At 39.4% G+C, this 121,948-nt stretch overlaps 1 protein-coding gene and 1 pseudogene across 5 annotated transcripts; one reads left to right on the top strand and one right to left on the bottom strand.

The window, feature by feature from the left end:
* The first annotated feature begins 44,222 nt into the window (after positions 1–44,222).
* LOC149024205 (uncharacterized) lies at positions 44,223–116,831 on the top strand. 5 transcript variants are annotated; one of them, XM_089144513.1, is made up of 4 exons: positions 44,223–44,583; positions 44,884–45,005; positions 68,298–68,472; positions 95,573–95,912. In XM_089144513.1, the coding sequence occupies exons 1-3, from the start codon at positions 44,325–44,327 to the stop codon at positions 68,460–68,462; spliced, it is 546 nt and encodes a 181-aa protein (XP_089000639.1). In that variant the 5' UTR covers positions 44,223–44,324; the 3' UTR covers positions 68,463–68,472; positions 95,573–95,912. The 5 variants fall into 5 exon arrangements, with proteins under 5 accessions (XP_089000639.1, XP_089000643.1, XP_089000642.1 ...); XM_089144517.1 differs by lacking the exon at positions 95,573–95,912 and adding an exon at positions 94,646–95,148; XM_089144516.1 differs by lacking the exon at positions 95,573–95,912 and adding an exon at positions 93,272–93,290.
* LOC149024206 (putative carboxylesterase 9) lies at positions 66,179–68,191 on the bottom strand (annotated as a pseudogene).
* Positions 116,832–121,948: the final 5,117 nt, after the last annotated feature.

Here is a 121,948-nt window from a genome sequence, read left to right as displayed (position 1 = left end):
AGTAATCTTCGTAATCACCAACACTTTGCGTATGGTACGCTTCTTCATCTTGCGCTTCCTCATATTGCACTTCATAGACATCAAAACCTGTAGAATAGTCTAACAAAATATATTGTACAAAAAGGAGTGAGTTTCAAAAGAAACTCAGCAAGGCAAGTTATTCCATAATAGCATAAATAACATAGTATCACAACAAAGCATATAGTGATATGATATGAGACAACAATGCATGTATGAGTCTAACTCTATGTATGATGGTCTCTATAGGCAGACATGCTTTAAGTCATAGCACCATACTTCTTTGGGTAGGTCTCATCACACAACGCCGGTTTGTAGTGGATCCTTCATCCATCTCGGACAATCCATGGTTAGGGGTTAAGTCACTTCTCTCTCACATCACCGTTTGGTCTAAGTATTGGCGTATGTCAAGGTAAAGCCTAGCCCAATGCAAGTCTTCTACTTAGTTACATCAACTCAGATCCAGATACGTCCATTCCTCCCCTCTTGGGATCCTTTCCGGTATCCTTCACACTAGAGTCAGCGTATCCGACTCTCTCAAATACGGACTCATCAACCCTATAGGTCATCCACATATAGTAAACGGGAGGCTCTCATGTCCTCTCACGAGTTGGTTACCGGTCTTGAACGCCCATGAGCCCAAGTCTATCCATATGCAACTCTACCCATAAATGGCCCCCACAATGTGATTCATGTCCCCTCACGGATATAACTCACCATTCTTGAGCACCCATGAATCCCCATTGCTACCACGGGTCGTTCGGTCTCAATACCCTTCCGAATCGGGTCTGATATAACAAGGGTATAACCTAGCCAAACATTGCTAGACAAGTCCTAGGTATGAAAACCAATAATCCGGGAAGGTGTCAAAGGGCAACATTGGAAATATCCCATACTACTCCCAATGAGGTCCAAGGACAGAAATGTCAAAAGGACATTCCCCAATCCCAAATCATACCTAAACAATCACAATCATAATTCAGTCATATCATCCACGACAGGTATCTCATCATATGAAAGAGTATAATAAGACAAGATTAAATAAATAAGAAAACATACATGAGTAAGTATTCATACATAAGCAAGTACATAAAGTAAATAAGGAAATAAGATTCTAATGTACTTGCAGCATTCATATCGTAATAGAAACTAACATAACAATAGCAAATCTAAGTAGTTCCCAAATTAGAAACTAAATCTTGAAATCTATGTTATTATGGTAACAACTTTCCTTACCTTAAATAGATTCGAATGTATTCCGGACAGACAAGAGGATGAATCCAAAGTTAGCAAATAAACCCTATAATAGAATCACACAATCATTAGGAAGTAGTCCTACAAGAATAAGCATGAATTGAATCGAATCGAACGAAGAAAACAGATTCTGTTCTTGCAGGTTGATTGGCTGGGTTGAGTGCTCCAATCGACCCAGGCAATCTGCCCAAGAGCAAATCCGAAAATAAAAAGAGAATCTTGATCCAAAACCTATGCTACACAAACCGGAATGCGACGAAACTTGGAGAGAATGTCTAATATAGTAGTCTAAGACTAAAAAGCATAATTTAGACATCAAACCACCATTAAAACATTACTTACTAATTTAGAATCATAGTTTCTATTTTGGTAAAAATCATAGTTTTCATTGGAAACATGCTATGAATGAAAGAGATGAACTAGAGATGATTAGATCTCATTCTAGTACAAGAACACAATAGATCAGAGGTATGAATAATCATAGAGAAGCATCTATAATGCTAGAATGAATCAAAATAGGAATATAATCATAGTTTAAGAAGAAATCATAAGAATCATGTCAAGAATGAATAAGATGATCATAGCACAAGAGAATGAAAAGAGATTGTAAAGATATGACTACAAGGTTGCAGCATCTTCATTATAATCTCAGTTCAGAGATGAGAGTGATCATAGAAAGAATAAATCATTAACATAAAACATAGATTACTAACCTTTAATTGAAGAACAAGAGAGAGAGTTTGCAAGATTGCAAGATTAGGTCTTCTTCTTCACTCTTGGAGGCTTGGAGATGGTTTCCCTTCGTTCTCTAAGTGTTATGGAGGCTAGGGATACTAAAATCACGAAGTCATGGGGTGTATATAGCAAGATACTCAAAACAGAAGATTCTGTTCGAGTTCAGCATCTCTGGGTCGATTGGCTAGGTAGCATGGCCCAGTCGACCCAAGCACTCGACCCAGGCTGACAGCAAAGCCAAAGATAGGGATTTGAAGGTCTTCCACTACTCGGAATCAAACGAAACTTTAAACACATATTCTATAACATACCTAGCATGGAAAAATGGCTTTAAATCATATCCCACCAAGCTCTAAGGTCATCAACTAATCTTCTATTCATCAAGGTGCAGTCTCTTCTCTATATCCAACATTGTCTTCAAGTATGGGGCATCATCTTCAATCTCCATAGGTTCGGAGTCAAACACTATATCCTCTACCAATATGGCCCATAGTTGACTTTCACTTCTACTTCGGGTCTTCGGACCTACAATCAAAGAGTATCCGGGTTAAGGTTAGGGTCGGGTTTCACACTACCCATGGGAGTATGGTGCAATGACTTAAAGCATGTCTTCCAATAGAGACCAGCATGCATATGTAGAGTTAGAAGCATACTTGCACATATTGTTTCATGTCTTTGCATTTATGTTTGCCTTGGAATATGTGTGAAGATGTTTATTGTGATTGAATACTTGCTGAGTTCTTTTGAACTCACTCCTTTTTGCAACATCTTTTGTTAAACTTTCCTGCAGGTACTACTACTACTACTGTTGACTATGATGGTCAGTACTATGAAGACCAAGTTGATGATTCTCATGGTACCCAAAGTACTAGCTACGGTACTACGACGATGAAGACTATCAGTACGAGACTGATGCTTATCAGGAGTGGTTCGACTCTAGCACTTGTGTGCCAGCGATGGGACATCGTCTCATTCTCTTTTTGATCTATATTAGATTTGTTGAGACCTTAGTTGTTTGTTCCCCTTTCATGTTGGGAACCGGTTGTAATCTTCATTTGCTTTGATCTACCTTCCGCTTGTCTATGGAGTGATTTTCTGCCTCACTCTACACTTAATTGGTATCATTTTCCGCACTCTGATGTTCTTTTGTGATCCTTCTGAGATCCTTTCTTGATTTTTATTATTAAATTACTTGAATACAATGATTTGTTCTTGCTTTTGATTATATTATTGTGCTAAGTGGATTTGATCGTTCCTAAACTTGATCTTCGGGCTGTGGATCACTCCTCTGGGTATTCCAGATAGGGTACCGGCTGGCTGGATGTGACACCTACTCACCCTCTTGCTCATCAACATGAGCATCATCCTCATCCTCGGCCTGGACCTCCTCATCTACCCTTTGAGGTGATCCCAAATACCCTTGAAGTCCCATTATGGAAATCAAACGACTCCCCATGACCTCACCTAAGCCTCGGCATAGCATATCGATGTCCTCCAAGCTAACATCAATGTAGTGGAGGAGTTGAGTGAGAAGTCACCTAAATGCAAGGTACTTGACCCCCAGGATACTCGAGCTTATCCATCATAGCATGATGAATAATGTAGACCAGATCGATGAAGTGACCCACTTATAAAGAATATAAGTCACAAAGGACTACATCGTCATGATCCCGTTGTGGTGCCCCCCTTGGGCACAATGTTCTTGTCGATGATGCGAGAAAAACGACATCACTCTGGAAGCATGTGTGTGACGCTATGGATAAGAACATAGCTCTCGGACAGCACAGAACAAATACTACTAAGCTCGAAAGGATATAAGTAATTGTTGTCCTCCATAACCGATCGAAGAGATTGGGATGCTCTATGCAGTGGTGTGGACCCGGAACATAACCACGACCTTGCATGGGTCCATCCTCGATGTGCCATATGTATAAATCTAGTGAAGACTAGAAAACAGTTGCAATACATTAGTAAAAATTCAGCAAGTCTATATATGGACAAAAGTTGGTAGAATGGTGAATTTTTGGAAAAATGCAAGTTAGGTGTAAAAGTTGTGCTAGATGGCTTGGACAATGTTTGGAGCAAGATTAGTGAGTTAAAAGGGTTTTCCAGTGAAAAACTCACAACAATACAAATAGAAAGAAGAAACAAAATTCAGCGAGGAGTATTTTTGGCAAATGAAGCAAAGTTGTGATTTTTTAGGAAAAAAATTGCAAATATGATTCATGCATCATATAAAAATTTTGGAATCATGATTTGGGGTATATCAGATGCAAAAGAAGTGGTTTCCAAACAAAAATCTATGTGCATTTGAGTGTTCAAGAAAATTTCATCAAATAGGTACCCAATCTGAAATGAATAGTAAAAAACTCATAAAAGAAAGCAAGAAGTTGTTGTTGAGGCAATGCACTAAGTGTAAAATGGTTGGGAAGTAAAAAAACATTCCTAGACATGTTTCTAATGTAAACCCTAGCCTATCTCATAGTTAGAAACAAAAATGCAAATGGATTTGAACCGTTAGAAAGATAACCATTGACATACCTATGGTTTGATGGTCTAGAGCGGTGTTATTGGCGTTGTAGAAGCTCAAGAATGTCCCAAAACCACTTTTGGTTGCAAATGAAAGTTTTTCTCCAGAGCAAGGAAGAACTTGGAGCAAAATTCAAATGAAACAAATGAGGTTCATGGGCCCTTTATAAGGCCCACATTTTCACGCAGTAGGCCTGGTCGCCCCCAAGCGACCAACCTCTACTAGTTTTGCTTTGAATGTGGTTTTTGGGAAAATTTTGAATTTCATACATAAAATTGACTATTTGATGAGATATATTGATGAATTAAATGTTATATACATGCTTGAGGTTAGGAGTTGGGTTTCTAACAATAAAATTTGATTGGTTGCCTTGGTGTTAGAATGACAGAATGGTGAACACAAGGAACCAAAATGCAGCAGATGGTCAAACTGGGAATGGGAGTAACCCCAATGAAGTTGTACCTCTTAATACTGCTGAAAACCAGAATCACCCTAATGATCAACCTATTGGAAATCCTTCAAGTGCTCCCCAGGTTGTGATTGTATAAGATGTTCTAAATATAATGGGAAATATGATGCAGTAGCAAAGCAACTAGTTTAATCAGATGATGACTAGGTTCATGACTATGCATAATGACAATCATAGTGCTCAAGTGAACCCTAGTGTAGCTGGCACACCTATTGTAGGTGGTAATGCAGTTTTACCCATGCCAAGGTAATGGAGAGTTTCTTAAGACTTCAGGTACCGACTTCACTGGTGTCACCTAAGATACTCTTTTCCCTAACAAGTGGCTTCGGGAAATGGAGAAAGCTTTTTGGAATTTGTAGTGTTCAAAAGCTCAGAAGATTATCTTTGCAGAACAAAAACTCTAGCATGAAGCAGATGCATAGTGGAGCGCAACCTGGCCAGTTTTAGAGGCTTCGCATAATAATAACATTACTTGGATTGTTTTCAAGGATGCATTCTATAAGAATTACTTCCCTGAAGTAGTTAAGGTAACCAAAGAATTTGAATTTATGGCGCTTGTCCAAGGACCTCTGTCGGTGTTAGAATATCAGCAAAAGTTTGAGGAATTGTTCTACTTTGGTCCTGAGTCAATGAAAGTGGACATAGAAAAGGGCGAGAAGTTTTTCAAAGGACTTGGCCCTTCTATCAAGACATACTTCTCAGTCCTACCCATAGAGAGCTATGCCTAGATGGTTTAAAAATTGAAGAAGGTGGAAGAGTCAGAAAGGGAAAATTTTGTTTTTAGTGGACATTGCAGAATAAGAACACTGGCTATGTTGACAGAGGTGATAGGAAGTTCAATAGACCTGCTCCATACCCTACTCCATCATTTCAGCCTAGGAGTATGGGACATGGACACATTGGAATGCACAAAATGGACAATATGGTCAAAGTGGTGTCATTTGACCAGTTGATACTACTCAAGCTATGAAATCTCTCACAACCCTAACTCGAAAATCTATATTGTAGGTCCAAAAACCCAAAGTGAAGGAAGAAGACAATTGTGGGCCATCCAAATTGAACCCATTGGATCTAACTTGAAACCAATGGAAGTAGATAATGATGATGCTATGATAGAAACCTTGTCAGATTTCAGAAGATCCATCTTGAATGATGATGGACTTGGTAGATGGACCAAGAGTACAGGGATGACACAATTGGAAGATCCTGAAAAATCAAGTAAGACCCTTCTATAAATTGGAAAATGACCCAAGAGGAAGATAGAGCTTTCGAGGACCAAAATTCTTTTTTTTTTTTTTACCAAAGAGGTACAGGTTGGCAACCTGCCTTGGTCTCCTCAAGCGGCCAACCAGTACTGGGATAGGTCTGTCACCTTTTGGGAATTGGGTTTTCAAAGGCCTATTTAATCAATTTTCATTCTAATTCGTTCCATTGTGCATAAGGCTATCAGAGAACGTCAGAGGCACCTCAGAGCTCTCTCTCCAAGGCCAAGGAAGATTTCCAAGTATCAGTGAAGTTTTCCGCTCGACGAATCTTCTTCAAGGTTAGCAATCACACTCCTTCTAGTTCTATACTCTCTTATTGATTCTACCTACTGTAGAGATCATGAAGAAGGTTTTAAGCTACTGTAGAGACCTACTCTTCCATTCTCTTAGTTCTAGAGTGAATCTCCATTCACTATGGTTCTTTTATGAATTTCATGGTGTGATTTCGGTAAAAGCCTAGCATGAATCTATATGATTGTATTCTCTTTGATTTTTTTTATTTTTTTTTTTTTATTTCCAATCCATGCTAGATCATATTCTAAGTGTTTTTTAGACGTTATTCTGATCTTATCTTAGTCCTAGAGTGAATCTACAATTTGATTTTGGATGAAACATAAGTTGGGACTCTTTAGGTTTCACTCCGTTGACCATGATTGAAGCCTAAATCATATTAGATAGTGTTGTACTATTATATTTTAGTATTGTAAATAATTTCGGAGTGATTTGGAGTCCAAACGATGAGTTTTCGACAGATTTTAGGTTATATTGTCCAAACACAGCACCTTTGGTCGATTGCCTTGGCAGCCTTGAGCGACCAGGCTAAGAGACCAAAGGGTACCGAGACAGTAAATTTCCTTGTTTTGACCTCTTTTCATCTTGGAACCTTTAGGGTTTGTTCCTAACATTAAATCATCATATTATTTGGGTTTCTTTGGCAAGTTTGAACCTACCTTTTGGTCTACTTTTTGAAGGTTTTGAGACGACAACAAGGTAAAGATGTTCACTTACAAATAACATAAGTTATTTTCTATTTTTGAATGCATGATCTATACTACTGTTTTAGGACTTGTTCATGATAGATATGCCTCTATAAATTTTAGAATGCTATTCATTATGATGCTATGCATATTTGTAAGAATGTGAATGTTTGGAATGTGAATGGACTATGATATGATGTTATACTTGGAATCATATTGTGATGTGATTACTTAAGTTGTGATTGTGGAATAGGGATGCCAATTGGGTGTTTCTGTCTTGAGATATTAGTGGAGGTGGTATGGGACACTTTCCTATGATGCCCCTTGGCGCTTTCCATGATTACTGGATGACATACCAGGGACTTGTCTAGAAGTGTTTGGCTAGAAACTCCGTCATATCTCACCCTATCGGCGTGGGTATTGAGGTTGAGTGACCCATGGCAGCAATGGGGATTGTGGGCGCTTAAGACCAGTATCCAATCCGTGAGAGGATGCAATCACATTGTCAGGGCCATTCATTGGTAGGGTTGCATTATAATAAGCTTGGGCTCATGGGCGCTCAAAACCGATAGACAACCCGTGAGAGGACATGAGAGCTTCCCGTTTATTATATGTGGATGACCAATCGGGTTAAGAGTTCGTAGTTCCGAGTTGGTTGGAGCCATAAGATATGATGACTCTCGGGGGGCAGAGGTACCGAAACGTATTGTGAGAGGCAAGGAAGGGAAGTATCGGACCCCGAGATTGATATTAATTAGTAGATGATGTGCATTGGGCTAGGTATAACCCTAACATATGCCAGTACTCATGCCAATGGTGGAGTGAGATAGTGGTAACTTAAACCCCAGCCATGGTGGTTGTCTGAGATGGATGCTTTGACCCAACTGCAGCGGAGAACCCAAAAGACGTGCTTAAGAGCCATGAGGGAGAGTGACTGAGATTGCCCAGAAAAGTATGGTGTTCCATCTTAATGTGTGTTCGTCACTAGAGACCAGCATATGTTACAATTAGATGCATACCTGCACATTGTCTTATATCATATTGCATCATGCTTTGTTCTTAAATATTGATTGTAATGGTGATTTGTACTTGAATTACTTGTTGAGTTCTTTTGAGCTCACCCTTTGGGGACCATATTTGTTAGATGATTATGCAGGTAAGGAAGAGATCCCGAGCTCTTATTCGGAGGACCCTTCCCTATATTATGCAGCTGAGGAAGCAATGGGAGATGATAGTGACCCATGGTACGACTCGAGTGCCCGTGTGGAATACTATCACAGCACTGATCAGCAATGGTAGATGTCGTCTTTGCCGCAGATGGGAGCATGAGCTTGATATGGATCCCAAGCTGCAAGAACACAAGCCCACTGAGAAGAAGGCTAGAATAGAAGAAGAAGACAAAGAACCTTTTGAAGATATAGATTTGTTTAATAGACTTCTTTAATTCTTCCAGTTGTAATACATTAGTTGACTATTCTTCAACGTTTGATATTAGAGTTTACTTTTGCGTATTCTTTTACTGTGATTATATATGTATTATTTTTCCGCACCTAATTATGTTTTGAGATCCTCCTAAGATCCATTCATTATTTATTCTTTTAATTACATTAATGCAATGATTATTTCTTGCTCTTGATTATACTATTGTGTTATATGGGAGGATGATTGTTGAGACTTGTTCTTCGGGGCTATGGATCACACCTCCGAGTATGGCAGTTAAGGTACCGGCTGGGGGGATGTGACACAAGCCCCTAGGTCAGTTTATGCTAATCCAAGGCCAGTAAATAAAAGACCTCCGACACCTGTGACAACTGTGGGATAGAAAGTACCTGTCTATTTCTACTGTCATCAGAGAGGACACTATGCACGTACTTTCCCTCAAAGGACAAGCTATGGCTAAGCCAGCACAAGCCCCTCCAGTTGGAAAGTGTACAGCAGCATCATTGGGACTAAGCAAGATTAGAGTCACGATATTGTGATAGGTACACTACTTGTAGCTTCAGTTCCCGCTTTAGTTTTGTTTGATATTGGTGCATCTCATTCCTTCATATCATCTGCATCTGTAAGGAGAACTACGGTAATATCAAAGAAGTTGCCTAAGTGTCTAGTGATTAGTACACCCACTAGATCGGTAGTTCAACTAGACCAAGTAGTAGAAGCTTGCCCTGTTACCATAAATATCATTTAAAAGTAAAGGTCCAGTTCCAAAATCTAGGATTCACAACCTCTATAAACTACTTATTCCTACATTAAATTTCACAAGCAAGAATCAAAGTAATCAATACAGTTACAACGAATATCCTGTTGTCAGAGTAAAAAAATCCCTCCACCCAAGGCAAATAATCATAAAGTATTAGTTACAGATATAATTCTAATAGAGAAACTAAGATTATTATTTAAGTGGACTACACCACATAGGTTGTAGCTAAAAAAATTCCCAATTAATTTGAACACTATTCATTGTTTAATATTCGGGAAAGAAAATTCAAAAGCTAGTAATACTTCAGTAGGATCGCACGTGGACTGTGGGAAGCCATTGTCATCAAATAATGAAAAGTAATACTCACTCCATAAAAGATTCTTTACAGAGTAGTCAAAAATTGCACGATTTACAATAAGAATTTCAAGTTATATATTAAAACAACATAAACCATCTTGTTCCTCTTTGTGTGAATCTTCAAGAAATCAGTAATGTGCATTTGGCATCATTGATTGTCAAATACAAAAGATATTTATGTTGTCCTGTATTTAATTATATATTTGTGCCATCCTACTATAACAATAAACATGCTTTTTTTTTTTTGGGAATCTTTGTTTTTTGGTAAGCATTTATTTTCTTTGAGAATCAATAGCTAGCAATGTTCCTATAGAGGTAGAAATCAAGAAAATGCACGGCACAATCAAGTGAACACGAGAGGAATCTTAAATAAAAGTGGGAAAAAAAAGGAGTAGAACAGAGGGACATCCATCGAGTTCTCACATTCATCACAAGTCTGGCTATTATGACCACTAGCCCATTTTTGAAGAATGAATGAGGCTGATGCACAATTGGGAATTTAAAGAGAACATCGATTGGCAAAATACAAAATAAAGTGTTAACCGTAGCGGGTCCCCACCCAAGGCGGCGGCAAATTGGTTATGTATTCCCAGATAACTATTCCTCTATTTGATTGAGTCTAAGTAGGACTCTAATATTGCTTTCCCTTGCTTAATTGAGTCTAAATGAAACTCTAATTAAGAAATTAGGGTTGGGGAAAAAAATATTATAAATAGAGGAATGAAATACGAAATAGATGACTGAAAATTTTGGATGCTCTCCCTTGCTCTCTTGTGACTTCTCTCTAGAAAAAAAATTAATCCTGAACCTCCATCATCATGATTCGTCGATTTGGAAGTATGAAAATAATCTATGAGAAGCAGATTAAGGGAACAAAAATGTAAAGGAACAAGAACGTAAAGAGACACCTCCTGCGTCTAGATCCATTGCATTCAAGATCTCAAAGGTAAATGATCTTGAACCCATCTTTGTAGTAATTATTTAACATTGATATCAAAGCCAGGTTGTGGCTAGAGTCACTGGTAATAGCTGGCTATATATGGATGTTGGTTGATCCATGATGAGATTTGTGGGGATTTTTTTGTTTCTCACCCATTAGTTTAATTGGATGTGAAAGCCCCGCCAAAAGGCATTGTAAGAATGCTGGTTTTAATTTGAATCTCATATGACCAATTCCCTGACTCTTCATCGATCACTATTTTTATGTGTTGTTTAATTGATTCGATCTGCAATGGATTTTGACCTAAATCTAGCATTGATTAATTCAACGTCTCAGTTGAGAGTGGAGACGTATAGAAAAGAATAGAGTTTTGTTGGAATTTATTAATATAATTAATAAACTAAATGCCCAAGGGCAATATTGAAAACTCACTATTAGGGCGGTTACAAAATAGGGTTATATATTTTGGTAACAACTGCATAAGTGAGTGTGATTACATTACGTAAGTTTTTCCTAAGAAGAGGCGCTCTCATCTCTCTCTCCCTCTCTCCTAGAAACACAGGAAAGAGTCCTTGCTTTAGCTCACTCTTCCATCCTTTCCACACGGCATTTGGATTGTGGAAATTATTCCATTTCCTAGTGATTGTGGAATCACCCCGGTAGAGCTTTAGTGGTGGAACGAGAACATGGATCCAGATTTATTTTCGCTGCAAATACTTTATATTGGTTATTCTTCAAAAGTAATTCAATTCAATTAATTGATGGGGGAAAGTTTCCTTACCTGGATTCGCTTTCCCTTACTTGAAGTATTCGCAGTGGAAGTCTAGATCCACGTTCTCGTTCCACCACCAAAGCTTGGGGGAGATTCCACATCCTGGGGGGAATTATCCACAACCCAAATGCCGTGGTTATGGAATGAAGATCAAACTAGGAAAGGAAAATTTCCAGCGCGATTCTAAGAGAGGGGGAGAGGGCCGCCGTTTCAGATAAATCTCGTGCGAATGAATCCCGACTCACTAATGCGGTGGTTCCAAATATATACCCTATTTTGTGCCTTAGTGAGTTTCCAATATTGCCCTTGGGCATTTATTTATTAATCATATTAATAAATTCCAACACTTTATAAAAGGGAAAGCAAAACCAGGTAAGGATCTTTCCCCATCAATTATAGAATTGAATATATATGGAGTATTACCTACATTGGCATCAGAACCTATGGTTCCCACGGTTCTTTGTTCCTCTCCATTGTTTAATTTTCATTGTATGGATCCAATGGGAGGATCAAGGGTTTATGGAAACCCACGAAGAATCCAGGGTTTAATATGAAACCCATGGGAGAATTGATAGGGTTTTTGGAAACCCTTATTTTTTGGGTTCGGATCCGAGTGGGAGGATCCTTGCGAATTTCTCTAATCAAGTTTTGCATGAATTGATAATCAATGATAATTATTTTTGTTTAATATTTATTGCTGGATTTTTTTCATGTGTTTTTGGATGATTTTTTGGGAGAAAAAAAACGTGTTTTACCATTTTTTGAAAAAAAAAATCGTCCAAGAAAAATTGAGAAAAACACTATTTTTTTTCCGTGGGCTGGGCCTGGCCGGTCGTCCTGGTGCCCCCCCCCCCCGCCGCCCCCGGGGTTTCCTCCGGGTGCGGGGGCTGGCGGTTCCCAGACGAAGAGCCGTCTCAAAATCCGTCTGAGATTTTGTCCAGTTTTGAATGTGTTTCTATTTACTGGACATCAATGGCTCGACAATCTATGTGATGTTTGAGCATTGAGGGCCTAGTGGGAGCTAATGAGGTAGAAGTGTTCTGTGTGAACCACCTCATAGCATTAACATGATTGCATGCTTTATTTTAATAAAACTATTTTTTTTAATTATGGGTCTATCAATCATGTTTCTTGCACAGAATTAAACTAGTGTATAAGTCTATGTGGGTTTGCATGAGAATTTGATTGAATGTTTGTTAGCATCTCTTTTGGTTTAAATGCTTACGCCATAGGATGACTATGCTAGTGTGATTTGTTGTTGCTTGTGTTGTGTTTTATGCTAGAATAGTTGAACTCATCCTAGTATATAATGTCTCTAGAAAAAATGGCTGCTACCAAGAGCAATGTTGCTGACTTTGCGAAAGGAGATAAACTGAATGAGAGGAGTTATGACCTCTGGCACCGAAAGGTGCAGTATCTCCTAGAAGAACAGAACATGTTGGAAACCATAAACTAGACCATGTCTTCACCTGAGGAAGGTACCACTACACAGTATCGTAGGGACCTTGAGCTTTACAATGCCTGGAAGAGGAAGGACCGGGTAGCTAGGATTAGTATCCCAAGCTCCATAAGGGATGACCTGATGCTTCGGTTTGAGAAGCATAGGACTACAAAGTCTTTGTGGGAGGCTGTGAAGTTCCAGTATGGAGGGACTTCCACCACAAGAGGCCAACAGCTTGGACTCACCTTTGACGGTTATAAAATGCGATAGGGTCACACCATGAGGCAGCATATAACCATCATGTCTAACATGATTAGTGAGTTGAGCACATGTGGGCGCCAAAAGACTGATGAGGAACAAGTCTCTGTAGTCCTCAAATCACTGCTGAAGACTTGGGAGCATATGAAGATCTTCTTGACTCATGCTGATGATGTCAAGACTTTTGATCAAGCTGCCAAGCACTTTGAGCTAGAGGAGGATCGGATGTTGGCCAATGCTCCACACACACTGAAGTACTTGCTGCTGAAGCAAGCACTAGTAAGGGTGCAGGCTTCGAGCGCAAGAAGGAGAGAGCTCAATCTCAGCGGTCTAGGCAAAGTAACAGAGGTGGAAACAGAAACAAGAGTGGTTTATGAGACATGGTTTTACAGTTGTATTTGAAAACAATTCTTTGGTTTTGTATCTAGGTGATACAGTTTATGGTTATGGTTTTCTTCAGAATGGTTTCATTGTATTGGATACAATTGATTATTCATTTGATTCTAGTAGTGCTTTTGTTTACCAAGACACTATGTGTATTGATTCTAATTTGTGGCATGCTAGACTAGGAAATATTGGCTTAGATAGGATGAACATGTTGGCAAGAGAAGGTATCTTAGGCCAAGGTTCACTATCTGATTTGCCAACCTGTGAGTCATGTCTAGCAGGAAAAGCAACTAGAAAACCATTTAAAAAGGCTTTGAGAGCCACTCTTCCTTTAGAAATTATCCATTCAGATGTGTGTGGGCCCATGCTTAAACAACAAGTTCTACAACAATCTTGCACTTTCACATTGCTTTCGTATTGAAATCGTTAACTTTAGAAAAATTTCGATTTCTCACAAACCGCTTGGAGTTTTCACACGAGATCAAATGCTACATGCTCAAAATGATATTGTGAATGTGAACATGTACTTTGATCTTACCAATTTCAAAATTTTCAAAAATCCAAATTGACCTAGAATGCAAAATCCCCAAATTCCTTCTTGCTGAATTTTCAACTTTAGACTGAGATTTCGATCGATTTTCTTCAAATAAACTTCATAGCCATGCAATTCCAAGTATTGCACACATGCTAGTATGCTCAATTCGCATTTCCCCCAAATTCCAATTTTGATGAAAATTACGAAAATGCCCTTCTAGCAGAATTTTCGAAACAATACTAACATGCAATGTCTTTTATCTTTTCCACAAACATCACCCCATGCAGAGAGGTGGAAGAGGCAGAGGCAGGATAGTTGGAGCTAGGCGAGGCAGAGGTCGAGTTCCAGCTCAGCCTAGAGCAGAGGTCATCCAACTTGATCGCTTTGACACACCACAGGCAGAGTTCCTGTACGAGGCATACTTCGAGTATTGCCGCATGGAGTACGGCCGACTTCTTCACTTGCAAGAGCTGAGAGTATTCCGGATCCGATAGCGATTTGACACTCATGCATGGACTCTTCGCTTCACGGCGGACTTACCCATCTATCCTGAGCTTGTGAGGTTGTTCTTCTAGCAACCTCACGTCCATCGAGGAGGACAGGGTCATCCTTTCATACTCATCATTGAGAGCAGGGTCAGAGAGACATAGATCCGCTTCTCCACTAGGGATCTGGCACACATTCTCCATGTACCGCACTATCCACGACAGTGCTTATGGATACTTGTCAAGGCAGAGGTAGACCGATTCGTGATGCCATACAAGCTTCATGAGGTATGCGCCACTCTCTGGGATGACTCACGGTGCTACTTTCCGAAGAGACAGTGGACAGATGACAAATTCGGCTAGGATCATCGGTCACATTGTCGGCCGAAACATCATACTAAAGGCCGGACATCACAATCGGGTTTCTGTGATGGAGGCCGTAGTTATCTACCACATCTACACAGGCTTCCAAATAGACTTATCCTACATCATCCAGCAGGTCATGATAGATCTAGTGGCACGTCCTAGTGTGAAACCTAGCCCTGACCTTGACCCGGAAACCCTGTTGTTTGTTGGTCCGACAACCCGAAGTAAAGCAAGAAGTCATCTTTGGGCCATTTCAGTTGAAGACTTGGTGATTGGCTTTGAATCCATGAGTGTTGATGTCAGTGTTCCATTTATGGAAACTGCATCCTGATGAAGATCAAATTAGTTGATGGACTTGGAGTGCTCTTTGTCTTGGTTCGAAGGCATTTCTACCTACTAGGTAAGTCACTTGGTGTGTGTGTGCAAAACCCCTTTATGTTTGGATTTGATCTGAGCCTTCATTTCCCTGTTTTGGACTTGCTGTTCTTATTGGTCTACTCATTGGTCGACTGGACCAATCGACCAATGGGTTCTATTTTGCTAATTAGGTCTTTGCTTGCTCTATTTAAGTCCAATCTCGAGTCTACTTCGTATTTTCTGCCTCCAAACTCTTTGGAATGTAGGCCCTCTACAAGTCATCTCCCTTGCATCCTTGGTGATTATCTTGACGGATCTTCGTCAAAACTCGTGCTTTTACACAAAAAGGCATGTGATCATCCTCTTCTGTGTTTCATCTTTGATTCTTCGTTATTTTTATTTCCTTTTCTGATTGAGGACAGTAGTAGTGATGTTGTATCTCTGTTGCAACCATCACTATACTCTTTCCCTTTCTTTTCCTAAGGATCTAAAGCTTGGTGGATGATCTTCATCAAGATCATCACTCACTTTTGAAGGAAAACTTGTATTCATTCGCTTTCCTTATTTAGATTCACGTTCTTCAGTCTTAGATCTAATTTTCTTGAAGATCTATGCATGTTATTCATGATTTCTCATTCACAATCAGTTATCCATCATCCTATTGTTCTTGTCCATGATTTTTACTATGAAATTCTTCAAGAACCATGATTGATCTAATTATGGTAACTTTTTGTTTCCTAATTTATAACTTGAAGACTTGATTTGATTAGTGTTTTGAAGTCCTCTATATACTAGTATGCTACCATTGTAGTTTCCCCTTTGTTTAGTACCCTTTTGAACCACCAAATTCGGTTTAATATTCTAAAAACTCTAATTTTTTAAGGCCAATGTCTCTGTTGGTCAACTCATTGGTCGACTGAGGCAGTAGACCAAGTCAATCGACCAATGAGTACAGTAACCTCATATTTTGTCTGTTTTGGATGTTTTGATATCTTTCCTTCTAGGTATCTTTCCTAATATGTTGTATACAGTTGTTTAGGACTTTCTTCCCAAGTTTAGTCAAGGTCTTATTTGATTCCCTAAGATTCCTTTGCGAGTTATATAAGGTAAGGATGGTTATTTCCTTAACTACATAGATTGCAGGTTCTAGTTTCTATATTTGTATCTCTTTGATTTATTTCCTTAAGTAGATTCTTACAATGATATACTACTGTTGCATAGTCTTGATTAAAGTAGCATTACTTGTTTATGTTAACTTGATTCATGTATGATTTACTTACCAATTATATGCAAGTTATATATTATTATTGATTTCTTTCCATATATGAAGTTACCATATATGTGATGTTATGGAATTCTGTTTGTGTATGATTAAGTATGGTTTGGAAAGGAGAGGTGTCCTTTTAACACTTCTGTCCTTGGACTACTACGGGAATATTATGGGATGTTTCCAAAGATGCCCTTTGGACACCTTCCTAAACTGTTGGATGACATATTTAGGACTGTCTAATAGTGTTTGGCTAGGATGTCCCGTTATGTCAGACCCTAATCGGAGGGGTATTGAGACCAAATGACCCATGGTAGCAATGGGGATTCATGGGCGCTCAAGACCGGTAACCAACCCATGAGAGGACAGGAATCACATTGTGGGGACCGTTTATTGGTAGGGTTGCATATGGATAGACTTGGGTTCATGGGCGCTCAAGACCGGTAACCAACCCGTGAGAAGACATGAGAGCTTCCCGTTTACCATATGTGGATGACCTATAGGGTTGATGAGTCCGTAGTCAGGGACTATGAGGACTCTAGTGTGAAGGATACCGGAAAGGATCGCCAGGGGCGAGGAATGGACGTATATGGATCTGACTTGATGTAATTGAGTAGGAGACTTGCACTTGGCTAGGCTTTGACCCTGACATGCGCCGGTACTTAGACCAATGGTGATGTGAGATAGTGGTGACCTATAACCCCAGCCATGGAATGTCCCGAGGGATGCCGGACCCACTACCAAAAGGCGTTGTGTGATGAGACCTTCCTAAAGAAGTATGGTGCTTCGACTTAAAGCATGTCTACCAATAGAGACCAGCATACATAGAGTTAGAATCATATTGCATCATGTGTTTCATATCATATAGCATTTTACATTGCTTTGAAATCCTGCCATTTGTGTTGTTATGGATTAACTGCCTTACTGACTTTCTTTGAAACTCATTCCTTTTGTACAATGTTTTGTTAGACAACTCTACAAGTTCTAAGTATCATGACTGCACGTATGAAGAAGCACAAGGAGAAGAGGCATATCTCCAGGAAGGTGATTGTGGTTATGACAATTACACTAAAGATTCCGCGGGTGGTTATGCTGCGTACGATGCTTAGTCCGACCATAGAGTGGAAGCGCCCTTGCCCAATTTTTGAGATTTATACTTATAGAGATGTTGTCTATAAGATTGAGAACGATTTAGTTACTTATTGTACCTGTTATTGGGATTAGTTTTTATTCCTTTTCCTTTTCTTTTAGTACTACTTTTCCGCTGTTTGTAGAATGGGATTCTGCCTCACTTTACTTATTGATTTAAACATTCTGGTTGTCTTTCATACTCTGATGATATATGATTTAATCTTTCCTTATTTGGATCTTTTGTTTATCTTTTGCACATTGATTATTATTGTTCATGATTATGTTATTGTCTATGTGGGAGGTTGATTACCTCGATACTTGATCTTCGGGGCTGAGGATCACACACTCGAGTATGCCAGGTAGGGTATCGGCTGGGTGGATGTGACACCTAGTATGAGGAACCTTTGCTTCGGGAGACTACTGTCACATCCTCCCCCCTACTTCCCGAGGTGTGATCCACCCCGGACGTCTATCACCTCCCCACATAACATATCTGCATAATTCTGTGCAGTACCTGATCAATATTCTTATTCGTCTTATTCGTGTCTTCTGTTTTCTCCCGTGTGTTCTGCATTATCTAATCCCTGCGTACATGGTACTAATTTTCTCAATCTTATGACAATATCCCTTGTATATCTCATAATCCGGGCGCTTCCCTCTATGGTCGCTCTCTCCATCCCTCTCTTTAGTGTTTTGTCGTCTCCTTTCCTGGTATGCCTCTTCTCCTTCGCTTCTTCATCGGTCTGTCTCTGTAGAGTGTCTCCTTTCGGTTTTCGCGTGGTTAATCCATTCATTGGCTTCGCTTCTATGGTATGGACACAATGTGTATGATCTAACTCTTGTATGTTGGTCTCTATGGCGCATGCTTTAGTCTAGCCTCTTCTTTGGGTCTCATCACTCATCATCGTTGGTTGGGTCCTTCATCCTCGGTTTTCCATGGTGGGGTTGTCACCCTCTCTCACATCACCATTGGTCTGTCCGGGCTGTCGTGTTCCTGCCTGCAGTCTCCTTTTATCAGTCGTCCGTCTCCATTCCTCGCCCGCTCCTTTCGTTCCTTCACCTGAGTCCTCATGTCCCGACCGCTCATCAACCCTTTGGTCATCCACTTGGTCGGGAGCTCTCCGTCCTCTCACGGGTTGGTTCCGGTCTTGGCGCCGTGGCCGTCTACCATTGCACCCTCGTTGGCCCCCACAATGTGATTCCTGTCCTCTCCGGTTGGTTCCGGTCTTGGCGCCCTGTCCCCTTGCTCCACGGTCTTCGGTCTCTACCCCTCCGTTGGGTCTCATTGGACATCCTGCCCCTACTAGACAATCCTAAATATGACATCCCGTTTGGGGTGTCCAAGGCATCTCCGCATCCCATATTTCCCGTAGTAGTCCTGGCGGGGTGTCAGGACACCTCTCCTTTCCAACCATCTTGCATACACGCATCAATTCATAACATCACATATTGGTACTTCATATTGGGATCATTTACATCAACTTGTGTATATGATAAGTAAATCATCATGAGTCATTTAATATACGTATTTCTGATATCAGCGGTTCCCATAGTATACTTATAGTCTAATTGAATATTAACGATTCAATTAGACTGATATGCATTTATGTTGTTAGGTACCATCCTTACCTTTTTACTTGCGGAATCTTGAATCAGTAGGATCTTGACACTTGAGAGGGTCCTAAACAAGTGTATACATATATTAGGAGATCCCTACGGATATCCCCACCCAATCTGAGTTGTTGTACTCATTGGTCGATTGGTTGGTCTCTCGTCCTCGCTCTCCCATGGCGTGGCCTCATCGGTTTTAGATGCCAATTTGGTGGTTCAAGGGTACTAAACGGGGTACTACATTGGTAGTATCCTACATATGGGACCTCAAAACACTATCAATCGTTTTCAAGTTCAAATTAGCGTTACCATATTAGATCAATCTGGTTCTTGGAATTCAGATACAAATCATGCAAGAACATAGATGAATCATTGATTTTGATAGATATCATGAGGCATACTTAGATCTTCAAGTGATCTAGAACATAAATCTAATGGCACTTACCATGTGTATCTCATGATTCTTGAAGAGCATGGTATGTGAGGGAACAACTAGAGTTGATGTCACAACTCTTGTAAAGACACGCTTGACTACTAACATGATCAATAACAGATCTAAGAGATCATTTGTCAAGATACAACAAGATCATGATTTAGATCTGATTCCTTCAAAGCTTGCAATGATCATGGTTAAGATCATCGCATTAGCCATTAATCCTTAGGAAGATCATGAGAGATAAGTTCGAGATGTTTGCAACAGAGAATGCAGCATCTCCTCTACTGTCTCAACTCAAAAGGAAAGAAAACAAGGATGAAGAAGAAGAAGAGAGTGTAAACATACCTTTTTGTGTAAGAACACGAGTTTTGACGAAGATCCGTCAAGATAAACACCAAGGACGCAAGGGAGATGACTTGCAGAGGTCTTTGGTTCGTTCCAAAGAGTTTGGAGGCAGAAAATACGAAGTAGACTCGAGATTGGACTTAAATAGAGCAAGCAAGACCTAATTACCAAAGACAGAACCCATTGGTCGATTGGATTGGTCGACTGGTCCAGTCGACCAATGAGTCAACCAATGAGTTCAGCAACTTCGAAACAGGGAATTGAAGGCCCAGATCAAATCCAAACCTAAAGGGGTTTTGCACACATACCAAGTGACTTACCTAATAGGTAGAAATGCCTTCAAACCATGATAGAGAGCACTCCAAGTCCATCAACTAATCCGATCTTCATCAAGATTCAGTTTCCATAAATAGAACCTCATCATCAACACTCATGGATTCAAAGCCAGACACCAAGTCCTCCACTGGGATGGCCCAAAGCTGACTTCTTGCTTTACTTCGGGTCACTGGACCTACAAATAACAAAGTTTCCGGGTCAAGGTTAGGGCTGGGTTTCACAACTACTGACATTGATCTTCCGACACTTCGGGGTTAGTTTGGAGGATACAGAGGAGCTTACTGGTTCACTGGGATATGCCATTGGGACTAGGAATATTAGGCAGATGAGGCTCACTCAAACTGTGAGATCTCCGGGTCCAGATGGTGGGGAGGATACAGATGAGGATGAGGATGAGGTGGAGGCTCCAGCAGATGAGGGTGATGCTGGTCCAGATTCGATGATCAGGCAGAGGATGATACAGAGGTGCATGAGGCTGATCCTGAGTATCCTAAGATTCCCAGATCACCACACTTCGAGACAGGAGGCCCTTCACATTCAGTTCCAAAGACTTCTGATTTAGGTGCACAGATGAGATCGATGGCTTCCATGCTAGAGAGGATGGAGGTCAGACAGGAGCAGATGTATGAGAGGATGGAGTCACGGCAAGATAGGATAGAGTCACAGATTACTCAGATGGTCGAGGACTTCAGAGCATTCAAAGATCAGAGGAGATCACCTAGATAGATTGTACTTAGGATTTCCCTTTATGCTTTTCAGATGTAAACTCTTCTTAAAGTTAATGAAGTTCTTTTTTGGTTTCACCTTATTATTGTGTGTTATGAAATTTTCTTTTATTGCATTACATGACATTTTGTCCAAATATAATTATTGTATATTATTCAGAAATATTCAGTTATGCTTCATTAAACAAGTTTCTAATCCAAGTGTTCCATTATTCACTTCTAAGAGTAGATGAGTCACTTCTGGATCTATGACTCAGGAATGTTCTGTTACTCTTTTTCGTGGTTAGGATTTCCTTGAACTTTGGGCTCTGATTCCACTCTGTTACATCCCCCCAGCCGGTACCCTAAGTGGCATACCCGGGAGTGTGATCCACAGCCCCGAAGATCAAGTATCGAGGAAATCATCCTCCCACATATACAATAACATAATCATAAATAGGAAATAATCAAGGTTTTTATATTATAAACAAAAGATTCAAATCAAGAAATGAATAAATAATATAATCAGAGTGCGGAAAATGATACCAGATATCCGAAGATATCAAAAGAAGTAGAGAGAGGCGGAAACTCACTCCACAGATACAGCGGAACGTAGTATGTTAGTCTAAAAGGAATTACAACTGAAACAACAGAAAATAAGAAAGACAAACTAAACTTAAGAGTTTTCTATCCTATAGATGACATCTTCAAAGTAATGGATTTCGTCAATCCAACATAGATGTTCCATCTCTACATTACGTCTAATCGTAGTACGCAATGTGATCGCTAGAGGGATCATCAGTGTAATCTTGATTGTCGCCAACACCTTACGTGTAGTACGCTTCATCGGCTTGCACTTCATCGTAGTGTCCGTCATAGTAGTCGTACATGTAAAATAGTCTAACAAAAGATTGTACAAAAAGGAATGAGTTTCTTTCGAAACTCAATAAGGCCAGTTAACTCATAACAACATAAATACATATATTAGAACATAACAAGATGCAATGCAGTATGAAACAAATAATGTATGTATGCATCTAAACTCTATGTATGCTGATCTCTATTGGTAGACATGCTTTAAGTCAAAACATCGTACTTCTTTGGGTAGGTCAATCACACAACGCCGATTGGTAGTGGGTCCTTCATCCCTCTCGGACAATCCATGGTTGGGGGTTAAGTCACCGCTCTCTCACATCACCATTGGTCTAAGTACTGGCGCATGTCAGGGTAAAGCCTAGCCCAATGCAAGTCATCTACTCAGTTACATCAACTCTGATCCAGATACTTCCATTCCTCCCCTCTCGGGATCCTCTCCGGTATCCTTCACACTAGAGTCAGCATATCCGACTCTCTCAAATACGGACTCATCAACCCTATTGGTTATCCACATATGGTAAACAAGAAGTTCTCATGTCCTCTCACGGATATAACTCACCGGTCTCGAGCGCCCATGAGCCCAAGTCTAATCATATGCAACCCTCCAATAAATGGCCCCCACAATGTGATTCCCGTCCTCTCACGGATATAACTCATCGGTCTTGAGCACCCGTGAATCACATTGCTACCACGAGTCGTTCGGTCTCAATACCCTTCCGATTCGGGTCTGATATAACGGGGACATCCTAGCCAAACACTACTAGACAGCCCTAGGTATGACAACCAATGATTCGGGAAAGCGTCAATGGGCATCTTCGGAGAACATCCCATACTATTCCCTCCGATTTCCAAGGACAGAAGTGTCAAAAGGACACTTCCCAATCCCAAACCATACCTAGTCAAACACATTCTTAGATCAGTCATGACATACACAACCAACAATTCATCAAATAAAAGAGAATGTAAAAGCATAATCCGATCAAGAAGTAATAAACATTTCACATAAGCTTGAATAATGAAAAAGAATACATAAACAAGTGCTACTATACTTACAGTAGTATATCAGAAGTATAAAGTACAAGAACAGTGAACAAACTCATAGTTTCATAAAGTAGAAACCAGAGAGTATGCGATCTATGTTATTATGAAATAACTGTCCTTACCTTGATTATCGCCAAAGATAATCCAAAGATCAAAGAGAGTAACTCCAAACTTGACAAATAAACCCCTAACAATCATAGATACAACATTAGGAAAGATACCTAAAAGATCAGAGAGCAAACGAATCAAATCGGGCGAAAAATGAAGCTACTGCCTCCTTTGGTCGAGTGCTTGGTCGAGTGGTCCAGTCGACCAATCGGTTGACCAATCGAGTCATTACGGAAAAGAAAAACTGATTTGGTCATAACTTCTTCATTTGAAGTCGGATTGATCCAAAATTCGAAGGGGAACTTCCTAGAATGTATTAGAATCATATGGGAAGATAAAATCATCAAGTCATGGTCAAAATATGGGTTCTTGATTTGAACCAAGAAACTAGGGTTTCAACCTTTATGGCTCTCATGAAAAGGTCATGATCACAGGATGAAAGGGAATGATTGCTATCAAGAAAATAACAAGAAATCATAGAATAATCAAGTTTAGATTAACATAAACATTTCCCATGAGGTTTCCCTCACATGGGAGGTTACCAAAGGTTTCCAGAAAGATCATACAAGGTCAAGGTTTCAAGAAATTAATCAGGCTAGGGTTAAGATCATGATGATGATCATAGATCTCAAAGAATAGAATGAGATCATGGAATAGATGGTTGCAAGGATGCAGCATCTTCTTCCTGATCTCAATCAAGAACAAAATCGAAGAAAAGAAATTCGTAATGTCGAAGTGATTACTAACCTTGAATTGTCAGATCGAGAGATGAGAGGCTTCAGATCTGCAGAGGAATCTTTCGAATCACCAGAGAGAGTTTCGGAGAGGTCTTATCACCTTCAAAAAGTGTTTAGGAGGCAGCCGTAGCTAAGAAACACGAAGTAGGGTTTAAATATAAGTGAAAAACCCTAAAATTACATTTTCTCGGATTTAACAATCCTTTGGTCGAGTGCTTGGTCGAGTGGTCCAGTCGACCACGGCAGACAGTAAGGTTCAAACAGGGAATTGGAGGATCAAATGGACTCTAAACCTTAAGGGCTTTTGCACACACATCAAGTGACATATCTAGTGTGCAGAATTACCTTCAAACCAAGTCGGATAATACTCCAAGTCCTTCAACTAATCTCATCTTCAGACAAGTGCAGCTTCCTTTCCAAATCTGCATAGACTTCCAAGTATGGAACTCCATCATCAACATCCATGGGTTCAGAGTCAAACACCATGTCTTCTACTGAGATGGCCCATAGTTGGCTTCTTCCTTTACTCCCGGTCTTCGGACCTACAAACAACCGGGTTACCGGGTCAAGGTCAAGGTTAGGTTAGGGCTGGGTTTCACATTCTCCCCCCTTAAAAGAGATTTCGTACTCAAAATTGAAAGCGTACCTGAACTTCCAAAAAGTTGAGGAAATTTCTCCTTCATATCTTCTTCCTTCTCCCAAGAAGCTTCTTCAGGGGTTTGGTTCTTCCAACGAATCTTTACCAAAGGGATGGTGGGATTCTGCAATTGCTTGTCCTTCTTATCTAATATTTCAGCTGGCTCTTCATCATAAGTAAGATCAGCACTAAGTCCTTCAGGTGCTTGCTTGTAATATGTGTTCCGGATTCTCAATGTATTTCCAAAGCATCAAAACATGAAACACATTGTGCACAACAGCAATAGACGGAGATAATGCCAAACGATACGCAACAGGTCCAACCTTTTCCGAAATCTCAAAAGGTCCAATGTACCGAGGGCTAAGATTTCCTTTAACATTAAATCTCATTACACCCTTCATAGGTGAAACTTTCAAGAAAACCTTCTCTCCAATTTGAAATTCCAAATCGGTCCTTCTCCTATCAGCATAGATTTCTGTCTTGACTGGGCAGACTTAATCCTTTCTCTAATCATATCGACCATTAGGCCTCAACCAGCGTCACCCAATTTCCACCCATATCCACAACTGGTGTCTTTTCAACCCAACCGTTCCGGCGCCGCCCTGGCCCGCCGTCCTTTGGGCCGTGTGGGGTCCTCGCCTAGTAGGTATCAATCATCTCCTGAATTTTGGTGTTTGAGCGTTGAGCCTAGTGAGAGGCTTGTTTAAGTTTTCTTTTGTTTTCTTTCTTTGTTTTTTTTGTCTTAATCCTTACTCTTAAGTCTTAATCTTAATCGGTGTCTTTTTTTTCAAATTCATTTAGTTTTACCATTTTAAATTTCAAAGCCTTAATACTGAGCCTTAAGCCTTAATTATCGTTGCTTGAATTTCAACTTTCTTTGTTTTAATTTAAAAGTCTTAATTGAACTCTTAACCTAAGCTAAGTCTTCATCCCAATTTCGGGGCCCCCCGACACCCCTATCCACAACACAAGATCTAAGCATATCTTCCAAAGTTTGAATCATCCGCTCAGATTGTCCATCAGACTGTGGATGATGAGCAGAACTCAAGTTCAATTGGGTTCCCAAGGCTTTTTGCAAACTGTTCCAAAACCTTGAGGTGAACCTAGGATCACGATCAGACACAATACTTACAAGCACACTATGCAGATGAACTATATTATCCACATATAGCCGAGCTAGCTTATCCAAAGTATGAGTGACCTTCATAGGAATGAAATGGGCTAATTTGGTCAACCTATCAATGATTACCCATACAATGTCATTACCTTTACCTGTCCGAGGTAAGCTAGTCACAAAGTCCATAAAGATATCTTCCCACTTCCAACCAGGAATAGGAAGGGGCTGAAGTAATCCAAATGGAGGTCGATAACAGCTTTCACATACTGGCAAGTCTCACACTTGGCAACAAAATCATCAACATCGGCCTTCAAACCAATCCACCAAAAATGTTCTCTTAAGTCTTTATACATCTTGGTGCTTCCGGGGTGTATTGTAAAGATCGACTGGTGTGCTTCCTTCAAAATTTCTTTCTTGATTCCTTCATCAACTGGCACACAAAGTCTTCCTCTAAACAATAAGGCACCATCCATAGATATACCAAAATCAGGATCCGAATCAGGATTCAAAGAAATCTTCTCAATCTTCTCCTTAAAATCCATATCAAAACCTTGCAAAGCAACAATTCTATCTCTAAGGGTGGATCTTGCCGTCATAGCGGACAAAACAACGACGATGCGAGCGATAACCCGAGCTGAAGGACGCATCGCAGTGCCGCTTCGGGGCATATAGCAGCCAATGTCATCCCATAGAGTCATGCATACCTCGTGTGTCTCGTAAGGAAGAAGAGCCTCAGTGATGTCTATGCCAACAGGAATCCACAGCGGAAATCCGGTATGTTCAGGACATCCAAGATGCGTGACAGTGTCCTAGTAGTGAAACTGATCTGAGTACCTCCAACCATAGATTCCATGACAATCCTAGAACCATCTCATGGATCATCCTCGATGCGGTAAGTCATGTTACTATAGAAGTACTTGTAGAGATCTGGATAGACCGGATATGCCATAGTGTGCAAGTGTAGCTAGTCCATAGCCTCCAGTCTCTCCCGTATGTGGAATGTCTCTAAGTCGTCCAAGACAACCAACCGTCCATGCTCGATCGATATGTCGTGGAAATAGTACTCAAATAGAAACTCGGCCATAGGAGTGGTGAAATGCTCCTCGTTTGTAACCTCCGATCGTGGAACGTGCCCTTGACCCCTATCAACTCGTCACCCTCCTCTAGGCATAGTGAATCTGTTGAAACAAAGAAGACATTGCAATTGGTTTAGTCCTGGTGGATCTTTGATAGATGAAGGTTTCTCGGAAATTTTCGAAAAATTTCGATTTTTGGCGAAATTGCAATTCGAACATACTAGCATGTGCATAAGACTTGGATAAACGTGCTGGGGTGGTTTGTTTGGTGAAAATCAATAAATTTTGATGTGTGGAAGTGAACATTCAGCAAGTAGGAGAGAGAAAGTTCCTCTTTGGGCTTGCGTTTGTGAATTTTTTTAAAAATTGGAATTTGACTGAACGGAGAATGGGAACACCTTCCCCATAGTGAATCAGCCATGTAGAAACTTGTTTCGTGTCAAAATTCAATTTGGTTTGAAAATGGGACAAGTTTTTGCAAAGTCGGGATTTTTGTGAGATGAATAGTGATTTTGGAACCAAAGTGTGTGCAATCTTGTGTTTTAAGCTTGGTTTTGTTTGGGAACTAATGGGAGCATGTTTCTAAACATCCCTAAGCATGATTCCAACCATTAGCAACAAGCATTATTCAGTTTTGAAGAGAATTATATCTATGGTAAATGAGATTTGCAAGAAAAGAGAAGAAGGAAGAGAGCTTACTTGTGTTGTTGAATCAAAGAAGGTTTGCAAGTGTTGTTGGAGCCTTGAATCAAGCTTGGAAACCCTTAGAAACCCTAGGAAGTCATTTTCCCCAGAGCTAAAGTCGAAATGGAAGTGTATGAAATGAAAATGAAATGAGAAGTGGGCCCTTTAAATCTGATTTTCGCGCAGACATTTCTTTGGTCAATCCTCTTTGGTCGATGCCATTGACCAAAGTGCATCAACCAAGAAAGTGAAAATTTGCTGCTTTGGCCAGTTTTGAGAAAAATGATTTTTATTGCTTTGTTTGGACTTTTGATGACTTATACGGTTGAAGGCAAGTATGTTTGTGATGTTGGAAGTGTGATTTTGAATTTGGACATTTTCCTGTGGATTTTTAACTTTCGTTTGGTTGTTAGAATGGCCAGAAGAAGGAACTGTGGTGCTTCCTCAAGTCGGAATGGAAAGAGAGTTGTTCCTAAAGCTGGAGTGTCCTCTGGAAATGTTGAAGTCCAGAACCCTCCGAAGGGTCAAGCTACCAGCAACCTATCCGGTGCTCCTCTAGTGGTCAACTACCAAGAAATCATTAATCTCATGGGAGAAATGTTGCAACAGCAGAGTGTGCAGTTCAACCAAATTTTGACTGGGTTGATGACCATGCACAATGAGACCCGTGCTGCTACCCAGACAAACCCTAACCTTGTTACTGTGACGGACGTTGGGAAAGTGAAGTTAGGTCACCAGAAGTCCCTACCCAATGGAAGTTCTAGCCATGCTAAAAGGACCGACAAAAAGTACACTAGGCCTGGACAAAGTGTTGGGAATGCAAACCTCAATCAAACTGCTGCAGACCCGAGGCCAGTGCATCAAAGATCTATAGAGCCAGTACAACCTGTAGGACAGAGGGAACTCACTTGTTTTTACTGCCGTCAAAAAGGACACTTCGCCCGCCGCTGCCCTCACAGACTAAGTCGTCAAGCTGCTTTAGCTGCAAAACCAGTTCAAGCCCCTCCTACCAATGAAGTGATTAACATTGTTGAAAGTGAGTCGGAACCAGATCAAGATCTCATAACCAATACGCTACTCTTAACTCCAACTCCTGTTATTGACCTATTCTCTGATTTTTGCATTTGCATAAATACTATATGCACTGTTTTGATTTATAGTTGCATGTGCATTGTATGAATACCACATGCATTGTCCTGATTTATTCTTCACATATGCATTACATACATATCATATGCGTTGCTTGATTTAATCCTTATTGATACATTGCATAAAGGCCTCATGCATTATTTTGATTTATTCTTGCCACATGAGTTGCCTAGTTTGTATAAAGTACCTGTGAGTAGTGTTTTGAGTTCCTCTTAGCTATTTGAGAAGTCAGCCAAGAGTCCAGATTTCTTTACCTATTACACCTATTTTTTCGTTGTACCTTTCGTCCCCTTGGTAAAGATTCGATGGAACAATTGCACCCCTAAAGGAATTTCCTCATCTTATTGGAAGTCCAGGTATGCTTTCAATTTCGGGGACGAAATTATTTTAAGGGGGAAGAATGTAAAATCCCACCTAAACCTAACCTTGCTGCTATGCCAAATGCATACCTAACATATACATTGTTCGATTTATTCTCTACCATATGAGTTGCCAAGTTTCGTTTAGTGGAAGTTTACCCCGAAGCTGACCTATTTTCCCTATGATTTCTCCTGGTACCTTCTTTTCCCTTGATGGGAGGGAGATCTTAAGTCATTCCCACGACTGATCCTTCTATCCCTGCTGTTCTAGAGTGGATCTCCATACACTCTATAACCCTGTGTTTTCCCCACATGATGATTTCGAAGAGAAATCAAATGTGATCTTCATGATTTGATGTTCCTTCTAATTGTTTCAAGACTTCAAGCTTTGCATCTCTTGTTCTTCAATCAAAGGTTAGTAATCTCTCATGTGTTGTATTGATATACTCTTACTATGTTTATTCATTGTGATTGAGACTACGAAGAAAATACTGAATCCTTGTAACCATCTCTTCTACTATCTCCTTTCATTCTTAAGATTTTATAATCTTTATATTGATCTTTGCCATGATCCTTGTGAAATCTTCATGAAGCCATGACCATACTTCCAATTTGATTTCAAAGCATGTTAGATTTATTCCTTGTTTCTTACAAAAGATTTATTGTTATTTTGTTTTCCGAAGATTTGGGGAGAAGAAAGGTCAAGATAAAAAGCAATGTCCTCCATCTCTTTAGAGGCCCAGTACTCTCCCAATTTCGAGGACGAAATTATTTTAAGGGGGGAAGAATGTAAAATCCAGGACACCCTAATGGCTTTGAGATAAAGAAAGACTTGTTTAATGTTAGACCTTAAAGTTGGACCTTGATTTAAGTGTTATTATCTTTGAAAGCCTTAGGAAGTCATGCTAGACCTTTCCCTTAGGGTAAATCTGTAATATCCGGCCTTATCCTAACCTTGACCCGGCCCGGAATCTGTTATGTTTGTAGGTCCGAAGACCCGAAGTGGGGGGAAAAGAGACTTGTGAACCCTTTTGGTTGATGATTTGGTGTTGAAACCCAAGCCCATGGACATTGACGATGATGCCCCTCACTTGAGACCATTGTCAGTGTTAGTTTTGAATCTGCACATAGAAGAGGGGTGAATTAGTTGAAATACCTAATGAACTCCTGTGCTCAATCTGAATATATTTCCCGAAACTAGACTTCTTGATGGACTTGTAGGAGAAAATATCACTCAATTTGACCCCATATAGCCCTCCAAATCCTTGTCCGAAGTTGCTGAACTATGTTTGGCAAATCCTACTTGCGCATCGAAGAAGGTGAGCTTAGTTGGTGGACCTAATGAAATCCCATGCTTAATCCAAAGGTATTTCTAGAAACTAGACTTATTTATTGACTTGTAGGAGAAAACCTCACTCAAATTGACCTCGTATAGCCCTCCAAATCCCTGTTCGAAGTTGCTAAACTATTTCTGGATTTTCTGCTGAAACTTGTTACTGATGAGACCATGGCCAAGGTTGTAGCACCTTGCCATGAATGTCTCTTCCCATTTATACTTGCTTTTCCTTCATTCTTGCTATGCCTCACTTGCATCTTGATCCTTACATATGCATTACCATGAGTCCTTGCTTAGCAACTTGATTTCTTATACTAAACTGAGATGTGGAGTATGATTAGTCTAATCTCTAGCTTGCAAATGATTGTAATCATGTTCCTAACATATTCCCCAACTAATTCTCTAGCTTCCCTTTCAATTACATCAATTTCTCATAAATGCTAGGATTCTTGTCTTTAGAACATAGGACCTCAATTTGGGGGTTTTCATTTGGACCATTGGATTGTGATAATACTTGCTAGGTAGTGTTCTTACATTGTTATTAACCATCCCTCCAAGTTTCGGATCGATCCGAGCCCCGGGAGACCAATTTCGAACCAAAATCCCCAAAACCCACTATTCTGTCCCGAAGACATTTTGGTCGATCCTCTTTGGTCGATGCCATCGACCAAGGACCATCAACCAAACATGCTACTGTCAGCAACCTTGCTCCGTTTTGACCCGTTCGACCTCCAATCTTCCCGATTTCTTCTCTAATCTCTTATTTATGTTTGTTTAGGGTCTTAACACTACTTTTCCCTCCAGAATCCTTGGTAACTCTTGATTCGTCATCAACTCAACCTAAGGTAAGGATGGTTATCTCCATAAACACATAGGCTATGTACTTATGTTTTGGTGCTTTTACTTAGTGAACATAGTCTCCTAATTGCTTTTGAATATCATAGGACTGCTATACATGTTTTAGAACAGTAGTTTTGTGATTTCATATACTCTTGTCATAATGACTTATTATTCTTGTTACTTGTATTCATGATGGATCATTTCGATGTTATGATTTAACTTGTATCATGATGATGTATTAAATGTATGAGATATGATGGACTTGAGTATGTGATTGCTTAGGTATAACTTGGGATTGGGGAGTGTCCTATTGACGCTTCTATCCTTGGGCATCGGAGGGAATAGCATGGGATGTTCTCCGAAGATGCCTATCGACACTTTCCCGGGTTATTAGATGACATATATAGGATTGTCTAGTTGTTTGGCTAGGATGTCCCTGTCGTATCAGACCCGAATCGGAAGGGCATTGAGACCGAACGACCCGTGGTAGCAGTGAGGATTTGTGGGCACTCAAGACCGGTAACCATCCCGTGAGAGGTCATAAATCTCATTGTAGGAGCCATTTATTGGTAGGGTTGCAAATGGATAGACTTGGGCTCTCGGGCGCTCAAGACCGGTAACCAACCCGTGAGAGGACGTGAGAGCTTCCCATTTACTATTTGTGGATGACCAATAGGGTTGATGAGTCCGTAATCCGGGATTACGCTGACTCTAGTGTGAAGGATACCGAAAAGGATTGCCCGAGGCAAGGAATGGACGTATCTGGATCTGAGTTGATATGACTGAGTAGATGACCTGCATTGGGCTAGGCTTTACCGTGACATGCGCCAATACTTATACCAAAGGGTGATGTGAGAGAGTGGTGACTGAATCCCCTACCATGGTTTAAGAGAACTTTACCCAATTACTATGGCATTCCCAAGATACGGAATGGGTTGAGGGAGAGTGACTGACGACCCAAAGAAGTATGGTGCTATGACTTAAAGCATGTCTACCTTAGAGACTAGCATTCATAGAGTTAGAAACATACTTGCATCATGTGTTTCATATCATATTGCATCATGTTATGGTTTGTATCATATGACTTATGTTTTATGGAATAACTGTCTTGCTGAGTTCTTTTGAACTCACTCCTTTTTGCAACATCTTTGTTAGACTCTATTGCAGGTACTACTATTGGCGATTTTGACAATCAACACTCTGAAGACCAAGTTGATGACCCGTACCCCACTGGTCACGGTGTACAAGTTGATAAAGACTAGTAGTCCGAGATTTGAACTTATCTGGAGCAGTTCAGTTTATACTTATGTGCTAGGGATGGGATATCACCTCATTCCCTTTTTAACCTTTTTATTTTTGATTTGTCGAGACTGTAGTTTTGTTTGTTCCCTTGTTATTTTGGGAACCGGTTGTAACCCTTAATTTTAGTCGATCTACCTTTCGCTATTATTATAGGATGGGTTTTCTCCCTCCTTTTCACACTTGATTGTTTACCCTATTTGAATCATTTCCGTACTTTGATGTTAGTTGTGAATCCTTCTAAAATCCTTTATTGACTCTTATTATTAAATTATTTGAATACAAAGAATTGTTCTTGCTTTTGATTATATTATTGTGCTAAGTGACTATGATCGTTCCTAAACTTGATCGGCGGGACAGTAATTCACTCCCCCGGGTAATCTAGATAGGGTAACCCCCTTGGTGGATTTAGGGCGGGATGTGACAGATAGACTTGGGCTCATGGGCGCTCAAGACCGGTAACCAACCCGTGAGAGGACATGAGAGCTTCCCGTTTACTATATGTGGATGACCTCTAGGGTTGATGAGTCCGTAGTCCGAGAGGGAATACGCTGACTCTAGTGTGAATGATACCGGAAAGGATCCCGAGAGGGGAGGAATAGACGTATTTGGAGTTGAGTTGATGTAACTGAGTAGATGACTTGCATTGGGCTAGGCTTAACCCTGACATGCGCCAATACTTAGACCAATGGTGATGTGAGAGAGCGGTAACTTAACCCCCTAGCCATGGATTGTCTGAGAGGGAGGACGGACCCATTACCAACCGGAGCCGAGTGACTGAGACCTTCCCAAAGAAGTATGGTGCTATGACTTAAAGCATGTCTACCAATAGAGACCAGCATACATAGAGTTTAGATGCATACATACATTATTTGTTTCATACTGCATTGCATCTTGTTATGTTCTGCTGCATGTTATTTATGTTGTTATGAGTTAACTTGCCTTGCTGAGTTCATTCGAACTCACTCCTTGTTGTACAATCTTTTTGTTAGATTATTCTACAGGTATTGACTATTATGAAGGGCAATACGATGAAGCACAAGCCGAAGAAGCATACTACACGCAAGGTGCTGGCAACAATGAAGATAACCCGGATGATCCCTTGAGCGATCAAGTTGCGTACTACGATTAGACGTAACGTAGAGTTGGAACATCTATGTTGGATTGATGAAGTCCACTATTTTGAAGATGTTATCTATAGGATAGAAAACTCGTAGTTCAGTTTGACTTTCTTTCTTTGTTTTCCTCTAGGCTCAGTTGTAATTCTTTTTAGACTTACGTACTACATTCCGCTGTAACTGTGGAGTGAGTTTCCGCCTCACTCTACTTCTTTTTGATGTGCTTACATCTGGTATCATTTTCCGCACTATGATTATACTGATATTCATTTCCTGATTAGATCTTTTGTTTATAATATTATACTTGATTTTATCTGTTATTTGTAGGTCCAAGACCTCAAGTAAAGTAAGAAGTTAGCTTTGGGCCATCCCGGAGGACTTGGTGTCCGGCTTTGAATCCATGAGAGTTGATGATGAATTCTATTTATGGAAACTGAATCTTGATGAAGATCGGATTAGTTGATGGACTTGGAGTGCTCTCTATCATGGTTTGAAGGCATTTCTACCTATTAGGTAAGTCACTTGATATGTGTGCAAAACCCCTTTAGGATTGGATTTGATCTGGTCTTCAATTCCCTGTTTTGGAATTCTTGCATGCGCATTGGTCGACTGATTGGTCGACTGGACCAGTCAACCAATCCACTCGACCAATGGGTGTCTGTCTTTGGCAATTAGGTCTTGCTTGCTCTATTTAAGTCCAATCTCGAGTCTACTTCGTATTTTCTGCCTCCAAACTCTTTGGAGCGAACCAAAGACCTCTGCAAGTCATCTCCCTTGCATCCTTGGTGTTTTTCTTGACGGATCTTCATCAAAACTCTTCCTTTTGCATCAAAGGTATGTCTACACTCTCTTCTTCTCCTCCATCTCTGTTTTTCTTTCCTTTTTGAGTTGAGGCAGTAGAGGAGATGCTGCATTCTCTCGTTGCAAACATCTCTGGACTTGTCTCTCATGATCATCCTAAGGATTAATGGCTAAAGCAATGATCTTAACCATGATCATTGCAAGCTTTGAAGGAATCATGATCAAACCATGATCTAGTCTTTGTTTAACTTCCGATTTGAATTCCGATCTCCTTGGATCTTCTATATTGATCATGTTAGTAGTCAATTGCTGTGTTTTCTTTTCATGATCCATGATCTATCAATCTCTAGTTGTTTCTCTTCTACCATACCATGTTTTCTTCATGAATCATGATAGTTACATATATGGTAGGTTTTGTTTCCTTATTTAGATTTATGCTTTTAAGCCTATTTCCTTGAAGATCTAAGTATGCTTTTCATGATACCTTTACCCGAATCAATGATTCATTCTCCTATTGTTCTTGTCTTTGATTTCTATCTTGAATTCTTCAAGATCCATGGTTGATCTAATTATGGTAACTTTTTGTTTCCTAATTTGGATCTTGATGGCTTGATTCGATTAGTGTTTTGAGGTCCCCTATCTCACGTGTAGTTTACCCCTTGATTAGTACCCTTTTGAACCACCAAATTCGGATTTTATATCTCAAAACTCGATTTTTTAGCTATCGTCGCATTGGTCGTCGATTGGTCGACTTGGACCAGTCGACCAATCCACTCGACCAATGAGTACAGCAACTCCAGAATTGGTCTGTGTTGGATGTTTTGGTATCTTTTTTGTTAGGGATCTTTCCTAATATGTTGTATACACTTGTTTAGGACCTTCTTCTCAAGTTTGCCAAGATCTTACTTGATTTCTTAGGATTCCTTTGCGAGTTATAAAAGGTAAGGATGGTTACTTCTTTAACAACATAGATAGCATGAATCTAGTTTCTATATTTGAATATCATTGAATTGTTTCCTTAATTAGATTCTTACAATGATATATTACTGTTGCATAATCTTGATAACAGTAGCATTACTTGCTTATATTAAATTGACTCATGTATGATTTGCTTACCAATTATATACAAAGTGATTGTAATTATTGATTTCTTTCCATATATGAAGTTACCATATATGTGATGATATGAATTGATGCATGTGTATGCTTAAGTATGGTTTGGAAAGGAGAGGTGTCCTTTTGACACTTCTCTCCTTGGACTACTACGGGAATATTATGGGATGTTTCCGGAGATGCCCTCTGGACACCTTCCTAAAGCTGTTGGATGACATATCTAGGACTGTCTAGTAGTGTTTGGCTAGGATGTCCCGTTATGTCAGACCCTAATCGGAGGGGTATTGAGACCGAACGACCCGTGGTAGCAATGGGGATTCATGGGCGCTCAAGACCGGTAACCAACCCGTGAGAGGACATGAATCACATTGTGGGGGCCATTTATTGGTAGGGTTGCATATGGATAGACTTGGGCTCACGGGCGTTCAAGACCGGTAACCAACCCGTGAGAGGACGTGAGAGCTTCCCGTTTACCATATGTGGATGATCAATAGGGTTGATGAGTCCGTAGTCGGGGACTATGAGGACTCTAGTGTGAAGGATACCGGAAAGAATTGTCGGGACGAGGAATGGACGTATCCGGATCCGACTTGATGTAACTAAGTAGAAGACTTGCATTTGGCTAGGCTTAACCCCGACATGCGCCGGTACTTAGACCAATGGTGATGTGAGAGAGTGGTGACCTATACCCCCAGCCATGGAATGTCCCGAGGGATGCTTGGACCCATTACCAACCGATGATGAGTGATTGAGACCTTCCTAAAGAAGTACGGTGCTATGACTTAAAGCATGTCCGCAATAGAGACCAGCATATGTAGAGTTAGATTCATTCATTCATTGCTTGTCTCATACCATATTGCATTTATGTTTGTTCAAATCCTGCCATTTATGTTATTATGGATTTAACGCCTTACCGAGTTTCTTTGAAACTCATTCCTTTATTGTACAATGTTTGTTAGACTATTCTGCAGTGCGAGTATTATGACGGCCCCTATGAAGAAGCGCAGGGAGAAGAGGCATATCTCCGGGAAGGTGATTGCGGTTACAACAATTACACCGAAGATCCCGCGAGTGGTTATGCTCCGTACGATGCTTAGTCCGACCATTGAGTGGAAGCGCCCTTGTGCTGTTTATGAGATTTATACTTATAGGGATGTTGTCTATAAAGTTGAGAACAATTTAGTTACCCGGTGTACACCTGCACGGGATTAGATTTTGTCTTGCTTATTCTCTTTTAGAACTACTTTTCCGCTGGTTGTAGAGTGGGATTTTGCCTCACTTTACTTATCTGTTTTAGACACTCTGATTATATCTAGTACTCTGATTTATATATGATTCATTCTTTCCTTATTTGGATCTATGGTTTGTCTTCTGCACTTTTATTATTATTGTTCATGATTATGTTATTGTTTATGTGGGAGGTTGATTACTCGATACCTGATCTTCGGGCTGTGGATCACACTCTCGGGTATGCCAGATAGGGTACCGGCTGGGAGGATGTGACAAAGGATACCGGAAAGGATCCCGGGATGGGAGGAATGGATGTATCTGGATCTGACATGATATGACTAAGTAGATGACTTGCATTGGGCTAGGCTTCACCTTGACATGCGCCACTACTTAGACCAATGGTGATGTGAGAGAGCGGTGACTTAAACCCCAGCCATGGATTGTCTCGAGGGATGCACGACCCATTGCCAACCGGTGATTGAATGATTGAGACTTACCTAAAGAAGTATGGTGCTATGACTTAAAGCATGTCTACCATAGAGACTAGCATATGTAGAGTTAGAATCATACTTGCATCATGTGTTTCATATCATCTTGCATCACGTTATGATTTGTATCATATGGTTTATGAATTATGGATTAACTACCTTGCTGAGTTTTTTTGAACTCATTCCTTTTTGTGCAATTGTTTTGTTAGATTTCTCCACAGGTACCGAAGAAGCCGATGGCTCATACTTCGAGGCGGACCAGGATTCCGCATACTACACTGAAGGTCCTGGCCGTTATGAAAGTTATTGTGAAGGTGCCGAGGGTGATTACCCTCCGTACCAAGATTAGCCGGACTTTGGTGTGGGAGAGGCCCTGCTTGGTTTCCTTCGTGTACACTTACGAGGACATCCTGTACAAGATTGAGGAGACCTTAGCTAAGGTTCTTTTTATTGTTATTATTTGGAACTCAGATTAGTAAATTAACTTTCTTTTGATATACTCTTAGATGTTGGTTTTGTAACTAACTTTGATTGACTACTTTTCCGTTGCCACTGAGGGAGTGACTTCCGCTCACTCTCTCTCTCTTATGGATTATATTTAAGAGCAAATTGCACTGGCACCCCAAAATGGAGGCCTTAAAGCACTGACACCCCATTTTATTTTTAAAAAACACTGACACCCCAATTCAATAAACACACTAGTCCATTCTGTTAGTTAAACTGTTAACCCACTGTTAATTTTTTTGTAATTCCAAAAATGACCTTACTAAAATCTGAAAAAAAAAAATTTAAAAAATAAAAAAAAATAAAAAAATGAGGTGAAAAGGTTGAACTCCCAATCGTCCATAAAGTTAGTCTTTTTTTTTTTTGGTAAATGAGAATAGATATCTTGAATAATAAGTCAAGGGTATGATAGTCTTTGCAAAAATATGATTAACCAAGTAATAACCCTTCTAACAGAATAGGACCTATGTGTTTTTTAAACATAAAGTGGGGTGCCAGTGCTTTAAGGCCTCCATTTTGGGGTGTCAATGCAATTTGCTCTATATTTAAACATTGGTATCATTTTTATTCCGCACTCTGATTATTTGTTCTTATCTTATTCATGATTTCTTTAATTATATGCTTTACCTTGATTATTATTGTTCATGATTGTGTTATTGCGTATGTGGGAGGCATGGTTGCTCGATACTTGATCTTCGGGATTGTGGATCACATGCCCGGGTATGCTGATAGGGTACCGGCTGGGTGGATGTGACATATATTGTCACATCCTCCCAGCCAGAACCCTAACTGGCATACCAAAGTGTGATCCACAGCCCCTAAGATCAAGTATCGAGGAAATCATCCTCCCACATATACAATAACATAATCATAAACAGAAAAAAAAAATCAAGGTTTAATATTATAAATAAGGTTCAAAACAAGAAGTGAATAAACAATATAATCAGAGTGCGGAAAATGATACCAGATATCCAAAGATATCAAAAGAAGTAGAGAGAGGCGGAAACTCACTCCACAAAATACAACGGAACGCAGTATGTAAGTCTAAAAGAAATAACAACTAAATCAAAGGAACTAAGAAAGATACCTAAACATAAGAGTTTTCTATCTTATAGATGACATCTTCGAAATAGTGGACTTCATCAATCCATTTAAGACGTTCCAATTCCACGTTGCCTTTAATCGTGGTACGCAACTTGATCAACTGAGGGATCAGCAGAGTAATCTTGATTGTCGCCAACACCTTGTGTGTAGTACGCTTCACCGGCTTGCACTTCAGTGTATGGTTCTTCATAGTAGTTAGTACCTGTAGAATAGTCTAACAAAACAATGTACAAAAAGGAATGAGTTTCGAAGAAACTCAGTAAGGTAGTTAATCCATAACAACATAAATAACATGTGGCAGAACATAACAAGATGCAATGCAGTATGAAAAAGATAATGTATGTATGCATACAAACTCTATGTATGCTGGTCTCTATTAGCATACATGCTTTAAGTCATAGCACCATACTTCTTTGGGTAGGTCACGCATACGGCTCCGTTTGGTAGTGCGTTCGGCATCCCTCTCGGACATTCCATGGCTGGGGGTTAAGTCATCTCTCTCTCACATCACCATTTGGTCTAAGTACTGGCGCATGTCAGGGTAAAACCTAGCCCAATGCAAGTCATCTACTCAATTACATCAACTCAGGTCCAGATACTTCCATTCCTCCCCTCTCGGGATCCTTTCCGGTATCCTTTCCACTAGAGTCAGCGTATTCAACTCTCTCAAATACAGACTCATCAACCCTATTGGTTATCCACATATGGTAAACGGGAAGCTCTCATGTCCTCTCACGGATATAACTCACCGGTCTCGAGCGCCCATGAGCCCAAGTCTAACCATATGCAACCCTCCAATACATGGCCCCCACAATGTGATTCCCGTCCTCTCACGGGTTGGTTACTGGTCTTGAGCGCCCGTGAATCCCCATTGCTGCCACGAGTCATTCAGTCTCAATACCCTTCCGATTTGGGTCTGATCTAACGGGGACATCCTAGCCAAACACTGCTAGACAGCCCTAGGTATGACAATCAATAATTCGGGAAAGCGTCAATGGACAACCCCGGAAACATCCCATACTATTTCTGATAATGTCCAAGGACAAAAGTGTCAATAGGACACCTCACAATCCCAAATCATACCTAATCAGACACAATCTCAAATCAGACATGACATACACAGTCAACAGTTCATCATATACAAAAGAGAATATAAAGTCATGATCTAATAATTAACAACATGATAATAACCAATTCATATAAGTATGAATAATGAAAAAGATTACCTAAACAAGTGCTACTGTTCTCACAGTAGTAAATCAAAAGTAAAAGTATACAAACAGTAATTAAACTCATAGTTTCATAAAGATAGAAACCAGAGAGTATGTGATCTATGTAACCTTCTAACTCGTAAAGGAACTTAGGGAATCAAGCAAGACCTTGACTAAACCTGAGAAGAAAGTCCTAAACAAGTGTATACAACATGTTAGGAAAGATACATAGAAGGAAAGATCACAAATCAATCAAAACAGACCAAGAATGAGGTTGCTGTACTCATTGGTCGATTGATTGGTCTATTGCCCCCGATCGACCAATGAGTCGACCAACGAGACAAGAGAGCCTTCAAGAATCAGAATTTTTAGATTAAGAAACCGAATTTGGTGGTTCAAAAGGGTACAAAATAAGAGGGAAACTATAATGGTAGTATCCTAGTATATAGAGGACATCAAACTACCAACCAAATCAAGTTTCCAAGTTACAACCTAGGAACAAAAAGGTTAACCTAATTAGGTTAAATCATGGATCATAAAGAAAACACAGTATGATCAAGGGTAAATAATTAGAGGATGATAGGATACAATTCTTGTAAGGAAAACACATTGATTGGCTATTAACAGAGTCAATTAATCATATATCCAAGAATTAGTGTTTCACCCTTTTTGGCTCCCATGAAAAAGGTTGAGATCACAGGAGGGAGGGAATTAATGATTTGCCAATAACAACAAGAAAAACTAAAGAATATTAAATTTAGATCAACCTAAATATTACCCATGAGGTTTCCCTCACATGGGAGGTTACCGAAAGGTTTCCAGAATGATCATACAAGGGTTAGGGTTTCAAGAAATAATTGGCTAGGGTTTCAAGAATCTAACTGGTTAAGGTTGAGATCATGACGATGATCATAGATCTCAAGGAATCGAATAAGATCATGGAATAGATGGTTGCAAGAATGCAGCATCATCATCCTGATCTCAATCAAGAACATATTAAAGAAAAGAAAATCAGAGATAGCAAAGAAAAGAGATCATAAACATAACTTTGATGCAGGAGGATGAAGATCACTTGAGTTCTTGAGAGATATCAACCAAGGATGCAAGGGAATTGATTAGAAAGGGGTTCTAACTCGTTCCAGAGGCTTAGGAGGCAGATGAGGCGGAGTATTCCCGAGACTAAACTTAAATAGAGTAGCCACGACCTAATTTTCAAAAACAGAATCAATTGGTCGATTGATTGGTCGACTGGTCCAGTCGACCAATGAGTCGACCAATCAGAACAACAACTTCAAAACAGTGAATTGAAGGCTCAGATCAAGTCCAAATATCAAGGGGTTTTGCACACACCTAAACTGACATACCTACTAGGTAGAAATGCCTTCGAACCAATACAGAGAGCACTCCAAGTCCATCAACTAATCCGATCTTCATCAGGGTGCAGTTTCCATGGATGGAACACTGACATCAACACTCATGGATTTCAATCCAGTCATCAAGTCTTCTACTGGAATGGCCCAAAGCTGACTTCTTGCCTTACTTCAGGTTGCTAGACCTACAAACGATAGCGTTTCCGGGTCAAGGTTAGGGCTGGGTTTCACATATATGATCGAGTTATAAGCAGTAACTACCATTATACAAAGTGGGCGATTGTGCTAATCATGGTAACCACCATTATCTACAAACAAAAACTTGTTGCTTGTGTACCAAGATGTTACGCAAGTGCACATGTCGCAATCAAGTAATAAATGATAAGTAGAGTATCGATCCCATGGAGAATTCTATCCTTAACTTTCAATGTAAAAATAAAACTGAATTAAACAAGATTAAAAAGATTGATTTGTGATTTACTAACTAATTGACCAAATGATTGTTAATTAAACTAACAAACTAAATTGGAGATTTAGCAATAGAAGGAACTTAATGAGTGAAAAGAGTGTTGGGAGTCAAGTTTCCCTTCCCCTGAATTTTATAATGCAAATACTAAAGTAATACTACAACCCCAAAATATATCAAGAACCTGGAATAAATAGCAATATGGTATTTTCCAATACACACATGTTTAGCATCCTAATTCAACATCTGCATATTCCTATGAAGAATTGAAATATGAATGCAATTTAAACCCAATCCAAATCATGGCAATGTGAGGTAATTGGGTATTCCTACCTAACCTACTAATTAAAGATTATGCTAACTCATCACAATTCAACAAGCATCTAGACTACATTAACTTTCCAGCTAACTCAATCATAACAATCGTTCATGAAAGATTCATCAAGAACCGAAATTAATCAATATATATCATGTTGAATTCATTGACAACAAGTTATAGTGTAGTAAAACTAAAGAACACATGATAGCTACATCTCAAAATTTAGGTTTAGGTACTAATATCATCCCAACACAGCACAATTTTAGCCCATAATAGAATTCCAAAACACAACAATAGTTATAATTAACATTAAGCTAGAAGATAAGAAGAAAAAGTTATAAAAATGAAAAGAAACTAAAGCCTCAATGCTTCCACATGAGCTCCAACCTTCTTCTCCAACAGCTTTCCTTGCTTCTGCATGAGTCCAGCTCTAGTTCTTCCTTCTCAGTCGTGTCCTCTCTTTTCTTAGACGTGTCTTGCCAATCTCCTCTCTTGCCTACTTGCCCACGTTTTTGCCTCCTTTTCTCCTCTTTTCTTCCCTTCTTCTCCCCCAAAGTCCTAGGTTAAAATTGGCATGTAGGATTAGAACATTTTCCTTTGATATCAACGGCTAAGATCTTTCATGGAATGACAAGAAGAAAGTCCATTAAGTTAGCCCTTTTTGGTCATTTCCACTTGAATTGGATCTAAGAATATTCTGCTCCGTATTGCTGTAGTAAAGTTAGAGGACATATTCTTCTTCTATTATGGATCTTTACCTACATTTTTCAAAAGAAAGAGGATTAATAAAATTCATCCATTAATCTTAAAAGAAATTCATGTAAGAGTGACAATAATGACCTATACAAGATGCAACATGTTAAGACTCAATAAGACAACATCTAATGAATACTAACACTAAAACAAAGATAAAATACTCCTAAATCAAGCCATCTCAAGTATAAAGTTACCAATCTTAACTCTATTTCATTGAGTTATCAGGGGTAAAACCCTAAGATCGATCGGCCATCAAGAGGAGGCATGAACAAATCCAACAATCGAGAATCAAAGGTAAAATCTATTTAAACAAGAGAGTTACGCACAGTGAAGGTATATGAATTGTTTTCCTTCCGTTACTATACTCAATTCAAGCTTTGCAACTTGACAGAGCTCTGTAATCTATTCCATTACTGACTTAGCCTTTGAAGGTGGCCACTCCATCGTACGGTCAGGCCACATCTAACCCCATTTTGTAGGTTATCATCAAGGGACAGGAGGCTAAACAGATTTTGGACGCATCATCGTCAACTTGGGATGTGATTCTATTTGGAAACCACCTATAGGTGTGTTTTCCATAGAATCGCCTATTTTATACTCAAATATAGAATCGGATAGATTAGTGTTGCAGTAAAATTCCGCAAATTGATAATAATGTTGTGATGTGTGCAGGGATTTTTAACCAGCGATTAGGGACTATAGGATGGAGCATGGGGATATATATCGATGGACACCTACAGTTCATCAATTTTGGAAAAAGAAGATCAAAGGGAATTTTGGAAACAACTCTTTTTGGGATATATAATGGTATTGATGATGCAACTACTATTGGGGTGGAGATAAAGGAAATATGGACAATCTACCATGGGTTGTCAAATTTCTTACCCACACCAGCAACAGGGACATGGCTGATTGGAGAAATTTCTATGTTACTTAAGGTGGCTAAGACAACAAAAACAATGATGTATGCTAACTTCCCATCCCCAATACTCCAAGTATGGTTTGAAGAAATAGCTGAAGTAGCGTCTAATCAAATGGATGATTGTAGTAGTACAATAGATACTATTTGTAAGTGTTTTGAAGGATGTTAATGCGTTTTAATCTTTTATTATCAAAAAAAAAAAAAACAAATGAAAAAATGAAAAAAAAAAAAGGAAAAAAAGAAAGATTCTGAATCATTCCTGAATCAAACAGTTTTTTAAAATCACGACTCCCAAGAATGATTCCAGAGAATTACAGAAAGCAAACACAACTAAAGATCCGGTCGGTCCTGCTTCAGCCGGGAAAGGCTATTATTTGCTCATGTTTGTTTTAAGTGTAAAAAGAAAATGATAGAGAGAATTAGTCAGGGGGGAACATAATAGGAACGAGTTAGGTCAGCAGCACAGACAACGAGCGGAAGGAGGGAGATGGGATTGGGAGCATTGAGAAATGTGGTTCGTCCTTTGATTAGAGCTGCTGTGAAGCATAATGCCTTAAATTTCACGGCGACGTCGCCGTCTTCCTTGCCGGTAATGACCGAGTTACGCTGGTCTTTTGGTTCACTGCAACAGCACAACCCTTGGATCCCGTTGTCGAATGGTTTTAATGGTTTAACAGATACTCGATTTCCCAAGAGAAGACCCAGTGACAAGCCTCGAAGGAAAAGGGCAAGCTTAAAACCACCGGGTTTGTTTATTCTATCAAACCTAACAATCACTTCCCAAATCCTCGTTATGTTATTCGATCTTTATGTCTCTGATCATCTCTGTTGTTTGCACCGAACACTAATGGTTGAAGTAGTTGTTGAATTAACGGTTTTAAGAATTGTTTATCTTCTAAATTTTGCTTTTGTTTCTTAATGTTATTACATCTATCTATTTATAGCACTAGAAGAGACAATTATTGAAATACCTCATTTGTAGCTGAAAATTTTTGTAGTTGATGAAATTTCTTTGTCGGTAATCGTGGTGTATTGAAAGAATGCAGGTCCATATGCTTGGGTTAAGTATACACCTGGTGAACCAATAGCGGCAAACAACCCTAATGAGGGAAGTGTTAAAAGAAGGAATGAGAAGAAGCGTATGAAGCAGCGAAGGGCATTTATGCTGGTGTGTCCCTCTTGATGTTTCTGCAGCTTATATTTTGGTGTTTCTTGGAGGGCTTTCATTCTAATACTGTTTAATTTAGATTAATTTGATTTTTTCGTTTTCCCCCTATTTTCCGAGAGTGTAGTTTGGCCTGTGTGGGTTGTCTGACCATTTGTTTTGCCAACCGAGCTAGATTATGCATGCTTGTTGATAATTTGTTATGTAAAACATCTGGGTTTGGTGTGATCAACATACTCCTTTAAGCTTAAAGGAAAATTTTGTGGACTATCATAATACCAGCTACCATGTCTAGTGCAAAAGGTGGGTTGTTAGGAAGTATCATATAGATAAATTTAGTATAGAAAACATGAGGATGTTAAAAGGGATGAGTGGAAAAACTAGAAAAGATAAAGTAAATAATGATAATATTAGAGCTGGTTTAAGAGTGACACAGACAAATGATAAGATATGATAAAGTGTTTGAAGTTGCATGGCCACATTCAGTGGAGTCCTTTAAATGCCTCTATAAGGAGCAATTATTTTAATCTAGATCGTAGGAACTAGAAGAGCTAAAGGTAGACTTAAAATAACCTTAGGAGAAGTGGTGAGAAAGGATACGCATGGCTTAGGCCTTGTATATGGTATGGCTTCGAATAGAGCTGATTGAAGGCAATGATCCATGTAGCCAACACTATTTAATCTGGATAAGGCTTGTTACTGTTGTTAGATACCCTTTTCACCTTTTTTTTCCATGGAGTAGGTAAATTTGTTCTTCTGATATAAAAATGTTTTGTTGTTTGGTTGGCCCTGAAGAAGTTATAATATAGAATCTAAATATGCAATGTTTAAAAATGCTGCTATGTTATTGATGTGAACAACAAAAGGGCCCCACAACAGAAGCCCAAGAGTGCTATGCCCATGCGCAGCCCTTAGGGGTATTTTTGTCTCTTTTGGGTCTTTTTTTTATTGATTACGTAAATTAGTTGGGTTTCTAGTCTGTTACACCATCCCAATTAGTCTTTTATTTTTTTTGAAGTTGTTTAGTCTACTTAGATGTCCAACTGTAAGTGAGTTAGGGCTTTTAGAAGTTAGTTTTATTTTGGATTCTTGTAAAGGCTATATTCTCAGATATAGCCTACTGCTGTAGAAATGAGAGTACAGCCTACTGCTTTAGAAATCAGTTTTGATGAATAAAATTATGGAGAATATTGCAGCCAAGGAGGTACCTTTTGAGGTGGACCCTGTGGTTGTTCAAGGTCTTCAAACTTCAAGCGCTCAAGTTCTGCCCTCAAGTTTCCAGCAAGCTTCTTCAACCTTCAGCCCTCTGTTAACAGCTACAGCTCATTCCCAGGTTAGGACAACCCCTCCCAACCCCATCGCAGTCTCCCTTTCCCCTTCTCCTTCTTGCACAATGCAGGAAATCCCACCCCCTGCGCTCGCAGCCCTCTTCTTCCCCTTCTCCTGCTCGCACAGCCCTATAGGACTCCCCTTGTGCAACTATTCGAGGCACTTCCCCCAACTCCCCCACACCCTGTGATACCCCCTCACCCTTCCCTTTACCTCTTGGGCCCCTCTCTTTCTTGTGGCAAACCAGAAAAGAACAAAAAACAAAAAGAAAATAAAAGAAAGAAGAAGAAAGAAAAGAAAAGAAGAAAGATTTGGAACTATTAGAGAAGTTGCTCAAGATTCCCAACCCATCCTAGTTTGATCCAACCCTGCAACTATTTCCTTCTCAGCCCATTTGGGTCTGGATAGCCCAAAAACCTTACCCAAATCATTAAACAACCAAAATTTAACCTAATCTGAGACTCCCATGGCCTACCAAAACACCCCAACCCTAGCTTAACACCTTAAAAGTGTCCAAGATTGGGAAGATCTGGTTTCACACACTTCCCATCCTCCTTGGTTTACATCAATTGGTATTAGAGCTATGGATATGGTGCATAACATCACCCTCATTGAACACTATTTTAGCTACAGACTGATGTAGAATTGAAGACATATTTAAGAAAGAAGAAGTCCATTGGGTTAGGCCCATCAAATGCCTAAAGCTATCACCCAAATCATCCCATGACTTTCATGGACTGTTTTGGTGGGTTAAAGTCAGCCCACATATTTTTCTCTTTATAGTCTAGACCAAAGCCCAAGTCTAGTTTTTGAAAAGTCAATAAAAGGGGTTGTGCTTTGAAAATAAAAAAATTCATTGTCAAAGGAGTTTTCCTTTGTCAAGAGTTAGGTAGTAGTTGAGTTAGTAATAGGTAGGTGGTGTTAGCTAGTGGTTTTAGCTATTACGCACTCTTTCAAGGGTAGCTGCTTCCAGGCAAACCTCCTGGCTGTCTTTGCACCCCTACCTCCTTTATCATTGAGCGGTCATTTAGGGGCCTTAGATGGTGATCCGGGCTGTTTCCCTCTCGACGATGAAGCTTATCCCCCACCGTCTCACTGGCCGACCTTGACCCTTTTTGGGGGGGGGTCATATCTAGTATTTAGAGTTTGCCTCGAATTGGTACCGCTCTCGCGGCCCGCACCGAAACAGTGCCTTACCCCTAGATGTCCAGTCAACTGCTGCTCCTCAACGCATTTCGGGGAGAACTAGCTACCTCTGGGTTCGAGTGGCATTTCACCCCTAATCACAACTCATCCGCTAATTCTTCAACATTAGTCGGTTCGGACCTCCACTTAGTTTCACCCAAGCTTCATCCTAGTCATGGATAGATCACCCAGGTTCGGGTCCATAAGTAGTGACAATTGCCCTATGAAGACTCGCTTTCACTAAGGCTCCGGTGGGTTCCCTTAACCAAGCCACTGCCTATGAGTCGCCGGCTCATTCTTCAACAGGCATGCGGTCAGAGCCTTGCCCTCCTCCCACCCTCCTTCCACTGCTTGGGAGCTTACGGTTTCATGTTCTATTTCACTCACCAATGGGGTTTCTTTTCACCCTTACCTCACAGTACTACTTCGCTATTGGTCACCCAGGAGTATTTAGCCTTACAAGGTGGTCCTTGCTGATTCACACGGGATTCCACGTGCCCCATGCTACTCGGGTCAGAGCGTAGGGTCACCGCGAGGATAATTACACCATCGGGGCCCGATCTACCCCGCACCACGGCCCTGTGAAGCTCGCCCACTACGCCTCCGGTGGGTTCCCTTATCCAAGCCACGCCTATGGTCGCCGGCTCATTCTTCAACGCCGGCGGTCGAGCCTTGCCCTCCTCCCATCCGCTGGGAGCTTCGGTTTCATGTTCTATTTCACTCACCAATGGGGTTTCTTTTCACCCCTTCCTCACGGTACTACTTTGCTATCGGTCACCCGGGGGTATTTAGCCTTCAGGTGGTCCTTCCTGGTTCACACGGGTTCCCGTGCCCCATGCTTCCTCGGGTCGGCGTAAGCTAGTGATGCTTTCGGCTCTTGGACTCTCGCCATCTAGGGTGCCACACTCCACCGCTTCGCCTAGCACCACGATGCTTGTATTGCTCTCCCACAACCCCATTTTCACAGTTTAGGCTGCTCCCATTTCGCTCGCTGCTACTACGGGAATCGCTTTTGCTTTCTTTTCCTCTGGCTACTAAGATGTTTCAGTTCGCCAAGTTGTCTCTTGCCTGCCCATGGATTCAGGCGCTGGTTCGAAAGGTTGACCTATTCGGGAATCTTCGGATCTATGCTGATTTTCAACTCCACCAAGCGTTTGTTGCTTACTATGCCCTTCCTTGTCTCTGGGTGCCAGGTATCCACCGTAAGCCTTTCCTCGTTTGAACCTCGCCGTTAACTTTAAGGCTATGCCATCCTAAGGTGTTGCTAAATGGAAAAATCTTATCAACGTCCATGAATGATAAATCATAGATCGAACTGCCGAATTGGAAAAATTGGGTGCTATCATATACCTTTGTATCGGCTAAGTTCGCGAGTTGGAGATAAGCGGACTCGAACCGTTGACACCCGCCACAGGGTAAATCACTGCCTCTCAGGCCTCCCTGACTGATTCTACCATAGAGGCCAACGATAGACAATAACTCCCCCCGAACACAGCTTATAACTTTCATTGTACTGTGCTCTCTAAAGAGCAACTCTTCTCAAAATCTCAAAAGGTTCTGAGTTGTAATCCCATTCTATAACTAAAGAGACCTGTGTAAGAGGTGAGGACACAACTCATCAATTGAAATCAAATTGCTTTGTTAGCATTCCTTCTCTATGAAGAATCCTTGTGTTTGATCAAGGGAGGATGGTGTTCAATCCAATCGATCCACCTTGCAGTGTGAAGATCGGGTGTTACATTGTTATTCTCAATTCCCCTATATTGTCCTTTCAATTTCTTCATCATAGTTCTGCCCCTGTTTTGAAGATCTATTCAGCCCGTATTGTTATGCTATTATCCTTATAATACCACTCTAGTTTCAGCCTTCTTTCTCGTCCAAATTCCGTTTCATCTTAAGTTTATCAAATTTGAACTTGATTCCCTGTGAAAGGTCCTATTTGGCTACTGTTTTGATCAATCAAATACAATACTACATTATTTGGTATCAAAGCCATGATAGGGAGTGAAACTTCTGGATTGGATATTGATCTTATGGCAGCCATGATGGGGATGTTGCAACAATTGAGCAACCAAATCACTGCAAGCCACAAGCAACTGGCAAGTGGAAGAGAGGTAGTCAGCAATGTAGGCTAGAGTTTTTGCCTCTACTCATGCTCCACACCCTCCACTTGGTGAAGAATCCTAGCAACTCACTTTATAGCCAACTTTCCTACCCGGATGAATACATGGAGAGGGCCCCAAAGGATTCCAATTGTGCTACCAACCCTCGAAGAGCACATACGGAGTTATTTATTGGAGAACAACCTTCATTCAATAAGCATGTTGGTGACCCTCAAAAGGTAAAGCTTGAACACCAGGAGTTCATTCACACTAGCCATAACACAGTACACAGGGCTGGTATTGGCTCTTGTTACGAGAGAAGTTACCCCTCAACCTAAGGTGACATTACCTCCACTTATCAAAAAGTTACTTTCTGATTTTCATGAGGTGTTTCCTGATGAGTTGTCTAATGAGCTACCTCTTATGCACGATATTCTGCATGCTACTGATTTGGTATTGGGTTCGATGTTACCAAACCTACCGGCCTATCACCGCAGCCTAGCAAAGCACAATGAATTTGACAGGTGGGTGAGTCGTTACATAAAGGATTCATTCAAGAGAGCTTAAGTCCATGTGTTGTACCGACTTTATTCACTCCAAAGAAGGACGGCTCATGGTGTAAGTGTGTGGATAGCCGAGTAATCAACAAAATTACAGTCGAGTAGAAATGATGTTCGGGGCTAAGATCTTTTCTCAATTGGGCCTCAGAAGTGGTTATCATTAGATCCGTATTAGGCCTAGAGACGAATGGAAGACTGTCTTCAAAACCAAAGGATGAACTATTTAAATGGAAAGTCATGCTTTTTGGTCTGACGAATGCACCTAGCACCTTTATGAGGATTATGACATAGGAAGTTGAAGTTGATCCAAAGAAGATAAAAAGCATCATCGACTAGCCTAACCCAAAGACAATCATTGAAGTTTGTAATTTCCATCGACTTGCATCGTCTTACAGGAGAGTCATTCAAAACTTTAGTGCAGTCATGGCACCTATTACCGAATGTTTAGAGCAAGGCAAGGATGAGTTCAAATGGAAAAATCATCCACGACATGATTGGACTTGGATTCATGCTGAAAATCTCGAGAAACTCGATCTTGATTGGTATTAGCATTGCATATCATTCATCCATTTGTCGGAGACGAATGTTTTCAAGCCGGGTAGAGTTGATGCAGATTTGAAGACATATTTAAGAAAGAAGAAGTCCATTGCATCAGGCCCATCAAAGGCCTAAAGTTATCACCCAATCAACCCATGACTTTTATGGGCTAGGATTATTTTAGTGGGTTAAAGTTAGCCCACATATTTTGCTCTTTGTGGTCTAGACCAAAGCCCAAGTCTAGTTCTTGAAAAGTCAATAAAGGGGGTTGTGCTTTGAAAATAAAAGAACTCATTGTCAAAGGAGTTTTCCTTCGTCAAGAGTTAGGTAGTAGTTGAGTTATTAATAGGTAAGTGGTGTTAGCTAGTGGTTGGATTTTACCATTAATGTTTATGTCTTTTTAGATAGCTATATAAAGAGACTTATGTAAGAGGTGAGGACACAATTCATCAATTGAAATCAAATTGCTTTGTTAATTCCTTCTCTATAAAGAATCCTTGTGTTTGATCAATGTAGGATGGTATTTGATCCAATCGGTCCACCTTGCCGTGTGAAGCTCGGGTGTTACATTGTTATTCTCAATTCCCCTATATTGTCCTTTCAATTTCTTCATCATAGTTCTGCCCTTGTTTTGAATATCTATTCAGCCCATATTGTTATGCTATTTTCCTTATAATACCACTCTAATTTCAGCCTTCTTTTACATCTAAATTCTGTTTCATCTTAAGTTTATCAAATCTGAACTTGATTCCCTGTGAAAGGTCCTATTTGGCTACTGTTTTGAGCAATCAAATACAGTACTACATTACAGACCCTCCATGAAGATTTTGGCAAGGATCCTTATGTCCGAAGTTGGAGATGAAGACTGGATAAGGAGCAACCTTTTCCTTACTAGGTTACGGGCTGGGAGATCTGTAGTTAGAGCTATAATCGACCATGGCCACAGCACTAATGTCGTCTCTGAATTAACTGTACAGAAGGCCAAGTTATCAGTAGAAGGACATCCAAAACCTTATACAGTTGGGCTCCTTAACCATGAAATTGTGAAGGTAAAATTTAGGTGTTTAGTTCTAATTAGCTTACACTCCTTTGCTGATAAAGTTTGGTGTGATATAGTCCTTGTAGGATTAACTGATGTATGTAATTTTGGGTAGACTGTGGCTATATGATAATGATGTAACAATGCATTGGCGGGAGAATACTTATAAATTATAGGCGTAAGGGAAAAAATATTGTGTTCGTTCCCTTGAATCGGCTAGAGGAAGATAGAAAAAGAGTAGTAAAGAGTCTAGTTCCAAAAGAGACTAGTTCACAGCCACAACCCATGGTGACTCTTACCAAGAAGTTCGATGATCCTCGAAGAGCCTTGTGTAATTCTGCCACTAATTACCAAATTAGAAACTCCTCAGAAAGAAGAAGAGCCTCCACCTCAGATCCAGGAACTCCTCACAGAATCCTCAGATATTATACCAGAAGATCTCCTTAGTGGATCACCCCCATTAATGGACATTTAGCATGCCATAGATCTAGTGCCTGGTGTTTTTCTCCCCAAAATGCTAACCTACAAGACTAGCCCAACAGAACACGAAGAATTGCAGAAACAAGTATAAGGGCTTCTCAAGAAGGGCCATATCACATAAAGTGTTAAGTCCTTGTGCCATTCTGGCATTGCTGACTCCAAAGAAAGATGGCTTGTGGAGGATGAGCATCGACAATAGGGCCATTAACAAGATCACAGTTAAGTATAAATTCCCCATCCCTATTCTGGATGATATGCTGGATGTGTTGACTGAAGGCTGGAGCTTCCATCTTCTCAAAATTGGATCTTAAGAGTGGATACCACCACATCCGGATCAGACCAGGAGATGAATGAAAGACTGCTTTTTAAAATGAGAGGAGGATTGTTTGAGTAGAAAACTATGTCCTTTGGGCTCACCAATGCCCCCAACACTTCCATTTAAGTGATGACTCAAGTACTCAAACCCTTCTTGGGAAAGTTCTTAGTTGTTTACTTAGACGATATCTTGGTGTATGGTAAAGAAGTAGAAGAACATGTGAAGTACCTAAGACTAGTCTTAGAGATCCTAAGGAAAGAGCAGTTGTACCTAAACTTGAAGAGGTGTACTTTCATGATGCCTAAAGTACTCTTCCTGGGATTTATGATCTCTACCAAAGGAATTGAAGCTAATCCAGAAAAGGTTCGTTGTATAGAAGAATGGCCCATTCCTAAAAGTATCATAGTAAGTTCGAAGTTTCAATGGCCTTGCATCCTTCTGCTGAAGGTTTATCAGAGATTTCAACACCATCATGGCTTCACTTACAGATTGTACGAAAACATCCAAAGGGAAGTTTGAATGGACTCCAGTAGCCACCAGAGCCTTCAACACCATCAAGAAAAAGATGACTGAGGCCCCTATCCTAAAGTTGGCCAGATTTCGATCAAGTGTTTGAGGTTGCCATTGATGCTTCTCACATCGGAATTGGAGCAGTTCTAATACAGGCATACAACAAGGTCACCCTAGAGCCTTCCATGGAGAGAAATTAAATGAAGCCAAAGCCAGCTACTCCACTTATGATCTAGAGTTGTATGCAAATTGTTTCAAATCTTGAAACATGGGCGGCACTACTTATTAGGGAGAGAATTTGTGCTCTATTATGTTCATGAAGTCCTCAATCATCTTCATACACAAAAGGTCATCAGTAATAAGCATGCCAAGTGGGTAGCCCTCAGTCATTAAGTACTATGCAATGATGTTCCATGAAGCCTCTAGGATTCAACAAATTGTTCAGGAGTATTCAGGAGATAAAGACTTAGGCACCATCTATCGAGAGATAACATAGGGAGGACAACATCCCCAATACTTTATACATGAAGGGTTTCTATTCCATAGGACTCAGATCTGCATTCCAAACAGCTCCTTTTGACATCATCTCATCAGAGAATTACATGGAGGAGGACACCGCAGACACTTTGGAATTGCGAACCTGCACAAGTAAATGGATCGGTACCATGCCTCGTATATGCAGAGATGTAGCAATGGTCATCATCATAAGCCGGGTATGTCAACTTTCCAAAGGAAATTTGCAGAATATAGGTCTCTACTCTCCTTTGCCTATAGCCCCATCAACTGTGGAAAGATCTCGACATGAACTTTGTTTTTGGGTTACCCCTTACCTAAGAAAGTTTGGTTCCATCTTTGTAGGTGGATAGGTTTACGAAGATGGCCCACCTTATTCCTTGCCATAGAACTTGTGATGCCAAACATATAGTTAAATTTCTTTTCAGGGAGATAGTATGGATCCATGGGTTACCCAACACCATTGTATCTGATAGAGATGCCAAGTTTATGAGTTACTTTTGGATGACTCTACGGTTGATGAGAAACATGATGTTACTATTCTTAGTAGCATTTCACCCTCAGACAGATGGCCAGACATAAGTGTTAAACATGACTTTTGGAAATCTGTTGCGGAGTCTTGTTAGGGATTATGAGAAGACTTGGCCTATGGTCTTAGATGTTGCAGAGGTTGCCTACAACAATTCAGTCAGTCGAACTACAAGGAGGACTCCTTTTAAGGCTTTACTAGGTATCCAACCACATAAGCTAATTGATTTAACACCCCTGCTAGCTAAAACCAAGGTAAGCATAGAAGCAAATGAGTTCCTACAACACATCATGGAGATACATGCAGACGTCAGAAGGAAGATAGCTCTTAACACATAAATTTACAAGGCACAGGCAGATCAACACAGGAGAGCCCTAGAGTTTTGAGCTAGGAAGCGTGGTGATCGCATTCATCTGAAAAGTTATCCAGCCGGAGTAAATATAAAGCTTCATCCCAAGAAGATGTGATCCTATCATCCTACAAAGTACTCACTCGTGTGAGACCCGATGCCAAAATCTTAGAGTTGCCACCCGAAATAGGTATTAATAATACTTTTAATGTGGTAGATCTGGATGTAGGGCGTCAATCGATGAAGGAGACACTGAGCATATGCTGCGACTGCTCCAATCCACCTCTTCGGAGCAAAATACATAGACGACATGCTCAAAACCACATGAAAGGACCTGGATACCATGCATTCTTAGTCAAGTGGAAGGGCAAGCCCATCAGTGAAAACACATCAATTCATGCAGATGATTTCAAGAGGATCGATCCTGATTTATACAAGAGATAAATGGCTTTAATCCATTCATCGGAGAGAATGTTCCAAGCTAGGGAGAATTGATGTGAACAACAAAAGGGCGCCCAACAGAAGCCACAAGAGGGCCTAGCATTCGCAGCCCCTAGGGGTATTTTTGTCTCTTTTGGGTCTTTTTCTTTTATTTGGTTATGTAATTTAGTTGGGTTTCTAATCTGTTACAAAATCCCAATTAGTCTATTATTTTAGTTAAAGTTGTTTAGTTTACTTAGGAGTCCAAGTATAAGTAGTTAGGTCTTTTAGAAGTTGGTGTTATTTTGGATTCTTGTAAAGGCTATATGTTCTTATGCCTACTGTTGGTTTTATAATTATGTTCATTCCTATAGAATTTCAATTTTAAACTTAGGGTCGAGTGTGAACTCATATATAGGAGGGTTGTTTCCTCAAAATTTTAAGACCACTAGTTCTTTTAAAAGGCCTAAAATAGGCTAAATACCAACTTTGAGCCCAAGTTGACCCTTAATATCCCCTGGAGATGGGCTTGAGTTCACTTGTGTTGGGCCCTAAAAAATTACTAGATCTCGCCCAAGTTCTCATTAACTCGAGCGAGATCCTAGTTTTTCTCAAGGGCAAGATTTCCCTCGAGAGCGAGATCCTAAACCATGGCTGGAATGACTTTGCTGAAGTTCAAAACCTGCTCTGATTTGACCTTCTGAATCCCTCCTTAGGGAAGGAGGAAAAATCTTTCTCTAAAGACCCATCCTCTATGCTGGTCTAAGGAGAGCTTCCTCCATCAGAAATCTATAATTAAGTGGCTTAGCTAGGAGACTCGAACACTACTATCTTTTTTGTTCTCTTAAAGCTCGTTAAAATTACGACTCTATCCCTCTCCTTTTAGCAGTGGGGACTAGATCTCAAACGTCCCTTCCATCGAAGCTGAGGTTGTCTCCTTCACCTCCATCCTCTCTCCTCCTCCTATTCTCCACCGTTATGGTAAGAAATCTTTCTCTCAACACCCATCTCGCCCCCTAAAGAAAGCAAGATCTCGCTTGCATTTTTTGATGGGCCAACTCAATAGAACTCAAGGCCCATTTTGGGGGTTTTAAGGCCCAGATTTGGCTCAAACTTGGTAGTTAGTCTAATTTAGGCCTTCTGAACACATTGGTGGCCTTAAATTGTGAGAAAACAGCCCCAAGTATGAGTTCCAACTCAACCCCAAGTTTGAAACTGAAATGTTGCAAGAATGAACATGCAATGTTATAAAACATGAAATATAGAGCCTTTAAGATGTATGAATTAAGAACAAGTGTATCAAATAGCTTAAAAAGCTACATAATTCCATCCATATGAGTACAATACAATATCACATTCTCGACCCTCGAGAGTATAGTAATATAACCATCATGAGTTCAATGTAAATCATATGTTCATAATAGAAGTGTTCGGTATGGCTCATGCTTCACATTTTGTTGCCACCGTCCTCCCTTGATGTATGCGGGGTTGGGGTTGGGGGGGGGGCTGTCCCAATGGGGGTTGTAGGGGTAGCACCCTTGGGCCTATAGAGGCTTTCTATCATTTTGGGCCTTGGGATTTCCTTTGCAGTTTGGGCTTGGGCCCATGAATGGCTGTTGTGGCCTATGTTAAGGAATTCCTTCAAATGGCTTTGTTTAATCTTCCTTTCTTGATGTAGTTGTGCTGAACTTGCTGTGGGTAAAGATCCGGTGTCAATTTGCTAAAAATTTGGCAAAAAAGGGGCTTTGGAGTGGTTTTGGCTAGTTTAGAGGTGAGAGACAGTGAGAGAGAGCGAGACGGTTGAGATCTCTGTTTGTCTCACTTGAAAGGGTGGATTTTAAGAGGCTAAGTGGACTGAGATCTCGGTCAAACCAAGATCGCGAATCAAGATCTTGAACTTGATTGAGATCTTAGTCGAGTTGGGGTAATTTGAGAGTCTTGCCAAAGATCTTGTGTCAAAATCTCAGCAAGATCTCGCAAGATCTCATTCTATGCCCCCCGCCCCACGTCCCTCAGCCCCTTATTAATTAATTCGTTGATCTTAGGCTTCTTGATTCTCTTTGTGCCATCCCCTTTTCTAAGTAAATCCTTGCTGCTATCCACTCCCATAAACCTGTCTGCGCCTTGGGCTCGGATTGTTTCAGTATAGACTTCTTCTTGGCCTTTAGGGAGTTCATCCAAGATGACCTTGTACGTGACATTTGTAGTTTCTTCATGAATCGTCCCAACTTTTCTTCATCAACCAGACTTTCCTTTGTCTTCTTCCCAAGAAGAAGGGTGCATCCTCGCCTTTTGCCCCATCTCCCCCTCTAACTTCCTCTATAAGTTTATTGCTGGAAATCCTTCCTAATTGACTCAAATCTGTGATACCCTACATTGTCATCCATAATTAGTTTGCTTTCATCTTTGGGAGAAGCATCTCTAACAACATTCTTCTTTGTGTTAAGATCATCCGAGGATTCGGTAGATCCTTCCATTCTACGACTGCCCTCTTGGAGGTTGACCTCTGTAAGGCTTTTGATTCTCTTTGCTGGGACATCATCAGTGAGACCCTATTGCTAATGGGTTTTCCCACTCCCTTTATCTATTGGATTAAGTTTTGCATCTCCGCCCCCATTTCTCCATTACCACAAATGCTTTCCATGGTCTCTTTCCCTGTTGGGTTGGGATTTGTCAGGGCTATCCCCTCATTCGTCTTCTTCTTCTCTCTTGCCCTAGAGGTTCTTTCCCACATATCCAATCCAAGATTGATCAACTTCTCATGTCCTTCATCCTGAAATGTAAAGCCCTCAACCTCAGCCATTTCACTTTTGCGGACGTCATGATTTTCGCTAATCTACCCACTCCATTTCTAATATTTCTCCTCCCTCTCTTTTAGAATCTCTCCCCAGCCTTCGTATTGACCTCTAAAAATCCACCCTCTTCCTGTTCAGGGTCTTAGATTTGGTTAAAGCCTCTATTCTTTAGTTCATGGGCTTCACTCTTGGCTGCTTCCTGTGACCTACCTTGGTCTTTCCTTTATTCCCCGCTAGGCTCATCAATCACCACTGTACCCCCATACTCAACCACATTCGCAAGAAGCTCCAACTTTGGAAAAGCAAGCTTCTTTCATTCGCTGGTCGAGTGGTCCTTATCTACTCTGTCCTTCAATCAGCTTACCTTTATCAGTGTGAAATCTTTGCCCTCCCAAAAGCCACCATTCGAGCCATGGAAGCTCTCTTTAGCTCCTTCCTTTGAAAGGCTGTGAAGCTTCCAGATTTCTTTGTCTCATCAGTTGGACCCAAGTGTGCAGCCTTAGAGAGGAAGGCAATATGGGGATTAAGTGGATTTAAGACTATGATAATGCAAATGATCTCAAGCTCATTTGAAAGATCTCCACCAAGTATGACTCTTATCTCCTGAAGCATGATTCCATCTGGATGCTCTTATCCTTACCAAACCATCTTAAGTATGGAAAGCTTCTCCTTCTTTGGCCTCTTCCTCTCTCGGCAATTTTCACCGGGATTTCAAATGGTTCGTCCATCTCCTTTTGGATCCCTGGGCATCCATCCTTTATAATTTCTTTAGCCCCCGCATTGTGTATCGCGTATCCTTAAATTTGTCACCTTCTCATCCTTTATTTTAGATGGCTCTTGGTTCCCCCTGACCCAGTCTTACTCGAGTCTCACACATGTTTGGTCCTCTCCCCCCTTGTTTCCATCCTTCCTTGTGATTGCTTTATTTGGTTGCTGACCTCCTCAGGCCTTTTCATTACTACCTCGGCTGGGAAGCACATTCGTACTCCTCCTGACTTGGTTCTTTGGGCCCTTTTGGTTTGGTTCAAAGGCCACATCCCTTGCCACTCTCTCACCCCTTGGCATACCCTTAGCCTTTGCCTACCCACACAGTTGTCCTCATCCATCACCACATCCCTACTAGCCTTACTTGTATCCTTTGCTAGAATGGTTTTGAGGACATTGACCACCTCTTCTTCTTCTTCTATCATTTATCCCATTAGCTTTGGGGGGAAAGCCTTATATGGCTCCGCCCCAAATGCTCCTCTATGGGTTTGCTAGCAATTTGTCTTTTGGTTTTAAGGTCTTTTTTTGAGGAATCCATTTGTGACTAAGTTGGCAAGTTGGTTGGGGAAGCTACTATCCATACCTTTGGTGGGAGTGTAACCTTAGGAGATGGACCTCCAACTGTACATCTTTCGACTTGATTAGGAAAGCCATTTGCTTGGAAGTCTCCTCTAAGTTGCATTTGATTCCCCATGCCTTGTTGGCAATACCCCAAGGAACATGCTTATTGTTGTTACCTGGGGTTTAGATTCCACTTTCTAGCAAGGTTGTCAAGGAGACAAGGTGACCAAAGTGATTGGACATCACTTAAGTGCCAAGGCGACAAAGTGGCACCTCGGTAGCAATATGGTGACCAAAGCTGTTGGGGCACATTCTTTTAGTAAAACTATGTTATGTTGCACAAAAGATATACAAAAAACTGATATATTTTTAAAAATCATAATTATGAAAGATTATTATAAAGAAAAACATAAGTTCATCTCGTCATAATACAAATATAATATATATATATATATAATAGCAATTTGTGACATAATGTAATAACATTATAACATATGATTATGAACTATATAAAATTATAAATATGGAAAATGAAAGAATGAGATTTTTTTTTTGGTTACATGGGAAAAAACATGCATGAGCTTACGATAGAGTACCTAGAGCATTAATTGGCAAGTACTAGAGAAAATAAGTCTGGCAAGTTAATATGTGGATATAGTTAAGGCTATGTATGATGGTTTAGTGACAAGTGTTAGAACACTGAGGGGACAAAGTAATGAATTCCAATTACCATTGGATTACATCAAGGATAAGCTTTAAGCCCATATATATCACTTATAATGGCTGAATTAACCAAAGACATTTAAGATGAGGTTCCGTGGTGCATGTTTTTTGCTAATGATATTGTGCTAATAGATGAGACTCAAGTAGGGATTAATACCAAGTTAGAATCATGGAGAGCAACTTTGGAATCAAAATCCTCTAAACTAAGTAGAACGAAGACATAATAATCTAGTTTGTAGCTTGGTTATGATCGAACGGATGATAAGGTGGTGAAACTTGATGATAAGGAGATTCCTCAAAGACATTTATTTAGGTACCTTGTTTCAATCATAAAGGAAAAATGTGATATAGAGGATGATGTTTCCCAAAGAATTAAAAATAGGGTGGATGAAGTGGAGAGATGCACTTGGGGTCTTATGTGATCGATGTATTCCTTTAAAACTCAAAATAAATTTTATAGGGCCGTCGTTCGACCAACTATGATGTATGGATCAAAGTGTTGGGCTGTTAAAAAGAATCATACAGATAAACTCTATGTAACAAAAATGAGGATGCTACGATGGATGAGTGGCAAAATTAGGAAGGAAGATACAAAATGATCATATTAGAGTTGGTTTAGGAATAGCTCCAATTAGTGATAAGCTATGAGAAAGTTGTTTGAGGTGGCACGATCACATCCAACAGAGGCCTGTAAATGCCCCTGTATGGAGAAGTGATATAATCCATATTGAAGGAATTAGAAGAGCTAGGGTAATGTAGTACTGTATTTGATTGATCAAAACAGTAGCCAAGTAGGACCTTTCATAGGGAATCAATTTCAGATTTGATAGACTTAAGATGAAACAGAATTCAGATGTGAAAAAGGGTTGAAACTAGAGTGGTATTATAAGGATAATAACATAACAATATGGGTTGAATAGATCTTCAAAATAGGGGCAGAACTATGATGAAGAAATTGAAGGGACAATATGAGGGAATTGAGAATAGCAATGTAACACCCGGGCTTCACACTGCAATGTGCATTGATTGGATTGAACACCAACGTACCTTGATCGAACACAAGGATTCTCCATAAAGAGGGAATGCTAACAAAGCAATTTGATTTCAATTGATGAGTTGTGTCTCACCTATTACATAAGTCTCTTTATATAACATTCTAAAGAGATATAAACATTAAAGGTAACATCCAACCACTAGCTAACACCATTTACCTATTAATAACTCAACTACTACCTAACTTTTGATAAATGAAACCTCCTTTGACAATAAGTTCTTTTATTTTCAAAGCACACCCTCTTTTGTTGACTTTTCAAAAACTAGACTTGGGCTTAGGTCTAGACTATGGAGATCAAAATATGTGGGCTAACTTTAACCCACTAAAACAACACTAACCTATGAAAATCATGGGCTGATTTGGGTGATAACTTTAGGTCTTTGATGGGCCTAATCTAATGGGCTTATTCTTTCTTAAATATGTCTTCAATTTTGCATCAATTCTCCCCGGCTTGAAAACATTCGTCTCCGACAAATGAATGAATGACATGTAACATTCATACAAATCGGGATCGAGTTTCTTGAAATCGTCAACATGAATCCAAGTACTATCATGTCGTGGACGATTTTTCCATTTAACGAGGAAAGCATGGTATTCAATGCCACTACGAGTAGTTTTGTAGGAGTCATCCAAAACCTCCTCAATGTCAGTGATTGGAGTCTGGAGTTGGGGTAGCCTCAACATTTGTTCAATGTCTCCATCATCAGAGTGGTGTCCTACATAAAGATGTAAGTCAACCACGTTGAAGACATTGCTTATGTTCAATTCTTCTGGTAGCTCGAGTACATAAGCATTTGGTCCAATGTGTTTCAGCACCTTGTATGGACCCATCTTCTTTGGATGGAGTTTGTTGTTGACCCCCTGTTGGAACCTTTCTAGATTGACACGAACCATCACCATGTTTCCCGGTTGAAACTCCAAATATCGTCGATGACGATTTGCTGTAGCCTTGTAGACATCATTGTTGAGAGCTATTCTTCGGCGAACATCAACATGTACCTCTGTGATATGGTGTAGAGACTCGTCAGCCTCAATACTCACACATGCTTGTGGTGGTAGTGGGATGAGGTCTATAGGCCATCGGGGTTCAATTCCAAGTAGAATCTCAAATGGAGTATGACCTGTCGTATGATTAACTGAGTAGTAGCAAACTCAACTATGTCGAGTATGGACGGCCATGTCTTCTCATAATCACGAACCAGGTGCCTCAATAAATTTCCCAAGCTTCGATTCACCACCTTTGTTTGCCCGTTAGTTTGTGGATGGAATGTAGTTGAAAACTGTAACTTTGTGTTAGTTTTCAGCCATAATGTCTTCCAAAAGTAGCTTATGAACTTGACATCCCGATCTGAGACAATGCTACTTGGTAATTGATGTAGTCGTACAACCTCTTTAGGGAAGAATTTGGAATGCATAACCGAGTTCCCAAAAAGAATACTCATCGTGAAGTGAGTATTTTTGATGTTGCTTGCTTTGTTGTAATTCCTTATATGACATGTTGAAATCTTCATCAGATGCATACTCATCACGTTTCTGATCAATGCTGACTGCATGTGCTGAGAATGCGCTAAGAGTAAGTACTTTTTGGCTGAATGCATCATCAGCCATTGTATTCTCCTTTCCTGCTTTGTACTTCATTGTGAACACAAACTCTTGTAGATAAGCAACCCATTTAGCGTGCCTGTTGCTGATCAACTTCTGTGAATGTAGATACTTGAGGGCCTCATGATCGGTATAGAGAATGAACTCTTTGCGATGAGATAATGTCTCCAATTGCGTAACACCTGGACAACAACATAGAGCTCCAGATCATATGTTGAATAGTGTCGCTTGGCATCATTGAGTTTCTCGCTATAGAAAGTGATGGGGTGCCCTCCTTGCATCAATACACCTCCTAGACCAATATGTGAGGCATCAGTTGCTACCTCAAATATACGGTCAAAATCTGGTTGGCAAGTATTGGAGCCTCTGTCGTCTTTTGCTTAATAAGATGAAAGGCTTTGGTTACCGCTGCTGTCCACTTGGACTCACCTTTGCCTTGCTTCAAACACTCGGTAATAAGTGCCATGATTGCACTAAAGTTCCGAATGAATTTCCCATAAAACGATGCCAAGTCCTTGAAAACTACGAACCTCCATGGTTGTCTTAGGTGTAGCCCAATCTGTTATACATTTTATTTTCTCTGGATCAGCTTCAACCCCCTGTGATGAGACAATAAAACCAAGGAACACAATCTTTGGCAGCATAAAGGAGCATTTCTTGAGATTGATATATAGCTTCTTATGGCAAAGCACTCTCAAGACTTGCCATAGATGATCGATGTGATTGTCTGGATGCTTGCTGTAGATCAATATATCATCAAAGTATACGATCAAAATCGACCAATAAAAGGATGGAGTACCTATGTCATCACCCTCATGAATGTGCTAGGTGCATTCGTCAAACCAAAAGGCATAACTTTCCATTCGATTGGTCCATCCTTGGTCTTGAAGGCAGTCTTCCACTCGTCTTCAGGCTGAATACAAATCTGATGATAGCCACTTCTAAGATCCAATTTAGAAAAGATCTTAGCCTTCGGATAGCATGTCTAACATGTCATCAAGCCGCGACATAGGAAACCTATACTTGACTGTAATCTTGTTGATTGCTCTACTGTCCACACACATGCGCCATGAGCCATCCTTCTTTGGATTGAGTAATGCTGGTACAACACATGGACTTAAGCTCTCCTGAATGAGTCCTTTATGTAGCAACTCATTCACCTATCTTTTGAGTTTGGTGTGCTCTGTTGGGCTAAGGCGATAAGCCGGTAGGTTTGGTAACATCGAACCCGATACCAAATCAATGGCATGTTGAATATCGTGAATAGTAGGTAGCTCATTAGGCAACTCATCAGGAACCACATCAGAAAAATTAGAAAGTAACTCTTTGATGGGTGGAGGGAATGTCACCTTAGGTGGAGGGGTAACTTACCTTATAACAAGAGCCAATACCAGCCCTGTATCATGGCTAGTGTGAATGAACTCCTTGTGAGGAACAACCAACAACTTCTTTTGCGATATGGATAACAACTTTTGTGCTTCAATGGTCCCCTTTTGGTTGGTCCTCAAGGACCTCCGTTGACGCATTTTAGCTAGGACATTGACTGGGTGGAGGACAGTGTGAAGTCCTTTGAACTTGAATACACACTGATTTTTCTTCCCCCCGACCATAACATTGTTATCATACATCTATGGTTGACCAAACAGAACATCAGTAAGATGCATAGGGATTACATGACACCATACCTCTTCCTCCTCATATCAATGGAGCTTCAGTGGTACGGAACACCGTTGATTTACCTCTAGACTATTCCCATTCAGCAAGGATACCTGATATGGTTGAGGGTGCTTCTCCACCTTCAAGTTTGCTTTCTTCGCAAAGGTGTTTGAGGTAACGTTGACGCAGCTCTCACTATCAACTATCACCAAAGCAGTATTATCTCCGGACTTTATTCGGCTGTAGAAGATACAATTGCGCTGCCAGTCCTCTCCTTTGGTTTCAGCCACCAAGATGCAGCTTACTATATGAATGCCATAAACATCACATCTATTATCATCATCCTTATGACATGCAGCTCCGTCATAGTCGCCATCATCGAGCGGGTATGGGAATAGATTAGGATCTTCTTCCTCTGTTGACTTTTCAATCTCATCAACAACATTAATCTTTTGACGGTGTGGGCAGTATTTAGCATAATGTCCAACCTCTTGACAATGAAAACATTGTGCTTGGCTGCCACTAGTCATAGGAGCCTTGCCCTTATCTTGTCGGGTAGGAAATGTGGGTTGATACCAAATAATGTAGAACTATATTCGATTGATCAAAACAGTAGCCAAATAGGACCTTTCATAGGGATCAATTTTAGATTTGATAGACTTAAGATGAAACATAATTCAGATATGAAAGAGGGCTGAAACTAGAGTGGTATTATAAGTATAATAACATAACAATATGGGTTGAATAGATCTTCAAAACAAGGGCAGAACTATGATGAAGAAATTGAAGGGACAATATGAGGGAATTGAGAATAGCAATTTAACTCTCGGGCTTCACACTGCAAGGTGCATCGATTGGATCGAACACCAACCTACCTTGATCAAACACAAGGATTCTCCATAGAGAAGGAATGCTAACAAAGCCATTTGATTTGAATTGATGAGTTGTGTCTCACCTCTTACATAAGTCTTTTTATATAACATTCTAAAGAGACATAAATATTAATGGTAACATCCAACCACTAGCTAACACTACCTACCTATTAATAACTCAACTACTACCTAACTCTTGACAAAGGTTAACTCCTTTGACAATGAATTCTTTTATTTTCAAAGCACAACCCCGTTTATTGACTTTTCAAAAATTAGACTTGGGCTTAGGTCTAGACTATGGAGATCAAAATATGTGGGCTAACTTTAACCCACTAAAACAGTACTAGCCCATGAAAGTCATGGGCTGATTTGGGTGATAACTTTAGGTCTTTGATAGGCCTGATCCAATGACTTCTTCTTTCTTAAATATGTCTTCAATTCTACATCATAGGAGCAGACCTAAGATTACCTTAAGAAAGGTGGTGAGAAAGGATATGCATAGCTTTGGCCTTATATCTAGCAGGGCCTCAAACAGATCTAATTGGAAGGCAAGAATCCATGTAGCCAACCTCATTTAGTTGGGACAAGGCTTGATAACGATGATGTGGTCTACAATATATACAATTATTACCTTGTTCCTCAACTTAAATATCCAATATTTTTTACTCGACTTTCTTCAAGTAAACAAATCATTCTCGAATCCGAATCAGAATTTAACGTGTTTGCTTTTTTTTACCTCTTTTTTGACTGAAACAATGAATTAATAGATCACATTGTTCCGATGAAACCTGAATCCGAAGTGAATAACTATTGTTTTGGTAGAATAAAATTTGTTGTTTTGAAAAAAAAAATAAAAAAAGAGGTTTACGTACAAAATGTTAGAAAAAATTACTGCTTTAGTGCCTAGGCGGCAACGCTGCGCAAGTCGGTAAAGCAACAGATCCTAGGTGATAAAATAGCTGAAATCTTCAATGTCAAAAGAGTGGCTCATCACCTAGGCGGTTTTCCTTGATTACAATGTTTTCTGGTCTGGTAGCTAAAGATCGTTTTCCTGTGGGTTTTGGTATTGGTAATTTATTCATCCCCACCCCCCACACCCCACACCTCAAAAAAAAAAAAAAAAAAAAAAGTATTCGTTTCTCTCTTATATTTAGATCCATCATTTTAGCAGGGGGAAAAAAAAAAAAAGGAACAGTTGGAAAACAAAAGGAGAAAGGAGTTGTAGACCAACTATGGCGTTCATACCATAGAAGGGTAGACACCAGAGGGAAATGGAATCCTACTTCTTTGAAAAGGGAGAGTTCACAGAGTCTCTAATGGCATCGAAGAGGCCTTTAGCTTTGTCAAGTTCAAACACCTCCATGGCATGAAAACCCTTTTCTTCGCAGTATGCCACGAACTCAACACCACTCTCCTGCAATATTTTCATAAACTCTTTTTGCCGATCAGCTATTGGATCCTCTGCGCAGTAACAATCCAACCACCTTTGGCTCTTCAACACCGCTATCTCCGATTCCGATACCCCTTTTGCCATAGGGTTACAGTACTAGTGATCTTGATTGGTGCCGCTTGGCAATGACAACTCCCACAACAGATCTGCCGATGACAGCGCACAATCCAATCATCTATCTTTCTCAGCTCCGATTTTGTCCTCTTGATCCCACTGAAGAAGGGCTGATTCAAAATCATCCCACTAATCTTCAATGAGTGAAGTTCAAATCTCGTCGCCTCATTCGCAGTGCCGCTTGGTAAATCATGTTAGCGCCAGCACTACTACCCATGAGGTAGAACTTTGAGAAATCAACATAGTCCTTTAGCCATGGCTCACCAGTGGATTGGGAATCTTGGTTTTGCACCACTGATCGAATCCATTAGGTTGTCGTAAGCCGCCGGAAGATGTTGATCAGGAGCGAGGCGGTAATTGACAGAGACAATGGCAACATTGAATTCTTGAGCCATTTAGACACAAAGGTTGTGGAGGGGTTGGGGTTGGCATGGTTTCCGGCGACGGTAGTTGGCAGTTCTTGGGCGAGGTGCGGTAGACTCCCTTCACCCATGTAAGGGTTGGGTATGAGAGGGTTTAAATGGGGGTAGTTATGTCATTTGACTCTAATGAGGCTAATATGGTCATTTAACTCATGACTTAATAGAATTTTGGATGGAATGTTAAAAGTGCAACGTGTAATTTTGAGAGTCTGCAATCTATAATTTAGGGCACCAAAGTGTGCAACCCAGATTTTAAGCCCCACTATAGCATGCAACATGTAATTTTCTCTAAAATAAATTTGCGAAGAGCACAAATGTTGAAGATATATTCCTTTTTTTAAGGAACTGCTTCTGAACTTCAAAAGGTACAATGAGTGCTGTTTGTGCGGGATACCAAGGGCATAGCACCTGATCAGATCTGAGACTTGGCTTTGTGGATTCTTGGAGTATGTGTTATTAGGAATGTGGAATGATACATTCCAACTCCTTCCTCCTGACCTGCTCATGGTGCAAGTATGTCACTCTGTTAATTTACTGTCTTTATATGCTATTAATAATGCAATGATTATTTGTGGACCTTTTGCTGTAGGTGGACTTTATGCTAGTAAAGAACTGGGTATCTTCTCGAGTCTTAGAAACTGAATACCCTCCCATGTTTATAACTCAATTAGTTTATTTTGTTCGAAATTTTCCCACATTGAAGCTCTTTTTTGCATTTAAGTGTTCCACCAATAGATGTTCAAAGAGTTTTGAGTCCTCTACCTTGTAATGTAATCTAACAAAAGATTCAATACTCTTTGCCAATCTCAATCGAGAGTTCCTACTAGCTTTCCTGGTATCCTCGCAACAATTTCTCTATTTTCAAAAGGAGTTTATGAATGTCGAAGTCATGGAGTATGCCTTCACCTTGTAATATATTTGTTTGTAGATGAGATATCTTGTGTCAAATTCTCAATGCTACTACCCCACTGTTAACATCTTCTCAAGAGGCCATTCTAGCTAAGACCAAAAAAAATCAAAACTACAAAATTTTGCTGAAATTCTATTCCTTTTTTCCTTTCCTCTCAGTTTTGCTTGGCCATTGTGAGGTGTAAATTTTCAGAAGTACCAACCCTAAATGTCTGGAATTCCGGAATTTCTGAAATGAGATAATCAACACTTTTGAAGTATTGCAGTGCTTCTCATTTTGATACTGTCTCATTTCAGCCTGGCTGAATTTTGCAAAATTTCGCCAGTGAGATTTTGAACTATGACTAGTAGTGACATTTGAGTTGTTCAATCTCAACTTTTTAATGCTCTCACCCATTGGTTGGTTGCTCATTTGATAAAATTATTTATTTTCCATTTGCACTTCCTGTTCATATTTCCCCCCTCTTTTTCTCACTTGAAACTTGGTTTTTGTGTATGAACAGTCCGAAAGAAAAAAACGAAAAGCTCAGTTACAAGAAGCTAACAAGAAGAAAAGGCTTCAGAGGGTGGAGCGTAAGATGGCTGCAGTGGCAAGGGAAAGAGCATGGGCTCAGAGACTAGCAGAGCTGCAGCAACTAGAGGAAGAGAGGAAGGTATCTGCAGCATGAAATGAAACAGGTTAGGGTATAGTATCCTTTCTCTGGGGAAGGTATGCTATTCATCATTTATGAATCTCCAGATCAAGCTTCTTGAACTCATAAAACTGCATTTGCTTTGTGAAGCCTGGGCTTGGGATTTTATGTGTCTTTTCTTTCATCTCTGTGTTTCAGGTAGTATTTTTTTGCCCCTTTCTTTTTACAATTAAAAGTCAGCAGGCTTTGACTAGATTGGGAAATTATCTGATGCACCATTATATGACACTTCATTATAGTGATTTTACTTAAATTACAAAATAATAGTGACATATTTCATGGGTCACCTGTCCTGCTTTGTGTGGGTTATTATAAAGTACTCCCAATTTGGTAACTGTTTCTTTAGGCTTCAACAATGTTTTGAAGGTTATCAAGAGAATAGGAAAGATGGTGTTGTGATAATTGGGGAAAACAGACTCATGAAAGGTCATCCTACTTTGAATGTGTGTGTTATTTGGGCGAGTTAAAAGTGAACTCTAAAATGCTTGGCTATATAGTAGTGTAGGATCAGTGGTATCAGTTCACATTTTGTAAGTATTTGCCAGCAATGGTGTTGTAAGGTAGTAGCAATGGTGTTGTAAGGTAGTAGCAGTAATATCAGTAATTTAAGGGTAGAATTTTCTTGTTAGGATCTTTTATGATTCTCTTTGTGATATTCCACATTGGGAAGATCTGTTCTATTTTGACAAGTTATTAGTATAAATAAAGGCTCTACTGTCTCTTTGACATAAAGTCACAAATTTTCTCAAATCTTACAACATGGTGTCAGAAACACCTCAGATTTGAGAACCCTAAATAGGATGACCACCACCACCATTGCTGGACCAGCACCACCACCGTAGGACCACCACTATCTGCTGCCACCTTTTCTCTCTTTCTCTTTTTCATTGCCATTGCAGCTATCACAAACCATTGCTAGCCCCTTCTCTGACCTGCGATAGCTTATAGAGGTATTGCCTAGCACTTGCGATCCCTTTAGGGCTGTTGCTAGCCCTCAGAATCACTGCCGGATCCAACGACTAGGAGCATCACCCACCACTTGCAATTCTCCGAGGGGTGTCGCACCTCCCATCTAGCCCCAAAACACCCAGCGATAGCCATAGGAGTTTTGCTTCCACCCTGTGACACTTCTAGGGTCATCGACTCTTGCCGCAACCACTTAGATCTACTTATGATTGGCTCTAGGCCTCTCGCCTCCCCTTGTGAGAGCTCCTAGGGCCATCACCCCTTGCTCCTATGCATAGTTGTTAAGGCGTTGCCTAGGCGTCTAGGCACCTTTGGAGCACCTTAAATTGCGCTCGCCTTATTTTTAGACCATAAGCCTTGGGGTATGAAGTGTCGCCTTATACCCTTGGGCGACAACTTTTTTTCTTTTGAATTGCTTTTTAGATTTTGATTGTAAATTATCTATTGGTTGGAACCTATATGTATATTTACAATGACGCTACATGTGTTCAAATGTTTAAATTAAAAAAAAATAAAAATTAAAAGAATAATGACTTGAGACGAGCCCAAGACTTGAGCCTAAACTCTAAACCCTAATCTCTTTCTCTCTTCTTCTCTTCTTTTCTTTTCGTGATGACACTCCGGCAAGTGCAGCGTGCTAGTGACAGGCGACAGCTTTGCAGCGACAAGCAGGTAAGTTCTTCTACTTCCTCTAGCTTCTTTCTTCTTCTTTTTCCTTTTTTTTATTTATTATTTTTTATATTTTAAATAATTTTGTACAAACCATTTGCAGTGTCAATGGTCTAAAGTTGCAGTGGCTCTCTGGTGAAGAGAATAACGTCACTCGAACCATCTCAAGTTGCAGCGGCACTCCGGTAGCTTCTTTTACTCTCAGGCGGCTTATTCTTTTTCCTTCTAAACTATTTCGGTGCAAACTTGTTGCAGAGCTGGTAGTCTAAAATTGCAGTGGCACTCTGAATAACATCCCTCGAAACATCTCAAGTTGCAGTGGCACTCTAGTAGGTGCTTCCTCTATCCGGTGACTTCTTTCTTCCTCATTTTCCTATTTTTCCCCCCTAAAAAAATTTGTTTGTTCACCGTCTTCTCAAGTGATGGTATGTCTCCAGTCTTTTTTTTTCTTTCTTACTTTATTATCTGTAATTCAGAATATTGGCATTGGTTTCTGCTTTTGATAAGGCAGCAGTACAATTCAAGGCTGCCAATGACTAATTGAGCCATGAATGCATACTTCCTTCCTTGAGATTCATTTTTGATCTGATTCCGACCATTTACTTTATACTTTCCCTATTTCCCCATGATTTAATTTAAATTTTGAATCTTTAAATCTAGATGCCTAGGCTCATATACCCATTCTCTTTGTAAGCGACTTGATGAGGACATCAGTGGGCAGTTCCGAGTTTACCGGCGACGCGGACGTAGAGATCATCCCACAACAACAGCTATATGGATGGACGACGAGTTCAGAGGTTATCGGATTGCTAAGATCTTATGGTTCAATGAGAAGCATTGCTCATAGACAGTTTGTCATGATATTTTCCTTAGTCTTAGTGGGTTGGGTAGTAGTTTGCTATTGATTTTTTTAAAATTTTATGTTTGAGTCTTTATAGGTTGGGTCTAGCATCTATTTTGGGCCCAATTTTGAATTATTTTGGGTTTGGTTTGATTGAAGAATTAAACTAATTAAGTTAATTTAAACATATTATAATTCACTGGTTGAAAATTTATAGAGAAGACGTGGACGCTCATTGAAAGCAAATGCTATAGATGACTATTCACTTGAATGCTGCAGAGGAATCTGGACTGGACTCGAAAATATGTGTTGGATAAATGTCAATCACATTTCATTTTAGGGTTTATTAGTTTGATCGTTAGAAATGAATATTTTGGCAGAAGAAATGGCTAGGCTCCAGCTGAGAAGTCCACAGTGAGGAGACTCTTTGGTCTGCTTTTCTGTCTAGCACCCAAGCAAAATTCCTATTTTGTGCCATCCACGTCGCTTGCCTGTCTATTCATTCCACTTTTACGAGACCCGATGACGAAGAAGTGGACCCCGTCGCACATGGGTAGGAAGGAACCCGGTTACCCTTTGAGAAGAATTGGACCCTTTTTCTTATTTTAATATATCTATGGGTATAAGAAAAGGAAAAAATAGCAGAAAGAAAGCAAAGGGAGTTTTCTATTGTCCTTTACTCTTCTTTTAGCCTCTTGCATATCTACAAACACTTTAGGCAATGCGGGTCTTTCATCAACATCTACAATCCTCAATACAATCATAGGAGGTTGTGATGCTCTAATGCAATTTTCCACAACATGCCAAAATGTTGTAGAAAATGTTGTTTCAGCTACTTTCTTCCCTGCTTCTGTCTTGGATAAATTGAATTTTGTCCACTCCTCAAAAATGAATAAGTGCTTTAAGTCATCCTTGTGTTTCAATAAACTTTGCAGTGTCAAAAATAAAGTGGCAAATCTAGTCACTGCAGCCCTCACAAGATCCCTGCCATTTTTTTTCTGTCTCAAGGCCTCTAGCAATCTTGTGTGCCTATAAATGAAAGTGGTTATTTTCTTCCCCTAAATTATCACCTTCTTATATTGTTTTAAATTCTCAACGTCCTCTAGCATCAAATTAAGACTGTGGGCTTCATAGGGAGTCCAATATAATGTAGTCCTCTTCTTCATTAATAGTGCCCCTGCTGCTTTGTAATTTGAGGCATTATCAATCACCACTTGATCTACATGCTCTTCCCCAATTTCCTTAACTTTGTTATCCAACAATTGAAAAAGCATTTTTGCATCTTGCACATGGTTGGATGCATCCATAGAACCAAGGAAGAATGTTCCCTCTGGACAATTGACAAGAAAATTGATGAGGTGCCTACCCTTTTTGTTAGTCTACCCATCATACATGGGTGTGCATCCATACATCTTCCAATACCTTTTCATAACTTTTCATCATGTTCATCGTTCTTTCTTTCGCATTCTTCAATAAAGGCACCCTGACTTCATGGTAAGTTGGGGGTTTATACCTAAAACCATATTGTGCAACAGACTTGATCATCACCTCAAAGCTTTTAGCTTTAATTGCATTGAATGGAATGCCGCACTGATACATCCAATGAGCGATGTGGTTATCCACTGGCTTCTGTTCTTCCGCGGATCTCATTCTATTCAAGATTGTTGTTTGAGTAGCACCCTTTGCCCTCCTTCCATCAACAACTTCTTCAGGAGTGCGTCTAACATGCATATCTTTAGGACCCCTTACTAGTGCCTTATTGAGGGCACTTTTCAATCTCTTTGATCTTGTCCCAGAGCTTGATTTCTTAGAGCACACCTCAGACCCAACACTAGGTAATTTCCCTCCTTTAGTTGAGGTAGGAGTAGGATGTTTTTCTCCAATTATTTGTTGAATATCATCATACTTCTCATTATCCCAATCAGTAACAACTGTCCTCCTTTCATTTTTCAACAACACTGCATTCATCTCATGGGCAATTGCTGCAGTGATCTTGGGGCACTTCACAACATCTCCATATCCACCCACTAGATGTTGCTTCAATCTTGTAATTCCTCCTTTAAGGTCTTTGTTGCACAAACGGCACCTGAATGTATTCCTATCAGCTACATCTGGCCAATACCCATACTTCCGCCCTTGGTCATTTGACTTGGCCTTTCTCTTTGGGTCTTTTGAGGGATCACAAGTAGCTTCACCCCTAGCTGCTAGAACTGCTGGATTATCAGTTGGCCATTGAAAATAACCCAAAAATATCTACAAATAAAAAACATAAAAATATACAAATAATCAACCAAAAGTAAAAACAATAATAATACTGATACCACAAAACCAATTAAACAAACTAAATAACCATAATCAATTCTGATAAAGGATAAACAAAACAACCCTTAGTTTGGATCTTATTATTTTTTTATTTTTTTATTAATTGCATACCCACAGAAATACATGTATAATATGTTTCCTGTCTAAAAGAAATAAGCTTAGAGAATCCACCTGGCTGGAGAAAATAAACAAAGAGAATGGCCGGAATCAGAGATTTCAAAATGAGATGTAGGCTTCTAGATTTAAAGATTATAAATTTAAGTCAAATCATGGGGAAATACCGAAATAGGGGAAGTTTAACATAAATGGACGGAATTAGAACAGAAATGAATCTCAGGGAAGGAAGCCTTATCAAATGCGGAAACCAATGGCAATATTCTGAGTTATAGAAAATAGATAACAGAACAGAGTTAATAAAAAAAAGAAAGAAAGGAAGATGAGGCATACTGTTGCCCATCACCTGAGAAGACGGTGAACAAACAGATAAACAGATTTTTTAGGGGGAAAAAAAGGAAAAAGAAGTCGCCGGAGAGGGGAAGTACCTGCTGGAGTGCCGCTGCAACTTGAGATGGTTCGAGTGATGTTATTCGGAGTGCCGCACTGCTGCTGCTGCTGCTGCTGCTGCTGCAACTGGTTTGTACCATAATTTTTTAGAAGAAGAATAAAGGGAAAAGGAAGAAGAAGTCTCCGGAGAGTAGAAGCAGCTATTGGAATGCTGCTGCAACTTGAGATGGTTCGAGGGACGTTATTCCCTTCGCCGAAGAGCCGCTAGAAGTTCACACCATTGGCCCTACAAATGGTTTGTACAAACCTATTTAGAATTAAAAAAAAAAAAGGGAAAAAGAAGAAGAAAGAAGCTGGAGGAAGTGGAAGAACTTAATTGCTGCTGCTCGTTGCCTGTCGTTGCACTTGCCGGAGTGTTGTCGCGGGAAGAAAGGAAGAGAAGAAGTTGCCTGTCGCCAGCTCACTGGCCGCTGCTTGCTGGAGTGTTGTCACAGGAATGGAGGAGAAGAAGAGAGGAAGAGAGGAAGAGAGAAAGAGATTAGGGATTGGAGTAAGTGTGAGACTCGTGTCAAGGGCTTGATTCGTTATTCTCTTTCAATTTTGTTTGTTTTTTATTTTTTTTTTATTTTAACATTTGATCACATGTAGCGTCATTATAAATATGCATATAGGTTCAACCAATAGATACTTTACAATCGGAATCTATTAAGTAATTCAATATATACGTTCAATTTGGCATCTTTCTTTAAAAAAAAAAAAATGCGGACGCCTTGGTGTATAAGGCGTTCGAGGTGCCTCAGGTGATGCTTCATACCCCAAGGCGGCCGCCTTATTGCCTAAAATAAGTCGACACCAATTTGAGGCGCTTCGAAGTTGCCCGGACGCCTAGGCGACACCTTTAACAACTATGTTTCTACTATTTGGGAAGTTACCAATGAGACTTATTCAAAGGTTCGAAATGATGTGCAAGGTTTTGAAATTTAACGGAAAAGTCATTTGTTGCAACAAAAGGAGCTCTCCAGTATTATAATACTCGAGGATATTATCAGAGCCTTGACTTTTATAGGCCTTTTACTCCATTCTTTCCTGCTATTGTCTCTTTTTATTAGAAGTGGGAGAACAAGCTTTGAATATATGATTTTTTGGTGGGCCTCAATATTTAGTATGATCAAATCCATGCTCAAATTCTTTCATAGGAACCTTTTGCATCTTTGGAGCAAGTTTATTCTATGGGACATTGAGGAGAATCGCATGACAACTTTGGTGCATACTCAGACATCTGCCAGATTTGCGTTGGTGGCTGGTACAGGTAGTAATCAGAACCGTACAAGTGACTCTTCTTGCACACCAATTAAATGTGAGTATTGTGGTTGAGAGTGTCTTACCAAGGACAAATGTTGCAACTTGTATAGTCGTCTAGCAAATTCCTGTGTAGGAGGAAGGAATGCTAACCAAGGAGAAAACCAAACATTTTCCCATCAAGTTAATTTTGACATCTTAAGTACTCTAACGAGCTCCAACACCTTTGCCAGTTGATGACTAGGCTTGACGTGGCCCCTTCTACACCAACTCCTAGTGCGAGTGTAGTTTCCGCCATAGTTCCCCTTTCAGATACACAATCATACCACACACATTTTTGGTTGTCATAGTGTCAATTGGGCTTATCCTTCTTCAATAATTGACGTTGGGGCGACCGACCATAGATTGGCTCTTCATTTTTGGTTCATGCTTATTCTTTTGTTCCCTTGACTCAGGTTTTTCAAACTGTTGATGGGTCTTTTTCTCCTATCTATGGAAAGGGATCTATTATTAGTTCACTTTAATTTGCATTATCCTGTGTTTTGTATGTTCCCAAATTTTTGTTAATCTATTGTGTTTTAGTAGTTTAGTAGTCTTACCCGTGATCATAGAACAAATTTCGGTTGAAACTTGCAAAATTTTCCATTTTGGGAACCTCAAATGAAAAACTAGGGGATTGAAAAAAAGACCAAGTTTCGATCGAAATCGTTGAAATTTTGTTGAAACTTGTCGAAACCTTGAATCTTGTTGAAACTTGGTTCAACTCAGTTGGATCAGCTGGTTTATGAGAAAAAAAAATTCTCAAATTTCGTGGAAACCTGAGACTTTTTCCTGCAAGTTCCGTAGCTTTCCCAAATTTTCAATTTTTTTATTTTTTATTTCTTTCATGTTTCCCCAAATACCACGACAAATACCCCCTCCATCAGAACTTCCCTATCCAAATTGCGTATTCCCTCAGACTTGTTATCTTAGACATATTGATGACCAGACTTATAAAGTTACAGTTGTCGATTACCTTGACAACCATAGGTATAAAATGTCATGGGATATCTATGTTTGTTGGTTGGAGGAGAGGATGTTACAGGCATAGTACTACTCAGCTCACAAGATGGATCCACCGAGGCACACCTCTTGGCACTTAGTTGTACTTTTCTTTTATTGTCAATTACTTTGTATTTGATGTTTTGAAGTTAGAAATTATATATTGAATGTTATGTACTTAAGTAGTTAAATTTATAGTGTACTTCTCGGACAAACTCTACATTGATGTCATGTACATTGAACGACATATCTACATTGAATTTTTTAGCAAAATACAGCCAATGTGTTCTTTATACTCTAATTAGCTTAAATGCAGTCCCACCCTAAAATACTTCCTAAAACTTGTCGAAACTTCATATCAAAACTTGCACAAAAAAGTCCTAAGTTTCCTCAAAATTTCTCAATTTCCCACCTAGGTTTTCCATTTTCACCTGGTCAAAACTTGAGTTTCCCTCGAATTTTTTTTCTGCACCCTTGATATAAATTGCAAATAACCTTTTTTTCCTTCTCACTATGTGTTTCAGGACCTAGATATGGGGCATATAATTGTTAGTGGTAGACATCAAGGGGGCTCTATCTACTGGATAGGTCTCCATAAGCTTTTTCTACAACCTTTGGTTTCACTTATCCTGCACTTTTTACTTTGTTGTAGTGGCATTGTAGATTAGGCCACATTACCTTACCTATTTTATCTTAGTTTTTTCCTAATTTGGTCAAATGTAATTTGAATATTGAATTTTTTGTTTTAGCTAAGCAGACTAGACATGTTTACCCAGTTTGAAATAATCGCAACATTGTTCCTTTTGCTAGTATTTACTTTTATGTGGGGTCCATTTTGGATTGTTTTTATTTATGTGGCCATAGGTGGTTTGTTGACTTCGTTGATTGTTGCATTAGAACCATGTGTCTACTTCACAAAAAAATTGATGTTTTTTTGTGTTTCCAAATTTTTCATAAAATGGTTCATACACAAATTGAGGCCACTATAAAAATTCTGTGTACTGCTAATGGGACTGAGTATTTGGGTGGGGCGTTTGCTTATTTAGTTAACCATGGCATTATACACCATACCAGTTGTGTCGACACCCCTCCTCAAAGTGGGGTTGTCGAACGCAAAAATAGACATGTTCCTTGATGTTTACTATATATGTGCCTCCTCAATTTTGGGAGGATGCAATCCTTATTGCAGCCTATTTGATTAACGAAATGCCATCTCGAGTTTTGCGGACAATAACTTTTACTGTACCACCAAAGGTTTAAAGGTGTGTTGCTTTAGCTCGGAACCACCATCTTCATGGTAAGTTAGATCCGCGTGGGTCACCGTGTATTTTCCTCGGTTACCCAACTACTCCGAAAGACTATAAATATTATCAATCTACTTCTCGTTGTTTCTTTGTCTTTATGGATGTTGTGTTTCAAGAGCAAGTTCCCTTCTTTTCTCCTACACCTCTTCAAGGGGAGTATTAGTGAAGAGGTTTTGGTCATTTTTCCTCCTTAGATATTTCTCCTGAGATTCCTGTTGATGATCCTTTCTTGGAAGATGGAGTGACCGGCCAAAAAGAGCTGGTGATTAGATTATTGATGTGCTGGGGGGGGGGGCAATGACCTCGGAAGACTTATCAAAGGTAATTTATGAGAGAAGATCTCCCTTCTGTATTGAGCCAGTCGGAAGCTCCTGCTCCTAACGTTGAGGTAATAGTTCTTCGTGGGTCTGTTTCTGAACTGTCTCTTAATCCTACTTTGGACTTACAATTGCATTAAGAAAGTAGCTATGCACATGCACCAAATATCGTATTTCCAATTTTGTTTCATAATAGTCCTTATCTCTTGAATTTTAAAGCTTTGTTTCCTTTTTGTGCTTTACTTCTATTCCTCACCCATGGCATGGAACATTGTCTCTTTTAAATTGGAAGGAAGCAATGGATGAGGATATGGGAGCTCTGGAAAGAAAAAAAAGGACATGGGAATTGGTGTTTTTGCCTTTAGGAAAGTGGATTGTTGGGTGCAAATATGTTTTGTGATCAAGCACAAGGCAGATGGGACTGTGGATAGATACAAGGCAAGATTGGTGGCCAAGGGCTTCACTCAGATCTATGGGATAGACTATTAGGAAACATTTGCCCAATTGTCAAGATGAATACAATTTGGGCTATTCTCTTATGTGCAGTGAATAAGGGATGAAGCGTGCAACATCTAGATGTGAAGAATGCTTTCCTCCATGCATAACTTCAAGAGGAGGTATACATGGATATGTCATCTGGATATGCTACCACTGAGACGCATGGGAAACTGTGTAAGTTAAAAAGTGCTTTGTATGGTCTTAAGCAATCACTAAGGGGCTTGGTTTGGGAGATTTCATAATGCCGTAATTTCTAATGGCTACAAGCAGAGTAATGCTCGTCATACCTTGTTTATCAAGAGAGAAAATTCCAATACCACTATATTTCTATTCTATGCGGATGATATTGTTAGCCAGTGAGGAGGAGATTGCAGCCTTGAAGAGCTCTCTGGGAACTAAATTTGAGATTAAGGACATGGGGAAGCTTAGGTACTTCCTAGGACTAGAATTGGCATATTGGGAAGTGGTGTTGCCCTCTCTCAAAGGAAGTATACGCTGGACCTACTGGAGGAAACTGGAATGTTAGGGTGTAAGGCAGTAGAGACTTCTATTGAGTCTAATCTACACTTGAAGTCAAAAGAAGGAAGACCAATGGGCAAGACAAGCTATCAAAAGTTGGTGGGGAAGTTTATATATTTGTCTTATACTAGACCAGATATCACATTTGTAGTTAATTTTGTTAGCCAGTATATATGGATGATCCCTACTTCTCATACTTGGCCGCAGTATACCGGATCTTAAGGTATTTGAAGGCTACTTTAGGAAAAGGAATCCTAGTTTTGGCTCATGGACAATTTAAAATTGAGGCATGCATAGATGCAAACTGGGTAGGCTGTCTTGATGATTGGAGATCTACCTCGGGATACTATAAGTAGGAGGCGACTTGGTGGCTTGTAGAAGCAAGAGACAAGCAATGGTTGCAAGGTCTAGTGCAAAAGCCGAATTTAGGGCAATTGCTTAGGGTATTTGTGAGGTACTATGGCTGAAGTGGCTGCTTCAAGAGCTTGGATCAGATTCAGATATTCTTATACTATTGTATTCAGATAGCAAATCAGCAATCAACATAGCTCACAATCTAGTACATCATGACAGGATTGTGGAGATTGACAGACATTTTATCAAAGAAAGTTTGACTGATTCTTATCACTTTTGTTATTGCTGACAATCAGCAGGCTGATGTGGTTATAAAGAGTTTTGAGTACCAGGCAAAGTTCGAAATGTCGACCCATGTCGCCGAAAGTCGACCGACTTTTGGTAGGGGTTCGATGAAAAATCGAACCCCTATTTCGAAGGGTATTTCAGGTCATTTTGACCTGAAATTTGACGTGTAACCTAATTTGAGGCCAATAAACACATTGGGAGTGTTATTTTGACCTAAAACATCACCTAACCTAAAGTTTATAATTGGCACATGTCCGGCTATATGCGGGCAAAACTGGAAGTTTGGAAAATTCATATAAACTAATGTAAATATGCAAAGAGAACACAAATACACTAACACAATTAGTAAAGAGATGTACTAAAGTTTACAATTCATTATACAATTATGTTGAGTATGGCTCATGCTTCACATATTGTTGCCGACGGACACGGGGGTCCCGCTCCCCGGTGAGTGGGCGGGGGGGGGCCGCCCCCGGAGCTTTAGAGGCCCTATGTCACCTTGGCAAAAAACGAACGAAAAATCGGCGAAAAACAAACGAAATACAGTTTATATATGGCAAATTTAGCGACTTGTCGGCGATATATCGCCGACATATGGTGAATGTCGTGTCGCTGGGGGGAGTCGTGTCGCCCCCCAGCGACAGGGCGATATATCGCCCGTGTCGGCGATATATCGCCGACACGTGAACACGGGGGGGCGGGGCCAACAAAAAAAATGGGGGGGTTGGGGGGAAAAAAAACCCCCCCCCCCCCCCCGGGGGGATTGTTGTAAGGCTGCAGCAGTAATATTAATTATAATTAGGGAAGAATTGTCTTCTTAGGATGTTTTATTATTCTCTTTATAATATTCCCACATTGGGAAGATCTGTTTTATTTTTTGCAAGTTATTTGTATAAATGAAGGCTCTTCTATGTCTCTCTGACATGAGTCAGGATTTTCTCAAATCTTAAAACAAGGGGGCTTTTCTCCCTAGGCATCTTATTCCTTAGTGTTTAATTGTTGGACAAGGAGCCAGTGTGGATCCTGCTGATTCTTTGCACCAAGAAGTCCTGATGGTCCCTTGTATTTCCTGTTCTTCATTATCTTAACCTCATAAGCCATTAGAAGACTCATCCCTGCAATTGAACAATCTACTGCTGCATCCTCTTGTAATTCCTTGGTTGGTTTCTATTTCTTAAACCAACATAGTTTCATTCACAGTCTCCTGCATGATCCGGACTTGACTTCTCCCATATTTTAAGCATTCCTCTTCCCTTCCTAGAGCCCCCTTGATTTCACTTTCACCCGCATCTGACTTGCAGATTGTCATCCACAAGATGTCTCCTGAAAAACCCTTTCACCCCAGAGTTTAGCCTCTGTTTTAAAGTAGCACTTTGACCTGCTGCAGAACTGATATAATTTCATGCTTTCATCTTACTTGATCTTGCTACTATCTTGAACTTGTTTGCTTCCCCTGTAGCCCAACCCTGGCCTAACTCTTCACCTATCAAGACACCCTGCCTTAAGCAATTGAGTAGAAACCTTTTCGTTGTTTCCGGATCCTGGTTTTGGAAATGGGTGACCTTTCAATCCTGTTCTGCATTAGCAAGTAGTGACAATGAAATAGGAAGTTACTGAAATTAGAAACTTCAAGAAAGTAATGAATTTATAACTGCTAAAGGCAATCATAAAAGTAGAAACTAAACTGAAATCCTGAATCCTCCTTGCAGTCTGATCGTGGGCCCCCACAGTTCTTCTAGGAATATTTTCACCAAGTCAATCATGGGGCTATCCGAGAGCACTTAATCTTCATCGATTCCCCGTTGTTAGGAACATTCACCCACAACCCATAATTGTCAAGGTGGCGAGGCGAGGCGAGGCGAGGTGATGGAGGACAACAATAACCAGGGCAAAAACAAGCAAGGTTACAAGGCGATAGTAGGTATGCTTGACCCTAGAAATGGGCCTAGGCTCTAGGCAGATGCTTTGATGACCATGCCCACAACTTTTGCAGACCATGACAAACAGTACCATTTGATAGGCGTGCACAACTGTCAATTTTTGTTGGGATAGCGATCTTGAACATCTTGTGATCAACGATCAGGATCTTCTGATGGTCATTAAAAATGACATGATCATGAGTTAGAATCTGATTGTAGGTTCCACAACTGTCATCAGACAGTCAATCAATTCTCCAAGTGCAATCTTGAGAGGGTTATGTACTTCAGTTTGATCTTTATGTACTTCAGTTTGATCTTTCCTTTCATTATCCACCCTCTTATCAATCTCTGATCTGCCTTTATGTAGATTGTATAGTGTTGACATCATATCATAGAAGGTTTTATTACATTCAGCAAGTTCCTGATCTTCTTGTTAGAAAGTCTTTTCTGCAATTCACTGAACCTATTGCTAATTCAAAGAAGTGATTCAGATTGGTCAACCACTATGACGTAGTGGATTGATGGTAATGGTGGCTAGTTCGTTGATGAAGTGAAAATTATAATAAGATGGCATTATCATAATTACGATAAGTTCACCCAAGAGAGTATAATGAATAGGAAGAGTAGACAGGGAAACAAGTTCAAGATATAACAAACACTGGAGGGGATTGGTAATTCTAGTCCAGAAAAAAGGAAAAAGGAAAACTTAAGGACTGAAGCCTAAAAGTTACCAACACATAAGGGAGGGGGTAATGTTGGAAAATGGTGGAGATAGAGGAAGAACTTCTCTGGTTGGGGATGGGTTAGTAGGGGTAGGGATGGCTTTTTATTTCTATTTCTTCTACAGAGGTTTTTTGTTATTGTTGTTGATTTTTTTCCCCCGTAGTGGAAGGGATTAAAGAGGGAAGGTGTACCGTTATTGCCCTATAACAGTGTCAGGAAAAGGTTTTGTGAAGAGATGAGGGAGATGGGTCCTTCCGCCTTGAAACCAATTTGGTGCAGGGCCAACAGTTATGAAAAGAGGGGAAACTTGAGAGGAATCAGAGGGTCAACGGAGAGGGAAGAAATCGCATAAGAATAAGGCTGGGGAAACAAGATTGTTGCACATACCTAGCCACATAGGTTGATTGGCCTACTCAAAAGTATAACTCAAGAATTGCATGCTATTCAATCTAAGTTGTACTTGTAAGTCAAAAGTCGCAAGTGTGGTACTCAATCTTGGTCGAAACTGACTAAGATTTGCAAGAAATAAGAATAAAGAAGATTTGCCAATGCAGAGCTGTTCTAGTGGTGAAACCAACACCTCTTAGTGAAGAGGTCATGGGTTCGACTCTTGTTGAGGCAATATTAATATCCCTATCCCCCGGCTTAATAAGCCCACTTGTACCAAAAAAAAAAAAAGATTAAAGAATATTTAAAAACACAGGTATTGAAACTTTGGTTTGATTTGCCTTGGAAAAGTCTGAGTTTTGACTGAGATATGGTTGAATCAGAGACGATCTTGGTTTGGCTGGTTGTAACTAGTGTAGAAACAAAGATTTAAAACCTAAATAAACCCAACATGATTGTGAAACCTACTTTAATTTGGAAGCTCAAATTTAGAAAAAAAAATCCTACTAGCTATTTACTGCTTGATGTTGCATGTTAATCGCAAAATAGAAATAATGATTATACGACCAGCCAAAGACCCAAACTGAAGTGAGATGATCTCCATCTGGCTATATCCAAAATGGGTTTGCGGTCAGCCAATGCAGTTTATCAGCTTTATGGGAATTCTACTGTTGGCTACCATGGTTATCATCTTAAAGAAGATTTTACCAATGGTGGAATGACAAAAAGGGTAAATAAATTTTTGGGTAGCAGTATGTTAATTTGGGGAATGTAATTAGGAATTTTAGGCAATGCTTGTGGAGGGACAAACTGGAAATTTATGTTTAATTAAAATGTAGAATAAAATAAAAATATAACAGTGGGTGTCTTGGGTAATAGAAAAAGAGAGATGTAAAGGAAACAAAAATTAAAGATGAGGGTTGCAGTATAAAAAGAATGACTTTAAAGAACACAATGTGGGGGTGGAAGGGGAGGGGGGGGGGGGGAGGGTGTCTAATATTAGAACCCAAGAGAGTTTCCATAACTTATTGTTATCAACTTGGCTTATTCCACCGGAATACCTGAGTAGATACTATAAACAAATTGGCATAAGCTTTGTGAAAAATCGACAACCTGAGTGGAGACGGTGAGAGTTCAATTAGAGCTTTGACTTCAATAAGGAATTGCATGAAATCCTGATTGATGTAGGATTCCAGGGCACACAATAGATTTGTTTGCTTGTGGCGGTGATGTAAACTAAATCCAAGACCACGCAATGAGGGCCCAAAAGGTTTACCAACAACCTATGACCCTACCAGCAACCACAATAATTTCATCTAAGTATAGGGGTATTTTGGTAAATTTTATGTGTCTTTGGTCAAGTCCCCGTTGAGTTCAATTAATTGTTAGGACCCTAGATTTATTTTTATTTTCTTATTTGGTTGATTATTGTATGTTTTATTGTAGAGTCATTCACTAGGTAGGATTCCTGATTGTGTTGGAATCCCCTAGTTTGAATCTACGACTCCATATCAACTCTTAGAATCCTAATAATTGGATCAATTTAGAGTAACTTATGATAGAGTCGTTGTTTATGTGAGATGTTGAAAGTCAAGGCAGAGTCCTAATTAGAGTTATGAAATCAGTTTGAAGTCAGCAGGCTTCTTAGTTTGAGAATTAGTTTCTTTCTTTTTGAGGCCATAAATAAAGCCCAACGCAAGTTGAATTGAATAAAATTTTTAAGTCTGGATGAAACAAAGTTGTGGGCTTCCTTGAGAGGTATACGACGGATTGGAGAGTACGTCTTCAAGTTCAGCCATTCTTCTTCAAGTGGAACAACCATTAACCATATCCAAGTGACCATCAACCCTAGCCTTTTCTGTCCTCTGCTAACCTACCTGCAAGCCTCCCCCACTCTTCCCCTCAATCGCTGACATCCCCTGCCCCACTCAGATTCCTTTGGGACCCTTAGAATCCATTCCCTTTCGATTCTAGTTCATCCCCTACCGTCCCTTAACCCTAAATCTTAGGTACAACCCTTCCCCATTCTCCCTCTTTTCTTTTTCTCTAACCTGCGGCAGCTTAGTAAAGCTAGAAAACCAGGAATTTACCTAAACCTAGAACACATCTTCCAAGCCCAACTTCAATACATTCATCCTTTTAGGATTAGCTTTCCCAATCCCTTAGCTGCACTCGATCCTAGCCCCACTGACTTCCAAGAATCCTAACTCCAGTAGGACTCTTCAAAGCTAACCTAATTCAAGGACTGGCCTAAACATATTAGGATTAACCCGAAACTACAGAACACCTACGCCAGCCCCTTCCTGAACCCAACCTAAACCCCAAGTTATCATTCCTTAAGCCATAACCGATATTCACAATTTCGGAATTATAGTACAGGAGCCAAATCCTGATTCCATTCATCGTCAATCCTAAAAGCCTTATACTCAAACCTAAACCTATTCCTAGGTCTAAGACTGCAATTACAGCATAGTAACCAACTGCAAAACCCAAACCCTTTGGTCCTAAGCCTGGCCGAAACCTCCAAGACCTAATCCTAACTTTTGTCAACCCTAATTCGTCTAAGGGATCTCCTATTACAAGCACATACTGTCTTAGAAAACTACTGGTTCCCTGAAAGAGGAACCTGGAGTGAGCCTAAGTCTAGGGCAACATCCTAGAATCTGGTTCACATCAGGCAAAGTCCAAACTAGCAGCTTGGAGTGTTGTGCCCTGCTTTTTTATTTCCCCATCACTTGACCTTTTTCTTTTTAAAGGGGGCGGGGGCGGGGGGGTATTTCTCTCTTCTTTTCTCTACTTTTAAAAATTTTTTTCCCCCTTTTTTCTTGGGAATTTCGTGAGAAAGGGGAGTTAGATTAAGAGAAAAGTAAGGAAGGGTGTTGAAGGTTGTTGACGGATTAGACAATGGGTTTTCCTTATTTATTTATTGAATTTTGTGAAACAGATTCTAATGGAATGGGAAATTGGGAATGGTAAGGAAGGCTTCGGTGAAGTCTCAGTTGAAGTTGCTGCTGGAATGGATGAGATGGCGGGAGGGTTTTGATATAAAGTTGCTGTAGGAAGGGATGAGATGGTGTGAGAGTTTTGAGTTGATTTGTTTTTGAAATTCATTTGAAAAAGTATATATTTCTGCTGGTTCTATGCTAGAACATAAATGGATGAGAGAGAATAATGAAGAAAAGAGCTGTTAAACAATATATACAAAGGTGGGTTTAAGATCATATATACCTAGACAAAGGATGTGCTTCTGTGCATTCCCTTGATTTACTTTCTTGTATTCTTGCATTCCATTTTATGTTGTACGTTCCAAATTGACGAACCACAATGGTGGAAGTTAAGATCCACTTCTACCTAGAAAGATGTCATAGAGAGAGCCAATGAGAGGGAGGGATTCCGAATTTTCAAAGTTATCTATTTTGTATTCCTTCCCTCTATTTATTAAGTTCTTTCCCTCAAACCTAACGGCTTAATAAGAGACCCACTTAGACTCAACCAAGTGGGGAAAGCAACATTTGAGCCCCACTTGGACTCAACCAAATAAAGGTGTAGTTATCAAGGAATAATTGACTGTTTTGCTGCCACCTTAGGTGTAAAATGTAGTAGGTTCGACGCCCACTACGATTAACATCTCTTGCTCGCTATAAGGCGGTGGAACTATCTAAATTAAATGCTCTCATCAATTTGAATAATTTCAATGCGGAAATGGAACGTGTGGCTTTTTGAGATGCATCTGCAGTGAACACTATATCAAGTCTCTATCTAACCAATATGACACATCACTCACAATTATCTCATTATGTCGTAAACAATTCAACTATGCCCAGCTCTACACAGCTCTACACTCTCCCTCATAATGAACAGTGTGAACTAATTTCATATGATATACTCATGACTTTGTTTAATTGACAAGTCACCGGAGCAATGAGCCATAACATTGAAGGGTATGGGATGAAGAGTTTTTTCAAAGTCATCATGCCATTTGGATCATCCCCAATTGCTTTATCAGTCTTGCCTTGCGAGATCGCATCATCCTTGATCCTAAGGAACAAACTTTGGTAGTTATTTTAGTAAAAAATCTATAAAAATAGTCACATATCTCAAGTAAAAAAAATTATAAAATCAAGAAAAATAAATCTAAATAAGTAACTTAATCGGATAATTTTATCGGATGGATAATAATCGGTAAGACATGGGTATACTATATCTGCATCCTATTAGTAATCGGATGGATTTGGATACCGCTAAACGGATGCAAATGCAAATTCGGAAGTGGATTTCGGTTATTCATTTACACCCTTAGCACACAGAACGGAGTATGAATCCATTTTGTTTCTCTCATGATTGGTCAACTTCAACACATGCAACAGAGGTGTATGCTATGACACAACTCGCATTGAGATGGGCATGTCACTACAAAAATAACACTATATGAGTTTTCGTTCAGTCGCTACTTAAAGCGCTTAACTTGATTCTTTTACAATCAATTGCTCAATGACCAATTGTAAATATTTACATTTAGTTATAACACATTTTACAGGAAAATGTGGTGATATAATGTTCGACCAAAGAGTTGTCATCTTATTCCTTACCATGGCACCCTTAATTGGTTCGAAAAGCTCCCTAAAGCCTTACAAATTCATAGGCTTATCTTGTTCACTATCCACAAGTGTCAAAGCAAATTACCCATGTGAATGGGTCAATTAGATGCAAGGTGACATTATAATAATTAGATGTGTGCAACAATCACTTTAAATATATTTGACATTAGTAGGGTTGTAATAGAGATGGGCTAGGCTGGGCATTTTCAAACCCAATCTGAGCCCTAAATGCTTATAAGTAAGTTTATTCTCACCCTGATCTTAATTGAAGGCCTAAAATTTTTGCCCTTGACCCTAAGCTCCAAAGGGTCAAGCTTGTCCCCACGCCCTGATTGTCCCTGATTGAGCTAGGATAGGGTGGGCTAGCCTTGGCGTTGTTCTTTTCTTTGATCGGCCCTCATCCTGGCTGGCAACTCTGATATAAAAATTATCTTAACTAAGTTAAAAATGAGATGTGAAATCGAACATTGTCACTTTCAAAATCTATACTTATTAATTTTAAAATAACAGATCAAAGAAATTTTTTTCAAGGTATTATTATTAAACCTGATATGATAATATTTTGAGCAAATTGCACTGGCATCCCAAAATGGAGGCCTTAAAGCACTGACACCTTATTTTATGTTTAAAAATCACAGAAACCCCAAAAGTGGATTTTTAGTGGATATATTCGTCAAATTTATCACTGAAAACAGTTAAATCACTGTTTATTTTCAAAAATATTACTCTAATAAATAGTGTCCGAAAGATTTTCAGTGACAAATTAGACAAATATATTCAATGAAAATCCAATTTTGGGGTTTCTGTGCTTTTTAAACATAAAATGAGGTGTCAGTGTTTTAATGCCTCAATTTTGGGGTTGCCATGTAATTTGCTCTAATATTTTTATTAGATGTACAAAAGAATAGAACTTCCATAATCTAACTTTTTGTTAAATCTAAAGTGATAAATAAATAAACAAAATGATTTCCAATATCCTTGATAAGTTTTCTATCAATAATATCTCAATTATATAAACAACAAAAAAAATATTATAGTCTAACCTATTGTTAAGAAGTTTGAATTATTTGATTATATAAAGATAAAAATAAAAAGCAATAGATTTTTTAAAATGCTATGAAATTTAATGCAAAAAAAATAATAATAATAAAAAAAATAAAAAGAAGAAGAAAGAAAAGAAAAGAAAAAAAGATGAACTGAGAAGAAAATGCATAAAGATATAAAACAACTTAAAATCTATATTATTTTCTTCCCCATAAACATTAAAACAATTTATAAATCTATATTGTTGTCTTAACACAAAAATCAAGGTTCTTGTCAATGTTGAAATTAGGGATGGGTCGAGATGGGTCAAGCACGACAAACACTAATCCTAGGCGCCCTGGCCCTAAAATTTAGGGTTAGAATATTCTAGCCTTGACCTACCTTCAAGGTTGAAATCTTGAGCCTAGGCCCGAAGGTTGGACAAAGTAGGTTAGGGCCATCAAGGCCAAAGAAGTGAAACAAATAAATGTCCATCCATAAAAAGTGACTAATGAGGAATTTATGTTTCTAATCCTCAATCCAATGTTCTTTATGTGAATAGGGAAAAACATCTCTAACGATGGACTTCATCAAAGGTTTAGCCAATACGTTGCTAGTGGAGATATACTTTAGGACCACTTCATACTTGAGCAACCATATCCTTAATGTAATCATATCAATGCATTTGGCCTTCCCATAGAATTTTGGGTCTCATATAAAAGCCAATACTACTATGTTTTCTTAGTGCATTAGCACTCTATTGCTCATTGATCAGCTATTACAAGTCTTTGTGAGAAACCATTAAGTAAAATGGCATCGTACATCTTTGCTAAATAGCAACATACTCTGACTCCATTATAGATAGGTGTTTGTGAAATTAAATTACCGCAAGCGCACATTATCGTGTAGCTAACGGGTTGATATCAGGGAGATATGCCGCTTAGAATTCATCTTCTTAATGGTAATACGAGAGTGGAATGATTCAAATTTGTTAACTAATTAATTAAACTAAACGAACAATCCTAATCCATACATCTAATGCAATCGAATTAAGACGAAAAATAAAGCAAACATAACCAACGCATAAATAAAAGGTAGGAAAAAAAAATCTGCAAACAATAAAAATAAAAGGGAATTGATCCGAGTGTCAACTTTGGATTGAGGGAAGGGAAGTATAATTATAATGAATTTGACTGTGGACCCTTTGCCTTAGCTTACAGTCCATCGATCGAGGGAAAGGATATTAAAGAGAAAAAAGAAAAGAAAAGTGTTGAAAGTAAATAACAAAGCAATAAAAGCAAAAGGGAAACCTTAACTAAAGAGAGGCACGACTGTAGGCATCTTTGATCAAGGACCTAGGGGGAAGGGAGAAACAATAAATAAATGCTGAAATTAAATCCTAAATTAAGAATATGGAGGGGTAGATAGAAGCGGGAATGGAGGGGGGAGCTTATTGAAGAATGTTACTTACTTGCATATTTGAATCTCCAAAAAAGAACTTGAATAAACTATTCAAATCTCAACCAATTTTAACAACCAGATCTAGAATGATCTAGATCTGCAATTGCTAGACCTAGAGAGAAAACAAATCCTCAAACTTGAAAATTGAACTTGAACTTAAAATTGCATTGATAAAAATAAAGGAAATATACTTGCGTAAAATAAATTATACAACTTCAATATTTCTTGCAAAACATTAAAGCCTAAATATTCAATCTAGAATTAGAACCCACAAAGTAATCAAAGAATTAGAGAAAATCTAGAACAAGCTAAAGAGAATAGAAAGTGCAAGACTAAAATAAACTAAAGAGAAAATAAAGTTGTTTAGATTTAAGAGGGAAGGTAATATTTATAGGAGAAGGAGAATAATTTACAAACAAGGAAATAATAAATACATAAAAAGGAGTAAAATAGAAAAGAAAAAGAAATAAAAGAAATAAAGAAAGATCAAATTCGTTAGAAATTCTAACTAGAGAGAGAGAGAGAGAGAGAGAGAGAGAGAGAGAGAGAGAGAGAGAGAAAACTAATAAGAGAAATAAATAAAATCTAAAAAAAAATATATTATAAAAAATAGAAAATGCTAATCTTTGATTACTTGTGGGGCTCATACATTCATTCAATTCAATATAGAAAAATAAAATAAAAATTCTAATTTAATTTTATAAGATATTTTGGAGTTGGCCCATATTTGCATCTTTAGTCCATCATGCTCCAAATTAGGCCCACTTGAGAATTTGAACGGACCTCTTGACGTGTAAAATCGCATGTTTCATACCCAAAACACAAGATATTCGTTCAAGTCCTTAAAATTCATAAAATCTTCAAAAACAACATAAAACCCAAGGTAGCTCCACTCTAAGTGTGTAAAATGCATGTTTTATGCCCTAAGATTTCACACATAAATGTGCTCATCAATAGGGCTATGGCGATCTGTTTCTTGTCACTTCAAGCAACAACTTTGTCACATAGAACAAAAGTAAATCTCAGTATGTTCTTGCCCTCGTTTCTATAATTGGCCAAAATGCTTTAGCCTCTCATTCTCACATGTGAACCACTATAGACAATCTAAGGTTTATAGCCAACGAAGATGTTAAAAGGATTCTATTTATTGGTCATTAATGACCTAGCCCTTGAATACTTTGTAAGATTAACCATTTCAATTGCATAGCATAAATTTGCATGCGTGCACATCATCATTTGCATCATACTACCTATTACATTGGGTACCTTAGACATATGGTTTCTTTCTCTCTTCATCAATCTCAGAATATTGGTCTAGGTTCAAATATATGCCTTGTCCATTGGAGTGTCTATGATTTTTTAGTTGCTTATATGGAGTTGCTCAAGGCATTTCCCTTAGATAAGTCTTATAAGACATATCAAGGAATTTCCTAGTGCCTTCCCATACAAACTCTAACTCTAGGCACAACACGAAGTTGGCCCCACCCATGTCCTTAGTTTGAAAAACTATAGGACAACCACTTCTAAGTGGCGACAAAAATCTCAATGTTATCTCCACTTCTTAGGATGTTGTCAATATAATTAGATATGAAACCTTCTTTGGACCATTTAACATAATAGATGTGATAACATGATCAAATTTCATGTGCCGTTGCCTAGTCGATTGCTTACCCTAGATAGTACATTTGAGAAAGCAAGCTTTGCGTTACTATCCCTTGACCACAAAACCCATTGGTTGCATCATAAACGACTCATCTTTTAGTTCTCCTGTGAGGAAAATATTATTATTAATTTCCATCTAGTAGACTTTCAAAACCAACCTTGTGACAAGCAAGAGGCAAATCGAGGTCATTCTCACCGCAAGGGAGAGTGTCACATCATTGTAACCTACTCAGTGGTCTACATCTTCATTTTGGGCATATCCCTATGCCACAAGGCATACATTAGAAAATCAACGTCATCTTCATAGTAGCCTATGGATTTCCTTTGCTAGTTAGGGGTGCTTAACCTACTAAAAGCAAGCTCTTCCTCTTCTCTTGAAGCACAACTAAGAAAATTTTGTTCAACTTAAAAAGGATGAAATGTGAATGTGTTCTTAGGTGCTTTTATGCACAAGGGGATCTTGATTGTCTGGTTGTATGCTTCCTCTAGGTAGCACTCCCACTAGACTGATGTTGAATCTCATATTCTCTGGCAATTATACGATGGATTTTTTTAATTCTCCACTATTGCCCAGAGTAGGTTAGATACTTTTAGCAATCTCTTATCTCATAAGTTCAAGTTCCCTACTAGCGTGTTTTATGCTAGGAAATTAGTCTTGAGACAATATTTGCATGATTCTATAATGTTCATTCCTTTGACTTAGTATTCATCGCAAAATGTAGCCTTTGAAGCCATTAAAGTATCTAATAAAGATTTTTTTTCCTGCTCTAAGGCTAAATCTCCCACACTTGTAGGTGGTACAATGAATATAACTAGCACATCTCTATGGTTGCATATGCCCCAAGTTGAGCTATGTACCATTTCACCATTGATAGGGAGTGGAGCATATTGATTGGGATGGCACTTTGTTATGGACGTAAGTAATAGTCATAAGAGTGTCTCCCTAGTAGGATATTGGGAGATCGGCCTATGCCATTCTAACGATATCTTGAAGTGAAGATGTTTATACTCCCTGCTACATTATTTTGTTTCAAGGTAGAAAGAATTTTCAAATTATCTTCACATTACTGGTCCGCATTGTCCAAATAAATAAGCTCAATGGTATGGGTTACCAGAAAAACAAGACTCACATATTGATATATTAGCCTTAGCGAGTGGGTCTAGAAGACCTTCTCTAGCTAGCCTATCAATCTTGTCATTATTCATGCTAGGAGATTGTTTAGAACCATAATAAATTTAGATCATAAAAGATGAAGCAAAAACAACTAGATTAACTAAATCTAACATAGTGAAACCATTCTAAAGTCACAATGTCCAAACAAACTGCCATTGGAACATATTTCCATTGAACACCTATTAAAGATAAATGAATTTTACAAAGATAGAAACTACTAAAACTGTACTAAATTACTTTGGATTTCTATTGTATTTAGCATATCACGATGAAGTAAGGCGTGAAGTGTGCAAAGATTCCCATGTAGATATTTTGGGAGCCATTCGGAATAGTCCTGTAATCTTTAGGTCCCCCTTTATCTCTAGCAATATTCCTTGTTGCTCCTATGTACACAATCCAATCAGGCTAGGTATGAGCAACAAAAAATATAATATATATAATAATATTATAAAGAATAGAGAGGGATTGAAATGGTACTCACTTTGGCCCACTGCAATCATGAGCAAAGTGCCCCATTTTCTGGCAGTTATAATATTTGAGTTTGCAAGGATCTCTCTTTCTACCATGCTTGCCTATTTGTCGCTTGGTAAAATGCCTCCACTTATGCTTGGTTCAACCGTTCAAAGCCTTAATCTTCTTGCTTTGCCTTGTCTCTTAAGCTAAACCCAACTGTCTTGCATTGTCTCGTTTGAGAGATAAGGGTTTATGTTTGGGTCGTCTCTTGGCACTCTGTTTCTAGTTCCACATAAGCAATGACATGGATGGAAGTTTTGTTGTTGTCATTTGTGTAAGAATCTTTCTTATTTGGGCCCAACAATTAAGTGATGTCTTAATGACAACTTGAACCTATTGCTCATCTGAAAGGGTGTACCCAGCATCATCTAATTCTTTTCTCATGTGTTTCACATCCCTTTAGGTGTTCAAGCATGGTACGGTCAGCTTCCTTACGGTACATGTCAAACTTCAAGGTCATGGCTCTTAACCTAGTAGTTGATGTACCTCTATATTCTAATTTTGTTTGATCCCACATAGATAGCATATCTAAATAATTAGGTCTTTATGCATACTGCTAAACATAAGATAGTTCCTTTCTAAAACCAAGTTTCAATTGCATTCTTTTCTTGACAATGTCGGGAAGTATTACATGTTTTGGTTTTTAATTCTCCATGGTTGCCTAGACTAGGTTAGATATTTTCAACAATCTCTATCTCATTGGTTCTTTCTTTCTTTCTTTCTTTTGGTAATTATCTCATAGGTTCAAGTTCCCTATTGGCATCTTTTATGCTAGGAAATCAGTCTCAAGAAAATATAGATTGTATGACTCTGTGTCATTCCTTCAACTTAGTATTCATCGTAAAGTGTAGTCTTTTGAGCCATTAAAGTATCTAATAAAGATTTGTTTTCCTACTCTAGGGCTAATCTCCCACATTTGTAGGTGGTACAATGAATATAACTAGCAACATCTCTATGGTTGCATATGCCCCAAGTCAAGCTTTGCACCATTTCACAATTCATAGGGAGTGGAGTGTATTGATTGTGATGGCACTTTGTTGTGGACGTAAGTAGTAGTCATAAGTGTGTTCCTCTAGTATATTGGGAGATCAGCCAATGCTATTCTAACCATATCTAGAAGTGAAAATGTTTCTACTCCTTGCTATATTATTTTGTTTCAGGGTAGAAAGAGTTTTCAAATTACCTTCACATTACCTTAACATTACTACCCGGTTTCCAAATGAATAAGCTCAATGATATGGGTTAACAAGGCTCACATATTGATAGATTAGCCTTAGTGAGTGGGTCTAGAAGACTTTCTCTGGCTAGCCTAGCAATCTTGTCATGATTCATGTGTCCTAATCTAGTATGCTTGGAGATTATTCAAAATCACAATAAATATAGATCATAAAAATGAAGTAGAAACAACTAAATTAAATAAATCTAACTTAGTGAAACCATTTTAAAGTCATAGTGTCCAAAGAAATTGCCATTGGAACATATTTCCATTGAACACCTATCAAAGATAAAGGAATTTTTCAAAGACAGAAAATGCTAAAACTAAAACTAAAACTAGATTAAGTTAGATTTCCATTGTACTTAGCATATCATGGCAAAGTAAGGCGATGAGTGTGCAAAGCGAGCTTAGGGGTACCACCCCCACCGTATTGCTTCAATAGTCCTGTAATCTATAGGCCCCCCTCGTTCTCTAGCAATATTCCTTGTTGATCATGCATACTCTGTGGAATCCAGCCCTATCCTAACCCTGACCCTGACCCGGAATCCTTGATGTTTGTAGGTCAGAAGACCCGGAGTGGAAGAAGAAGAGATCTGTGGGCCATATCTGTAAAAGACATGGTGTTTGATTCCAAGCCCATGGACACAAATGATGGTGCCCCTTTCTTGGATGCACTGTCAGTGTTTAGTGAGAAGCTGCACCTAGAAGGGGGGGGGGAGCTTAGTGAAGTACCAAGATTAGTCCCACCTGGAGCGGAGGCGGCCATGTCTTGTTTCTTTTGTTTATGTTATTGAAGAGACACTGTATAAGTTAGAAGAGACATTAGCTTAGTTTTTTACTTCTTTCTTTCCTTTCTTTTGAGTACTGGAATTGTAACCTTTAATTGTATTCGAACTACTTTTCCGCTACGATTTGGGGAGTGATTTTCACTCACTCTTCATATTGATTATACATACATTGGTATCATTTCTTTCCACACTTTGATTATATTGTTTTGTTTCTTCTTATCCTGATCTCATTATTATATGATATTACATTGATTACATTTGGTCATGATTATGTTATTGTATATGTGGGAGGTTGGTTTTCCCGATACTTGATCTTCGGGGTTGTGGATCACACACCCGGGTATGCTAGGTAGGGTACCGGCTGGGTAGATGTGACAGTAAATATGCCTCCACTTTTGCTTGGTGAAAAGCTTCAACCTTCCTGCTTTGCCTTGTCTCTTATGCTAAACCCAAATGTCTTGCATTGTCTTGTTTGAGAGACAAGGGTTTATGTTTGGGTTGCCTCTTGGCACTCTTTTTCTAATTCCACATTAGCGGCAACATTGATGGAATTTTTGGTGTTGTCATTTTGTGTAAGAATCTTTCTTATTTAGTCCCAGGAATTAGGTCATGTCTTAATGAAAGCTTGAACCTGCTGTTCATATATAAGGGTATACCTAGCAACATCTAATTCTCTTCTTATTTCTTTCACAACCCTTAGGTGCTCAAGCATGGTATGGTCAAGGTTCTTACGGTACATGTCAAACTTCAAGGTCATGGCTCTTAACATTGTAGTTGATGTGCCCCTATATTCTAATTTTGCCTGGTCCCACATAGATAACATATCCAATAATTAGGTTTATGCATGTTTCCAAGCATAAGGTAGCTCCTTTCAAACCAAGTTTTGTTTGCATTCTTTTCTTGAAAGTGTCAGGAAGTATTACCCTCTTCAGGTTTCTTCATTTTAGAGGTTATCAAGTCTAGGTAACTTTGTTCATTAAGCGTGAACAAAATCTTACGATGCCACATGTCATAATTGGTTTCATCCAACTTACAACATTTGTTAAAGTTAGCAATTTCATAAAGGGTGGTCATTACTATATTTAGCAATTGCAATTAGACATTGAATACACTTTTAAATCTTGTTCAAGGAACCTTGACTAAAAGTAAATGGTCTCCTACTTACACATTGAGACAAAAAATTTGCTAAGCTCATAATCAAATCTCACAAGAGTGAATTGGTAAAATATATTTTTTCAATTAGTTTCGAACAAATAAGGAGAAAATTAATATTCCAAAACCATAAGATTGTGTCATACATGTTTACCCAAAAAAAAAGATTGTATCATACATGTGGTTGCACATAAGTCTCACTAGAGGAGCACAAAATTTGGTACTTTAACTGCAACATCGAGTCAGTATAAAATTGGGATGCATAGTGTAGTGGCAACCGTTTACATGGCTTCTAAAATAATTAGAATTACAAATTTTATAATTACATCTCATTGAGTTCTACCACAATACTACGAGATTGTATCACACTTTGCATCGCTTTTAAATACTAACTGTAATATACATTCATAAAAATATGTCATTTACACAAAACACCAAATGGACTCTTCAATAACAACTAAATAAACATCCATTATATGGTTTGTTTGGAAGAGTTTGGTTATGCATTGAACAAATGGAGAAAATTAAAAGCTTAAACTGCCATGGGAGGATATAAATTGCCAATTAAAATTTTACAGAATGAAAATTTTCAAAACAATCATATCAGGCATTACAATTAATTCAAGTAGAAGAAAAAAATGCACAAAACCAATTTATGCAATCATTTAAATTACTTCAACCAAAATCTTTTCTTTCCTTTATTTTTCTTTAGATATAATTTGACATTTTTTTTATTAAAAAAGGGTGGATCCAATAAAAAAAAAAAACTGGTCTGAATCAGAAATCAAAATGGTGTAAGGACCTTACATTTCTAACATATTTCTTTTTAAAGATTTGAGGTCACAAAGAAAGGAAAATTTTTCCCTTTTTTTATTTTCCTTATTGAATACCTTTTTTTGCTCTCTACCAAACAGATTCAAGTAAGAAACGTTACATCAACTCGCCTTTTTTTTTTTTTTTTCTTTTTACGGTGAAACGTCAAACACTTTTTTCATCCCTTGTCGGGTCTCCACTATGATATAGACATGATTGAGATGATCACACTTTTTGTTTCAAAAGTTCTATGGCTTAAGTGACATCTTTCAGAAAAGAATTCTTTTTTGTGGGCATCAACATAAATTTTCAAAGAATTTGAAGAAGAGGAAAAAGTAACTCTTACTTATAAAAAGACTTTTCAAATAAGGACTTGCACCAAGTGTTTCTCTTTCAAGAAACACTAAAAACAATTTTAAGTGTTTCTAAAAGCAAAATACTTTTTTTAGGCATTTGATGTTTGATGAAACTTGTTTTTGGAAGTAAAAAGCTTGAAATACTGATAAAATTTTCCATTGTTATGAATATAGTGCCAAATTCTATAAATAATCCTTCCAAAACTATCTCATTTATAAATAATTGACACCGAATTTTGCTTTGAGGATAAATGAAACAACAAATAGTGGTTGTGTTGAAAGTGTTTCTCGAAGCAAATTTTTTTTTCCATAAATTTCAATTTATTTTGCAAAAATCATGGGAAATGAAATGGTTTTATCAAATAATTTTTGTCTAATTTTTCTTTCTTGAAGGAAGAAATTCTAAAAACTATTTTTTGGTAGGTTATCAAACTGATCGTGAGTTTCTTTTTATTTTGATTATTATAACGTGTTATCAATCCAAAAAAATGAAAATGCCTGACCTTAAACAGAAAGGATCATTTAAAACAACTCTAATGCAAAAACGAAGTACTTTTTCCTTTTTTTGAACTTCTCTTCTGAAGACTGTTAAGGAATAATATATTTGTATTCTATATTATTCTTGTATTCTAGTTTTGCCCTCATCCTTTGGTTATATAAATAAAAGTGTTTAACTCACTATGGGTTAACACGAGAATTCATTTCAACATGGTATCATTTGCTTATGTTCCTGGTCCGCTTGCACTTTGTCTCGAGAGTTCTCATTTCGAATTAGGTTTTTAGATTTTGTCTTTGCTTCTCTTTGCCATTCTTTAGTTTTTCTTCATCTTGTTCGTGTGTTCTTCGGCTGCTGCGTGTTCTTCTTTTGCTGCGTGATCTGCATGTTCGGCTGCGTGCTCGTTCGTCTCTGTTGTTTGTGTCTTGCTGCTGTGTGCTCAATCGGTTTTGTGTGTTCTTCAGCTGCTCTGTGTGTGTTCTTCGGCTGTGTTCTTTGTTATTTGGTGCTTTCTGGATCTTGTTTGAAGATTTGTGGTTTTTGCTCGAGATTTGTGGAATTAATTGGATCTTATTCTAGCTATAAGCAATTTCTTGGATTTGAGCAGTCTCTTGACCTTGTGGAAATTTTTCGTGGATTTATTGTTCTCTGTTTCTTGGATTTGTGCATCTTGATTTGATCAATTTCCTCTGCTCATATGGCGTCTGATTCTTCAACCTCTACTCCTGTTGTTGGGACTTCTTTTTCTGATGCTTCTTTGTCTTTGTCGATTTCGAATGCACATCATTATCTCCCTGTCAAGCTATCATCGATGAATTTTCTCGTTTGGAGGTCTCAGTTCATCCCTCTTCTGAAATCTACTGGATTGATGGAACCAATGTTTGTCCCTTGCCATTTCTTGATCCTCTGGCTACCCCTCCAACACCTAATCCGGCTTATTTTGTTTGGCAAAAGCATGACCAAATGCTTTTAAGCTGGATACTTGTGGCCTTAACAGAATCTGTGCATTCTCAGGTTGTCAACATCTCCACTTCTTTGGGAGTTTGGACTGCATTATCTTCCGCTTATGCGTCGTCCTCTCAGGCACGCATTATGCAGCTGCAACTTCAGCTTCACAATATAAAGAAAGGATCAGATATGATTGTTGCATATTTGCTCTTGTCAAACAACTTGCTGATGCTCTTTCCCTTGCTTCTCACCCAATTTATGATTCTGAGATGGTGTTGTACATTCTTGGTGGCCTTGGTCATGAATATCAGTCGTTTGTAACGGTGATCATGACTCGTGAAAATCTGGTGACAGTGGCAGATCTTCATGGTCTTTTGATATGTGAAGAGATTCAACATATGAATGCCTTACAGGAGCTTTCTACTATGAGTGTTCAAGTGGCTCAATCCCCTCTTTCTGCTGCTCCAAGATATGCTGATTCTTCTACTCATAGAATTTCTTATGAACCTCGTACTACTGGGAGAGGCTTTGGTGGTCGTTCTTATTCTCGTGGTTCGAATAGAGGTGCTCGTAATGGTCGTGGTGTTTTTCATTGTCAAATTTGTGATAAATATGGACACAACCAAATTTTGCTATCAAAGGAACAATCTTCAAGCACATGCTACTTTTACAAATATTTCCAATTCTAGATGGTTGCTAGACTCTAGTGCTTTGCATCATATCACTCCAAATTTGCATAATATCTTTCAACCTGTGGAGTATTCTGGTGGTGATTTTGTTCATATTGGCGATGGTTCAAGTTTGTCCATTAAACACATTGGCAATTCTGTTCTTAACTCTTGTCATAATGTGTTTAAATTATCTGAAGTTCTTCATGTTCCCTTTGCTTCACATAACTTGCTTTCTGTGAGCGAATTTGTCTCTGACAATGCTGTATTTTTTGAATTTCATCATGATTGCTTCAAAATTAAGGATCAATACTCGGGGCATACACTACTGACAGGTCCACTTGAGAATGGAGTATATTCTTTTCCACTGCTACATCCTTCTACTGTGGTGGTGTTGTTGCTTATTCTGCTCTTTCTTCTTTTATTAATCTCTGGCACCTTAGGCTTGGTCATGCTACATTTGCTATTGTTCATCGCATTATTTCCTCTTTTTAGTTACCTTGTAATAATGCTAGATCTTCTACTGTTTGTTCTTCCTGTCAGTTAGCTAAATCTCACAAGCTCCCATTTTCTTCTTGTGTTTCTAAAACTACTGCCCCCTTACAGCTTATACACTCAGACTTGTGGGGTCCTTCCCATATTGCTTCTAGCACTGGGAATAGGTACTATATCTCCTTTGTGGATGATTACACTAGATTTACCTGGCTTTATACACTTTCCACTAAATATGATGCTATAAAGTCTTTTCAAGTGTTCAAATCTCTTGTTGAAAACTAGTTTTCTACTTCCATTAAGTTTTTCCAAAGTGATTGGGGTGGGGAGTTTCAAGCGTTCTCTCAGTTATTACAGTCTTGTGGTATTGCTCATAGACGTTCATGTCCTAAAACTTATGAGCAAAATGGAAAGGTTGAATGCAAACATCGACAAATAGTTGAGATAGGACTGGCTCTTCTTGCTGAATCTGGGTTGCCTTTTACTTTTTGGGGTGATGCTTTCCATATTGCTGTCTATATCATGAATCGATTATCTTCTTCTCTTTTGAACTTTGATTCTCCATATCATAGACTTTTTGGACAATGGCCTGACTATACTTTTCTCAAAGTGTTTGGGTGCTGCTGTTATCCCTATCTACGCCCTTTTCACTCTCATAAAATGGAGTTTAGGTCAGCTCCTCATATTTTTACGGGTTATAGCCTCAACCACCATGGCTACAAATGTTTTAATCCTTTTACCGGGAAGACAATTGTGTCACGTCATGTTATTTTTGATGAGGGATTGTTTCCATACAAGCACAGGTCTACTATTGGTTCAAATAGCAATACTCCTACTGGTTTGGCATCATCTTCACATCAACTCAATACAGCTCTGCTGGTGCCATGTGCAGTTCCCATTCCTCCAAGCAATTCTACTGTGGGTTCTTCACATTTAGTTAGTGATACAACATTGTATAATTCACCATTTGATTTTCTGTACCTGGAATTGTAACACGACTGTTAATGATTCTTCTAAGTCTGTTTTTGATGCTTCTACTACTACTACTACTAATGGTTTAGTTCCAGAAGCTATGCCTAATGCTTGTTGTCATAACCATTATGGAGTTCTTTTGGATGGCTCTCTCATTAGTAACCAGGGTATTTATGCAAAAGAGATTGCAAATCCTATTGGAAACACTTTGGTAGATACACATACACGTGACTTAGATGCTAGCCCTCCATTAGTGGATTTCAATATTTCTAGTGATGGGCCTCCATTAGTGGATTTAAATATTTCTCGTGATGGGCCTTCATTAGTGGATTTAAATACTTCTTATAATGGGTCTTCATTAGTGGATTTCAATATTTCTTCTACTGAACGTCCTTTGGATGTGTTGCCTGGCCTACTATCAAATAATGAGGCTCTACCACAAATGGTTGCCCATTCTCATGCTTCCTCTAATGATCAACCATTTGCAACTATTGGCTTGGATAATGCTGTGTGTCATGGGTTTGATATACCTGTTGCCTTGCCCTCTTGTTCTCCACCAACACTGCCTTCTAGTACTCATCGCACCCATCCGATGATCACACAATCTTTAGATGGCACAAGTGTACCTCGGGTCCCTAAGAGTTACTATGCAACTCGTTATCCACTTCCACTTGCTCTTGTTGCTAACGGACCTACTACCATAGAGCCCTCATGTTATTCTCAAGCATTTAAGCACTATGTTTGGCGCAACGCCATGGATAACGAATTTAATGCATTGGTTTCGAATCATACTTGGGTCCTCACTTCCCCACCTCCTAATCGATGTGTTATTGGTTGTAAATGGTTGTTTCGCATCAAACGTCGATCCGATGGGACAATTGAGTGTCATAAGGCCCGCCTTGTGGCAAAAGGCTATACCCAAGAATATAGTTTGGATTATGAGGAGACTTTTAGCCCTGTTGTTAAACCTACTACCATTCGGATCATCCTTTCTCTGGCAGTTTCCTCCAAGTGGTCTATTCGACAACTTGATGTTAATAATGCTTTCCTTCATGGCCATTTATCAGAGGAGGTTTATATGCAGCAACCTCCTGGTTATATAGACTCCAAATTTCCAACACATGTTTGCAAACTACAACGTTCTCTATATGGTCTCAAACAGGCACCTAGGGCATGGTTTCAACGCCTTAGTTCCTTTCTACTTCAACTTGGGTTCACTGGTTCCAGAACTGATTCTTCCTTGTTTTACCTACACGGTTCTCGAGGACCTCTCTACATTTTGATATATGTTGATGACATATTGATCACAGGGCCTTCTTCTCTTGATATTAATGCTCTCATGCGCTCTCTTTCTTGGGAGTTTGAGTTGAAGGACCTTGGTATAGCCAGGTTCTTTTTGGGTGCGGAACTTATCCCTCTTCCTACCGGCTTATTGTTGTCTCAACAACAGTATATTAGTGAGTTATTGCAACGGGCTGGACTCTCTGATGCAAAACCCGTCTCTACTCCAATTGCTTCATCTACGAGGTTAACAAATGAAGGGGGAAAACCTATCCTTGATCCATCTTTATATCGGAGTCTTGTTGGCGCATTGCAATATGTTACTCTCACTCATCCTGAGATTGCTTTCACTGCTAACAAGTTGTGTAAGTTTCTAAACACACCATTGGAGGATCATTGGATTGCCCTTAAGCGGTTGCTCCGCTATCTTAAAGGCACTCTACTCTATGGACTACATATTACACCTTCTGTTACTTGTTCTCTTATCGCCTATTCTGATGCGGATTAGGCTGGATGTCCTGTAGATTGCAAGTCTCAAGGCAGCTATCTTATCTTCTTGGGTGACGACTTGGTCTCTTGGTAGTCTCATAAACAAACCATTGTTGCACGCTCTAGTACTGAGAGTGAGTATCGGGCCCTTGCCCTTGCTACGACTGAACTTATATGGATTCAGTCTTTACTCACTGAATTACGTATTTCTCAAACTACACCTCCTACTTTGTGGTGTGACAACCTTGGTGCTACCTATTTGACAGCCAACCCTGTTTTTCATGCTCGCACAAAACACATTGAGGTTGATTTTCATTTTGTGCGTGACAAAGTGGCTAAGCGGGATCTTGACGTTCGCTTTATTTCCACCACTGATCAGTTGGCTAATATTCTTACAAAGGGTCTCTCCTCCGCCCGTTTTCGCTCTCTTCGATCCAAAGTCAAGCTCCTCGCTGGACCCTTGACTTTGTAGGTGGGTGTTAAGGAATAATATATTTGTATTCTATATTATTCTTGTATTCCAGTTTTGCCCTCATCCTTTGGTTATATAAATAAAAGTGTTTAACTCACTATGGGTTAACACGAGAATTCATTTCAACAAAGACGTCTCATAACAATTTTTTCTTGGATTTCTAATGGTTGCGGAGAAAAAAACAAGTAGAAACCATTTTTTTTAACATCTTATTAACCAGTAAATTGGGTCAAGGGTCAGGCAATTAGTGTGTGTAGATTTACAAAACAAATGACGTTGAGGATCTCTTGGCTAGCGATTCTACGTCCAATCAAGCAAATGGGTGAATAATGAATACACACATACAATTCTCATCATAAATTGACCAACACCTATACAGAAAACTAGCCATTGCTGGTGCTTAACTATAACCTAACTCAAATGCCAATGTTAAATAATATATATGTAAAGATGGGTTCAAGATCATATACCTCAGTGATCTTGAATGTTGCGGATCTAAACAAGTGAAGTGCGTCTTTGTGTCCTTTTCATTTGCCTTCTCATATTCTTACACTCCACTTTATTTTCCATGTTTCAAGTTGGCGAACCACAGTGATCAATGTTTATGATTGATTTTTTTCCAGAAAGATGTCACAGCTCAACAAGGAGAGGAATTTGAATTTTCACAATTACCTATTTTGTATTTGTTCCCTCTATTTGTCATATTCTTTCCCTTAACCCTACGTGCTTACTTGGTGCTGCACTTAGACTCAACAAAGTGAGGGCAACGAACATTAGAGTCCCACTTAGTCTCAACTTTATGAAAGGGCAGTTATCTAGGAACTAAGTGTAGAAACATGGGTTCCTTGCCATTACTGTTAATTTGTATACACATACATGCTTATGGAACTACGTGCTCAATCAATTGAGTTGCAACGCGATAGGATCTTACCTGATGGGGTCATCTCATATGCAGAGTTCTTGAATCTACCTATCCGTCTTCCCATCCCATCCAAGTGTCAATTACCTATCTTGTGTCCCTCTAGTATGGCTTCCTAATGAGGATCCTTCACTTCCATATCTATGGGTTGGCTTGTGGGATTCACCCTTAGGGCACACAACATAGTGGCACTCGCTCTCCCGGGTTTTGAACCTACCATATAAGTTGGGTTAGGATTGGTAGGGGATATCAGATTTGATGTTCTCGAGGCATCTGGCTCTCTGGTGGAAGAGATTACCCAGCAAACTATTGGTGGTCATAGTGGCCATTCTCCCATTAAGGAACACGAATACCACTAGAAGTTTTAACCATCTCTCTTGACCAACTGGAATCACTTTGCCAAGATTATGGCATTCCTATTGAGTATGTTCTCCGCCTTCCTGGCCTTTGTGATAGGGTCAACAAACCGTGAGGCCAAGAGTTCGCTCCTTACTCGTATGCCTTGAAAGGAGGTCTGAGGTGGCCTTCTTTGATGTGCTCCATCCTAGAGCACTATCCCAATCATTGGTGCATCTTAGTCAACTTCATTTTCTTTTGCCACAGCCTCAACTTCGGGGCTACATTGAACCTGTTCTTGAACTTCAACACCCTCACCTAGCACTTCCATGATGGGTGGTATTCTTTTATTAAGAAGTCCATTCGGGGCTACTCCATCAAAGTTCTAATTGAGATATCCTTTCTTAACAACTAGTGTTGGACTAATCGTTATGTTTTCTACACTTGTCCATCTTGTTACTTCTCAACTACCTATAAAGACCTGTTTGTAAGATCCCTGAAAAAATTGAACAAGAGTCCTGAGCTAGTAGGCATCAAGGAGAAAGTGTTGTTGGAAATGCTTCACGAGTTGGTGGAGTCTATCCACAGCCATAAGCCTAGAAATCCAAACTTGATAACCCTTCATTTCAGGTCCACGAACTTGGAGTGTCAATAGAAGGCAACTATGGGCCACTCGAGTCAAGGCCGTGGGTTCAGAAGTTGAACCCGTGGCCACGGATAATGAAGGGGATGACCCAACCACCAATGCTTTAGGGAGAAGAGAGTAAACCAACAAGATGGGTTAAAAAGGTGAATTTGGCACGCATGAAAATTGAGACTAGAAGACCTCAATGCCAAGGTAAATATCACCATTAAGTCAAGCATGTGTTTAGAGGAGTCTCTCAACCAAAGCCTGATGGAAAGCGCATTCGGATGAAGAAGTTATAGAGGTGGTCTCCCGGCGGCAATTGGTCCAGTTGACTGACTGCCTTCACCCAGAAAAAGACAATTTAAGAATTTTGATGTCTAAAACCCTATTTTATGGTTCTTTTGCTTCTTACATGAATTGTTTATCATTGTTGGAGGCTGAGAGCTCAAGTGGAGTGGAGAGCTTGATTTTGGGTGAAATATTTGGGGATTTGGGTGCGTCGAAGCGCGAATCACAAGGATAAATGCACGTGGAGGAAAGAAAACCCGTTCTCTTCATTTGTCATCAAATTTATTAGAGTATTCATTATGGTAGATGGCATTAATGGTGGTTGATGAAACTAGTGGATGATATATGATTCTCATTGTGTCTCTCAACCCTATTGAGAGGTGATTTGTGTTATTTCCCCTGTTTGTGTTTGAATCACCATCTTAGAGACACTCGCAGACAACTTTTTATCAACCAATTTGGGGGTTTAGGTTGGAGACGTTGTTGGGTGTTTTCGGGAGGCATAAACACTATTCCATTGAAGCTACAAAACCCCCAAAACTTGAGAGTTTGAAGTGAACAAGAGAGAAGACCAATCTGTTTGCAGCCCGGGGGCTGTCGACCGAGGCCTTGGTAAACCTTGAAAGACCAGCCCTCCCTGGGTTTAATCGGGTGACTTCATTCGGTGTTCGGTCTTTGTTCGATTTGGTTCCAAATTTTAATTCAATTATTCACATGATTTCGATAGTTCTTGGGTGATTATTTGTCTTATCGATTACTCACATTTTGGTCTCTTGGAGAGTACTATGCCTATATACTCTACCCTGAGTTGTGGGTTCACCATTGCTTCTGGTACCTTGCATTTTATATAGACTATATGTGCATTTGCTCTAAGTGTTTAGATGCTTAGCTAAAAACTCATATCATGCATCACTCTTTCCCTAGGGATATTGAAGTCAAGTGACTTGTGATAGCGGCTTGCTTGTGGTCGCCCAATAGCCTATTGGAGTAGGTGATGGGGTAAAAACAGATCATGTGTCATTCATAGTAGGGTTGCATATAATAAGGGGCACATGGGTGACCAATAGCATATTGTAAAAGGTGAGGGACAAAAGGTAGCCTGCTTATTGTATATTGTAAAGGAGTGACAACTGTACTTATACTAGTCTTTCTCTATAAATAGGTTGTAATATCTTATTCATTATTATTGAAAACTAATTCTCACATATATGGATGATCATATTGTTAAAGGAGGCATAGTCTGAGCTGGATGGTGCCATAGGATACAACTTTTCCTAGATAGGAGAGGATATCAGACCAAGTTGGTTGGTGCCATAGAAAGGATATCCAAACCTAGCATGACGTAATGATGTAGATGACCTCTTGAATAGGGTTAGAAAATCCTTGACACATGCCAGATCTCATGACAATGGTCAGGGTGAATGAGTGTGGCCTTATTCCCCAACCATGGTTGTTGATTGGACTATTAACCCCATACCTTGGTTGTTACACCTCATTCATTTGTTGTCATTGGGGTCTATGTAAGACTTCCTAGAGGAGGCTGGTGTTATGTCCTAATGTGTGTCTACCTAGATAGAGACTAACATGGTTAGATTCATAGGAGCAAACTTGCATTTACATTACATCTTTACATTTAATTTACACTTCATAACTATATACATGTGTTAAACGCGTGGTATATGAGTGTCTTTAGAGATTTATAGGAAGCTCTTTCTTTAGATTTATTGATAGGTTATGAGGAAACCACATTTCGGAGAGTTCACCGCCAATGGAGTCCTATAAGGGGCCGACAGGAGAGATCGCAGAGGCACACCGCGATTCATGCCCTTGCATGGACTACTCCTATGGAGTCCAACCATTCTGAGAGCCTGAGTAACTTGATTGGGAATGTGATTGCCTTGATTAATTTGAATCATTTACATATTTATCGGCTTGTTAGGCTATATTGTTAAACAAGCTTTTAAGCATTTCTTGATAATACTTTGAGACTTCTGTTATTTTATCTTTACTATTAACTTTATTTTAACTCTGATTATAACTCTGAATTTAATCTTGGATAACTATAATATTATAATATTTGATACCTTTATTATTCCTTGCTCTTTGATTATGCTATTGTGTATGGTGTGGTTATGGATTGGCCATAAACCGAAGTCCTTGTGGTTATGGATCATATTCATAGGTATTCGGGTAAGTTTGATGCCGGCTGGGAGGGGGTGTGATAGAAGATGGTATCGAAGCCTAGGTTTACATGCAATCCTAACCATAATACTCCATAGTGGAGCATCTTGAGTCACCGATCCATAAGTGACTCAACTAAAAATGGAAGTGAATAACAGATACAAACCTTGGGCTAGAAACCAAGAATGAATAATTGAAGCATGATGGATCTAATTGGAATAATACACACTAATGATATGAAACTCAAGGTCACATAATGATAGTAACCAAGCAAAGCATAAAGCACAAGACGTAGATGAAACAAACATAAGCGAATACATAAGTTTTAAGTCATGCAACCCAGGGATAAAATCTAGGAGCGTGATAAATCACGCATAATAAGTACAAACCATGTCCATCGTTAAGATAAACTAAGATAAGATAATAATAACAAGAGCATTATCGGACAAGCAAAGGACATCAAAGTCGCATGGTGGTGGAAGTGGAGACAAGTACTATCGAAGGAAGTCCTCCCGATGCCACTTGGCTTTGCACATCAAGTAGTTGCTAATAGATATCTCACTGCTGAGCCTCAATATCTACCACATGATGCTGCATCTGGTGCTCAGGCTAAACCTTTGCACGTGCTTGACCTTGGCCACCCTCACCTCCCTCCTATGGCATCTTAGGTGAGTGAACTCTTTCTTGAAGACTCATTTGGGAGATAAGTCGCTGCCAAGGTGATCCACCAAGCCTCCCATGAGCTCCTTGGTGTTATTAAAGTCCACTCCAAAGTGCCAAAAGATCCAGGTCAAAAGGCACTCGAATATCAGGTTCACTAAACCGGGGTTGTCCACTTGATAGATCATAGTCTTTTGTAAGACATAAGACAAATCTATGGGATACTCCATGTAAAGGGTAAAATTGACAAAGGCTTGAATAAGAGAGATGTCATCTTGGTGCCCTCCAATGGGCACGATGTTCCGACTCACTATCCGAGAAATAATCCTAGGGGAAAGAAGAATGAACCCACCTTGTTGGACCCGATTGCACTCTTGATTGCAGAGCATAGTAAAGATCAATACACACTCATCATAGTGGAATCATCACTACTAGGAGAAATCCATCTCCACTCATTTGGGACATACTATAAACCAAGATTACGGGAGAGTCTCCATGGAGAAGTGAATAAAGGTGTTTCATACTTGGGAAGTAATGGAGAGCCATATATCACCTCCGCCAAGGTCCTCCTCAATGAAAGTTAGGTTACTACAAAAGTAATTGATGAGCTCTAGGTAAGCGGGCTCATTCATAGCCAACATGCAATTCCAACCCAACATCTCGAACCTCTCTATAACTTTGAATGGCACTATGACACGAACGTCCACTAGCCGTCTGTCCTTGATAGGCGTGTTCCCAAAATGGTTATAGTACATGAGCTCTACCTCTATGGTGACGAACAAGTCAAGGTTCTGGACCCCACATCCAAGACCCCGACCAACTTCTCAACCACCCATAGGTGCTCATCTACTTCCATGATGTGCCATTAAGAATCTGATAGATGGAAGGAGAGAAAAAAATGAAAATGAGAAAAATGAGGAAAAGTTAAATTTTTAGAAACTCATGCAGATGGGATAAATGGAGTGCAGTTACAAACTAAAATGCATAAGAGATTAATAAAGGAATAGTAGAAAGCACAAATCTACTCTAAGATCTAAGTTGCACTAGTAAGAGATGAAAATTCAAAACCATGAAGAACTAAGAGAAATGAGTTGTTTTCCTACGATTCACAACTAAAATATCGTCAAACTGGGTGTAGAAGCTTTGTAGAGGCCTAGAATCTGCCAAGGAGTGAAGTTGATTTCCTCTCCAGAGCCAAGGAACAAAGAATATAAGGAAAAAGTGAGAAAAACGGAGAGGTGGTCGCCTAGTACAGCTGACCCACTGCCCACAATAGGCAGTCAACTGGGGTGGTCTCCTCGGTGAGATGGCCACCATTTTGGCTAGGTTGACCGCAAGTTTGGGCAAGTCGAACCGATTTGACTTGATTCAGTGCTTGAATCGGAGGGGCAATCGACCGACTGGTACCCACTGATCGCACGATCTCTGAGAATTTTGCCCACCTCTAGAGAGCAAGAGGTCGATCGGGCAGTCGACCTATGACTGATTGGCCCTTGCATGGCACATTTAGGTACTTTGATGCCTTTTAATGTTGTTTATATGCACATGTTTGGATTGAATGATTATATTTGATTGGATTTGTGCATATTAAATTGATGATCAAGAATAGGCTTGTTTGAGTTGAATGATGGGATTTTTTGTGATTTTATCAGGATGGTTAACTTAAGAAACCAAAATGTTGGAATGGCAATGCAAATAGTTCTAGCCAAGAGAATGGTAATGAGACCCCACTGCCACAAGCCGGAGCACAACAACCACCTTCTCTCCAAGGTGATAATCTTCCTAATTCTCCACTGGTGGTCATCACCCAAGATGTCTTGAATTTAATGGGCAATATGATGTAACAACAACAAGCCCAGATCAATACCATGATGCAAGGTTTCATGGTGATGCATCAATCAACTTGAGTGGTTCCCTAAACAACAATGAAGTGGACACTTCTACTTATGGAGGAAATGTTGAGAACTTTGGATGAGGACCTCACATTAACCTCATGGAGCATTTCCTCAAGCTCCAAGTCCCTTTACTGAGGCGATAAAAGATTCTTTGCAGCCAAGCAAATGGTTGAGAGAAATGGAGTAGGCATTTTTAGGTACTTGCAATGTACTGAAGCTTAAAAGATTCTTTCCGTGAAACAAAAGCTCCAACATGAAGCGGATGCGTGGTGAAATGCCACCCAACCAATTTTGGTGGCCCAACATCTAGAAGTGACATGGGAAGTATTTAAGGATGCCTTTTGCAAGAATTACTTTATGGAGTCCATCAAGGATGTAAAGGAAATAAAGTTTATGGCGCTTCAGCATGGATCCATGACAGTTCTTGACTATCAACAAAAGTTTGAGGAGCTCTTCTTCTTTGCTTCTGCTTGATTATCTTCACATAACAGAAACTCTAGCATGAAGCAAATGCATGGTGGAATGCAACTTGCTCAGTTTTATAGGCTTTGCATAACAACGACATTACTTAGGATATCTTCAAGGATGCGTTCTGTAAGAATTACTTCCTTGAAGCAGTGAAGGATGCCAATGAATATAAGTTTATGGCACTTGTCCAAGGACCCCTTTCGGTGTTGGAATACTAATAGAAGTTTGAAGAATTATTCTACTTAGCTCCTAAGTCAATAAGTGGACAAAGAAAAGGAAAATAAGTTTTTCAAAGGACTTCGACCTTCTATCAAGACCTCTTGGTTCTGCCTATCGAGAGCTATGCCCAAATGGTTCAGAATTCGAAGAAGGTAGAAGAGTCAGAAAAGGAGAACTATTGTCTCCAATGGACTTTGCAAAGCAACAACACTAGCTATGTTGATAGAGGTGATAGAAAGTTTAATAGATCAGCTCCATACCCTGCTCCATCATTTCAGCCTAGGAGTGTGGGCTGGATATAGGAATGCACATACTAGATAGTTTGGTCAGAGTAGTGTCAATCAACCAATTGGTACTACTCAAGCCCCCAGGCCAATTTATGTTAATCCAAGGCCAATGAATTAAAAGACCTCTGGTGCTAGTGACTAGTGCGGCATAAAAAGGTCCTATTTGTTTCTTTTGCCATTAGACATGAGATTATGCTTGTACTTTCCCTCGAAGGAATAGTCACCAACGGCAACTTGTGGCTAAGCCAACACAAGCCCCTCCAGCTGGAAAACTGTATAGTGTCACTGGGACTGAACAAGATCAAAGTCACGATGTTGCAACAGGTGCGCTACTCGTAGCTTCAGTTCCCGCTTTTGTTTTGTTTGATACTGGTGCATTTCATTTCTTCATATTATTTCCATTCATAAGGAGAACTAGGGTACTTACTACTATAATATCAAATAAGTTGCCTAAGTGTCTAGTGACTAGTATACCCACTAGATCAGTAGTTTAACTAGACCAAATAATAGAAGCTTGCCCAGTTTAGTGATCCTTGATATGAAAGATTTTGATGTAATCTTGGGAATGGATTGGCTAACTGCACCCAAAGTAGTTATTCTCTACTCCTTGAGAAGGGTGCAGTTCCAGCTTGATGGAACTTCATCTTTTGAATTTCAAGATGATCAAGGAAGACTTAGTAGAAAGACTCTGATTGCCGTTATGCAAGTAGAAGCATTAAATGATGCACTTTCCACCAATGCCCCATTATGCAAGTAAAGCATTGGTGGAAAGTGCATCACTTAATGCTTCATCAGGGAGTGGAAGCAAGAAAGAAAAGAGAATTGAAGAAGTCGAGGTAGTAAGAGTCTTCGTGGATGTCTTTCTAGAAGACTTATTGGGTCTACCGCTAGAAAGAGAATCGGATTCACGATAGAATTAATTCTAGGCCCGCTTCTATATCAAAGGCACCGTATAGGATGGCACCCATTGAGTTAAAAGAAGCGCGGAACCAGCTAAATGAACTCCTAGAGAAGGGATTTATCCAACCAAGTGTATCTCTTGGGGAGCTCCAATTTTGTTTGTGAAGAAGAAGGATAGTAGCATGCGTTTATGCATTGATTACCGGGAGTTGAATAAGTTGACTATCAAGAATAAATACTCGCTGTTAAGAATAGATGATCTCTTTGATCAGTTGAAGGGAGCAACAGTATTCTCAAAGATAGATTTCAGATATGGGTATCATCAACTTAGAGTAAAGCCAAGTGATATCTGTAAGACAACATTCAGGACTCGGTATGAACATTACAAGTTTAGGGTAATGCATTTTGGCTTGACGAATGCTCCTGCAGTGTTTATGGATCTGATGAACCGAGTATTTTATGATGCATTGGATAAGTTTGTGATTGTATTCACAAACGATATCCTAATTTACTCAAAGAATGAAGAAGAGCATGTGGAACATCTCTGTCTTACTTTGCAAAGACTGAGAGAGAATAAGCCTTCTGCTAAGTTCAGCAAATGTGATTTTTGGTTATCTAAGGTAGTTTTCCTCGGCCATGTAGTTTCAACAGAAGGAATCCAAATTCATCCTGATAAGGTCAAGGTAGTTGCGGATGGGATAGACCTAAGACTGTGACCAAGATTAGAAGCTTTTAGGGAATGGCCGGATAGTATAGAAGTTTCATAGATAGCTTTTCTAGATTAGTTGCTCCAATGACTAAGCTTACTAGAAAAGGGGAGAAGTTCATTTAGAATGATGCTTATGAAAAGAATTTCTAGGAATTGAAGAAGAGATTGACACGTGCCTTAGTGTTGACCATACCAGATGACTCTGGCGGATTGACAGTCTATATCGATGCTTCAAAGATTGGTTTAGGTTGTGTTTTGATGCAACATGGAAAGGTAATGGTGCATGCCTCAAGCCAACTGGAAAAATATGAGCGAAACTACCATACTCATGATTTGGAGTTAGCGGCAATAGTCTTTGCCTTGAAGATTTGGTGTCACTATTTATTCAGAGAACGAATCGCCATCTACATTAATCATAAGAGTTTAAAGTACTTATTCACCTAGAAGGAGTTAACATAAGGCAATATTGGTGGTTGGAGTTGGTTAAAAACTATGACTATGATATTCCATATCACCCTGGGAAAGCTAATGTAGTTGCAGATGCTCTTAGTAGGAAGAGTAAGCAAGAAGAAGTGGATTTGAATCCTCTCAACAAACCACTACTATACTCCATCTTAAAGTTTGGACTAGAAATTGTTCTAGAAGGATCTCAAGTAATACTTGCAGCTAGATAGCAAGGTCAACCTTGAGAGACAGTATAATTTCCCTCCAAGTTCGAACCCAGGGTTGAAGGAAAAGATTGAGAAGATTGCTTCTAGTCCACAGGAAGAGTCCGATTTCCTTATGTCTATCGATGGTACTTTTACTTATAAAGGAAGATGGTGTGTATCGGCAGTTGAAGAACTTAAGGAAGAAATCCTAAAAGAAGCACATCAATCAATATTCATTGTACATCCCGGAAGTACCAAGATGTATAGGGATTTGAAGGAACACTATTGGTGGATTGGATTGAAGAATGATGTGGATGACTTTGTGGCCAAGTGTGACACTTGTCAAAGAGTTAAAGCTATTTGACAACCATTGTCAGGACTTTTGCAACCTCTTCCTATTCCTAGTTGGAAGTGGGAAGACATCACTATGGACTTCGTTACTAGCTTACCTCGAACTAGCAAAGGGAATGACACTGTGTGGGTGATTATTGATAGATTGACTAAATCAACACATTTCATCCCTATGAAAATCATGTACACCATGGAGGTCTGGTAAGTATAGTATCAAATAGAGATCCAAGATTTACCTTTAGATATCGGGAATAGTCTCAGAAAAGCCTTGGGAACTCGGCTGAATATAAGTACAACGCGTCATCCACAAACCGATGGATAGTCTGAGCAGACAATTCAGATCTTAGAAGATATGCTCAGATCTTGTGTAGTGGATATGGGAGGTAATTGGGATGAACATCTAGCTTTGGTGGAAATTTGCCTATAACAACAGTTACCAATCAATAATAGGCATGTCTTCTTTCAAAGCATTGTATGGACACACTTGTAGAACCCCATTGTATTGGACCAAAATTGTGAAAGAAGAATTCTAGGTCCAGAGATGATAGAAGCTACAAGTACAATGGTTGATATGATCAGAGAAAGGATCAAGACATCATAGTCAAGGCAAAAGCTTATGCAGACAAAAGAAGGATGATCTGGAATTCCAAGTTGGGAAAAGAGCTTTTTTGAAAGTATCACCTTTGAAAGGTGTAATGAGATTCAACATCAAAGGAAAACTTAGTCCTCGGTACATCAGACTATTCGAGATTGTTGAAAGGGTTGGAACAGTTGCATACATACTAGCCTTACCCTGATCGTTAGCCGGTGTGCATGATGTGTTCCATATACGATGCTATGTCAATGTAACAACCCCCGTGTTTCTAACTCGGAATCCGTATTGCAGATCCAATAACCCGAAGGTCAAGTCGGATTAAGTTGTGGAGTGTCCGGATAGAAGTCCATAATCCATACCCTAAACCCATGGATCTGGATTCTCTTGATGATGAACCTGCCTTACTGGGAAATTGGATCCCAGGCAAAAGTCAAAAGATGTTTGAAGGTGTTCGGATTGAAGGTAAGACTCCCCCATGTGTTGTTTAGGGTTAGGTTGAGGTTGGGAGTCAACCCCTTGAGCAAAGCACCCTTGTACTGCAAAGTACTTAGGGGCGGTTGCTTAAGGCGGTTGATTGGGCCAATCAATCTCCCCAAGCGACCACCATGGTCTGCTTGCGGGATTTTGCCCTAATTTGCCCCTGTCCTCTATAAATAGAAAATCCTGTGTTTTTAACTCATTAATATATTTGGAATTGCTGTTGTGGACAGTTAGGATGCAGGAGACATGTGCTAGAAGGTGAGGAAAGCATGATTTGAGATCTTGATCTGTTTCCCTCGTCTATTTGCAAATATGGCTAAGGTAAGTGAACCCCCTTCCCTCAATTCTCTTCTTTCAACTTTGGAATGGTGTAAATTCATCTCCTTCATGTTGGGGTAACCTAATTGTGATTGGATGTATACCATAATCAATGTGTTTGAGAGGATCTTGTCCAAAAATGAATCCCTGTATTCGTATAAAGGATGGATCTAATAAAGGGAGATGATTTGGGTGTTAAATCTCTGTTAATTTTAGGTTTCTGATTTGCTCCTTTGTTATAGACTTGTTAAGTTTGGAATTCGGGTTAAGATCATCCCAAAACTGGATTGATATTGGATGATCAAAAGTCTAAATTTCGGAGTTGGAAGATTGTCTGTAACTGGGGCGGTTGCTTAAGGCGGTTGCTTGACCCAAGCGACCAGCTGGGTCACAGTGACTGTGTGAGATTTGTGTTTGCTTTGGTTTGACTCATAACTCTTGTGTATTCTTGTAACCCTATGTTTAGGTGTTCTCTGAGTCTACTGAAGGTCTTGTAATTGTGGTTTGGTTGCATCCTTTTAAGCTTTTACTTAATTACAGGTAATGACACACTATCTTGTTTATATGCAATGACATGTATATGATGAATCAGTTGTTTCCTATATTATTCATTAATCATGTACATTGCTGTAGTTGTTTAATTCACTTCAATACTATCATATACTTGCTGTTTGTGTTATATTTATATACTGAATCACTTCATGATATGGAATGAATGGTTATGATATGATCTTGATTGATGTAGTGTAGTTGTGATGGAAAGGATATCCACTTGGTTATCTTTGCTTGAGATATCAGAGGGTTGTGGTATGGGACACATGCTTACTGATGCCTTCAACACTATCATAAATTCTGGATGACATACCTAGGAAGTCTAGTATTGCATGGCTAGGTACCCTACATGCTATTACCCTTTCGGTAGGGGAATTGAAGCCGAATGACCCGTGACAATGGTGATGTGACTCTGTTTCATCCTACAGTGGTAACCGTAGAGACTCAGTGGTGCATTGTTGTTCATGCAATGGTAGGGTTGTATATGTTAGGGTTGAGTTCATGGACGTCCAAGGAGCGGCCCGGGTGTTGTGAGGAGTCATGAGAGCTTTCCACCCCAATAATGTGGATGACCATAGGGAATGGAGTCCAATAGCGGTAGTCAGTCCATGAGGATTCTCATTCCTAGGTTGTGAAGGATACGGAACTGAGTTGGTTGGTGCCATAGGGAAGTATTTGGACTTCATATAGTATGTTACTAGTATGAACTTGCATTGGATTAGAATCCTTGACATGCGCCAGTACTCATGCCAATGGTCATGGTAAAAGAGTGTTGACTTAATCCCCAGCCATGGATGTTTGATGAGGACTTGACCCCTTTGCCCAAGATCCCAATAGAGATAACCAGTCCATGAGGGATTAGAGTGACTAAACCTACTCAGAGGAGGGTTGGTGCTATATCTTAAAGCATGCCAACTATCTAGAGACTTGCATAGTTAGATCTTAGTAGCATTCAAACTTTTGAATATCATTCATATCATATATGCATTACTAATTGTGTTGAAATATGGATGATAATGTGTTATCTTTACTAAATTCGTCAGAACTCATTCATTTCTTTGTATGTTATATTAAATTGTACAGATGGTTTCACGTTCTCGGAAATTGGAGAGAATTTGTATGATTGAACCCTCTCATATGAAGAAGATGTGGCCAGTGGGAGATGGAGATAGCTTGCTTGAAACCTCCTGCAGATGCTTGGAATGCACTTATAGCACCCATTGATGGCCAAAGGAGGTAGATTGTCAAACATTTTGAGGATCATATGGAAAAGAACTGGAGAACATTATTTAGTTTATTTTGATTGCTTCTGATGAACTCGATATTCTTTTGAACTTAATTTTACTTATAAAGGTAATGCACTTGAAATTTAAATTCAGCGGTAAATATTCCTATTTAACATACACACATGCCTAAACTTATCCAAAGAAACCCTCTAAAGCTATCAAGCATGATTATTTGAGAAAGGAATTACTTCAACCATTTCAAACAAATTTATAACCATAATCCTATGTAATTTGTCATTCACTAAATGAAAGAACATATAAAAAACATGACAAGCATCCAACATGACAACAAAACATTCTCTATAATAGAATCTTGGTTAATCATACAACTTCTTTCATAAATTTTCTATGAATATGTTATTTATCTGAGATAATAAAATTTAGCAAAAGTGGACTTTCAGTCCTTCCACCAATCTTTCTCTCTTGTTGTCCTTTCCTCGCAAAAAAATATGGGTTTAACTCCTAAACAGTGATTTTTTTTTTATTAAAGTTATAATTATTAAATAAGGCTCCAAGTGGGTAAAATCTTAAAATCTAGCTTCAATTTCAGTGGTTTTATGTTGTCATATAAAATTTTTACCCACCTGCAAAGTTTTAATTTAAAAATACTTTCAAAAATCTAATTCCAAATCTGAAATTATTTGTTTCTCAAGAAATTTAGACTTAAATTCAAGTTCTTAAACCACAAAATCAAGAGGAAAAATCTCCATTAGAGAAATCTCTATTTTTTTTTTTTTTAAACAAAACCCCCAAATCCACCATTTCTTCTTCAAATGGACAAAACCAACATGCCATTTGAAATCCCCAATTCAGTCATTTTGATAACAAAGAGTTAGTTTCTTACCTCAATTCAGTCTAGATTCTCAGAAACTTTTAGCAACTTCCAAAATCAATTGTCTTCAGTCAAATTTGAAACAAACTCAGATTTATAGCTCTTCCTTCAAATCGGTTCTTTTGCATGCAACTTCAACCCTCGTTCTCAACTACAAATAGTCCCTTGAAACCTCTTTTCTTCCTCTTTCTTTCATTGTTTTCACTCATCTTTCTTTTATTCCCCCCCCCCCCCCTTCTCTTTGAAGTTAACAAAGAATATGAAGAAAATGAAGGGCCATACGTTTCACCTTTTATTGATTCAGATTTTAAACCACTTTATGAACCAAACCAAAAATTACATGGAGCTAAACCATGAAGCAACTTAAACCCAATTTAAAATCCAATTATCTTAGGCCCAGAAGCTAATTCATTAACTTAAAATTGACATTGGCCCCATGAAAGCCCAATACTATGAATGAAAATAAAAAGACCCTTTTAACAATCACATACTCGCTCTTCTCTTTTCCTTTTTTTTTTCTTTTCATTTGCATGTATTTCTTAGGTAAGAATATCAAATACTACCTTAAATGTCATGCCCACCTTGCTTCATGTCTACCACATCTCTTCTCTATCCCTGACATTTTCAAATGTAAAATATTATTAAATTCATAACAATGAACATTACCTTCTCTGGAAGAGACATCCAAAATATCAAGACCCTGCATTATGATGCTTTTGTGATCAAAGTAATGTTGGCTGGCTGTGAAGTTCACCAAGTCCTAGTCAACACTGTTTGTCAGTAGACATTCTTTCTCTAGAGGCTTTTCAAAAGCTCAACTTAAGTGAGAAGATGTTCATCCCATGTGGTGCCCATTTATATGGGTTCATAGGATCCTCCACTAGGACTGAGGAAATGATTAGGTTAGACCTAAGAATTGGCAAACATCCCTGTGACATGGTCATCCAAACAAGCTTCATGGTGGTGAGGATCTTGTCAGCGTATAACGTCATCCTCAGTCAACCAACCCTTAGTGCCCTAGGTGCAGTGGTGTCTACTAAGCGCATGAAGATGAAATTCCCGACAAAGAATGGCATCGAAGAATGTAGTTCCGACTAGAGGGCTTCTCAATGATGCTACGTCAACTGCATAAAGAAGAAAGCTAGTACAAGCTCCACAATGACAGTGGATGTGAGGGATGATCGGGACGAAGACACCATGCAAAGAGTAGAGCCAGTTGAAAAATTGGAGAGGATCCAATTTAGTCCCAAAGATCAAGGTCGGGGCACAAGGATTGGTGCCGAGTAAGAAGCATAATTTAAGGTCAGACTGACAGAGTTCCTAAAGGAAAATTCTAACATCTTTGCATGGTTGGCAGAGGATATGCCAGGTATTGACAAAAGTGTGGCCACGCACCGACTGTGGATCGACCCCCAAGCAATTCCGGTTGTCCAGAAAAGAAGAAACTTTCTCTGTGGAGAAGCATGAGGAGATCCAAACAGAGGTCAAGAAGTGGAGATAGTCAGGTTTTATAAAACCCATTGAGTGCCCGACCTAGTTAGCCAACGTGGTGAGGTTCAAAAAAGCAATGGCAAATGGAGGACGTGTAATGATTACATCGACCTCAACAAGGCCTATCCAAAAGATTGCTACACACTTCCAAGGATCAACCTCTTAATAAATGAAACTGTTAGCCATGAGATGCTCAATTTCATGGATATTTATTTTGGATATAACCAGATCCTAATGCATCCAAATGATGAGAAATGCATTGCTTTCATGATTGATTAAGACAATTATTATTACAAGGTGATGCTTTTGGGTTGATGAATACTAGGGTGACATATCGAGAGTGGTGCCAACTAGGTAGGTAGAAACATAGAGGTCTATGTAGATGATATGTTAGTAAAGAGCATCTCTAAGACCGACCACATAGCAAACCTAGTATAAGTCTTTGATGTGCTCAGAAAGTAATGCATGAAGAAGAATCCAAATAAGTGTACATTTGGAGTTTCATCAGGCAAGTTCTTAGACTTCATGGTGTCCCAGAAGGGAATTGAACCTAATCCTGAAAAGATAAAGTCGATCCAAGAAATGAAGCCACCAAGAAGTATAAAGGACATTCAATGCCTTACTAGTCGAGCAACAACACTAAATAGGTTTATTGCTCAGTTAGGGGAGAAATGTTTGGCTTTCTACAAAGCCTTAAAGAATGTGTCTAATCAGAAAGAAGAAATCTAGAATGATGACTACCAAAGGGCCTTCAATGAGCTAAAGGCAAAGTTGGCAAGTTCTCCACTACTCGGTTGGATAAACCCAAAGAAGGAACTTGTGCTCTATCTTGCAACATCACCAATTGTTGTCAGTGTCGTGCTTGTCCAAAAAGAAGGTACTATTCAAAAACCTATGTATTGTTGAGTCATGTAATGATTGATGGTGGGGCCAGGTACCCAGAGATTGACAAACAAGCCCTAGCTCTAGTTACAACTGCTTAAAAAATCTGTCCATACTTCCAATCACATCCTATAGTTGTACTAACTAATTTCCCTCTGAAGAAGATTTTTCATTGACCAAATCTGGCTGGTTGACTAGTCACTTGGGCGATTGAGCTCAGCAAGCATTCTATCAAATTCTAACCCCAACTAGCCATCAAAGGCCAAGCCTTGGAGGACATATCGTAGAAACTCAAAATCCCCAAGACGAGCAGGATGAAACTGAGATTCTTCCCAAACAAGTATGAAGGTGGATCTTATCTATTAGATGGCTCTAGTAACGCCCAAGGTAGTGGGGCAGGATTAATTCTTCTAAGCCCAAAAGGATTTGTAATTAAATATGCACTCTGATTCAAGTTCAAGGCTTTTAACATTGAAGCTATATATGAAGCACTCCTTGCAGGACTTTGGTTTGCTATAGGTGTTCAAAACTTAGAAGTAAAAATTGACTCACAATAAGTAATGAATTAGGTAAATCAAGTGTATGAAGCAAAAGAATAGAGGATGAGCAAGTACCTCACATTGGCCAACTAGCATAGACAACTTTGCAGATTTATTGGTGAAGCAAGTTCCTAGGGAAAAGAATGACCAAGCATGTGCTTTGTCACAACTAGCCATAGAAGAGCTAGACGTCACAAAACCAATGATTTACCCAGAAGAATTGAAGAGCTTGAGCATATATGTGATCAACCAGATGCAGATAGATGTCAAGCAGAGATGGATGGAACTAATCATCCGCTTTTTAGAGCATGATCAACTCCTTGAGGACTAAAAAGAAGCTCAAGCTATTCGCACTGTATACAGTTAGAGATGGCTTGCTCTACAACAAGTCAATAACCCAACCACTGAAGGAGTATATGGAACACATGTTGGTGCTAGATCACTGGTAGGTAAAGCATTGAGACAAAGCTACTTTTGGCCAACAATGCAAGAGGATGTCAAGGCTTATGTTCAAAAGTGTGACAAGTGCCAAACCCATGCCACCGTACCTCACAATCTGGCAATGCCATTGACATTAGTCCTATCTCCTACTCCTTTTGCAATGTGGCAAATACACTTAGTAGGGAAACTACAGAAAGCCTCAGGAGGAAGAGAATATTTGGTGGTCGCAATTGATTATTTTACAAAATGGGTAGAAGTAGAGCCTCTAGCATCAATAACCACATCTCAGATGGATTGCTTCATTACACATGATATCAAATACAGATATGGAGTTCCTAAAATTATTGTGATTGACCATGGAAAACAATTCGAGAATCTGACCTTTGAAAGGTTCTGCAAAGACCAAAGCATCGAGCATCGAATGTCTTTAGTGGCCTTGCCCTAGAGTAATGAGCAAGTTGAAGTCACCAATTGCACCATCCTCAATGGATTGAAAAAGAGGCTCAACCAGCTAAAAGGAAGATAGGTCGATGAGCTTCCAAGTATATTTTGGTCATACCAAACAATTCTCAGGATGACCACTAGAGAAATTCCTTTTCGACTTGCATATGGAGAAGAGGCAAGGGTGCCAATTGAGATACAAGTCAACTCACTCAGAGAAATAGCATTTAATGAGAAGCCAATATTGAAGGTTTGAAAGCCAACATAGTCTTAATTGATGAAATCAAAGATAGGGCCCAATATTGCTTAGAAAGAATATCCAAGGCAGGTTGCAGCTTACTACAATGCCAAAAGTAAGAATGATGCAGTAGTTTCCAAGAGATCGTCATCCAGCAGCTCGAACCTAGCGCATATCACTTGAGTGATCCAGAGGCTAGACTAGAGATTCCTCAGTCATAGAACTTGAGCAACCTCAGAAAATATTATCAATAAAGTAAATGCCATCCAACTTTTTCTTTTTAGTTTTTGTTCTTTTCCATATGAAAACCTTGTAAAGTGCTAGGCCCTAGTTTTGATATTTTCCATTCAT

The sequence above is a fragment of the Hakea prostrata genome, chromosome 2 (assembly GCF_041222555.1).
Source record: "Hakea prostrata isolate BN-2017 chromosome 2, UWA_Hpros_2, whole genome shotgun sequence".
Taxonomy (NCBI): domain Eukaryota; kingdom Viridiplantae; phylum Streptophyta; class Magnoliopsida; order Proteales; family Proteaceae; genus Hakea; species Hakea prostrata.
This window is presented reverse-complemented; position numbering and strand designations above follow the sequence as displayed.

What these genes read in the sequence shown, in the direction of transcription:
- LOC149024205 (XM_089144512.1), top strand. Translation starts at nt 44,325, where the DNA reads ATGGGATTGGGAGCATTGAGAAATGTGGTTCGTCCTTTGATTAGAGCT. An exon ending in GGCAAGCTTAAAACCACCGG is followed by an intron (nt 44,584 to 44,883) that starts GTTTGTTTATTC and finishes GAAAGAATGCAG; the next exon opens with GTCCATATGCTTGGGTTAAG. An exon ending in AGCGAAGGGCATTTATGCTG is followed by an intron (nt 45,006 to 68,297) that starts GTGTGTCCCTCT and finishes GTGTATGAACAG; the next exon opens with TCCGAAAGAAAAAAACGAAA.